This window comes from Ochotona princeps, chromosome 20 (assembly GCF_030435755.1).
Source record: "Ochotona princeps isolate mOchPri1 chromosome 20, mOchPri1.hap1, whole genome shotgun sequence".
Classification (NCBI taxonomy): domain Eukaryota; kingdom Metazoa; phylum Chordata; class Mammalia; order Lagomorpha; family Ochotonidae; genus Ochotona; species Ochotona princeps.
This window is the reverse complement of record NC_080851.1, coordinates 24,753,158-24,897,336: the sequence shown is the minus strand read 5'-3', so window position 1 is coordinate 24,897,336 and position 144,179 is coordinate 24,753,158. Positions and strand designations below refer to the sequence as shown.

The 144,179-nt window shown below is 42.9% G+C and overlaps 2 protein-coding genes across 4 annotated transcripts in view; one reads left to right on the top strand and one right to left on the bottom strand.

Moving 5' to 3' along the window:
• Positions 1–27,506: 27,506 nt before the first annotated feature.
• On the top strand, positions 27,507–101,275 carry ZNRF2 (zinc and ring finger 2). 2 transcript variants are annotated; one of them, XM_058678019.1, is made up of 5 exons: positions 27,507–28,309; positions 63,509–63,604; positions 91,611–91,716; positions 96,843–96,921; positions 100,805–101,275. In XM_058678019.1, exons 1-4 carry the CDS (start codon positions 27,817–27,819, stop codon positions 96,898–96,900), a joined length of 753 nt encoding a protein of 250 aa, XP_058534002.1. In that variant the 5' UTR covers positions 27,507–27,816; the 3' UTR covers positions 96,901–96,921; positions 100,805–101,275. The 2 variants fall into 2 exon arrangements, with proteins under 2 accessions (XP_058534002.1, XP_058534001.1); XM_058678018.1 differs by having other exon boundaries at positions 100,786–101,275.
• A 33,317-nt stretch (positions 101,276–134,592) lies between these two features.
• NOD1 (nucleotide binding oligomerization domain containing 1) overlaps positions 134,593–144,179 on the bottom strand; it is a 25,533-nt gene continuing 15,946 nt past the window's right edge. For both annotated transcript variants that reach the window (XM_058678015.1, XM_058678016.1), the window contains 5 exons: positions 143,407–143,490; positions 142,586–142,669; positions 140,684–140,767; positions 138,437–138,520; positions 134,593–135,474 (listed from right to left, as the gene is read on the bottom strand). In XM_058678015.1, coding sequence (XP_058533998.1) covers positions 135,402–135,474; positions 138,437–138,520; positions 140,684–140,767; positions 142,586–142,669; positions 143,407–143,490 — 409 coding nt within the window. In that variant the 3' untranslated portion in view covers positions 134,593–135,401. The remainder of the gene's footprint in view (positions 135,475–138,436; positions 138,521–140,683; positions 140,768–142,585; positions 142,670–143,406; positions 143,491–144,179) is intronic.

The following is a 144,179-nucleotide window of genomic DNA, read 5'->3' as shown; positions in this document are numbered from 1 at the left end:
CATGAGAGCAGCAGCTGCCTTCATTCTCTCTTATTCCAATTAGGTGCTGTGTTCTCTGGGGAGGGATACTCAAAGGTAATCAATGCCCTGATCCTCCCTGTGTCAAAAGTCGGCTTGCAGAACTGACTTCTCATCAGCCAAAAGAAGAAACAGCCCATTTATTTTTCTGTCTGGGTGTGACACCACTTCAGAGCACTGAGCAGAAATTTTATTTCATCCCTGCTGTGCTGGGGAGGGCCATGTCTTCAAGGCAGGGGAGAGATTCGTGGCAGGTGATCCAAGTTCCCAGCACAGCCAGATGTTGTCAGGAAAGGGAGGTGCACTGGGTGAAGGCACAGCGGCTCGGGGAGGAAGGAAGCGCTGTAAATAATCCACTTGCAGACAGTTTAATGCTTTGAACACAGAAGCAGCTCATGTGGTGAAACCTCCTGGTAGGGCAGCCAGCAAGTCATACTTGCAGCCATGTGGTTGAGCTTGCTGTGCAGGCGAAGGTTCTGGCAGTCTGGGGAGAAGGAGAAGGGCTCAAACAGAGCTGTAGCTTTCTCCTCTGCCTCTGTGGTGCCCTGAGCGGTAGGGGTGGGACTGTTCCCAGAAGGGACCCTTTACTGTAGATCAGAGCTGGAGTGATTTTCTTCTTCAGAACTTAAAAGATGGTTTGCCTATTGCCAGAAACTTTGAAAGTCACCAGTCCACAGTGTGCACTGGTCACCTTTTTCTGTGCCCAGCACGGGGCTGGCCATTATGAGAGGTTCACAAGAACCATTGTTCTAACCCCTGGCTGTTGCAGAGTGGCACACGGCTCACACATTGTTTTTCACTTAGGACGTGGGCATATTGCTTGCCTCCCATAATCTCCAGGGATAAGAAAGCATGTGGAAAAGATCTCTTTAAAAAGAAAGATAAAAGGAGATCAGATCTCATCATGGCAACCAGTCAAGTTCAGGGGCTACTTAGGAGACCTACTAGCTGAATGCTCATATTTAATTTCAAGGAAAGTGCTCATCCTTGCCTGATCTCAGGTGAGAAAGCGGAGGCTCAAGGAGGTAAATTGCCCTGGCCATGCCAGTAGGATTCAGTGGAGGCGCCACTCCAAGGTGGCTGAGGCCGTGCCTGCCATCGTATGACTTTTGTGCTGTACTGCCTGTGTCCCCTCTGTTTCATTACTGAGTCCTGATGTCCCAGGGAAGAGACATTGGACAAATATTAGGCAGCTACTGGGGTGTTCTATATGTAGTGGCTACTGGTCTGTGCTTGGAACATAACAGGGATCCAATGAGGCTTTTGGTTCCCCTGAAGTTTAACCTGCTAGTGGGCAGGAAGACAAGAACAAAGTATGTGAAAGGAGGTTCTGATGAATATTGAGGAGTGATGAAGCTCAAAGGAAAAAAAGAAAACTTGGTGCACAGGAGGCCAGGTGTGCCGGGACCAGGACGGTTGGCTGGGGTGGGAGGGTGGCAGGCTCCTAAATCAGGTGGCCAAGAAGGTTGTACCGAGAAGATGGCTTTCAAGTACTGAAACAGAATTGAGGAAAGTTAACCATGTCACTTACAGGTGGATAGGATAGGTCAGGCTCAGCGTGTTCTGAGAACATCAAGAAAGTGGTATGTAATAAGAGAACAATAGGAGAAAGGCTCACTGTGGAAGGGGCAGCCAATCACTGTGGCCTCCTAGGTCATGGCAAAGACACTGACCTTGACCCAGTGACATGTAGAGCCGTTGCAAAAGGAAGGCCTGCTTTGAGAACAGACTCAGCCACACAAGAATGGAGCAGAGTTGAATCTGGAGGTCACTGTCATGATCCACGTATAAGGAAGAACGCTAGCAGTGGCTGTGGACATGGACAGAGGGGATCGGGTCTGTGTTTAAGGCTGCACCTTAAAGCCAAGCCAAAGTTCAGCCATACCACTGAATCCACGTAGGCCTCCTGCAAGGAAAGGTGTTTTCATAAGAGAGGAACAGAACATAGGGACTCCAAGAATGGACGCTTAAAATGAAAAGTAGTGCTAGCTAGAAATGACCTCTTCTTAGAAAAAGGCAGTGGAAAGTGTGATGATTGGAAAACTCCTTGCTTTTATTTCTTATCTCGCTAAACTCAGTGGTCATGCAGCTAAACAAGTCACACCAGCAGAACCATGTTACCCATGACTTTATCTCATGACTGTGTTATGAGGACTACGGCAGTAACAGTATTTTAGGAGCCATTGCTTCTTTGTTTTCCAAGCTGAATTCTGTGTTTAATCCTTTGGGATATGCAAATAAAGGGTAGAAAGAAGTAAACTAACGCATGCCTTATTTAAATGTTCCCAATCCCAATGACTATAGACATGTTGTCATTGTGACAGCCCTAAGGGCATTGGCTTTTTCTCTTAGAGGCTTTGTAAAATACTGAAAAAAACAGAAGTGGCCCGATGACTTCAACTAACATCTCTCCTTCCTGAGAGGAAGGTGAACCATACAGAGTGACAAACGGAGCCATCCTTTCTCTCAGGGGCGTGCAGGCAGGAGATGAGTGCCAACAGGAGTACCAACAGCCTGACATTGAACTAAGTGTCAGGCTCCAATTTAAAAGAGAGAGAGAGAGAGAATCTTCCAATGCTGCTTCATTCCCAAATGGCTGCGGGGAAACAACCAGGGCTGCGCCAGGATGAATCAAAGAATCAAGAGCTTCATCTGGGTCTCCCATGTAAGTGACAGAGGCCCAAAGGCTTTGACTGTCTTCAGGTGCTTTTTCCAGACTATTAGCAGGTAGCTGGATTGGAAGTAGTGCAGCCAGTCCATGACATGGTGCCCATGTGGCACAGCAGCTTAACCTACTGAACCACAGCACCAAACCCAACATTTATTCTTACGTTTAACTTTGTCTATACCCATTTGTGCAATCAAAAGGAATGAAAAGCATGGGGGAACCTCTTACCCAAGAACAAACACGAAAAGTTGAAAACCAAGGCTTTTTGTGTAATCATCTCAAACCAAAAGCGAGGAGCTTTGTTATTTTTTAAATTACTTCAAGATCTAGCACCATGGCATACATTTAAAAATTTCTATGCTGATCCTTTGTCTCCCATTCCCTATTCCTCTTACCCCTCACACATATCAGGCACACATTCATGATAAAGAGCTTCTGAGTTGATTTTTCAGGAGAAGTGACAAACAGGACATCTTTGTCCCGTCTCACTGGCACTTTATGGAAACCCAATGAGTAGACAGGTGCACTGAGGTTGTCACAAGGCAGGATTCTGGGAAGTAATCCTGCCTGGGTTGGGCGGTAGCAAGACACACAGGTGGCAGGCAGGTCCAGAAGTGAGCCTGGTAGGAGGAGGTAGAGATGATAAACTGAGACACTTCAAAGAGGATTAGGATAATTTTTCCTTGGGCTGTAAAATATCTCCCTCACTGCTTTCAGTACTTGGATCTCTGGAAGTGTGTCAGCATTGACAAAGACTGTTTCATGGCACAGTACCAATTGCCCCCCTTTCACCGCCCTCATTGCCATGGAAACGGTGCTGTGCCCATGTGTGAAGCATACATACATGCACACATAAGTATGTTAATATATTCAAGGGAAATGCTTTTCATGCCTTCTCCTTCTGTTGTCCTTTATATGTCTAAAAAAAGCACATTCTGAGCCCAAAAGTACTCATACTCAGTTCTAGTATCCAATTGTTATCTGTCATTATTTTTGACATTAAAAATACTGATTTTAGGCTTTTCCTTAATATAATCTCTCCTGGAAGTGGAATATTTTCTTATCTGAACTTTTACCCGGATTCAGTTTTTTTCTCCAGCCCTTAATTTAACACATCATAGTTTTCAATATTATTTACTAATTAGAGAAAAAAAACCCTACTTCCCATCCAAGCCAATTCCTTTGATGATATAACGAAACATTTCATGGATTTCGATTTTTTAAAAAGCTTCCATCAAAAGACTTGTTTTTAAACTGACAAGACAATCATTTCTTGGGAGCGTAAGTGGGAGTTGAATTACCTGGTTCAGCCTTCAGCCTCTGTCAACATGAGAAAAACTAAAGGGAACTCAAACGTAGAGAAATAACTTATTTCAACAAGTGTTTTGGGCACCTACCATCTGTCACATCTGACCCAGGCACTCTGGATGAAGGGCATGGGGCACCAGGAATCTGGCCTTAGGGCCCCACCACCAGTAACTGTGATGTTTTGCCTCCTTGAGCTGGACCGTAACTGATCAGTAGGCTGACCAATGAGAGACCCTGGTTCCTTTAACTTCTAGATGTGTTGGTTGTGAGTCAGTTTCAGAGGCAGGTGCAGTAAAAGCATGCAGTTGATCAGGCAGTATTACCAAGGCTTATATCCCAGGCAGTGACCAGTCACATCCTTGGGTGAGGCCCAACACTCATCGTTCTTCCCAGCCCTTGTTGCGCTCAGTGCTTTGGTTCCAGATCTTGCCTTCTCCTTTCACCTCCTTCGGATCTGTCCTTTGTCCCGCACTTGCTCAGAAAAGCCAGCTTGATCCATGCCCATATACCAAGCATCTGCATTTGCTGAGATAGGCACCATTACTAAATTATAAAGTTGCCTTTTACCGGTAAGAATCCTGGTAAAGTCTCCCGTTTATTTCCTACGATGTATCCTCTCACATGCTTTGCTTCAGCCTCAGGAGCAATTTCTGGGACTTACCAAGCTCTTGGCTTCCCCAGTTTTGGCCCATGGCCAATGCTGCTGCCACTGCCCGATAAAGCTCCTTCTCCATTCAATTCTCTATTACTCCTTGTCGCCCTTTAGTCTCAGCTTCAGAATTTCTTCCCCCTAACTGATTCTGCTCTCTACAGTTGTTTCTTTCTTCATAGATCTTACCAGAAAGTACAAGCATATTACAGTGGCTTGATCCATCTCCCTACTAGATTATGCAATGGCCCACCATTGCACAGCCAGGGTCTGGCATGCGACAGGGTTTTGGGCAAGAACAAAAACATTCTCCTGTCTAAGGGAGACCAATGGGAATGGCAAGGACTGGTCTGTGCCACTGGCAATGTTGACATGTTCACCTGGCCCTTAAAGGACTGCATATAATCCAGGGGTGCGCACTCATCCACTCGCAAGGGCAGAGTCCTCATCCCCCAGACATCTCTTCCAGGTCCCACCTTCCACCTGTGCCCCAGTGGCCATCAAGTCTCATATGAGTTTTGGTGAGGACGTGGTTTGTCCAAACAGAGCAGTCAAGCAACCACATCTCTCCTCTGGCCCTCCCTTCCTCCTCTGTAGGTGCACTGACTCCTCCTCTTCATCCCAATCAGAAGAACACTCGAGAACGTCTGGGTGAGAGTACAGCTTTCCCGGTTCCAATAATACCCAATGCCATCACATGTAAAGAGAACGATTGAGACAGAGAGAGAAGTGTAGAGATATGACAGTTAACACAAATATGCTATTTTTTTGATTTTGTGACTTTTTAAAGTTTTTAAATATATTTTATGACTAAATATCATTATTTTACATATATATATATACATACACACATATATATATTTCCTTAGATATTTATTTTTATTTAGAAAGCAGATTTGCAGAGACAAGGAGAGACATACAAAGAAATATTCTGTCCACTGGTTCACTCCCCAAGTGGCCACAATGGCTGAAGCTGAGTCCATCCAAAGATGAGTACATGGAGATTCTTCCAGTTCTCCCACATGGATGCAGGGGCCCAAGGCTGAGCCATCCTTCACTGCTTTTCTAGGTTATATGTAAGGAACTGGATGGGAAGTAGAGTAGCTGGGACTCAAAGTGGCACCCTTATGGGATGCCAGAGCCACAAGTAGAAAATAAGCCTGTTACAGCACTGCACTGGTCCCTGAACATCATGTTTACATCTCACCATATGTTAATTTTTCTTCAAATAATTTGGCTTAGGGAGCCAGTGTTGTGGCATGGTAGATAAAGCTATCTGCCTGCCACCTGGCATCTCATGCAGGCACCTGTTGTGTCATATCCTCTCCATTTCTGAATCAGCTCCCGCTATTGGACTGGGGAAAGCAACAGAAAATGACCCAAGTGTTTGTGCCCTGCTACCTACCTGGGTGACTTTGGGCTGGTCCTGCCCTGACATAATGGCCATTTAGGGAATGAATCAATGGATGGAACATCTTGCTCTTTTTTCTGTCTCTCCTTTTGCTTGTAACTCTGACTCTCAAATAAATAAACCCTTTAAGCTAAATCTATAATTGTTTATAGGGAACATGTATTCTTAGGAACCTTTTTAAAGGTGGTGTTAATGCAGTGTTTGTTGTCCAGATTGGGGCTGGCAGATTTACAACTGTACTTCTGGGTTCACTCATCTTGCCTGCAAAATGGATAGGTGGCTGGTAGATTCCCCTCACAGTTTTGACTCCTGGGCCCTGCTTTAACATAGGTTTCATCACCACTAAATCAGCATATGTCACACAGATTGCTGAACCCCTTCAGGTCTTAGCTTTCCACCTGTGAAATGGAAATAGTACCTGACTCTGCGGATGTCCTGAAGGGCTGCCGGAATTTGTGGCTGTTGCCATGCCAACCCGACAGAGCCATCTGACCTCTGGGCAGCACATACTTGCAGGATTGTGTGGAATTGTGACATCTCTCTTGTTGAATCCTACAGAAGTCGACTCAGGAGGTTCTGTGACTCGACCAGCAGATGTGGGCTAACTTGTAGAACTGTGACTCCCTCTCCTGGACCAGGGTCAGTGTGGTATGATTTTCGGCCCCCGGGAAAACCACAGATAGATGTGGCATATATGTGTGTGAGTGTGCATATTACTGCCTACTAGTCTTTCTTTTGGGATAATGTTCTACCTTTTGGGGGGGGCACTGGTTTTTTTCTTTCGTAACCATAAAAGACCCGTGTCCATTTGATTCCAAAGTCTGTTTGGAAACCTGGAGCTGAAGGACAGTCCTGTTATTGTTTCCTAGATCTCTGACCTGCTTTTGCCAGTCAATGATTAACATGGGCTGGCAGCGACCATGCTACGCTTTGGAAATTTACCTGGCTTGTTGGAGGTGGAAAGACACTACCCTGTCCTCAGGGCATATGCACTGTGTGCCAGGAGCTGTTGGGTGTCTCCATAGACATGATTTCATTAAATCCTCCTTACATAGCCTGTGAGGTAGACCTAGCACGTCCATTGCAAATGGCAGAAACCTGAAGCTCCATGACAACAAGGCTTTGATTCAAGATCCTGGTTGATAATCAGCTGAATTTGAGTTTGAGCTCAGTTTGTGGGATTGCAAAGTCCACAGCCTCCTAAACTCACTTGTCAGATTCCCAAAACAAAACTGCAAAGCACATGTTTTAATCTGGTCTGTGCTATTGGTGTCAATCAAAGGGCATTTGGAAACTGGTTTTTTAACCTCTGATAACCTCAAAGGAAGCTTTACAAGATGCACGGGGAGTCACTGTTAACTGAGAAAACCCTGGCCTGAGCAGCACTGGCTAAGGCCTGGCACCAAGGCCTCCTTCCTGTCTGCTGAGTTTGTGAAAGAGTTGGAACAGATGCCAAGACCAGCAGCCAAGTGAGACCAAGTGCTTGTGTCACACAGTGGCTCCAAGTGCATTCCAGAGCCAAGTGTGAAGCACTCTGCACGGTCTCCTCTTTGGTATCATCTGTGCTTGCTTTTCCCCCTAGCCACAGAAGCAATCAGTGAGGACTGGGCTGGATGACATAAAAGCACACGAGCTGTTTGTTCCCAAGCGCTATACCCAGCCATCAGCCTTGCCTTCAATGATTCATGGGTCAGTGTTTATTTCCATATCTGATATCTGTTTTCTCTGTGATGAAATTCTACTATGAAGATAACAAAGCCAATGCTCTGAATTTTCAAGACGTCATTGTTAAGAAGCAAATTCCAGAGAAGGTTAAACCTTTGGGTAGAATGACAGAAAAATTCCTCAACCCCAAGTTTGCAAATGCCTGTTAAAAAAATAAATAGAGCCAGTCCTCCTGGCGTAAGGTTCCTGTTCAGGTGATCTGATGTGTGTTGAAATCAATGTCTTTTTGCTATTGTTTATTTGTTTGTTTTAACTTGAAAGGTAGACTTACAGAGAGGAGACAGAAAGACCTTCCATTTGCTGGTTCACTCCCTGAAAAGCCAGGAGCCAGGAAAGCCTGTGGGGTCTCCCACATGGGCGCAGGGGCTCACAGTCTTGTGTCATCCTGCTCTGCCATAAACAGGGAGCTAAATCACAAGTGGAACAGCCAGGACTCAAATCGGTGCCCATAAGGGATGCTGGTGCTACAGGCAAAGGATTAACCTGTTGAGCCACCATTGCCAGTCCCACAATCAATATTTTAATAAAAATTAAAACCAAGGATTGAGTGTGGGCAAAAGGTCCAAAGACACACATTGGGAAACAGTTCCAAGATGTGCACATTCAAGGGCCATATAAGCATGCACTCTACTTTCTGGCTAGACACGTTTTCTTTCTGTCCAACTGCAAAGATGGATATCAGGCCCTCTCGTCTCTATATGCCGGGAGGCAACTGCACTGGCTTCCAAAGAGTCGATCCTGTTCTAGGTAAGCTCTGAGGTAAAAGAAGAATCCTCAGCTGTAGAGATTCCAAGAGGCCAGGGTGAGGGTGATATGACAGCCTGGGGATCTTAATGATGTCAGGAGGACACTTAAACTAATGCCCTTGCAGAGGGCAGGAATGTGCTGGGCTTTGTCAGCATGAAGGCCACTGTCAATCTGGATGGAGCAGTCAGGCTAACTCACCAGTCCCGTGATGTTTCCAGATGATTCTGTCTTTATGAAGGACATAAGTCAGAGCATCTTTCAAAGGTGGCCCCAAAAAGCCACCTCTCTGGCTGTCAAGCTTTTCCAAAGTAGTGTACATCACAGGCAGTGCTGTCTTTGAGGTTGTGGATGGGCCAGGGGCCACAATGGCAGATCAATACCTGAGATGATTCAATGGTTAAAAGTCCTGAGTCACATTGCTAACTCTGCTAGGATTTCTTGGGTAAGTTTATTTCTGAAGCTTTTTGGTCCTTGGAGGCTCAGGAAGAGTGAAGGACATAAAGGAGGCCTTAAGACAGAGGTGCTGGTAGTCAGGGTAGGGTGGGACCAGGAAGCACAAGGAAGAGAGGACTTGTAAAATGACTCAGAATGCTCTCCCCAGCTAATTGGGAAAAACAGGTCCAGGACAGCAAAGTTTCTGTGGCCAAGACAGGAGTGAAGGATGGGTGGTGGCTCCCAAGATCCCTGAGCAGGACCAGTTTCTGAGCTCACAGTCAGCCACAGCAGTGATCACCTACAGTGACTGATTGATTATTCATGCCTGCTGAAGGCTTGGGAAGGGGTGTGTGCCATGCTTGTCAACGCACTGCTTCGTTTTACATGCTTTTATAGTTTTAATTCTTTGACCTTTTCCTGATCTCTCAGAAGCACAGAGCAGCATTTTCTTCCTCCTGCCACACATGTAGCCAACTGCACGCTGCTGTAATAAGAGATTTGCAGGCATTTAGGCAGCGTCTCCTGGAGGTATCTTTATAGCAGATGCCACTCAGTGTCAGTCTCTAAAAGCGATACACAGGGAAGTCCCTATGTTTTGCCGTTCCCTGTGTTGTCGCTTCTGTTTGCAGCAGATGCTCCAAGCCTTAGGCCTGCTCCCGTGCCTTGGAAACAACTGTCATCTCAGTTCCCCTAGGGTGGACCAGAACTGTGGCAGGGTCTGTGACACCTGTCATTGACTCCACAGCAAAGACTCGCTAGTTAGGTGAGTGATGACTGTGGCAGCTCTCGACTGACATCTGTACCACTTGGCAGCGGTGGTGTTGCCAGTGTGCCTTGCTGAATGCATGGGAGATGGAACACAGGCCACTCACCCTGCTGCCTTGCTGCTTCACTGCTTGGCTCTGGGCTGTTTTTTGTAAATATGAAGCTTCCCTGAAAGAGCAAAGCATCTTGTCTTTAGGGAGATGCTCTGTCATGCTCTGCTTGAGCTTCTCTAGCAAAACACTATGCACTGAGTGGCTTAAACAGCAGATATTTATCTCGTATTAGTTCTGGAGAGTGGAGAAGTCTGAGGTCAAGGTGTTGGTTAATGCGGTTCTTGGCAACAGCCCGCTCCCTGGCCTACAGACAGCAACTATCTGCTGTGTCCTCACTTGGTAAAGGGACAGCAAACTACGATCTCTTCCTTTTCTAAGGACTCTAATCTCATCACGGGGACCCCTCCCTCAGGACCTCCATCCAAATGCCATCACAGTGGGGCTTGCGGCTGCAATTTGGGACAAGGGGACGCATTCAGTTCCCCCAACACCTTCCCTTCCTAAAGCTATTTTCATTAGAAAACATCATCTTTGACCCAATTTCCTAACACCAGAGTTTGACCTGAAAGTTTTGTGCTTTGGATTATAGGGGACAGCAGGTGTGCAGGGTTGCTTGCTTGTGGCTCTGAGTCAAGAGAAATGGACCTTCAAAATGATTTAAATATAGAGAAGGTTGAAGATATCTTCAGTTTTAGAAGGAGCAGTGACTGACCTGATTGCTTTTGGAAATCATAGAAAATTGCCTTTGTGGAACTGGATTGGTGAAAATATAGAGGAGGAGGACAGTTTGAGGCCATTTCAGCTATTTTTTGTGATGTGAGCTGAACATTCCATTGTTTGAGTTGCAAATTTAGACAGGCAGGACCCTCATCTGATTTTAGTTCCTACTGGACAGCAAATGACCCAGGGCTGAGTACCTGGGGTAGCAAGTGACCTATCATTGACTCCAATGAGTGAGGCTCTCAGTTTTATCACTTGTGAAATTGGGATAATAATACTTTCATGATATTCGATAAGAAGATGCGATGGGATTGTACAGGAGGTATTTGAGAACTATGGATCATGGCAGTGCTCATTTAATGTCAGCCATTACTATTACTATTGCTCTTTATTAAAAACATAGTAGGGAAGGTACAGCATTGGGAAGCCAGGGTTACTTGCCTGAATGCATAATACAACAGGGCCAGGGATTTGATGCAGGAGGTAAGACACCTCCTTGGGGTGCCCACATCTGGTACTCCAGTACTTGGGTTTCAGTCCCAATTCTGCTTCAGAGTCCAGCTTCTGGCTAATAACCCTATTGGTATTGTTGATGGTTCAAGCACTTGGGCTTCTGCCATCCATATGACAGATGTGAATTGAATTTTGGGTACCCGGCTTTGACCAGGCTCTGTCCTAGCTGTGGCAGACATTTGGGGAGTGAACTAACAGATAAAAGATCTCTATTGCTCTCTTTTGCTCTCTGTCTCTCTTTCTGTGTGTGTGCATGCATCTGTCTTTCAAAGAAAATATTTTTGAATAAAAAAATAAGTCTATCAAACACATTCATGTACAAGCATCCTATGAGGCAGGAAGCATTGCTACTATTATTACTATAGTTAGCCTCATTATCCTCTACTTATAACTGAAGAATCTGAGTCACAGAGAGGCTATGTGATCTGCTCAGAGTCACACAGCTAACCCACAAGCCCAGCGGTTGAACCCTGTGCAGCTGAAACACTGACACATTGCCATGAGCATTCCTAGAGCATGCAGACAGCACAGGGCATGGATAATACCTTCCAGTTTCTCAGAAATATGTGGCAATTTTGCAACTTTTTTTGCAGCTTTTCCTTTGACGCTTTTTAGTTAACCTCTTTATTTTTTGGACAAGTGTTATCTACTGCCTCAGCCAGCCTTGAAATTTAACAATCATCTCCAAATATTTCCTACGAATGCTCCCAAGGAAAAGGGGAAAGGATCTCCAGTCAAGAAAATTGATGGCTTTGCAATTTACATCTTCCAAGAAACCACTAGACAGATAAATCCTGACATTTTATGGAAGGTGGGGTATTATTATTATCATTATTATTATTACTATTATTATTACTATTACCATCTAGGAAGCAGACAGAAATAGAAGAGTTCCCGGTTACTGGTTTACTTGCCAAATGCCTGCAACAACTGGGGCTGAGCCAGGGATTCCATTTACATCTCTTATATAGATGGCAGGAATCCATGTTTATGAGCTATCTCCTGAGGCTTCCAGGGTCTGCATCAGGACTCAAACCCACGAGATGTGGGTGTCCCAGTGGCATCCTAACCGTTGCACCAAACACCCACCTCCTTCCTTTTAATTATTTAAAAGGAATGCACTGCCTTTGTTTTTGGAAAGTCACAGCTTTCTGCAGGTGCTGAGGGCATGAATTTGGGCCATCTTTGGTCTTACATGCAGATCCATGAGTATGCCTTATGCAACATTGTAATTGATTTTTTTAGCATAATTCATAATACATATGTTCACAACACCCTCAGTTTAGCATGTGCAAGTTAATGCACAAAAACATTTTACATGGAAATTTTTTAAAGATATACAGAGAGTAGGAGAGACAGAGAAGAAGATCCTCGTCTGTTGATTCACTCCCCAAATGGCTGCAACAGCCGGAGCTGCACTGATCCTAAGCCAGGAGCCTGGAGCTCCCTCGGGGTCTCCCACACAGATGCAGGGCCCCAAGGCCTTGGGCCGTCCTCTACTACTTTCCCAGGCAACAAGATTGGAAGAGGGGCTGCTGGATTAGAACTGTAGTTCATGTGGGATCCCAGCACGTGCAATACAAGGACTTTAGCCACTAGGCTACCGTGCCGGGCCCCACATGGAAGGGTTCTAACTGATCTATTGCCAAGCTATGTGTGAATACAAACCAACACACCCAGATTTGGGACTGGAAGACACATTCTGTATGTAGTGCATGGAAGCCACTGCCACATCCAGCTCTCAGGTCTACAAAAACACGTTAGGTTCAGCTGTCGAAACTCAAAAGTGAGAACCAGGGAACCAGGGGTAGATTCAGCTGCCTTTTTTCCAGCCACAGGTTCATACAACACTTAGAAGTAAATGCTCTGAGGAAAATGAAACAGAGAAACCCTACCTCTTCCCCACTCCATCTGCCCATTGCTGCAGACCACTGAGAGAAGTTGGCTGGAACTGCCACCTAGTACTCATTCCCATGACATTAGCAACATGTAGCAGCTAGAGTTTCAGTTCCACTACTCACAAAGGACCAACAGTGGTGAACGCCCTCCTCTCAGGAATGACGCCAGTGGTGGGCTTTTGGTCCAGCAGTTAAAACGCTGTTTGGGATGCTTGCATCTCCTATTAGCTCTGCTCTGCTCCTATGAGCTCTGCTCTATTAGCTCAGCTCCCTGCTAACACACATCTTGGAAGGCAGCAGGTGGTGGCTTAAGCAGTGAAATCCTAGCCATTCACATGGGAGACCTTGGTTGAGTTTCCTGCTTCTGGCTTCAGCCTGTCCCAGCTCCAGCTCTTGTGGGGGTCTGAGAATTGGATTAGTGGATGGGAGGTCTCTGTATGCCTTTTAAATAAATATAATTAAAAAAAATAATGATACAGATCTTCATCCTTTTACCTATTGACAGAGTTTTGCAGTGTTGAATGAATGACTTTTCATTCCTAACACTTTCCTATTCTAACTCCTTCTGGGATTTCCCATCTCCTGTTGTTCCTCTGGCAACTCTACCCCTTCCTTTCCTACTCCTCTCCCACCGACTCCTTGGCATCTCCTTGGAGGCCATCCTGGATTTCATGTTTTCTGCTTCTTCATCCTCTGGTGATTTTTAACAATGTCCACTACTATCATGATGACCCAGTCTGCATCTCCAATCTTCAACTGTGCACTGTACCTCTGGTTCTGCATACTGGATACCAATACTGCTATTCAGCAAGTATCCCTAAATCTGCATTCCTCAAGCTATCCAGCCTGTTTCCTCCCAACTTCTCTTCTTGTCTTTTCCATATGAAATGCCTTCTTCTTCCCTCCCCTGCCATCTCCATACTCAATACCATGGGTACACGTCTCTCCATCATTACCCAGCCTTTATATTTGTCTCCCTGACTGCAGGTTCCCCACTGCCCTTTGCCACCACCTCCTTTCTAACACATACTGCTGCTAGAATTCCCTTTATAGTACAGATATTTGATCAGTGTCAGATGCAGAGGTGGGAGCCTTTTCCTGCCAAGGACCATTTGGGTATATGTACCATCGTTTGCTGGCTACACAAAATTATCAATCTAAAAATTAGCTGCTGTAGGTGTATTGAACTTTGAGTTCCATCTCTGGTCACTTTGGCAGGACCAGACCAAATGATTGCAGAGAATGGTATATTACCCATGGTCCAAAAGTCCCCCAGCCCTATAGTTCAGAAGTTTCCCAAAGGCAGGGTGACCATATGGCCCTACTGACCTGGAGCAGTGCCCATTTTGTTGGGTACTGTTATGTTCTATCTGATTAGTATGTCTATTCACTTCTAAACACGGCCTTGAAAGATAGAGTTACAGATAAAGAAGGAGAGACGAAGAGATATTCTATCTACTGGTTCATTCCCCAAATGCCTGCAACTTTCAGGACTGGGCAGGCTCAAGCTGGGAGCCAGGAGCTTCCTCCAGGTCTTCCATGTGGATACAGGGGCCTAAGGCCTTGGGCCATACTCTGTTCCTTTTCCCATGCTTTCCCATTTCCAGTGAACTGGAACAGAAGTGGAACATCCTGGACTCAAATTGGTACCCATATAGGACACCAGCTGGCACCATAGGTGGATAATTAATTTGTTATACTACCATGCTGACCCCCATGGTCTGTTTGAGTGCTAAATTACATGGTTACCTAACATGGCTAAGATGAAGCTAACAAACAAGTTTAATTTTCCTTCACTCTGTCCACCTGTCATTCTCTAAGCAAACTAAGCTTTTTTCTCACCTCATCTTCATTTTCCATGTTGTTCTGTTTTCCCTATTTCCCACTTGTCAACTGCTCTTATATTTTCATTGCCCTACCAAGGTAGCTTCCGTTCTGTGAACCTGCAGGTTCTGTCTGCCCTCAACCCCAATCTGTCAGTCTCTCCCTGCTGTCCTGGGGATCTTGTAGCAATTTGTTTAGATCTCTGTCATCTATCCCACTTTGAATCTGTTAGAGCACCTGGTATTTTTTAGAGCCCCAAAGAGTTTTGAAAGAGAGGCGTTGAGGAAGCCTCAACCGTGCTGTCAGCTGGCTTCTGATTAGCATTCAACGCTTTTATCTTCTGGATGGGACTTGCTGGAGAAAAAGCCAACCTGTCACAGCCAAGTCTATTTCTTCTTCATCTGTAGGGTAATCAGAAGACTAATTGCTGCTGCCAAAACCTATTCATGTGAGTTCAATAAGGTAATAAAAGTGAGTCCTGCTGTTGGAGAAGAATGTGCTGAACAGAGAGTGAGATGAACGTCCCGCCCCCTTTCATCTCTCTCCATAGCTGACATGGCCTGTGGGGTGCAGGCAGAGGAAGAGATGCTGAAGCCTGGCAGATGGTTAAAGACAGCTGTTGCTCCCCCTCCCCTGCCTTTGCTCCCTCTTTTCTGACGTGCCCCCAGTCTCACTAAGCAGCTGGCTGGGGAGGTGGACAAACACTGTGATAGGCAAAGCACTATTCCAAAGGCCAGAAGAGTCCAGCGGAAGGAAGGCCTGACGCTTAAGTCTTCTTGAAGAGATCAAGGCAAATGGCTTGGAGGATGCCAGACCTGGATTTTGGGCTTGAAGATAAAGAGGAGCTCAGATTTGTTGGGGGCAGGAATGATGAACTGCTGTGCTCATTACAAAAGCAGTTCATAGATGTAGCAGATTATAGAGATCTAAGAAATACAACAGTTTTTAGACTTCTGGACTGTGGCTCACATGAAGAGAAACAGTCTATGATTCAGCCTGGACTATATATAAAATTCATGAATCAACATTTACTGATACCCTTTGATATTTTCTAGTTTTTCAGTACTACTTCCTTTCATTAAGACAAAACATGGTCATGCTTAGCTGAATTGGTTTTCTATTTTACTGATGGGTTGCAGTCTATAGCTGGAAAAAACTTGACCTTCTCTCTTCAAGTTCTCTTTGAGGAAACAATGACCCCAGAATAACTGGGCAGCTCAGCCTAGAAGAATAAAGAGAAATTTGTTCAGTGTGAAGGATTGATGTGGGAGTTCAAGAGAACTTGTATCTCATTGGTTTTTGTACGGTGTCAAAGAACTTGCCTTTCCTGGAAGTCCTGTCCATCTTTTGGGCGTAAGTTTAAATTAGGTCTCTGAGTCTCTTCTATTCCCACTAGAGCATCCTGGACAGATCACGGCTTGAGGAGGACTTCTCTGTGTAGCTTGGTTCAGGGAGGGAGGATAACATCTAAAGGGAAGGGATGACTCTATTATACCCAGCTGCAACACGGTCTAGGTTATGCGATTCCCAGCCATTTCTTACAAAGTTTTAGTTATTTATTAAACCGGTAGAGTGACAGAGAAGGGGAAAAACAGAGAGATCTTCTGTATGAAGGGTCATTCTCCAAAAGCCTGCAACAGCAAGGGGCTGAGCCCTTCAGGTCTCCTACATAGGTGGCAGGAACCCAAGTAGTTGGGTCACCAAGCACAGTAGCAGCAAGCTGGATCAGAAGTAGAAATGAACTTATTCCTAGGTACTTCAATATGAGGTATGGTTCCCAAGAGGCAGATTGCCATTCTGTATCACAGCGTCCAGCTCTCCCAGCCAATTGGATATACTCCCTCCTCCTTTCAGAGCCCTTGAAATAAACGGATAGCAAGCTCTGGTTGATGGGGGACAATCCTGTCACTCTGGTGTATTGGGGTGGGGATGAAAAATCACTATGAGCACTATTGATCAACCTGAATAATGGTTTCCTTCCTTGTAGATTTCACAGATCATTAAGGACATAAAAGGAATCTAGGAATCAATGCCAGGGTGCCAATTTTTCTTGGTCCCAGATAACACCAAAAACAAAACAAAATAAACTTTTCAAGAATCTCCTCTCCTAAGACTCAGGTGATCTGTGAGTGTAATTTTGCTGAGAGTAGGAAAGCTATATCCCAAAGCTAAAGCTAGTCACAGGCTTGGCACGTAGCTTAGTGGCTAACTAAGCTCCTTGCCTTGCATCTGCTGGGATCCCATATGGGCATCAATTCGTGTCCCAGCTGCTCCGCTTCCCACCCAGCTCCCTGCTTGTGGCCTGGAAAAGCAGTCAAGAATGGCCCAAAGCCTTGGGACCCTGCACCCATGTGGGAGACATGTGCACTTCAGAGAACGCAGAGTTTTTTAAACCAAACCATCTCCTCTGGTATTCTTGTAAATACAGTCAGCATGCAGAGAAGAGAGGTGAGCATCAATACACACAATCCTGGAATGACACCGATCTATAGCCAGATTTGAAACGATGGTCGTTTGACAAATTTAATAATGGGAGTAGTCTTGTTTTCCACTTGTAATCTAGCTAATGGCTTGTGTACAATTTCCTGAACTACTTAATGGATATTTTATGATTTAAAATAATTATCTTCCATGCCAGGCAAGACATCAAGAACCCAAATTTCCTCATTTAAAGGATGAATATTCTCAAGAAGAAGTTGGTATGTGTCAGAATGGTTGTTTCAGGCACGGAGCTTAGATCAGCACCGATCTGTAATGAAGCATTAATGGTCAAGTAAGAAAATAAAGACAATGCTGTAGTTGCTTTGTGACCTCTAAAGAACTCAATGTATTCAACATGTGAGACAATTCTTTTTTTGCTTTTTTTTTATTGGAAAGGCATATTTACAGAGAGATGGACAGAGAGAAAGATCTTCCATCGCTGGTTCACTCCCTCAGTGTCCACAATGGCCAGAAGCTTCTTCCAGGTCTCCCATGCAGGTGCAGGTCCCAAGGCTTTGGGTCACCCTCTGCTGCTTTCCCAGGCCACAAGCAGGGAGCTGAATGGGAAGTGGAACAACTGGGACACAAACAGGTGCCAATATGGGATTCCAGTGTTTATAGGAGAGAATTAGCCAACCGAACTAATGCTCTGGCCACACATTTTTAGTTTTTAAAGTTGAACATCCTGCATTCCTGTGTGGGATCCAGGAGAAATACTTTGCTACTGAAATTCATGAACTACTACCACTAACTAAATATAAACTGACATTTAGTTTGGAACGAAAACCCAGATGTATTAAAGCAAAATGGGAAGAGCAGCTGTCACTCTCCTTTTAACCTTGATCTTCACAACGTCTGAAACTTCTCAGCCCAAACACTGGTAGTTGGTGGAGTGAGGGGATGATGTGTATTGGTCCATGTCCTGGCTGCTCTGCTCTCCAACCAGTTCCACGCTTACAGCCTGGAAGCAGAAGCTGGCTCAAGTTCTTGGGACCCTGCACCCTTGTCGGAGACTCAGAAGAAGCTCCTGGTTCCTGGCTTTGGATTGACTCAGCTCAAGCTGTTACAGCCATCTGGAGGAGTGAGTCTGTGGGTGGACAAGCTTTATCCTTCTCTGTCTCTTTCTGTTAATAAATCTGCCTTTCAAATAAAAATAAATGAATCTTTTTTTTCCAAATGAATGCAGATAAAACTCTCAGGCCAAGGAAGTATAGGCACCTGCTGTACTGGTTTTATCTCCTGTCACTGGTTGTTCCTGGCTCAAGTTATCACAGCCAAGGCAACTGTTCAGAGACCATAAAGGAAGTGTACGTGCTCTGAAAAGCCGGAAGAGCAAAAGTGACTTCCAGAAGTCAAACCTTTAGCTTGAAAGTGTGCAGAAATGAAGAAGGTAAGAGTCAGACTTTTAGACCAACTTCACTCTGGTGCATGTGAGCCTGAAGACACCTGAACAGCCAGGCTCCCAACCAGGAAAGCTCAAGCAACTGCTCCGAGTTCAGTCTTGAGCCTTCTTAGTAAGGAGTGCTTCAAGCATGAGAAACACCTACCCCCAAACCCAGAGGTTTCACAGATGAGGGACTCCAAGGACCAGAAGCCCACTGATGCACCTGTTTTGCTGGCAGCCACCGGCAGTGCAATTTTATATCACTAGATGTCAGTGTGGACTTTGCCAGCCTCCACCCTTTCGCCCTGGCAGCTGATGCATTGAGCATCTTGCACTGGCCTTCTTTGGGCTTTGGCTGACCCAGGATTGTGGCTACCTACAGATTTGGACTTTTCAGAGTTTTTAAAACCACCAACAGAAACCCTGAATCCAGTGATCTTCTAATCTCTCCAGCATTTGGAACGCAGCCTGCAAGGATGTTGCAAAGCCACCAGGGGAAAGTTCCACTTACGGGCTGTGGAAAGCCGCATGCTGACCTGCAGGGTGAGCTTCAGGAAACCTGGTAGCCTACAGTACTATGGCTCCACGGTAGAAGCAGGAAGCCAAGAAACAGGTTAGCCCTGAAAGGAACTACTGTCTGCATTTATCAGATTTTTATTTTTGGGCAGTTTATAATCACAGAGTGACTGAAAACTTAGGGAAGAGTCATTAGTTTGTTGTTGCTGACGTCATGACAACTGCAAACTTTGTTGACTGAAACAAGGTACATACGTACTTAAATAATTATCAGTTCTAGAGGTCAGAAGTCTAACCTGAGGCTCAGTGGGCTGAAACCCAGCTGTTAGCAGGACTGGGTTCCTCCTGCAGGCTGTGGGGGGAGGGAGGAGGACGGGGAGAGTGGGGTGGCATTTTCCCAGCTGTTAGGGGCCACCTGCATCCCCTGACCCTTGACCTCCTTCTGCCTTCAGAACCAACAGTGGCAGATTGAGTCTTTGCATCCCTCTGCCTCTCCTGTCGCCCCTCTTTTACTGGCAAAGAAATCTGTGATTACACTGGGACAACCCAGTTAATCCAGGATCCACTTTGTATCTCCAGACTCATGGTTTACTTACGCCTCCAAAGTCCCTTTTGCCATGTCAGGTGATCTATGCACAGGGTTGGGGGAATATGAGAATATAGACATCTTTAGATGGGTGGAGACTATTAAAATCATGATTTTAAAAATACTGACTATGAGATACAGTTTTTCAGGCAGTGAACTGCTTGTTTTGGGACAGAGAGACGGAGAGATGGGGGAACAGAGAAAAGGAGAGAGTGCTCCCAACCTCTGGTTCCCTGTGCAGAAGTCCACAGCAGAAGCATTTGGGCCATCCTCTACTGTTTCCCCAGGTACATTAGCAGGGAGCTGGATAGGAAGTGGAGCAGCCAGGTTGGAAACAGCACTTTGATATGGGATGCTGGAATAGCAGACAGCTTCACTTGCTGCACCACAATAGCCCCTCAGTGAACTCTCAAATAGGTTTATTGGAGGTCATAGACAACTACTTTGTCTATGAGGAGGCTGTGCTGGAAAATAACAAGGCCCAAGTTTCCTTTACTCACGGAATGTTAATGATGAGGAGAAAGAAATTTACCACACCCTGCATTAACATTTGGTCTCTCTCCAGCCTGGCTCTGTGCTGCATCCACAGCCCCTGGTGACCCTGATCTTCAGGACATCATCCCAGGAATAGCACCGAATTGGCACACACAGGAGACTTGATTCCTACCCCAACAATGCAATGTTCTGGGCAGGCAGGGGATGGCAGCCTGTGTGCCCTAGGCAAGTACAGCACCAACCTGTGTCTTGCCACAACCCACCAAATAATTAAAAAAAAAAAAGATTGATTTGCTTATTTGATAGGCATAGAAAGAGAGAGAGAGAGAGAGAGAGAGAGAGAGAGAGAGAGAGAGAGATCTTCCCTTTGCTAGTTTACCCCTCAAGTGACCACAATGGCACAATGGTCAGGCAGAAGCCAGGAGCTTCTTCCGGGTCTCCCATATGGGTAACAGAAGCCCAAGCACTTGGGCCATCTTCTACTATTCTTCCCAAGCACATCAGCAGGGAGCTGGATTAGAAGAGGAGCAGAAGGTTTTCACACCAGCACTCAATAATAGGATGTTGTGCACAACGCAGGCCCAAGAACTGACTTTGTTGTGCCTATATAAAGCTGAGTTTAGCTCTGCTTCTCCCATATGTTGTTTCCCTCTATATTGCTACCCAGCTCTAGCACCAGAGAGCAGCAGAAAGTTAGCCTGTCACCCCAACTCCTTCTTCTCCATCACACACAACAGCCATTTGTTCTGTAAGATCTGTGGAGGCTGATCTCTCGATGGTGCTGCCATCTGCCCTGCCTCTGGGGCTGAGTTCAGTTTCTCTTCACTTCTTGCCTGGGAGGCTACATGAGAACCTGCATTAGATGCATTAGGTGTCTGGTCCCCATGATCCCAATGAGCCATCCTTCCGACCTGCACACAGGTCATGCTACTTCCCTCTTTAGGAGGGAACCAATTCCCAGATGAGCCCAGCACCCCAAGCCATTAGTCTCTGCCCAGGACTCCCTCCCCTAGTTTGTTCGTGCACCTCTCACCTCTCCTCTCTGGCCAGATATCAAAGCTTGCCTCTGCCACAAGTGCCCCGATGTGAGGGAGGCTCAGCCTGTGCAAGTCGGCTGCCTCTCAAGACCCAGATGTCTGTCACTTCTAGGATGGCATCTTTGTTCTTCGCTCCCTGCTTTGCTCCTCTGCCCAGCTCCAGTATGCATTTGCCATGGTGTAGTTCAGTCACCTCTCTCTTTACATCCAGGACCCCTGACTATAAGCCACGAGTTTGCTGTAGGCAAGGACCTGGGATCTTTTAACGTTGCATGCCCAGTGGCAAGCACTTTTCAGATGCTCAGCCACTGGGTTTGAAAAGTGATCTTTAAGGATCCTGAAGTATCTGTGCACCAGGGAAGATCCTGCTCAAGGCTCTGTTCCAAAATCTACTCAGTGGAGACTTACAGCCTTAGAATTGGGCCAGATGCCCGTGAACTTCTGGGAACCGTCATGGGGCAAGTTGGCCCATAGTTCTTCTGCTCTTTTTCTTTTTCTTATTCCTGGGGGTAACTAGTTCTGCCATTGTGACCTTACCTTTTCCATCCTAGCCTAACTTTGGGGCATAGGTCATTTTGGTGCCCCTCCGCTCGCCCCAGTATGGACTGTGTCAAGCTGTCCAGATCACAGCTTTGACACACGGACTTGATGTAGTAACAACAGTTGTTTAAGTGGATGGTACTAATCTCTGTTGCCTGCCTCTGGTGACCCACGGCAGTAACTCAGATACTCCTGTGTGCTGAGCATCTTGGAGCTTGCTAGAGGCATGGTGGGGAGATAAAAATAAAGCAGAAAAAACTACTGTAGTTGGGGGGCTTACACAACTTAGGCTTAAAATATGGGGTTTGCCTTTGTTGGCTTAGCGTGGCAGGAGGAGGTAGTAGGGAAATTTTTCCCAGTACCTTTTAATCATTCTTGTATAACCATAGTGATTTAAGCAAGTGACAGGGAACATGTGCACTTGCAGGGGGATCACAGGCATGATGCAATAGAGAGCTTTGTCTCCTATAAGCTGGTCTGCATTCCGATAGGCTGGGAATATTCCCTCAGCACCGACCCCATTGCATGCTTTCCTACTAAATTTTAGGTCTTTTCAACAGTATGCCCCAGAAAAGATCTGGGATTCCTTCCAAACACTCCATATAGAATCAGAGCTTGCTGTCTAATGGAGGAAAGCATCCTAAACTGGGGTTGTTCTATATTAAGGGTTTTTAAAGAATGGGCATCTGAAAATTTTGAAAAATATATATTGTTTGTAAGCCAAGGCTAATTGAGAATAGGATATAAATATTTAAGATCTTGTTAAAACCCCCTATTATTTTTTGATAAGCAAGAATTGACTTATCTCTATTAGCAGGTGCTGATGTTTTGTCTTCAACTATTTTCTTTTGTAAAGACTTGTGTATGTAAACAATGTATTACTTGAGGACATACACAAATAGAAATCTCCCGTCTGCTGGTTCAATCCTCAAGTGCTTGCAATACACAGGGCTGGGTCAGGTGGAAGCCAGGAACCAGCAACTCAATCTGGGTCTCCCATGTGAGTGGTAGAGGCCCAGGTGCTTGACACACTGCCCCTGCCGCCCATGCTGTGGCTTAGCCGAGAGCTGGAGTTGGGAGTGCAACAGGGACTTCTAGACACTCAAGTGTGGGATGTGGACATTTTAACTAGCATGTTGCTCTTCAAGCTATTTTTAGAAAGGAAAAGGTCTTACAATCCATGTTAAACATAGTGTAGGGCTCTCGCCATCCGCTGGTTAACTTGAAATGATTTTACAACAAACTTTGGCCTATTTTGGGCCCTAAAGGCTCTTTAATACAACAGTTTAACATATAGAATCGTGAGAAATTAAGAGGAGAAAAGAAAGCTTTCAGTTCTAGAGATTTCAAATAGCTCATCTCCGGTCTCTTAATGACAATTTCTTTTGTTAAAATTCATTCATCTTTCTGCCTATATATAGTCAATCATTTCATGGTAGAAAGATACAGATTTTTCAATATGATATGTAACATCATTATTACAGCAGTGATGGACAGACTTACTAGTAAAGTATACTAAACAGTTATTAGCCATTAACCCTTAAGTGTCAGTTATGTATTAAAATGATGTACAGTATCAACTTCAGTGAGTATTAGTAGACACTAAACATTACAATATAACAAACTGGTACTGAACAGGCGCATAGTACAACAACCTGCTTGGGATAACAAAATTAAGATTTGTTTCTGTATTAAGAAAGTTTTAAAGTAGTCACAGCAGGTGATTGAATCTCTTGTGACTCATAATCACTGTGTGAGACTGGCATGATGATCCTGGACATTTCTCAGAGGAGACAGGTTTAGCCGGGTTTAGTGGCTTGCTCTAAATCCCTCTGCTTGAGCTCACCTTGATGCCATGGTGTGGGTTGATAATCCTATTGTGATTGGCTCTTCTTGCTCGTTTTTCATGAAAGAAATCAATTCAAGTCCGGGAAAGGCAGAATCAAAGTGTGTCAAGACAAACAGTGGAATTATCTAAGAAATCACTAAGTCACGTGATTTTGAAATACCCTAATTTAGTTTTAGAATTTAAGATAAAAGTTGGTAATCCCCACAGAATTCTTGAACAATGTTTTCTTCGGGGACAGGGTGCAGACAGAAAGGGGGCAGGAGGCAAAACTGTCATTCCTTCTTCAGTAAGCGCTGCTGGGGGAGACCACAGGGCCAAGCACCTCAATCAGTCATTTGTCCTGTCCAGACGTCTCAGGCACCTGCTTAATTTCCTCCTTCCTCATCTTCTTGCCTTCAAGTTTGGCAGAGATGCAAAACCAGTTTCTGAGTCAAGGACTCATCCCAAAGTCTTTCTAGTCAGACCCAGTTTGTCCTCTGTTAACACCCATGGTGATTGTAGAAGTCAGGGGTTAGCAGGGTTCATTGGCATGCCAATGGGTCTCAAGTCATCTGTGACTCTGCGAATTATCTGAGCTCCAAGACACTGAATAATGAAGCCTTCCGGCCTGGTGGTGAGAACATTGTGGTCCAGGGCTTTGTAGCGATGCTTCTGTTTTGCCTCACAACCTGTTCCTCTTGCTCACCAGGAGTCCTCAGCCACCAGAGGAACTGCCAATGGCTATCAGCCACCAAGCCCCTTCTTTTTCCGTCCTGCAGGTGTGAAGGAGTGCAGAACTCAGCACAGCCCAAGACTGTGAGCTCGAACATCATTTTCTAGAGGATACATTGAAGTACACTGTAATGCTTAGTTGGTCCAGTTATTTAAGAGCAAAATATCAGAGGGGAGTAAAAGGACCTATGTTGGTAATTATACATACAGTCCTAGTCTGGTGAAGAGACCAGGTGATGCGTGGACAGTAGAGAAAGGGTGGGTATATGGTGGGGAAAGACCATGGCCATCATCTAAAACCTGTATTGGAGGGGGAACCCAGATTGGGAAGATTTTAGCAGAAAATGCAAGGTTGGTGCTGGCTGCAAGAGAACCTCATAGCGAGGCTGGCACCATAGGGTGGGCCTCACTAGCATCACAAGTCTAGGGTCCAATACATATTTGTATAGTCTGATCTAGTGTAGCTTCAAAAGAGGGGGTGCAGCTTTAAAGAATGGTGTCCAGAAGATGGTGGTGCAAGTACTTGGGTTCCTGTCTCCCATGTGGGAGTGCTGCTTAATCAATTATGTCACAATGTGGGTCCAAGGAAAGCATTTTTTTTTTTTTTTTTTACAGTGCTTCTCCAGATGGGGTTCTGAAGTCTGCTGGCAGCGAAATCCCCTGGGCAGCAGATCAGGATGCCAGATCTCAAGGTCCAACCTTGAATTAGGGTACGAGAATCCCTGAGGGTGGGGGCCTGGCAACCTGTTCTAAGTCTTCAACTGATTTCCTTTGTGCAGCCAAGTTTGCACTCATTTATACCATCCTTTGTCAAACTGCAGATAAAAATCCATTGTTGGTTGTAGAATCAATTTGGTGGGTGGTGACCAGGATTTCACAAAAGCAGAACAGAATGGAACAGAAGACAGAGTACCTCTCAGGGGCCGTGGGCATTAGCTGATAAAACCTGCGTACTAATTTGGAGGAAGTAGCAATTTTGTTTCTGAAGACCTGGCAGAGTGTGAAAGAAGCCATCCACCTTAAGTGAGGTCAGAACTAGATGGACTATTAAAGCATCTTGATGGCTTTGCTCATGGGATTGCTGTTTGGTAGAAAGATCTGGAGGGTTAAGGAGCGGGCCAAGAGGGCCAAGCCGAGAACAAAGAAGGCCAGACAGGAAACAGAAAGAGGATCCACCTTGAGGGAGATGTCAAACAGACTGAGCACATGCTGTGTGACCTTCTGCAGCGCACTGAGGAGGAGTCCTGCGACAGAGGCACTCATCCACACACAGATGCCTCCGGCGCCATCACAGGCACCAGGAGTCGTGTTAGGTCGTGGAGGGTACAGACGTGACTCCTACCATGGGGTCCACTGCTTAGCGACAGGAAGTCTAGTGCTAATAATAACACAATCCATGCTATGTAGAGGAAAGTCTGTGACCTTGGGCCTGGGAATCGGATGGGAGGGCACCTGTGTGGACAAGCTGCTCAGTCACAGGATGAGCATACATGGCACAAAAGCACTGGGCACTCAGGAGCATCTGCATCTATCTATAACCACTCAGACACTCCTTTTTCAAAAAATTTTGTTTTATTTTTAAAAAGTTACATAGAGAGAAGGAAAAAAGTAAGATCTTTCATTTATTGGTTCACTCCCAAATGGTTACAATGGCCACCCCTGAGCTGATGCAAAGTTACAAGCCAGGAGACTCTTTCTGGGTCTCCCACATGAGTGGAGGGGTCTAAGAACTTGGGACATCCGCCCCTGCTTCCTCAGGCCATAAGCAGGATGCTGGATTGGAAGTGGAGAATCTGGGATGTGAACTGATGCCCATATGGAATGCTGGTGCACCAGGTAAAGGCTTAACCTACTATGCCACAGTGCTGGTCCCACTCTTACACAATCTTCACATAGATTCTTGTTTGAAGACTTGATTCCTATACCCTTTGCAAGAACGGCGAGACAATCATTAGATGACCCAAAGCCAACACGGGAGGGCGTGTGTGTGTGGAAACTGCAGTCTGTACAAGGCAAAAAGCACTTGCTGTTATTTTTCACCCAGAGGATATTCTGGTATCTTCAAAATGGGAGAGTCAGGCTCTGGCAGCAAGATATTACCCCACCGTGAAGAACACGCTGAGAATTGTATTAAAGCCCATGTTGGAGAAATTACAGTGTTTTTATGGCAGCAGCTACTCAAGGGATTTAATCCACATATTTCAGGTAGGGAAGCTGAAATCCCAGCAGGTTAAGAAAGAAATTGCTCCCTACACACAATCTAGTCTGGTGTCGGGTGGCAGGTGGTGTCTGCTTCCGCTGTTCTCCCTCCATATCATCCATCAAGGTGAAGCACCAAGAAGTAAGGTAACACGAACCCACACCGACCGGCTCCAACGCCGGACAAAGCCCCAGTCAAGAAAAGGTGATGTCGAAGCTCTGCTAGGGGTCCGCAGGCCACGTGTGGAAGGAGGAAGCGCCTTCTGACTGGCGCCCCGAGGGACCCTGTCCTCCAATCGGTGTAGGGCCCGAGGTGGATGAGGGGGCGCGCCCTAGCCACCGGGGCGGGGCCGCAGACCTGTCCATCACCGAGTTTGCGGGTGGCAAGCTCCTACCACCGCTGTACCTCGTGGAGGCGGGGCTGGGAAGAGCAGGACGCGGCCTTCAGGAGGCGGAGCAAGACCGGCGGGAGCGAATCCGCAGGGCCGAGTGAGGGGCGGGGGCGGGGTCTTCACACGCAACCCAAACACACGGGCCCGGGCGTACCCTGGAGCCGCACGGCCCCTCGGCCTTCCGGTGTGAGGCCCGGGGAGTCTCCTCCCTGCTGGGTGACCCCACCTCTGTAACCGGGGCCGCCCCCCATAACCCCCGCTCCCCGCGTCCCGCCGCGCCCCTCCTTCGTGTGTGTGTGTGTGCGTGTGCGGGAGGAGAGCCCGAAGACGGTTGCCGGGAAGCGCGTGCCGCCCCTCCTCTCCTCACGCGCCATCCGTTTTTCCTCTCTCTCCGTTAAGAACAGCTGGGTGGCTGAGGGGAGGAGGGAAGGTGGCCCCGGCGGAGGCCGGGCGGGCGCCTCCCACTCAGCCGCGAGCCGCCGTGGGAGCCGGAGGATGGCGGCGCTAGCAGCGGCCGCCCGGGAGGAGGCGGTGCCGAGGCCCAGGACACGGAGCGCGGCGGCAGAACGCGGCAGCGGCCCGTCGTGGCGCACCAGAACCGAAAGCAGCGGCAGCCGCGCGGCCACCTGAACCACCCCTTGTGCCCAGGCCGGCGAACGGGCGCCCGCCGCCAGGCCCTCCTTCTTCCTCTCCACGCCCGCCGTCCCCAACCCCGGTCACTTAGAAGAAGAGCGCGCACCGGGCACTGATCGCCCCTCGGGGCGCCGGGCGGCGGCCCTGGACGTGCGGGGCCCCCTGTGGGCCGGCCGCGGCGCCTCGGCCCTGTCCGCTCGCTCCCGCCTCCCCGGAGCTCGGGGCGCCGCGCGCGGGCCCGGCCCGGGGCAGGGCGGACATGGGCGCCAAGCAGAGCGGCCCGGCCGCCGCTAACGGCCGCACCCGCGCCTACTCGGGCTCGGATCTACCTTCCAGCAGCGGTGGCGGCGGCGGCGGGGCCAACGGGACCGCGGGAGGCAGCGGCGGCGGGGCTCGGGCCGCGGCGGCGGGCAGGTTTCCGGCTCAGGTGCCCGGCGCGCACCAACCCAGCGCTTCGGGCGGCGCCGCGGCGGCCTCGGCGGCCCCAGCGGCCCCGCGGAGCCGTTCCCTCGGCGGAGCCGTGGGCAGCGTGGCGTCGGGGGCCCGCGCGGCGCAGTCGTCCTTCAACATCCCCAACAGCAGCAGCGGCCCGTACGGCTCGCAGGACTCGGTGCACAGCAGCCCCGAGGACGGCGTTGGAGGCGTTGGCGGCGTTGGCGGCGGCAGGGATCGGCTGGCGGGTGGGGGCCCCGGCGGGCCGCGCCTAGTGATCGGCTCCTTACCAGCCCACCTTTCGCCACACATGTTCGGAGGTACGCCCCCATCTCTTCCCGTGCACGCCCGGTTATTATTATTGTTTCTCCTCCTTTTCTTCTTAAGCCTCCGGGTCCGCGCCCAGGCTCCCTCTGCAAGGGAGATGGGATGGCGCTTAACCCCTGCAACGACCTCTGTCAACTCGACCAGCACCTGCGCGCTTCCTAGTGTGGCTCCCGGTGTCAGGGAGGCAGTTGGAGAACCTGAGTCAAATTGGCAGGTGGTGAACAGTTTCTTAAGGGCCCAGAGTAAGGCGTGGGTGGGTGTCTCAGATATACTGAAGGATTTGAAGAAAGCAGGAAGCTAGCAGCTCGGATTCCACCTGCTGTGTATGTAGTTTGTAGTTGTACGAGGGTGGTAATCAAGTCTTCCTTGACTTCAGTAAACTGCTTCCACAGATTATGATTCGTGGGAGTCCTGCTGAATTTGGACATAACCTTAAAAACAAAGACAGAAACCGAGAGCAGTTTCTTGAGAAGGGGCGTTCCGGATGATTCCAGTCCCTGCCCATAAAAGTGCAGTCGCTTGGCCAGGTGCTTTTGGAAAGCGGCCTTGTCTAGAGGAAAAGTGAGTGATAAGAAATGGACGTTTTTAAATAGCAAAGCAATATTCATTTTGAAGGAGGCACTGGGCCCGAGGAAAGTGAATTCTACCTCTTCGGTTAGGTTTTGGGCTTGATGTACTTAGGTGAGAATCAAAACCACTCCCCCCCCCCCTTCCTCCCCGAGAAAAGACAGAAGTAAACATACCCCTGTTGAAGTGTGTACACGAGAGCAGGTGAATTCACAGTCTGGCGAAGGGGGCGGAGAATCCGATCCCCTCCCTCTTGTCCTCTTACAGTTATAAGTGTGGGGCTTGGAGAAGGGCCTTGATGGCATTCAGCAATTTCATTTACCTGTGCTTCAGCATTCCCGCTGGCATGAATTGGGCAGGAATGCCATGCTTATCTTTGTAATCTTTTCGCATGGAGTAGAGAACAATGCCAAACGCCACTTGTTTTAAAGTCATTTTTGCTTATGTAAGCGAAAGTGTTCTTGTCTGTTGAAATTGGTCCATCTTGTAAAATGCTTTTGTTTCCAAGAACTTGTTGAGTCCTCCCTGTGATTTGATCACAGAGAACACAGTTTGAAGGTGCTGTCGTGGAGGAGTGAGTTTCCTGAGAACTGGAGAACTAAGGATGAAGATAGTTCAAGATAGCTACCTTTCTGAAGTGAAAATTCTCACTCAGCAGTTATTATTGTCAAATGATAAGAATATTGAAAACTTGTTAAAGAGGGAGAGAGGCCTGTCAAGTTAATTGTTAATATTTATTCAGTAGACAGATGACTTTTCACTTCTGCTGGTCATTGCCTTTGATAATATAGTTGTATGAGTTTATGGCGCTAAGCAGTTGAAGCCCACAATAAATATGTCAGTGATAAAGACCTATATGCTGCTTAGATGTGTGCACTTAGACGTAATTCTTTTAGTGCTATTGGGCACAGGATGACTTGGGGACTAGTCACAGGACAGTGACACTCTGAATAACTCACAACAACACAGCCCCCTCATGGTGATGGTGAAGAGAATAGAGCCCTGGTACCTCGAGGCAGTCATTGCGGTGAGGTCAGTTTTCCCCAATACCATGATGTCTAGTCGGGGAATTCACCTTACAGGATGGCATTGTAACCTTAAAGGTGGTTGGGACAGGTAGGTGGGATAAGGCCCGATCTTCCGGAGGTTTGTACCTGCATTTCCATGGATGAGTTGTTCAGGGAAATAGAGGCATGTTTCTCCTCCTGCTGAGATTCAGAGAGTTAAGTGGTGACTCAGTTAAGAATTACACTGTATTAAACTTTGCATCAGTTTTGTGAATGTGTTTATGCAGTTACAGACTGTTGTGTCTGGGCTCCTGAAATCTGAGAAACAATATTTTGAAGTAATCAGGAAAGTTGTTTTAATCTGAAGACTGTTTTGTTTGTATTATTGATAGCTCTCAGTAAGAAAAAAATAGTGAAAATTAAGCGATCCCTTTTGCACTGTTCTGTGGTTTACTGAGAATGAAAAACTAAAGCTGACACTAACCAGTGCTACTTTTTCTTTCTTTTTATAATTTGGGAATCAGATCATTAGTAGATGATTATAGGGAGGAGCCACATTGGAAATGAAGGTATTCTGTATTAGCTTGACACTTTATTCTTGGTCTGGCATTTCGGCTGCATACACTTACTTAATTCTCTAGAAAATTGGAATAAGGCTGCCTAATACAGATACAGTAGTTTGTAGGAGTTTAGAATTGAGTTACCTATCATTAGAATATGATTGTAATCTATATTCAAGTGTTTGGGTGAAGCAGGCCTTTTGTTACTCCTTTTTGGACTGGTTAGTTTAAGCTATTAAAATGAACAACTACTGCTAGTATTCATCTTTGTTTTACAACTGGATATAGTCTAATATTTAAAAGCCTTAGTAGCATCTGAGGATTTGTTTGGGTTTATTTTATGTCTGTTTTCCCCATCGCCGAGTTGCTACTGTTCATAGAAACAGTATGGGTTGTAAACTACGCTTTATGCAGCAAGGGTGCAAGAGAGGGTGTGTGTATGTGTTTTGGTCTATCAAAAGTCAGCAGTGGAGATTATTTCTAGAAAAATGATGTAGACTTACATTACAGATCCTGAGTCCAGAAGTAAGAAACATGTAAAATTAATTAATTGAAATGAGTCAGCTGCTGCATCGTTTTTGTCTTCCTCTGCTGGTTGGGGTGTGGCGGCTGAGTTTCTGTGGTTTGTAATTCAGGTGCCTCCAGTTATTTAGGAAACATTTTTCCTCATATTAAAGTGTGGGTTATTTCTTAAAACTGAGTGTGCTTATAAATTTGTTTCTAGGAAGATTTGTTTCTTTAATATTTTTCAATACAGATGTAAAGTTTTAGGGTGTTGGATTAACTCCATTAATTAGCTGTTATTTAATTGTTCTCAGTTATTACCTTTTTTTTTTTTTTTTTTTTTTTTTTTTAGCAGTATCAAGTACCGAAATGTTGGAATATGGGATATTGTTAATCTTCTAATTTTTGGTGTTTCTTTATTGCATTGACTTTTCTGGGGAGTGACAGAAAAGTAATGTCTGTTTCCTTTCAGGAAATATAACACTTCTAACCGCAGTCCCTGCAGCCCCTGAAGGAAACGAAACTTTGGGTGGTTGGTGTTTTTCATTTGTGATGCCATATATCTTTAAACAGCGTGGGAGATACTTTATGTTGTGTGTTGTGCTGTGTGAGCTTGGGATTGAGTTGGAAAGTTTTTTAAAGTACTCTCGACTGCATGGTAGAAAGTAGAGTGGAGAGAGGAATGGGGAGATACCCAGGGTGGCTGTCATGAGATCTGAGAGCCACGTGATTCCCAGACGTGGATGCTTTGCTGCTGCTGTGGTGCCTGAGAGAGTGTGAGCACTGTTGTCTTGTTAAGGGACTTGTGTCCCAGTAATTCCTCATTTTCATTTTGCCTGATTGTTTCAGCTGCTGTGATTACTGATGTGATGAATTAGAGAGCCATTTTTTCCTTATTGTGCATTTGTGTTTATAAGGAAAATAGCGTAAGTTATTGCATATGCCAAGTATACATACAGTTGGTGGTATTCACAATAGGTTGAAAGAGAACTGTAGGACTGGCATTATGTAGCAAGTACATCCAGTCTTACCTTGTTAATGTCAACATTTCTGGGAATTGCTGCTGATTATTTGAAACATTAGTTAGTCTTAATTTTGTGTATACTTGGAACTCCACACGTATTGAAGTGTTTACGAATTGTGCGAAACATAATGTTTTGAATGAGCAAGAGTTCAGAAATATCTTAGGGTAGTGATTGTATTTCTTTTGTGTGTTGCTTATTTACAAATTACTCTATCTGTGTCTGCTAATCCCAGCGCACATTCTTTATCTCCCAGTTTCTGTGGGCCAAGAGTCTGGACATAGCCCAGCTGAGTCCTCTGCAAGGCTGCAGTCTAGCCGTGGGCCAGCCCTGTGCTGTTACCTAGAGACTCCGGCTGGCCCGGCTGCGGGCAGGGTTCATTTCCTCCTGGATGTTAGCTTCATAGCAGCTTGCTGCTTCAGAGCCAGCAAAAGAGAGGCAGGATGGTTGACTGTCTCCCCTGCAGGTAAGCCAGCCTGTTGCCTTGGCTTCTTTCTGTGGGCCTGATTCACATGTCTAAAATCAACTCCATTGAGGAGTTATCTTGTTAACTACATTTGGGTATTTTCTGTTAACCAGGAGTTTTTTCTTTTACGATTTTTTCTATTACTCTTGCTATCTAGAAGTATTACGATATGATCAGAGAATCTGAAAGACTCAGTTATAAATAATAAAACTCTTCCCCCCCCCCCCGAATATTCTGTAAATAGAAAACTGATATTGCCTCAGATCATTGGAAAGAGTTCTAGGGTAACTCATGCAATTCAGGAACAGGTTCCTGAGCTGAATTTTAGCAGTTCTCTCTCTCTCTCTTTCTCTCTCTCTCTCTCTCTCTCTCGTATGTTTTGCTGATTGTTTCTTACCTGGTTTTATCTGACTCTTGTGTTTGGGATAGTCCTTCTTTAACCACCTGGCCCACGAGCTCAGTTTCAACACCTGTAATCTCAGAGGACTGCCGAGTCTCTCCCACTACAGCAGAAGGACTCTGCTTAGGTGGGTTTGGGTCCTGTGCCTATTCCTAAGGCAGACACCCAGAATAGGAGATTGGTGAAATTTGCAGTCTGCTGGTCTGAGAGCAGCACCTTCCAGTTTGACAGCTGAGAGGTCTTGGTTTGAAGTCTCCAGATTTCCTGTCTATCAGAGTACTTCTTCCAAACCAGCCCATCTGGCCTCTGAAATCTCAGTTCCTTAACAGCTCTACCCCCTCCAGTCTTTCCACCAGTTTGTCACATCAGAGTTCTGCCATTGTAATATGTTAATAGTACAGTTTTACTGTCTTTATAGATGTGGAGCTAAATTACTTTCACCAAGTAGCTCAGGAGTTGGGACAGTGATTTCACAAGCACAGCCTCTCAGTCTGAGTAGGTGGTCTGATTGCTGTGGCTCTAACAGAATACCTGAGATGGAGTAACTGATAAAGAGAAATTTATTTAGGTCAGGTTTCTATAGGCTGAAAAGTGCAGAGAAAGCTGGTGAGTGAGGTCAGGCCTCACTTCCTGCTCCTATAAAGCCGCTAATGCCATTGCGGGGGTTCTGCCCGGAGGACGTCATTGAAGCCTTGTTACCTCTGAGTACCATTAACACACGACTTTGTTGGTCAAGTTTGCAACATGTGAATTCTGGCGATTTCCTCAGTTCTTATTTCAGGTTGAGGCTCCTCAAAGTTAGATGAACTGCTTGCTGCTGATTTAAAGGTGACTTACTCTGATTTTTAGTTGTAAGGTGTATGGAACATAGTGTCTGTTAGTAATTCAGAGACAAGTTGGTTTTCTTTTCCTATGCAGTTTCACATTACACTGTTTTTTTTTTAAACAGTTAACTTTAACATCTCAACTGGGATATTTAGACAGAAACATGTGTTTTTTTATAACATGTATGTTATGTACATGCATGTGGATCTATACCTACATGTATACACTTGCATGTACATACTTGTATGCATGTATATAATCTGTATTTTGTGCACTGCATGCATGTACCCATTGTGTTTGTGCATGTTCATGCATGTGGTTGTGTATATATGTGCCCATGTGCATATGTGTATTTGTGTGTCTCTGTAAGTGTATATGTGTATATATGTGTATGCTCTTCTTCCTGATGACTCAGTTTCTTCTCAGTTGTGTTTTCTTTTTTGCTTGTCTTTAGTCTGTTAGATGCTTTTCTCAAACATTTGCTGTTCTTTGGCTGATTATTAAAAGGGGCTCTAAAAAGCTGAATGGAAGCTAGCTCTCTATGCAGGTAGGGCTAACTCTCTGGGCTTTTTCGAATATTGGATTATTGCCTTTTGCCTTGGTCATAATATCCAGTTGCTTTTCTTACTGGGAAAGGCTAACTTTTAATGCCAGATATTCTAGGATCAGAGTGAAAGGGTTAGGAGTCTTAAAACTCCATGTGATATTCAGAGTTAGTGAGATACCTCTGTCTTCAGTTGTTACCTTTGTTCTCAAGTCCAGAAAGATTTCCGTTTCCAGAAATCAGACCTCCAGTCCAATGCCTGGGTTTGGTTGCCTTGCTGCTGGAAGTCAGAGAGGATAGCTGGAGAGGTCTAATGGCTTCTTAGGTAGGCTGGTATGATTCTCTTTCAGACCTGCCTTCATTTCTGCTTGCTGGGATAACTTATGCCTTCTGTAAATTGGGTTGCCTTTCTGATTCTGCAGTGGAAACTACTCTACCTCCTGCCCCAACAGTTTTAATGGTATCTTTGGGCTGAGCAGAAGCTGATGGATGTGTTCAACCATTTTTAAAAAAGATTTATTTAATTTTATTTGAAAAATAGTTGCAGGAGAGAGAGAGACAGAGAGAGAGAGAGAGAGAGAGAGAGAGAGAGAGAGAGAGAGAGAGATCTTGCCGTCAGTTTGTTCACTCCCCAGATGGCTGCAAGGGCCAGAGCTGGGTCAGTGGGTCCCCACATGGGTTCAAGGATTAAGGAATTAAACCATCCTCTGTTGCTTTCCCAGGTTTATTGGCAGGAAGCTAAATGGGAAGTGGAGCAGGATAGACTCTAACTGGCTCCCACAAGGGAGCCACAGACTGAGGCTTAGCTGGTTACACCACAGTGCCAAAGTGGGCCCGAAAGTCCTGTTTTTAAATTGTGGATGAAATAGGAATCCACTTCCTGTTCACTGTGAAATGATACTCTTCAGTCAGTTCTCAGACTGGAGTTGATCTGTTGTCTTTCTAAATGCAACTGTTACCATATTTTGTGTATATGCTTAATACTTTCTAATTCATTTAATTGCTTGTAAGTACCTAGAGCAAAAGAGTAATTTCATTTTGTGGTATTAGCAAGAATGTCATCATTCTTCTAAAACCTGCTTTTTCGCTTTGTGTTGAACAGATTTTACATGGGCGACTATGCATGCAGCTCTTCAATTGCTGTGCATGTATTGTTTCATTGTATGTTCCATGATTTATTTGATTGTTCTATTAGCTGTTTCTGCTTTTTCAGTGTTGCCTTTTTGTATATGTAAAGATTCTTCTAGAATGGGTGCTATATTGACACCAATGGATACATTACAATGTAGTTAGAGCACTGATGCCCTGGAGTTGGTGTCAGATACCATGGATTTAAGGGTACTATCCTAGCTGTCCTTCAGACGTCAACCCCAGTCTGGCATTCCAGGCTATCTACATTTCTAATCACTAATTTGGGGGTGCCCATGACCTCTTATGTTGATAATTCGTTAAAACAACTCAAAGAACTAGCAAAGAGCCATTGTAGTGATTACACTTTTGTTACATGATACTAGTGGATCAGTACCGGTCAAATGTAGAGACACAGCATGAGATCAGTGATGTTCCTGGCTGCAGATTCCCTCATGGGATCAGGCTGTAGTTCCTTCCTGACACATCTGTGTGTGTACAAGCTGGGAACCTCCTCCGTGCCTGGATGTACAGACTGTTTATCTGGATTTCACAGAGTAGTTGGCCAATCAGTTGATTGAACTCAATCTGCAATTGTGTATATATTATATATAATATATATATATAGCTCATTTTACAAATGAGAAACCAAGACTGAGATATTAAGAAATTTTGCTTTTAATAGGTGGTAAAACTAAGGTACTAAACCCAAGCTTTTAAAAAAACTTTTTACCCCCATTTTTACTCACCTATTGGTACTGTAAAGAACCACCAGAAACATAATGGCTTAACACTACACATTAAAAAAATATTTAGTTAATTCAAAACCAAAGTGAGAGACAGAGAGAGAGAGAGAAATTTTTACCTGCTGATTGACCTCCCAAATGACTGTAGTAACTGGCTGGCCCAGACCGAAGCCAGGAGACTCATCCAGGTCCTCCACTTAGGTAGCAGGGGTCCAAGCCGCTGCTTTCCCCAGGCCATTAGGACAGAGCTGGATTGGAAGTTGAGCAATTGGGTTCCAACTGATGCCCACAGAGAATGCCAACATTATGGTGTGCCACATGACCGGCCCCCCAATTATCTATTTTTTTTGAAGTCAAGTTCAGAACAGATCTCACTGCACTAAAAATCAGGATGTTGGTTGGGTTTTTCTGGTGACTGGGGGAGTCTGTTTTCTTGCCTTTTCCGGCTTCTAGAGGATGTCTACATTGTTTGGCTTGTGACCCCCTCCCCCATCTCCAAAGCCAACAGCATTGGTCCAAAAGCTTTTCCCTCTCTGCATTTCAGGTTTTAACTCTTCTCCAAGCCTCTTCCTTGTTTTAGGAAATTTGTCCTTACTTTGGGTCTCCACAGGTTAACAGCATTAATTCTATCTTTCACACCCTTCGTGCTGCTTTTACCTGTCACAACATGATTCCAGGGAAGGCCAGAATGATAGCTCTTGAATATATCCTTACTGTGAAGGGAAAATGCCATGCTTTTGATTATCTAGTGAATTAATCAGGAGATAAAGATGATGAGATTACAATGGAAGGGGAAAAAAGTGATTTAAGTAAACTTTAATGATCCATTAGTTTTTGTAAAAATTTCTATTTTTGATGACGCTTACATAGTTGATTAGATTGGGAAGCGTTGAAGATTAGGGAAAAGTGGGTGAGACCATTGTTTCCACATTTTCTTTGTTCTTTTTGCTGTATTTGGGGTAAGAGTGGAGGAAAAGGAGAAGGTGCACCCCGCCTTCTAACTGCCTCAGCACCCGGGGTTGGGGAACTGCCACCTGATGTCATCCCAGGGTTTCCAGTGTGGAACATGCTTCGAGGGTTCTGCTTCTGTGGTTTCGATAGTTCTGCAATCCTGTTGATTTCACTACTCCAAGGACATTGGCATTTCTCCAAGGTCCACTGGCTGACACAGTCTACCTTAGAGTCTCCATTCCCCAGATATTTGCTGCCAATGCTTGCCTGGGGTAGTTGATCAATTTGTTTTGCCCTCCTTCCTTAATGAAGCCTATGCAGGCTTCATTAAACTGCCATGTCCTCCATGTGCATCTGAGTATGCTATCCACTGCTCCATCTAAGCCACTGAAGTGACCCAACTCTGGCACATGGACTCCAAGGTCAAACCATAGAACCTGCCATTCTTCCCATGGTTATGGTTGAGTCTAGCGGTTCAGAAGGGGGCTCTCCAAGGAAACTTTATCTGAGTTGATGCTGGATCTGACTCTTGGGTGTGCATGCCAGTACGGGGTTCATCTCTGTCTGTCACCTGCATCAGCTAGCACATACACTGGTAGTTGCAATTGCTGGGTCAGTTCTGTCCCCAGCCCTGTCTCCTATTTAAACCAATGGGTGCTGCAGCCCAGTCCAAACCTGCCCACCACACACTTGTACCTCACATACACCAGTGGAAAATGTGGCCTAGTTGGAGCAACCCCAGTAACCCCCACCAGGCATGCCCCCAGCCCTGGTTCCTGTTCTTGCCAGTATGTGCAAGACTAGTCCAGTCAGTTCCACATCCCACTCAATTCTTGTACACATCAGTGGGTGTTGGATCCTAGGTCAGCCCAACCGACCCCACTATCCAACCTATACTTGTGCTGGCAGGTGCCACTGCCTGTCTACACAGGCCCCCTGCCCTGGTTCCCATTCTCACCAGTGGGAGTTGTAACCTGTCAGAGAGATGCCCAGTTTCCCTACTGGGCCCACTCCCATTCCTGGATCTTATACTCTCCAGGTGGTTCTATAGTTTGGCTTGACAGGTTTTGGCCCCATTCCCAGCACTTGCCAGCTAATACTGTGGCAAAGCCCAACCAACTTATACTTACTCTGGCTCATGCCTGCACTACTGGATGTAGTCAGTTAGCTCAGCCTGACTCTCCTCTTAGCCCAGTTCACATGCAGGCCAACAGATGTCATAGTCCTGTTCAGCCTGATCTGCCCCTGATCCCAGGTCTCATGCTTACCAGGGGGAGCAGTGGCTCAGCAGGGGAACCCTTGCAGGACCCCTACTAGGCTCACATTCCTCCCCCGACCACTCAGGTCTTACGTGTGCTGGTGGGTGTTGCAGCCCAGTCTCGCATAGCCCCAACACCTAGGCATTTGCCAGTGGGTGTTATAGCCTGGCCTAGCCCAGTTTACCCTAGCCCAGTTTCCAGCTCATGCTGGTGTGTGCTGCAGTCTAGCCCAGCCTGGACAGCCCCCACTCCTGGCCTTAATGTGAACTGGCTGGTTTTGTGGCCTGATCTGGCCTGTCCCACCACTCATCCTAGTTCTCAGATCTGCCAGTGGGTGCTATGGGCTGATTCAGCCTGGCCTGACCCCAGACCTGAGCCGCACGTATACCAGTCTAGTACCGTAACCTGGCCTGATCTAGGCTGCCCCAGAAAGTTGAGGTCTGTCGGGGACCAAATTATCTACTGCCCACCCCATTGACATTTCTCTTGCTCTTTTCTTGGGGGGTGGGGGGAAGGAACTGTGTCCATAAGATCTAGAGAAAAATGTTTCTTACTTTACATATGAATATGTAATAGTGGACTTTTACATGCAAAGGTCTAGGTACTCCAATTTTTCAGCTGGCTTTAAAATTGGTAGGGGGGATAACTTGGCATGTCCTCAAATTATCATGTGTAGTCTGTGAATCTGAATTTTCTTTGTTGCTTATTCAGCCAAAAAGTATTCAGTGTCTGCTGTTATAGGTCAGATAGACTTTATGGGAACACAAGTATTGACCAAAAAATTTTAAGAAAAGGATAGGCTGGTGTTTAGAGCGCCTAGGAAATGGACAGTTAAAATGACATGTGTCCTGTGTGGTAATTGTTACTAAATTAGTGTATACATCTGTACATAAAGAAAAAGTATAAATGGGTAGTAGCTATGCACCAAACACTGGTTCTCCTAGTGAGTGGGAACACTGCCATTCTGTGTTTTCTGTGCACATAGACCTGGCAGTAGTGGTAGTCGTCACTACCACTCTCACATCCAGCTCTCGTAACCCTTCCAGAGCTCAAATGCCACTTGCAGCCAACCAGCTCCAGCTGTGTGCCCTTAACCAATGGCTGCATCTTCGGCAAAATCTACTTTGGATAGTGTCATGCAATTGTATCCTATAGAACATTGCCCTCCTACAACTTTGTAGTCATGTAAGTTTGTGACATACTACAAGTAATACAGTGAGGAAATCTGATTAACTCATTTAAATTCCGTATTTCACAAATTAACTTAATGACAACTTGAATCATTTAGTTGATGTTCAGTGGCTCTCTCTAAAACCCAAGTGAGTGTGAGAGTCACCTCCAGGGCTGGGCCTGATTCCCGCATGTTCCAATTCAGTGGATTTGGGGTGGAGCCATAGAGTTTGCAATTCTAGCAGATTTCCACCTGTTTGTTGCCACCTGTTTGTTGTGCTGCCTGTGCTCTGTGACTCTGGCTCCTACTTTGCCTTTAAGGGGCGATTGAAGCTAGTTGAACTCTAATGAGACGCGTTAGTGTTTGCCTACTCAAAGAGGGTGTCTTCAAAGAGAAATAATTGTGTTTAGTATTTTTTTTGTTTTTCTTATGAAATTTAGGCATCTGTTGATCTTCCAAAAGATTATAATAAAGATTAAATATAATAGTAAGGTAGAATTTAGATTGTACTCGGCCCTGTCCTAAGCACATTTTTTAAAAGAGATCTGTTTCTTTATTGGAAAGACAGAGTTACAGAGAGAGAAGGAGTGAAAAGAGAGATCTTTGATCTGCTGGCTCATTCCAGATGGTTATAATGGCTAGAGGTTGGACTAGATGGAAGCCAAGAGCCTTGGGACTATATCTGTGTTTCCCACATGGGTGGCAGGGACATAAATAATCCCTTGGGCATTTCTCAACTGCTTTGCAGGTGGGTTAGCAGGGAACTGGATGGGAAGTAGAGCAGCCAGTACTGGAACCAGCATTCCTATGGGATGTTGGTGTTGTAGGTAGTGGCTGAACTTGCTGGGCCGTAGTACTGGCCCCTGTAGTAAACACTTAAGCACATGCTTTCTTTAAGGATGCCCTTTTGTCCCATTACTATTTATGAATCTCAGATTTGTAGGGTCACCTTTATTGTAGAATAAATGTGAAACCTGCATGGTGGCTCTGCACACTAATCCTCCACCTGCAAGCACCGGCATCCCATATGGGCATTTGTTGGTGTCCCAGCTATTTTGCTTCCCATCCATATCCTTTCTTGTGGCCTGGGAAAACAGTAGAAGATGGCTCAAACCCTTGGGACACTGCACCGATGTGAGAGACCTGGAGGAGGCTTTTGGCTCCTGACTTCACATCAGCTCAGCTCTGGCCACTGAGGCCATGTGGGGAGTAAACCAGAGGATGGAGGATCTTTCTATCTCTCCTACTGTCTGCAACTCTGTCTTTCCAATAAAAAAATAAATAGCTCTTAAAAAAGAATAAATGTTGGCTACTTCTTCCAGAAGCCTGGACTCTCACATCGCTCTATATCAATGTTGTTATCTCAGCCTAGTGCAGTACCATTATCTAGAACTTTTTACACTGATTATGGATCCCACTGTAGACCAATCAAGAACTTGTAGGTAAAGAAGAGGACAGTCAGGCCCAGCACAGTAGCCTAGCAGCTGAAGTCCTCGCCTTAAAACATGTCAGGATCCCATATGGGTGCCGGTTCTAATCCCGTCAGCTCCACTTCCCATCCAGCTCCCTGCTTGTGACCTGGGAAAGCAGTGGAGGATTGCTCAAAGCCTTGGGACCCTGCACCTGCATGGGAGACCCGGAGAAGGTTCCTGGTTCCCGGCTTAGGATTGGCGCAGCACCGGCCATTGCGCTCACTTGGGGAGTGAATCATCGGATGGAAGATCCACCTCTCTGTCTCTCCTCCTCTCTGTGTATCTGCCTTTCCAATAAAAATAAAATAAATCTTAGAGAAAAAAAGGGGGGGACAGTCAGTCTGTTTTAATTCCCCCATCCTACCCCAGACTCTAAACACAAAGTAATTATGATTTCACTGTAAAGTTAATGGAAACTTCTGTTTGTGGTTCTAATTCTCAGTGGTGATTTTTCTGTCCCTTCCTGACCACTTTGAATTGATTTTTCTTGAAATTGCCTGGATTGTGGTGATAAGGAGAGGATGGTCATTTCTAGTTACTGTCAGTCGTGCGTCCTGGCTCTGATGACATCCTAGCTCAAGGCAAAAGTCTATTCTTGTTTACTTTGTCTGTGCAGGTCTGCACCCTCCTCTTATTACTGGCTTAAGAATTTGTAGCTTTCTTGCTAAGCTCATTAGTATTTTTAAGTTTTAAAAAAAAATCTTCACTTTTGAGTTTTTATCAGGAGGGTAGGCCTGAGATTTTGTTCTCCTGAATAGCAGTTCTTCATTATTGAGTAAATAGATTTTCCAGGTTGTTTTCTAGGGAAACAAAAAGTAAAAAGCAACATGATAGCACTTTATGTTTGTCAGATTGGCAGAATCCAAAGTAACAACACACCATTGCAATTGATACAAGTTGTAGATGATACTGGTGTAAATGTAAATTGTTCCAGTTTTTTAGGAACTTAAATGCTTCATGTCCAGAAAAAATAGTCATGAATGAAGAAAGTATATTTGCAGCAAATGTGCGTGGCCATTACTTCCATTCTTCTGCGTTCAAATTGGGAGAAATCATGAATGGATATTACCAAGCTTTTGTGGGTAGTGTCTGGATTGTGCCTTGTTTGAACACTGAGCATAAACTTAGGGTTCATTTATGCAAGCTTAGGAGAAATCTTGGGGTGTTCTAATTAATGAAAATATCAGGATTTTCTTCTTTGTTAATCTGCCAACAATGATAATGAAATCTAGAGGAGTGTGATTTAAAAAATGGGAACAACATTCAGTACCATGTTGGAATCGGCTCTTCCAATAAATTTTCAGGACTTTAGCAAGCCAGTTTAGTATAACCAACATTAAAGTAGAATTATGTAAGCCTATAATTTAATGAGTTATATATAAAAACAGTTAATGAGTAATAAAAGCTCATCATATCTTAGTTATTTTATTACATTTCACTATTAAAATTTGAATGTCTATTTTCCAAAATGCTTGGGACTAGAATTGGTTTTGATTTTTAGTTAGAGACACTATTTTGTGGAATATTTTCATATGCACAATGCGTTATCTTTGGGATAGCACCTATGTGTAAACATGCAATTCATCTGGGTTTCATCTACACCTTACACACAGAGACTGAAGATAATTTTTGCACATTAGTTTTGGTGTACCTTTGTTTGATTGTTCCAGTCGCAGGAGGCCAGGCGTAGAATTTTGCACTAGGATATTATGTTGATGATACTTGGGGTTCGAGATTTTGGAGCATCAACCTGAGTTGTTTGCTCTAATTCAGGTTTCTTGCTCAACCTGAGTCTCTGTTCTTGAGGCTGTTGATGTATGTATTGTTTTTTTTTTTTTTTTAAAGATTTATTTATTTTTATTACAAAGTCAGATACACAGAGAGGAGGAGAGATAGAGAGAATTATGTTTGGTCTGATGATTCATTCCCCAAGTGACCGCAATGGCCAGTGCTGTGCCGATCCGAAGCTAGGAGCCAGGAACCTCTTCCGGGTCTCCCACACGGGTGCAGGGTCCCAAAGCATTGGGCTGTCCTGGACTGCTTTCCCAGGTCACAAGCAGGGAGCTGGATGGGAAGTGGAGCTGCTGGGATTAGAATCAGCGCCCATATGGGATCCCGGCGTGTTCAAGGCGAGGACTTTAACTGCTATGCTATCATGCTGCCAGGCCTGAGAAATCAAATCTTGTTAAGCTCTTTCTGGAAGTTAGATTTTTTTTAAAGATTTATTTATTTTTACTGTAAAGTCAGATACACAGAGAGGAGGAGAGGCAGAGAGGAAGATCCTCCATCTGACGATATTGTTAAGTGCGGTGGAAACACTGTCTGTGACAAGTGCTACTGTAAAGCTCTTCTACGTTCCATGTTCATTCATGATACCTTGCTAGCTTGAAATCCGATCCAGTCTTATATAGAGATATGCTTATAGGAAAATATATTGAGATTTGGCTCAAATAGTTTTTAACATAGATTTTGTGGGTTTTTTTTTTTTTTACTAATATTCTCTTAATCTTTAACATTGTTACTTAAAAGAGTCCTTGAAAAATTCTTTATAACAAATAAGGCCTAAAATTTAGCTTTCTGATAAGTTGTTTCATTTCTTAATTCATTATAGCAAAAAGGAGTACAGTTTCATTCTTCTAAAAGGGTGTGTGTGTGCCTATAGAGAGAGGGAGAGATTGAACTTTTACAGTAGTTGACCAGTCAGTGCCATTATTTTTCTAGTCTTTTTATTTAGAGCTGGAATCTGACTAAACATGTTCAATTATTTCATACTTGTTTATTTAAGTATCTTTATGTTGTGGTGCTTTAGAAAATAGGGAAATTTTAATTAAGAATTGTGATTCTTTTTTTTTCTTGAGATTTACTTATTTATTTTTATTGGAAAGGCAGAGTTACAGATGGTCTCCAAATGGTCTCAATGGACAGAGCTGAGCCAATCTGAAGCCAGGAGCCAGGAGCTTATTCTGGGTCTCCCACGTGGGTGCAGGGTCCCAAGGCTTTGGGCCATCCTCAACTGCTTTCCCAGGCCACAAGCTGAGAGCTGGCTGGGGAGTGGAACAGCTGGGACATGAACTGGCACCCATATGGGATCCTATGCAAGGCAAGGATTTAGCCAATGGGCTAACATGCCGGGCTCCCAGAATTGTGATTTTTATTAAATTTTGTGTCATAAATGTTTTTAGCACTTATAGTTGTGAAAATGAGATTGACACATTGCAAATGTTATTCTGAGTTCTTTATTATTCTTTGTATACCTATTAGTTTCTTGTTGCTGTAATAAAACACCTGAAATGACTTTTATGAAAAGAAAAAAAAGATTTATTCAGCTCACAGTTTTGGAAATCATGGAGCCTTGGTGGACAAAAGGTTTTTACTTTTCTCTTTACCACATTCAAGCCAAAGCAATATGGTACAATGATTTTGGTTTTTCGATCTGTAGTTGAGCCAGTTTAACTTTGGCTGAATCATTTAAATGCTGTAAGTCTGATGTTCCATGGTATTAAAATGAAGATAATGGTAGTACTTACTTCATATAGTGGTTTTGAAAACTAGATGAGATAATTACTATTTGGCATAGTGGCTCATAGTAAAGTGTTCTTCAATTGTGAGCTAGCATGCTTAATATCAAGTGATAAATTCTATCTATAGCTTAACTGGTAGGTATTAGAGTTAGTAAGTAAAGGAGTACATGTACTCAAATAATGAAAGCTAATGAAGCAAAATCAGGAAGATAAAGTCTTACAACTTGTGAAATGGGCATGCGTAAGGTGGGTTAAGTATTGTCATCTTCGTTTGTTCAGAATAATTGTTAAATAGCAGCTATCCCAACAAATAAGACTGTCTATTAATGAAATACTAAACAGCTCCTTAAAATCTATAGATACATTATGGATAAGCATACATGCTTTTGCTGAAATATTGAGTAGTGCAGTTGTCACAGAATAGACTTTGGATGATAAAAGGATTCTTGGTTAGTAATGTTAAGTTGCGTATTGGCCTCTTCGCACTTTGCCTTTTATTGCCTTCCCAGATTTGCTGTTTGAAATAGCTGTTAAATAGTTCAGTGTCTAAATAATAAACAAGATAAGAGTAGGAGGCAGAAAAAGAACTGTTGAGATAATCCACCTCTCAGTACAACTGGAGTTGTGTTTGTTGTGTTGCTCTAGGTGTCTAGATTTGATTTCTGTGCTGCCACTTTTTTAACGCTAGTATTGATTGGGTTTTCCCTCTTTTTTCTACTTTGCTACCTCTTTTCCTTCTGGAACCAGTAGTTTAATGGTAAGTATATAAATAAGATTTACAAAGTTTTTGACCTAGTGAGGATTTCTTTCCCCCCTCACCTATCTTGGTGAAAACTTTGTAGATTCCAGATGGTCTCTGTGGTTTTCTCAGGTTTTCATTGTTGCTTTGTGTGTAGATTGAGAAAACTTTAGTTTCCAGGTACCCCTGTCCTTGCATGCTGTGTCCAGTGGCATCCACTGCTTGTTTCATAGTGACGCTGCTCTTGGAGCTTGCTCTCTCCCTTCACCCTTCTTTCTGTTTGTGTCTCAGGGGAAGATGGGTGGGAAGGAGCAAAGACTTTGTTCTCACACATGCACCACTTTTATGTTTCTTTTGGCATCTGGATTTTTTCCAGGTCTTGCCAGCTAAATCTCTGTAGGATATTTGTTCTATACACACTAGAAACGTAATTATTATCTTTGAGCAGAATTACAGATGGAGCCCAAGTCCCTTAAATAACTTTCTTAAACCACTTTCACTCTGATTTCTATCAAATTCTGTCTTATGTAATTTCTTGTTTCAAACTTTAAGATACTTGAGCTTTTAAAGTATTTCTGGAATGTTTTTAGGTTTTATCAAAGCAAAATCTGTCACACTGTTGCCTCAAAACTTTGTATTTTGATTTAATTAAATCTATAGCTACCACCAAGCCCCAATATTTCTTTTTTTAACTTAATTTATGAAATGTAGTTTAATTGATTGAAAGAAAGGGAGTAGGGACTGGGTTTGGGGCAGCTGCTTTTGGCCACGGCATCCCCTGTTGTGTGAGTCCTGCTCCTCTGCCTCTCGGTAAGCTCTCTGTTAATTCCCCTGGGCAACAGTAAATGCTGGCCTGAGAGCGTGAGCCCTGCCGTCCACGCGAGAGATGGGGTAGGCCTGGCTATTGCAACTGCTTGGGGAGTTAACCAGCCAGTGGAAGATACTTCCTCCATCTCTGCCTTTCCCACTCTTCCTGTTGCTTTGGCTTTCAAATAAATGCATCTATATTTATTTATTTTTCAGATGAGGCTAGATTTTGGTAAACTTTGGGAAGCCTCTTTACTATCAAGAAAATGGATTAAAAGTTATTTTTGTGTGTGTGAAAAAGAAACAGCTTTAAATAGAAGGCAGTTACACACTGGCTGCTGATGCAGTTCTCAGCAGTGCACATAAGTAGAACCTTGCCAGCACCAAGACCCTTCCCAAGGCTCACTCTGTTTGAAGCAGTCATAATCTATGCTAGTGGTTTTTGTCCTTTGTTCTGCCATTTGTGTGTGCATTTTAAAGAGTCTTTAATTTGGCTGGATAACATAAATGCAGTCTTTTTGTTTGTTTTGTTTTAAGTTTTGCTTCTTTTCCCCCATTGTGTTTGTGGAATTCATTTCTATAGTGTGTCACTGTAGTGAATTTTCATTACTGTGTAGTATAGAGTCTAGCGCAGTAGTCTGGTGTAGTATGCTAGGATTGAACCGTTCTGTTGTTGGGTTTTTGTTTCCTTTTGCCTACTGTGAATGCTGCTGCTGGGTTCATATTTTGTTACTATGAATTCTGGTGCACATGAACACAGATTCCTATAGGACAACATTATTACGTGTGGTCTTCAGACCCTAGACCTGTGTGAACTTATTAGATATGCAAATCCCTGGGCCCTACCTTCAGTTAGCATCTCACAGTTGGGTCCAGGAAGCCACAGCAGGTTCTCCAGATGAGTCAGTGCACATTACAACTTGAGAACCACCACTGAGGGAGATGGATAGACTTAGGAGAATTGTTCAAGCTTGGCTAAATACCTTTACCACCTTTTTTTTTTTCAACATTTTCTCTGAAATTTAAGAGACAGACAGATACTCCCCAAATACTCACAATGGTTAAGGCTAACATGAGGCTGAAGTTTCCCTTATGAGTGGGGAACGCAGTCAAGGTCTCCCACGTGGAATGCTGGAATTCAGTTACTTGGAGCTGTGTTGGTTGCCTCCCCGAGTATAAAGTAGCGAGGAAGGAGAAGAGCTGAGGTGAGTTTTGTGTCCAGCCTAGGCACCCTGACACTGTTACAGGACCCCTGTATCTTCACAACTAGGCCAAAGGCTCTACCTTCAGCTTAATATTGTTAAAAAGGTTTCTACTGTTGTTCGAATTTTTACTTCGCACTAAGAGGTGTTGGAGAGTCTGTGTTTCTGTACATCCTTTGTAATGATTAATATTATCAACTTTTTAAAATTAGGATTTATTTTATGAGTTTATTTCTAACTACAGTTGAAAAAAAGCTGATTTACTTGCTGGGAAGTCTCTAAGCATATTATAAAAAAATTTCAAACTTACACAGAAGTAGAATTAGTACGAGCCACAAACTTCCCCATTATTTATATTTAGTAGTTTATTATAATTGACAATATTTATTTCATTTATTTTCTGAGTTACTTAAAGAATAATTAAAATCTCATATAAGAAATTTTACTCCTATCTAAGCTTGTTTAAACTGTTGTGCATATTAAATGATGACAGTGTCTTTTGCTGAGAACATTTTTTATTCTAAAAATTTAGAGAAACATTAATCCAGGCTTTGCTGTTAGAAATAAATGAGAAAATGTTTGTAGTGTCACTTTTGAATCTGACACCATGGCTCAATGGCTAAATCCTCCCCTTGCATGCGATGGGACATGCTATGGGACAAGGTCAAAGCTCTGAATTCTCAAGACTTCATTGTTAAGAAGCAAGTTAAAGGGAAGGTTAAATATTTGGGTAAAATGACAGAAAAATCCCTCAACCCCAAGTTTGTAAATCCCAGTTCACTTGAAAAGCGGAACTAGAGATCTTCCATCTGTAGAGACTCGCTAGATGGCTGCAATGGCTAGGCCAGGACAAACCAGGAGCAAAGAGCTTACCCTGTTCTCTGATGTGAATGTCAGAGGGCCAAGCATTTGAGCCATGTTCTGCTGCTTTCTTAGTCACATTTACAGGAAACCAGATTAGAACTGGAGCAACTGAGACTCAAACTAGCGCTCATTTGAGATGCTGACATTGCAGGTGGCATCTTAGCCCACTTAGCCATAGTTGGCTTGTTGGCCCCAAGTTCACTCTTAATTGGCATCATCACTGTCTAAACTTGCGGCAGATTTAAGAACACACTTTTATTATAAATCAAGTAGTATTTTTGAATGGTTCTAATATGTTGAGCATTGTTAGATAAAATCCCCAGGGTAAATAAGAACCGCCCCCCAAAATCGAACAGTTTGTTATTAAGCAATATGGAAAGGTACTTAGTAAATTTTGTTTATTTATTCTTACTGCAAAATAGTAAACCATACTGATCAGATCAGGAAAATAAAGGTATATACTATGTGTTTTGTAAAAAAAAAAAAATGTAGATTGGGCACTGGAAAGCAGTGAGACTGAAGTTGAGAGAGAACAGATGATGCAAGATTTTGTAGAATGAATAAAAACTAATTGAACAGTGACATGATAAGATCAGAATTATATTTTGAGGATAACCTCTAAGACCAGTTTTGGAGAGAGGGAGGTTAAGGGCAGATGTGTATGTAAGTTTCTTTGGTGGTAATTCAGGAAAATAGTAGTTGCTAATGCAGTGAATGATAATGTCTGCAGAGGTGGTTGAATTTGACAAGTGCTCAGGAGATAAAAATCTACTAACTTGGTGAGGACTTGAGATTAAACAGGTGTGGCTGCTGGAAGTAGTGATAATACTGGTCTGACTGGCATGTCATTGTTTCCTCTTGTGCATGGACCACACAGTGACAGAGTTGTCTCCCGCCACCACTGACTGGGACTGGGCCTCACAGAACCTGGGTGCTGGGAACTCATTCTAGGTTTCCCACGTGAGCGGCAAGGACCCAGCCACTTAAATCATTACTTCCCACAGTCTGTGTTGGCAAGATGCTAGAATTGGAAGCTGTAGCTCACACCTGAACCCAGGCATTCCAATATAGGACCCAAGCCATTGTTAACAGACCAAACTTCTGCCCCCCAGATCCTCTGTGGGAAAAAGTAAATAAATACTCAGATATTTTGAACAATTTTTAGTGACTTATATTCGGAGTTGGCAGACTTACAGGAAAGGGCCAGATAGTAAATATTTTAGGTTTTGCAGATCTCATAATCTCTGTCACTTCTTTGTAATATGAAAGAAGCCATAGACAATATTTTAATGTGTGTGTGTCCGTGTTTCATGAAAACTTTACTAGTGGGCAGTGTAGTTTTATTATTTCATGGAAGTTTTTTTGTTTTTGTTTTAGAGACAACATCCTCTGATTCCTCCCCATCTGGCTGCAATAACCAGGGTTGGGCCAGGCTGAACCAGGAGACTGGAACTCCCTCCCAAGTCTCCCACATGGGTGGCAGAGGTCCTACCACTCAGCTCCATCATCTAGTGCTTTCTCTGGTGTCTTAGCAGGGAGCAGGCCCACACCACAGTGTATTAAAACCTGTGTTTAAAAATATTTTTTTCTATCCGTTTCAACATACAGGAGTCTATAAAAGCAAGCAGTGTGGGAAGATTGTGCGTTTTGACTTTTGGATCCATAGTTTACCAGCCCCTGAATTAGTTTATGTGCTATTTCTTTACCAGAAAAGTAATAATTAGACTGTTTAAGGTGTTAATTTCTTTCATTTCCAAGGAGTCCTAAGTCCTTAAGTCTATCATTCTGTATTTGATTTTTCCGCTTGCAAGCTCAAGGAACCCAAGAGACAAGAAGACACATAGAATCAGGGAGCTCCAGTAAGCTTAGTATAGCTGGGGAAATATTTCATGAAGAGTAAATTCACCAAAGAATGATATTTTAATAAGGTAATTAACGCATTCCAGTGAGAAGCAGTTTTTAGAGATCAGCCACTAGGAGAAAGAAAGTTAGCATTTGTCAGACTACAAATGTGTTGAGAAAGTAAGAAGTAAAAAAAGGATATTTGAGTTCCAATGTATTAGTGGGGAGCTTGACTTAGGAGTTGGCATGTTTTATGCTTAAATGTGAAAACCCTTGTAGAACCAACCGTTCAGTTCTAAGTTTTTGACACGATAAACCACAATGTTTAAATTACATATCCATTGTATTAGGAAATACAGGTAGCATCGAGTCTAATTGTTTAAGTGTGAACAGTCATGGGCATAGTTTGATCAGTGTAAGTAATATGGATTACAATCAGTTTGCAAGTGCTACAGTTAAAATTTGATTTTAATTGTGATAGTAAACTGTTTGTGTGTGTTTAGCCTTTATAGCTACTTGTTCATTTATTGTGGTAGCTTTAAAAAAATAAATTATTGATGATAATAGAAAGTGCTTTTAACCAAAAGCACGTAAGATTGTGAGATCTCAATGCCTAAAGGGTGGTAAAGGAAATCTTATCTAGGCAGGTGTTTAAAGATGCTGCCGTTCCACACTGGAATGCTTGTGTTTGATTTGTGCCTGTAGCCCCTGTTTTTCCTGATAGTATCGCCTCTGCGAGGCAGCTGGTGATGGCAAGTAATTGCTACCCACATGGGAGAGCTGGAGTGAGTTCTTACAGTCTTGGAGAACATCGGGCAGACAAGAGAGCTAACTTATGTTCTGTTCCTCCTCTGATTTTATATATATATGTATATATATATATATATATATATATATATATATATATATATACACACACATACATATGTATATATATCTTAAATAAGCTTTATTAAATGTTATTTACATTTGCATTTAATTCCATATTTTAAGACACTTGTTTGGTAAAGAATGTAGTGTTCATGAATTTATGTGACACATATACACTTGCAAATTGCTAGATGAAGATTTACTGTTAGTGAGAAATATCTGTCTACAACATTAAAACCAAGTAACTTTCAGAAAAAAATTGATTTTTAGAAAGGATTTATTTCCTTTTTATTGGAAAGTCAGATATACAGAGAGAGGAGGAGAGACAGAATAAGATTTTCCTTCCGCTGATTCACTCCCCAAGTGCCCGCAATGACCGGAGCTGCACCAATCTGAAGCCAGGAACCCAGAACCTCTTCTGGGTCTCCCACGCTGGGTGCAGGGTGCCAAGGCTTTGGGCCTTCCTCGACTGCCTTCCCAGGCCACAAAGAGGGAGCTGGATGGGAAGCGGGACCGCTGGGATTAGAACAGGCACCCATATGAGGTGCCAGCACATGTAAGGTGAGGACTTTAGCCACTAGGCTTTAGGTGTTTTTTTTTTTTTTTTTAAAGAAACTTTTGGAGAGGAAGAGAAAGAGTACAATAATAGTTTCATCTTCTGGTTATCTCCTCAAATTCCTGTACCAGCTCGGGGTAGGCCAGGCTGAAACTGGGAGCCAGAAAGCTGATCTAGGTGTCTCAGGTAGGTCTCCCAACTACTTGAACCAATGCCTGCTGCCTCTGGAATCTGAATTTTCTGGACACTGGAATCCACAGTGGAGCCCGGCTTGAGCCCAGGTCCTCTGCTGTGGGACACAGGTGTCTTAACAACTAGCCAAATGCCTGCTCTTAGTAAGATTTTTAAAAATTCTTGCCATTATTAAAAGTTTTAACTTTTTGTTTTTAACTTAGTATGATAATATGGGGTGAAGTAGACTTTTTTACAGCTGGGGTCCTAATACTTTTCTTTTAACTTAAAAAAAAAGTCCTTGGGCAAAACAATCATACAAATAGGACTATATTATTTTTCTTCTTTCCTGTGTTTTGGTATGTTCCCATCCATGTTCTAAGAGCATTGCTTCTGCCACTTGCACTTCCTGTTGCTCCTCCAGCCTGTTGAGCTGTGTCTTAATTTCTTGTTCATTTGCTTATTTAAGTAGCTGTCCTTTGAGGATATGTTCTTCATCAAAGATTGTAAGTGAGTGGATCATTAAGAATTAGTTATCAGAATGAAAAATTGTTATCTCCTTTAGAAGCTGACATGCTAAAATTCTTACTATAGAGGATTAAAAAGTAGGTTCTCTAAAGTATCTTAGAGTTTCCCATATCCTATCTTTTGAAGTGTATATGCTTATGTTTTTACCACCATCTAGGGAGAATTTGCACTGTGACTGTTTATCAGAAGAATGTGCATCATTATGTTGTTTTTCATGGCCTCCTGTCCCTGTAGTCGAGTGCAGCATGAAAACATTTAAATGCGCATTTTGTACGGAACAGCAATAGAAGGCACCAACTGTTATCTACCAAATAACCAGTCCAGATTTACGTTAAAGTAACAGAGCTTGAGGTTTCTGCCTCTTCCCTATCCTCATCTTCTCCTACTTGGTAGAAATTTAAGTGTTTTTAATTAATTTTTGCTTTCATTTTGATAGATTACATTCTGGTAATTGATAGCATAATAAAAGTGTGTGTGTGTGTGTGTGTGTTGAGAGAGAGAACATGATGAGCCATTGCTTTAAAAAATCATGAAATTTTTCAAAGCTACCTTTTAAAAAAATTTCTTAGGGAAGAAATTCCATCTTTACTGATCCACTACCCAGATCGATGCCACAAAAATTGGTTCTGGGCCAGGGCTGCAGCCAAGACCTGGAAGCATGATCCAGGTATCCCATGGGTGGTCTCCCTTCATTGTACTGTACTGCTGCCCTCCCCTAAGCCCTCATTAATAGGAAGTTGGAATCAAGAGTTGGAAGCAGGTGGTGAACTCCCGGGCACTTCAGTGTACACAGTGGACCTCTTAAGCAATTGGCTGAATGACTGCTGTTAGAGCTACATTTTGTTTGCAAAGGAGAAAATTTTGGAGAAGAAAATGAACCCAAATTTGGGCAAGAGGGAAAGACATTTGCTTATTCTATGACTACTTAACTGAACATCTACTCTGTATTGGTATAGTTCTATGAAATAGATATTTTTATATGAAATATGCAAATCTGTGTATAAGATCATGCCTTATGCTATTGAATTTGAAGAGAATTATTTAAAATACTTTAATCTTTATTTGAAAGTCTAAAGGTATTGGATTGGTAATTTCATTAAGACCATACTATACCTGTAGGTCTTCAATAAGTTTTAAGTCTAATGAATTTGTTATCTGATTACTGTATATTAAAGTCAGTCATTTTGCTTTTTTTAAAAAGAGAGACTAAAGAGTCTTAGGAAAATTCAGTTGAAGTTTTAGCACAGTTTTTGAAATAGCTACACATGTAACAGAACAAATATAAATGTGATAGGACTAATATGTGTATATATCCTATAATATGAGATAAATTATGTATAAACATTATAGATAGAATCTTGAAGCAGCTGATTGTCAACCACAAAATAAGGAGCTTATCTACAAGTTGAACCAGAACTAATAATACCTTTATTCATAATATTTTCTATAACTGAAGAGAACTAGAAATGTGTGTGTTTAAATGCATGTTATTCTGAGATACTGAGTTTGAGAATTGTAGCTATGACTGGCCTCACATACTTTTCAGTTTTGCTGAAAGCCAGTGAATGTAAATAGTAATGACACTGGTTAGAGTTCATTGTAATGATATTGTAAAACCCCATAGTTGTTTAAACATATGTTTAAACATAAACACGTTGTCTGATTCCCCTGTGTAAAGGCCATGGAAAAACTAACATGTTTGTTGCTCTTATACGTGTGGCCCCATAGCCTGGTGGGTGTTAACTGTAGCTTGGTAGTGTCTTGAATGAGAAGTTATGCCTGAAAGTGTGTGGATTCCCAGAGCAGGTGCCATCACATTCTCCCTTACTCACATCTCACTTCAGACTGGGAGAAAATTCCACAATAGAATCTGTTGTCCCATTGATAAAAAAATGAACAGGTGGGCTCTGACTCCCAGGAGTCAGAGGTGTACTTAGGTTTGTAAAATTGTTCCTTAGAGCAGAGACCTCAGCACTGAAGTGTCCTCAACCTGTTCTGGAGTAAGCTTGTTTTATGTGATAGTGAGGGATAAAAGCTGTTTACCCTCCCTGTCTCTTTGGTCATGCTGTACCCTGCTTCAGTGGCCATTTTGAGATTTCCTCGGTGGCAGAGAATGCTGAGTATACAGCAGATTCTACAAGGTTCATTTCTGTTAGTACAGCTGATGCTGCATGGGTTCTTGTGCTATTGTTGGAATATTGTTTCACTTGTGCTATAAATCAAGAAGACCTTGTTTTTTGTAATGCCACTTGGGTTTCACTTAGTTTTCCATGGGGCCTGATCTGTCTGATGTTATCATGCTTTAAGTACCGCTATTTAATGAGAACAGTGATATATCCTATTTGACCTTCTGTAAGATGGATACAGTTTTAATTCATTCATCTAAATTTAAGAAAAAATTCTTTTTTTTTTTAAAGCAGATATACAGAGAGGAGAAGAGACAGAGAGGAAGGTCTTTAGTCCAATGGTTCACTCCCCAAGTGGCCACGATGGCTGGAACTGAGCCAATCCGAAGCCAGGAGCCAGGAACTTCTTTCCGGGTCTCCCACGCAGGTGCAGGATCCTAAAGCTTTGGGCCATCCTCAACTGCATTCCCAGGCCACAAGGAGGGAACTGGATGGGAAGTGGGGCTGCTGAGATTAGAACCGGCATCCATATGGGATCCTGGTGCATTCAAGGCAAGGACTTTAACCGTTATGCTATCACACTGGGCCCTAGAAAAAAATTCTTTTTTTTTCCTTTGTTAAAAATTTATTTATTTTTATTGGAAAGGCATATATACAGAGAGGAGGAGAGACAGAGAGGAGGATCTTCCATCTGATGATTCACTGCCCAAGTGAGTACTACGGCCGGTGTTGCGCCGATCCTAAGCCGGGAACCAGGAACCTCTTCCAGGTCTCCCACACGGGTGCAGGGTCCCAAGGCTTTGGGCCGTCCTCGACTGCTTTCCCAGGCCACAGGCAGGGAGCTGGATGGGAAGTGGAGCTGCCGGGATTAGAACCGGCGTCCATATGGGATCCTGGCGTGTTCAATGCCAGGACTTTAGCCACTAGGCCACGGCACCGGGCCCTAGAAAAAAATTCTTAAGTGTTAGTTTTTCTTGGGAAACGTCCATGTTGCTACGGTGACACTTATTTTCTAATAAAGTTATAATTTTTATTATCAAGCATACATAAATTATAGTGACTTACCATTAAGATGACTTATAGTTATTGTAATCTGTAGAATATGTAGGTTACATATATTTATAATATTTGAACAATAAACAATCACAAATGTAGAGTGGTAGGATGGGGTCAAGGAGGACAAAAAAAGTTGATGTAAAGTTGCTCAGATGGGATGCTGGTGTCACAGGTGGAGACTAAACTTGCTACTCCACAATGCCAGCCCCAAATTATGTAATCTTAAATACCTAATCTCTCTTCTGGGTTTCTGAATCATTTTCCAGATATGGGAAGAACTTTTGTTAGAGATTGTCCAGGATTTACTCTCAGTATGGATTTTGATTTGCTTGTGGTAGACCACCTGTAATGATTATAACATTTTGATTTTTTAAGGTATTATAAAGTGTTAGTTTAATTGATTGTAACAGCTTATGAGAAAGGTTTGGTAATAAAATAAGTAGGCTTCAGAGTGGAATAAAAGGTTTTAATTCTGGCTGGCTGGTTTTAGTACTTTGGCAAGAACTTTTATTTCACTAGGTTTTCTTTTGTGTGAAAGGAAGTAAGAGTAGGGCCATTTACATCCTCATAAAGTTGAGTATAAATGGTTTGTGAGTAAAGAACATGGGAAAGTAGCTGTTTTGGGGCAACATTGAGGGCATTGCCAGGTTTATAGTGTAATTGCATCTTAGGATGTCTAATACCAGAAGAATTTCTGCTGTGTGTTTGTCTTTATCAGGGATAGAAAGAAGGAAAAGAAAATTACTTTATAAAAAAATAAGGAAATTTTGAGTGCATATATAAGGAATCTGTTAAATGAATCATTTCAGCATGCTGATACATAATGTGGAAAAACTCCATTTTGTAATACCTTTGATTCATTCAATTATATGTCATAGAGGGCATGCGAGATGGTGTTAGGCTACCAAAATTGATGGTATTTTTAACTTGAAATTGTTTCGCTCATTTTCTGATCTCATTAAAATTAGTAGTTTACAAAAAGAATAAAAGGATTACTACAAATGGTTAGGAGGCAACAAAAGATGTCTTTCCCTAGTGCACCTGACATGCAGTTCTGACATAAACTGAGCTTGTGAGGATGCCTTTATGACAATAATGTATATGGATGTTAATTTTGTGTATTCATTCAGGACTGCTTTTGATGATTTCTTCAAGAATCAGATTATGTAGGTGGTGGTCTGGTTGAACAAAGTTGGCATATAGTCTGCTACTTTGTTTTGGAATGTATTCTTCTGTATTGTGTTAGGAAATTTGCTGTTCTGCTATTTAAGTTTTGTTAAGAAATGTCTTGTTCCTGTTATTTTCTTTTTTTTTTAAGATTTATTTATTTTATTACAAAGTCAGATATACAGAGAGGAGGAGAGACAGAGAGGAAGATCTCCCATCCGATGATTCACTCCCCAAGTGAGCCGCAACGGGCCGGTGCGCGCCGATCCGAAGCCGGGAACCAGGAACCTCTTCCAGGTCTCCCACACGGGTGCAGGGTCCCAAGGCTTTGGGCCGTCCTCAACTGCTTTCCCAGGCCACAAGCAGGGAGCTGGATGGGAAGTGGAGCTGCTGGGATTAGAACCGGCGCCCATATGGGATCCCGGGGCGTTCAAGGCGAGGACTTTAGCCGCTAGGCCATGCCGCCAGGCCCCTGTTCCTGTTATTTTCAAACAGCATGCTTAACCCTTGTGCCCCTTTAGCATCTTTACCCTTGCAACAAAAAATTTGTCTATTAAGAAACTATGATAGTTTAGAGAAGGCAGGTAATGTACACCTGCGTCTGCAGTCAGCATGCTTTCTGGAGAAATGTTTCTTACTAGATAGTGTCGCATGTATTTGCCACACAGGTGCCACTGTCAAATGAAGTGAAGCTTACAATTTGTGGATTATGCATCACATACCATCAAGCTTCTTAGCTTCTAGAGATTGGTTTATTGGCTTAAAAAAATCATTGGTGGTGGTGTGTTAGAAGCAGTTTTACCCTTAGCCTGAATTTGGAAGGAAAAGTGCAATGTATCCCTGCAAGCAATGCTTCAAACCCTACTAACCACACTCACATTTACCTTAGAATATTCCCACGTTGCCTTGAATTGTTTCACTTTTGCCTCTGTAGAACTCAAACTCATGATATGGTTTGTGTATACATCCATTTAGATATTTATTGGATGTTAAGCATAGGTCTAATTGCATATTTGGGCAGAATGGCTGAATGGAATATATAGAAGAAAATTAACTTCTCCACATACAGTGTCACATTCGGGAGGTAAGATTTGCACTTAATTATGCAAACATTGATGTAACAAATGACAATTATCAATAAAAGAACTTTAGAAGGATAGAGAAGTACATTTTGGTTTGGGGTGTTCTTAAAAAGATTTCATTGAGATCGTGAGACTTGATCTGGGTTTGAAAGGTATGGAAGTAGATTTTTAAGCAAGTGAGAGAAAAACAGACTGCTTAATCAAGAGCAGAGGCCCAGAGGTAAGGACATCCTGTATTGGGGGGGTGAGAGGGTTATACATCAAATTTGTAGTTGGATAATGCTGTACATGATTGAGAAGCCCCATGTGAGGAAGGATGCCTCCCTGTGTGCAGTGACATGTAAGAGAATCTAGAGCTGTGCGCTGGGCAGAGGCTCCAGTGGCTTAGGAATTGGAAGAACTGAGTCCTGTCACTTGGTATATCTTTCTGTTTGTTCTCTTTAAGTGAGCAATCTAAGTGAAGAGTATCTGCAAGCTCCTTTCGTTTACTGTGCTTGGTTCCATCACTGAAGATAGGAAATGGCAGCTACTGCTGTGTTACGTGAGGAGTGTTATATTCCGTAGGAGAGCAAACGGAGGTACTGCTCCGAGGTTCCTGAACGTACTGCTCTGTCATTCATTCATTGACTCCTCCCATTGGGCTCACATTCTGTGCCTGCATCTTTCATGAATACCTAGGCCTATTGATCCTTTCCTCTGAGAAGCCATGGACCTTAGATTACCTAATTGAGATGACACATTTGTTTTAGACAGGAAAGGAGGGGAACCAAGGAGCACCAGCTTCGGGTAGAGAACGTGGATAATCAGTGAGGAGGGGCAGGGCTGAAATGTGTGAATCATGAAAAAATATGCAATACAAGAGACTGGCAACTGTTCTGTCTACCCAGCACAATGTATGACTTGGTTATTTTTCTTTTCTTCCTTTCCAGATGGCTTGTGTTGGTGAGAGGATATATAACCTCTCTCTTTTTTCCCCTGGTGTCTTTATTGCTGTCAGAGAAGTCTGATAACTAAGCAAGTTATGTTTTGTGTTTTGATGACCGTTTGCAGTGGTAGAATGATGACTTGATGTCTAATTCTTAAAGTAGGATGTGGGGTTGTCATGTTCTGTCATCTCAGACAAATTGTAATTGTGGAAGAGAGTTGTACACCATCAGACAGCCCCCCAAAGCCCATTTTTGTTTTTCCTACCAATAAACATCTTCACCAGACTCAATTTTAGGGTCATTCTTTTTGCTTGTGATTGTTCCCTGGGGGAAAACATTTACAAATACTGAGAAGGGTGGAAGCACTGGAAATACAAAGAAGGCCTTTTGGTGTTAGTCATCAGCAGTGGTGAGATACCTGGCATTCATATTCACTGTGCTGATATTCATATTTACTATGCTCAGGATGTTTTATTTTACCATGTAAAACAGCTTTGACACTGCAGATGTTTAATTTACTTGTTACGGGAACTTTAGTCTGTAGGAGTCTGGATTTAATTAGACTGCTAAGGCTAAAAAGGAGATAAAAGTACACATAAGCACACATTGCCTTTTTAAATTTACTCATTATATTTGAAAGAGCAGGAAAGAAAGATCCTTCATTCACTGATTCAGACCCCAAATGGCCACAATGGACATCTGTGCTGGGCTGAAACCAGGAACCAGAAACTTCATCTGGGTCTTCTACATGAATACAGGGACTCAGAGACTTGGGCCATTTTGCTGTTTTCCCAGCAGCATGAGTGGGGAGCTAGGTCTTAGAAGTGTAGCAGCCTGATTCAAATTGGCACCCTTGGGATGATAACCCGATATGCCACATTGCCAGCCCTTGTTACATTGTCCTAGTGGAAATATTGTATGAAGAAATACAAAGGGAAGGAATGATTAAGTCTGCCTTGGGGTGGAATATCTAAAGACTTCCACAGCTGGGTGATGCCTAAGCAGGGTCTTGGTGACAGTCTTCAAGGTCTTTCAGGGAGCTGTTTGCTGCAGTAGTTTAGATGTCCATGTCCCATTATCAGAGTGCGTGGTTTCAAGATGTAGCTCTATTCCCAGCTTCAGCTTGACCTAGACCCAGCTGTGGCAACTATGTGGGGTAAGCAACACATGTGTGTCTGGTTTTCATTCTCATTCTGCAAATAAAATGTGCATAGTTACAGCTCTCCAGGATAGAAGAGGGAGGCACAGTGATACTGGTGAGCATGCTTAAATAGTAGATGATGATCAGACTGGTGACTGCAGGATTGTGCTATTGATTAGTTGGTAATATATAATGTGTTGGAGGGATAATTCCTAGGGTTTTTACATTCATTTTTTAAGATAGCATATTTTTGTTTATATTTATTTCTACAGTTAAATAGGATCATGCTGTGTGTACTTCATCAGAGCCTAGTCATTTCTGCTTTTTAAAAACTAATCTCTTGATTGAATCTTGAGTCCTTGAAATTTGAGAATATGTATTTCTTGATCCCCATTTTTTTCCCCAAGGAATTCTGCAGCAGTGTGTATTTTACCCCACTTTTGCTCACCCGGATAACACCTGTTACTCTGTGGAAACTTCCTTGGCTTCCTTCTACCATGGATTAGGCGCTCTGGGATCCCTGTATAGTTACTGTCCGTGAACTTGCCATCACATTTTTTCCCCAAAAGGAATTTGATTTTGCTTCCTTGTTTTAATAGAGAAGTTTCTAGAGAGTGTAGACTTTTGATCCTTTGCCTGTTGATAAAAGATATCAAGTGTGAATGTATAATAACTTGGTAACGTAGTCTAAGTGAAATAAACTTTCTGTCAGAATTTTGGAGTGTTAACATTTGTTTCTAGCTTCAAGTTTTGTTGAGTAAAAAACATGGCATCTTGTGATGTTGAAGAACAGTTGATTCTAGACTCTCCAAAGATACATTTTTTAAAGATTAATTTATATGAAAGGTAGATTTTTACAGAGAGAAGGAGAGTCAGAAAAAAATAGGTCTTCTGTCCATTGATTTACGCTCCTAATGGCTGCATTGGCCACAGCTGAGTTGATCCAAAGCCACAAGCCAGGAGCCTCCTCCAGGTCTCTCACATGGGCGCAGGGACCATGAGCCAGCCTCTGCTACTTTCCTAGGCCACAAGCAGGGAGCTAAATCAGAGTAAGGGATAGCCAGGACTCACACCAGCGTCTGTATGGGACAGTGGTGCAATAGGCAGAAGATTAGTTTACTGTGCCACTGTACCATCCCCTATTTTCCTCAGTTGTAAGAATTATTTATAAATGGGGATTTCATCCCTTTGTTTTTGATATTTCTAACAAATATTGTAAATTTCCTTTCTGAGTTTATATTTAATGTGCACTTACGTGATTTTATTTTCTTTTATTGCATCATGCTTAAGAAAAAGGCCCTAGAAACTGATCGAAAGCTTTATGCCTGAGGTTAGGGCTAATAGATACAGAAGAATCTTGGTATGTCATTTTCTGTGATCTTTTGGGTTAAGAAAAGAATCTACCAATTTGTTGGTGGGTCAAGGGATGGAGGCTGTGGAGAGGGACCTTTTGGGCTGTGTGGGTTTTTATTGATTCCCCCATTTACCATACCTTGTGTCATCAGTTCCGAATTCTCTGGTTCCTCCAGTCAACCTCTATTCTGCTCTAGTGGTTGTGGCAGTTGTGTGGCAGAAGGGCATCAACTGGGTCCCTGGGGGGTAGAATGTCTCTTCTGTCTTGGAATCCGTCTTGACTTTAGCTTCATGTGTCATGATTGTGAGGGCATTCTTAGAGCTGTTTCCTGATTCCATTGAGTATTAGATAATGAGAGTAGACTTGAGTTTTAATTTGTCTGTTTTCTTGGTCCTATTAATTCCTTCTTGTTTGCTACTGTTTCTTCTCCAGTTCTTGTTTGTCATTTTTATTTGATTATCATTTCATTCAGATAAACACTTGTGTTTAGTTCACTGTATTTGAGTAGACATTCAGGTGTTCCTATTTACGCTGTTTTTTTCTTGCTGGGCCATGCTTCATGAGGGTTTGAGTGGTTCTTGCTGGCATAGTATTGCACTGTGTTTGATGATTCCGGGTTTATGTGCTAGGACCCCAATGACTCTGCTGAGTAGCTACAAAACTGATTACTTCTTTAATGCCCTAACTTCAGGGAAGGAGGTTTTTTAAACTCCAAGGAAGCCTGGTCCTGAAATTTGCCTTCACTTAAAGTTGCTTGATCTTGCTGGTTAATCACGTTTTACTCTTTGGTATTGTCGGTTGGATGGTTATAGTTTTTTTTTTTTTTTTGTAGTTTAATTTTGTATGACTTATCTTTGCTTTTCCATTTTAGTAATTTTCAAGAACTTGAAGAAAATGTGTCTTCTGTTCCTTTGTGTTAAAATACATTTGATGGTTTGGAAGATAGCATTCAGGAAGTTGAGTACCTGGATGAGTAGCCCTGCCAAAACCTTTCTTCCAGCGCTTGTCAAGTTCTCCAAATGAGTTGTGATTCCAGTCTGACTCATTTGGCTGCAGTGAGCCTTACTTCACTGCCAAGGGAGGACTGTTTCTGAAGGGAACACACCAGTACTGGGCTGGAGAGCAGCCAGGGCACGTCTTTCTCCACCCTTGTACCAGTCATCTCTCTCCGTGCTTCTGTTTCTCTCTATACACCTGCTCCCTTTTCTCCTGTGAACCACTTTCCTGTGCTTTGCCATACTGTGTGGTTTCTGTTCTCTGTAAAGTTCAGCTTGCACCTGAGCAGTCACAGACACACTAGTAGCTTATCAGTGTGAGACCTTTCTGCTTCAGCTTTTTTTTTAAAGATTTATTCATTTTATTACAGCCAGATATACACAGAGGAGGAGAGACAGAGAGGAAGATCTTCCGTCCGATGATTCACTCCCCAAGTGAGCCGCAACGGGCCGATGCGCGCCGATCCGAAGCCCGGAACCTGGACTTCTTCCAGGTCTTCCACGCGGGTGCAGTGTCCCAAGGCTTTGGGCCGTCCTCAACTGCTTTCCCAGGCCACAAGCAGGGAGCTGGATGGGAAGTGGAGCCGCCGGGATTAGAACCGGCGCCCATATGAGATCCCGGGGCGTTTAAGGCGAGGACTTTAGCCGCTAGGCCACGCCGCCGGGCCCCTGCTTCAGCTTTTAAATGGCCGGTGTACTCTGCTGCTGTTTCTTAGTCATTCCCAAGAAAAACTGATTGGCCAAGCGCATCTTTATGTTCCACTTTGCTTTGTCCCTAGCCAGGATCATAGGTCCAGTCCTGTTTATGCTGCTGGGGGTCGGGGAGCAGTGGGATAGAGCGAAAAACAGCACCAGTGTAGAACAGGGCTCCCTGGGCTGCAGGGAGTCAGGGAGGGCTGTTTCCCTCAGTGAGAGAGCAGGAGTTCACAAAATAGTCTTCCCTCTAATATACCAGCTTATTCTCAGTGGAGTACAGTACTTCAGGCAGGTACTTAATACCACAGATGGGACATTGTAGAAAATGAGCTAAAAGTCAAACTGCCCTGGTTTGATGCTTTTTTCTGTGTGCATTATGAAGTCAGTAGCGTGTTGCAACAGAGACTGCAAAAATAAACATTAGGATCTAAGGTTCTAGACTTGTTCTTGCTATTGTGAAAGGCTTTACATTCCTCATTAACTTCATGTTTTAAAGATTGATGAAATAGAGCTGTTTCTAATCTCATGTCTAGGTATAAAGTCTTGTTTCTCCAAGTGTACTATACCAGAACCTGGGGAAGTAATTTCAGAGGAGTGTTAGAAAATTAAGCTATTATAAAAGTCTTAAGTTGCGGGTGGTGTAAAAAAGTTAGACATAAGAAAGCGAGTGGATCAGGACTTTAGCAAGTACTTAGATGGATTTGTAATAGATCACACCCTCCTCAGTTGGACTTTTTTTGAAGGCAGGTTAATGCTTGTGAACCAGTTTAAATTAGACGTTGTAGTCACACTCTTCCAGTTTGAGTTGCACAATGTATTACCGCAAGTTTAATATTGGAGTTTGAAGTGCGCATCTTCCATGTTGTTTAAAGATCACAGATGGATATTCAGAATGGTTGAGTAATGTGTATTTTCTTTACCTTTTAGGATTTAAGTGCCCTGTATGCTCAAAATTTGTACCATCAGATGAAATGGATTTGCATCTTGTGATGTGTTTAACAAAGCCAAGAATAACCTATAATGGTAAGTCTGATACTTTGAAAATTGATTTAAAATTTCTTATGCTTTATGAATTTTATGTTGCAAGTATAATTTAAAGGGCAGGAAGAACTGTTTCCTCTGTCTTTATTATTTCATTAAAGCATTGATTCTCAAACTCTTTGATCTCAGAATACTTCATACTTTAAAAAAAATATTGAGGATTTCAAGTTTTTGCTCACCTAGTGGCTATTTTTTGTCATTTGAAATTAAAACTGTGAAGTCATTTAAACATACATATGGGCATAATTTTTAAATGAAAGATGAGTAGATTTTCTAAGATAAAAACTCATTTAATGACAGGAGTGATATGTCTTATATTTTAATAAACTATTATCTGGCTTGATGACGAGCAATTCTCATTTCTGTTTCCAATTTCCATTTGTTGTGATATGTCATGGCATGTGTCATCCAGAATGGGGTTGAAGAAAGCAAGTGCTAGCTCAGTGGTATTATCAAAACAGATTTTGACTCATTAAAGAGAAAGAGTTCAAAAACTCTCAGCTTTCTCCACAAGATCGTTTGGACCACACTGTGAGAACTACTGTACTGAAATAAGCTTCCAGATCAGAGGGAGTGCTTGTGATGCTTGTTTTCAGAATGAACACTCATGGTCAAAACTGCAACTTTTTTCTTTGTACCTAAGGATGTTTATGAACTGAAGGATACATTTTTAGGAGGAGAGAAGGTAAAACTGTGTTCAGTAAATACAGTAGTGTGTTAGGAAAAAAATCCAAGAAATAAGAGGGACCAAAATTTTGTGTATTCTTGTGCATGTCTATTTTCTGACCATAGACAAATTAGGTATTTCAGTTTGTGAGCCATGGGGTTAATTGCTATGTGAGTTAGGTCAGGTGTGTGTGGCTAGCTCATAGTCCCCTGACAAAAAGCTCTAGATCTTGAAGAGCTAAGGGGAGATTTTCGTTGTAATCTCAGTATATTTTGGAATAAACTTGGGGGAAAAACAAAATCAGACAGTTCTTCCTTGACCAATAAATATAGTAAAATAAAGGAAAACTGCAAGTTTTGAAAAGAATCTTATAAGTAAAGAACAGATTTCAAGAGCTTAAGAGGAATTTCAAACTTTTTGATGTAAAATTTGATTTGAAATGAAACGAATAGAAAGAGAACCTGTAAATAACTGAAGGACAATTAATGGAGCAGGTATCATGTGAGCACTTATTGTGTACCCACGTAATGTGTTAAGCCTATTAATAGACCCTCGTTTCTTTGAGCTAAGATTTATTGATTAGAGAAAGATTTGAGCTAAGATTTATTGATTAGATGAAATAAAAGGCAGTGCTTTGTTAGTTTAATGGGAATTTTCTCCTTTAATAACAAGCACAAGGAGGGGTCTCATATTTGAATTTCTAAATTTTGATTGCTTGAAAATATTATCATATTGTACCTCTAAATTGTGTAAATGCTCAAGTAAAGTTCTTTCAGCATTCCTTTTTTTAAAAGATTTGTTTTATTTTTATTGCAAAGTCAGATATACAGAGAGGAGGAGAGACAGAGAAGAAGATCTTTCATCTGATGATTTATTGCCCAAGTGAGCGCAATGGCCGGAGCTGCGCTGATCTGAAGCCAGGAGCCTCTTCCGGGTGGGTCTCTCACGTGGGTGCAGGGTGCCAAGGCTTTGGGCAATCCTCGACTGCTTTCCCAGGCCACAAGCAGGGAGCTGGATGGGAAGCAGGGCTGCTGGGATTAGAACTGGCGCCCATATTAGATCCCAGTGCCTTCAAGGCAAGGACTTTAGCCGCTAGGCCACTGAGTTGGGCCCTCAACATACTTTTTTGTAGCCTTTTCTAAGGTAGCTGGGTCGGAAATTTTTATTACATGCATTTTATTTTAATCATCTATAATTATTCATTGTCAGCAAGGACAGTAGTTTGGGCTTGTTTTGTTGGTCATTTTTTTTTTCTTTAACCCTGGGTATGTTTGTATACAAACTGTTATATAGAATATGTTTAGAAATTTGTAAGTTAGTGGTTTAATTTCAAACTTATTCTTGCAGGAATGATATTTGCAATATTAGTTTTTGCTTTCGGATGAGCCCACAGCATCTTGCTTCCTTGTACTTCTCAGGGCTCAGACAGTTGGCTCTACAAGGCCTAGGTAAGACGCTCAGAGTATTAACAGCAGGGAAAGGCTTCAGATGATGTGAGTGGGACTGTTTATTGCAGGTGATACTTCGGCAGGATGAGTGAGTGTTCATCAGTATATATTGCCTTTTAAGTCAGGGACTACGTATTTCAAATGTTTTCATCTTTTGTTTATGCTTCATTGTTTGGTTTATGGACCTAGTAATTCCTTGTGTAGTCTGTGAATCTAATATAACATTTATGAGTATACTCTCTTCCCTGTTCCTCATCTTTTAAAATGCTTCAGAGCAAATAAAATGAGTTAAATATTATTTAATTCTCCATTTTGGTCTTTATACTGAAGCATTATATCATACAAATGTCAATTTTTACTTTAGACTTTCTGAAATTAAAGGCAGGAAGATTTTAACTATGAGATGTTTATTTTATTTGTAGCTGATTATGTGCGAGTATATCTGGAGGAGCTGAAACTTGAAATTGTTTTCTAAGAGTTAAATTTTAAACTCATGTTGATTCAGAGCAGCCCTATTCAAAATCATGAGGAGACCAACAGTGGACTGAGTAAGATTTTCACTAATGCTCTGTTAGAGAATACATACTTGAAGGAAGATTGAGAGATGTGGCAAGACCACTTGTTATGCAGAGAAAGTGAAACAGAAGGACCCCAACTTCTGGGCTGTAGGAGGATCTTACCTTGCCAAGCCCACCCGCATGTTGTCCATAGGATTGTATCTGGCATTTGAGCCTGGAGTGATTCTGGAGTTCACCTGCAGCCGGCTTCTCATGCCTTGCATTCTTATCGAATGGGTTTGGGTGAGAATGTCTGCCTTCCTTTGTGGATACCATCTGGCCATCCAGCTGAGGTTCTCATTTTTGATTATGCACTTGCTTTCTGTCTTATATTATACTTTTTCTTAGTTTCAAGACACCCCTCCCCTTTCTCTGTCTGAATTCAGACTGTTTTCTGAAATTGGCATGGCCCCAATAAGCTTAAAAAAGAAAAAGAACAAATCTTAGCAACTACCAAGCAGAATTTTAAATAAGAAAGTAGTTTCCACTTTGCTCAGCATGTGTGAACTTTGCCTTGTGTGCAAGGGTGCTGTATCTGATTTGATATGTGTGTAAACTTATTTACATTGGTAGTTTTTGTGGTTGAGATTTAACTTAAATGTGGATCCCTAATTGTAGGCTTCATTGACTTCATAAAGATTACATGATGAGACACTGAAATGAGGAGTTGTTTGTTTACACTGCAAGTGTGACTATCATTTGTGGATTGAAAAATGCAGCAGAAAGTATAAAATCCATTACAATTATAAACATCTCAATTTAGGTGATATCCAGAAGAGCTTCTCAAAAGCAAAAGCTATACTGTTCTAAAAACCCACATGGGATTCCTGTGGAAAAACATACACCATATTAAAATTGAACTTGTGATGAAAAGTGACAGATATTCAAAGAGTGAGTCAACAGATATCATTAGATTTCTACCTTAAAAATTGTGAAAGTCACCAGTTCGGTGTGGTAGCCTAGTGACTTAAGTCCTCGCCTTGCATATGCCAGGATCCCATATGTGTGCTGGTTCTAATCCTGGCTCCTGGCTTCAGATCAGCTCAGTTCTAGCCTTGGCGGCCACTTGGGGAGTAAATCATCGGATGGAAGATCTTCCTCTCTGTTTCTCCTCCTCTCTGTATATCTGCCTTTCCAATAAAAATAAATATATATTTCTAAAAATTTGTGAAAGTCACTACTAATGTGTGCATTTTTAAATCATTGAGAGAGTGAATAGGAAATGGGGGGAATAAGACACTGAATAAGGATTTGAAAAATATTCCAATTAAAATTTTCAGGTGTTAGTCATTGAAATTGAAGTCTAAGTGAATAGGGTAAGGAGCAGAAAGGAGAGTTAGTGAATGTAAGACAGTTCTGAGGAAATGATAGAGTGTAACCCACAGGGTGATGGAAAATTCTAAAACTGAGAACATGATAAGGAGACAGAAAAAATGGCATCCATATAATAACAACAGAATAAGAGATGAAATTAGGGACAGCAATACATTCATGCAAGTGGAAGAGAATCTTGTGGAATTGTTAAAAGCTGAACATTCTCAGATGATCTCAACTGGTATAAATAAAGATTGATGTATCACCTAGGGACCCTGTGAACCAATACTTCACAAAGAAAAGAATGTTGCAGTAATCTAAAAAAGGGTATTGGATCCTGCTCTGCTTGCGTTAAAATTTTAGAAATACTTCTTATTTTGTAAAGTAATTTAAAATTTAGCATACATTTACTTCATAAAAACAATGAGTGAGATCACATAAAAAATTTTACCCTAACAGTCTCAGCCAGTTACCTAAATTATAAGCCTGTTTTGTATGGCACTAAGTTTCATTTTATTACCATTTTGTCAACACATAGTTGTCCAAAAAGTAGCAATAATGTGTGTTTGAAATGTGAAATATTGTGGTACCTTGTATAAACTGTAACCTTGATGAGTTTGTATCCCAGTTCTTCCTCTTGATAGCTGTGTAATCTTGGTCTTGGTTTTCTCTGCAGTAAAACTAGGACTAAGGATGATACCTGTTTTCAGAGTTGTTTAGAGCATCAGTTGAGACATCAGGCGTAGTTCTTCATAGTTAGTGAGTGCTGAGTAAATAAGACCTGCTGTTATTGTACAGAGATAGTAACCTTGGACTTTGAAAGCTAATCATATAGTAAGGTGCCCTGTTGTTCATGCTAATGATCCAAATTCTTCTTTTGATTCAGAATGTCTTAATTGTTTAACAATTCTGTATAGCAAGATCAGTTTTTTTAATTTTTCACTTTTTACTTTTTTAAAATCTTATTTTTGATGATATTTATATAGTTGAGAAGGATGCATGTCCATGTGGACCACTGATTAAGGTGGGAAGATTCAAAGAATAGGGGAAAGTAGATGAGGCCATTGTTTCCAAGGTTCTTTTTCTTCTGCCTGTATCTGGGGGAAGCAGGGAGAAAAGAGGAAAAGCCTCACCTATGCTAACTGCATCAGTACAGGGGCTGGGAGATGATGTCATCCCAGGATCCCCGATGTTGGTATGTTCTGAGTGTACTGCTTAAGCAGTTTCGATAGTTCTGAAATGCTGTTGATTTCATTGCTCTAAAGATAAGGAAATCTTTCCAAGATCCATTTACTGTCAGTCTACCTTATAGTCTCCATTCGCCCAGTTATTCGCTATCAATGCTTGGCTGGGAGAGTTGTCCAATTTATTCTGCCTCCATCCTCTGCCGTGGTACTGGATGTCCTCTGCAGACCCCATATCCCACATGTGCATCTGGGCATACTGTCTACTGCACCATCTTCAGTAACTAAGGAGGCCCAGTTCTGATATATGCACTCCATGGTCAGACCACAGATCCTGAGATTCTCTCCATGGTTGAAATTCTGAGTCTAGTGGTCCAGTTGGAGGGCTCTCCAAAGAAAACTTCATCTGAGGTGACCCCAGACCTGACTCCTATGTGTGCCTGCCAGTATGGGGACCAGTTGAGTACGCCACCCACATCAACCTACATACACACTGGTGGTTGTAGTAGCTGGGTCAGTTCTGTCTTCAGCCTCATCTCTTACATAAACCAGTGGATGCTGCAGACCAGCCCAAGCCTGCTCACCACACACTTGGCCGTCATGTACACCAGTGGGAACTGCAGTCTAGTCAGAGCAACCCCAGTAGCCCCCACCAGACCCGCCCCAGTCCTGGTTCTTGTGCTTGGCAATTTGTACATCAGACTGATCTGGCCTGTTCCACATCCCATTTGGCTCTCCTACACATCAATGGATATTGAAGCCTAGCTCAAGATAACTAGCACCACTATGCAGTCCACGCTGTTGCTGGTGGATGCTACCACTTGTCTAGCCAGGCCCCCAGCTCTATTTCTCATGCTCACCAGTGGGAGTTGCAGCCCATCGGGGAGGTGCCGACAGTTTCCTTAACAGGCCCACTCCCAGTCCTGAATCTTGTACTTTCCAGGTGGTTCTGCAGTCTAGCATGACACGAATTGCCTCCAGTCCCAGCACTTGCCAGCTGATGCTGTGGCAAAGCCCATCCAGCCTGCACACACTCTGGCTTATGTCTGTACCAGTGGGTACAATCGGTAAGACCAGCCTGGCTGTCCCCCTAACCCAGTTGACATGCAGGCTAACGACCTTGCTCCAAATCTGCACCCATCCCAGTTCTCATGCTCACCACTGGGAGCAATGGTCTACCAGGGGAGTCCTTGCAGCTCCCCTACTGACTTTGTCCCCAGGTCTTACATGTGCTGGTGGATGCTGCAACCCAGTGTGGCTTGGCCTGCCTTACCTCGGGATTTGCTTGCGAGTGTGTAACCTGACCCAGCCCACCCCCAGTCCAGCTCATGCTGGTGGGTGTTGCAGCCTAGCACAGCCTGGATACCCCCCATCCCAGCCCTATTATGAACTGGTTGGTGTTATGGCCCAGCCCAGGCTGTCCTGCACTCTGTCCTGATTCTCAGAACTGCCAGTGGATGCTATGAACTGGTCCAGCATCATGGATCCCTAAACCTGTGTATGCTGGCAGGTTCTGTAACCTACCCTGGTCTGGGCTGCTCTAGTCTTGATTCTTGTGCTCATCTGCAGAGACTGCATCCTGAAAAGAGTTCCCCAACCTCCTCTATCAGGTCACTTCCTAGTGGCAGATCTTGCACACACTGGTGGGTGGGTCCTTGACCCAGCCTGATTTGGCCCACCTCTTGTCCTGGCAGATACAGCAGCCTTGTCTGACTGGCCCACACCCATTATGGCTCTTTCTGTTGGGTGCTACAGCTCAGCCTGACTGATCCACCCACAGATACAGCTCTTGAATGGTTCAGCGGGTTCTGAGACCTAGCCCAGTCTGGCACACCCCAGACCTAGTCCACACCCATGCCAAGATATACTGCAGCCATGTCCAGCCCAGTTTGCTGATCCCATGTGCTTGGGAACCACAGCCCAGCTGGGGAATCCCCTTAGCTCCCTGACCAGGCCTGCTTCCATCCACAGATCTTGCTGTGCCAATGGCTGCTCTGACCCAGCCTGGCATAGCCCATCCCCAGCTTGGCCTTTGCCATTGGATGATGCAGCCTGGTCTGGCCTGGCCCACCCCAAGTCCCAACTCTGCTGGCAGGTGCTTCAGCCTAGCCAACAGGACCAGTTCTTTATGATCTAAAGGAGTAGAGGTGGGAGAATAATAGAAAACTACTCATCATTGTGTGATGTGACAACTTAAAGAGGCAGTATCATAGAAAAAAAAATAGTCCCATGTTTTAATGTGCAACTTGTGGCTTACCGCACTTGGAATTTGAGGTTTAAACTCAGTGAGAAGCAGGTTGCTTACTGAAATTTTAGCAGAGATTTGTAACAACATAGACCCTTTTATAATCTGTGTAGAAAAACATACTGTAGAAAACTAACCACATGGATGATGTGTTTATGTTAAGCTATGTTTGTTCCTTCCATGTGCAGGGTAGGTTCTGAATTGGGACAGGAAACACAAAGGCATCAAAAACATATTAAGTGAATATTATGTGCATTTAGTGAAGGCTAGAAATGAAGTGAGGGTTGGCAGTGAAATGACTGGACTATCTTACTGGTAAATATATGCTAGGGAAGTTGATTTTTGCAAAGTGTGATGATTTGGGGAATTTTTCTAATATTGGGAGAATAAAAATTTGCAAAGACAGACTGTTATGTTGAGTTAAAAATGTTTAGAAATGACTGTTAACAGAATGCTTTGTGAATGTCTTTTCAATGGTGATTTGCCATGTGCATAAAATTTCTTAAAGTACTTCTTTTTCCATCTTGAAGTTACCTGTACCCCAGGTTTGCCTCATAGGATGCTTTGAGATCTTTTTAGTGGTTTGACTTCAGAGAAGATGTATTAACACAGAGGCTCTGCTTTCTTAGGGAATTGTATTTAACTCTTAAAATTTTTAAATATATTAAAATAACATAATGAAAATTTTCCACGTATCTCATTATCTTGCCGTCTACATGTGATTTCCTGAAGTTGTTCCATTGTCTGATTAATTCATTTTAGCCTCTTAGCATTTTCTCGGCTGTTAATTTTGTCTTCTTTTAATCTGTGTAAACTATTATTAAACATTCCCCCTGATTTCTAGGCTTCTTGCACATTTTTTGGTATGAAGGACATTAAGTAACTGAAAAAAAATCTTTCACATTGAGCCTCCAAATCTTTGTTTCCAAATACCATTGTCTGACAAAAGAGTTTACGTACTTTGGAGTAGAAATGACTGGTTCAAGAGGAAAAAAATAAAGATGAGCCTGAAGCAAGAGAAAATGCTGAGAAAGTGCAGGGATGAAGGCATGTCAGAGGGACAAAGGAGCTGATCTGAAAGAGCTAGAATAATCTGAGCAATAAAACTACAGCACAAGATTGAATTACAGCCCAGAGTACAAAGTAAATATGAGTTGCTACTGGTGTTAGCAGGTGAGTGAGTGAAGTAAGGAAACACATACGGAACACCTGTACAAAAGTGTGAACGCTCATTCTGACACTCAGTCTCAAGAAGGAAGCCATACATTTCTCTGAACTTTTTAAAGTAACAACATTCTCATTTTGTTGGGATGTAAGTAATTTTCTCTCAGTATTTTCTGATTTGCCAGATCTAGTATGATTTTAAGTAGCTGTAGACCATACCAGTTCATTTTCTGTGGTGTGTGTATGATTTGAAATGCATAATCTTAGTTTGTTACAATCATTATAATAGTGAATGAAAGGGATTTGGGGAACTATTAGCTGCTGTTGTTAAGTCCCAGGAGCAAAGGATATTAAGATTTTACTTTCTAAAGGTTTAAGAGAGAAATGTGAGTTTTATTAAGTTTTATATTATAAAGTTGTTATAATTCCTATTACTAAGTCTTGCTTTTCAATTAGGATTTTTATGTACGCACAAGATAATTGAAAGTGTAATTTATTATTATTCATAAATGTAGGACTCAACTGACCCTTGATGCTTTATTCTATATTAATTAATCATTAAGAAAAATGTTCACTATCTGCTCAATACTGTGGGTTGTTTTTGTTTTGTTTTTTGTTTTTTAGGTTTTCAGTCTTCATGTTGGGAACATAATTTGCTCATTTTTTTATTCATACAGAACCTTTTTTTTTTTTTTTTTTTTTGAAATATTGAGAGAGAATGAGCTTCCATCTACTGACTCCCTCCTGTGTCAGGAATCAGCCCAGGTCTCCTAGGTGGATGGCAGAGACCCAGCTAGTTGAGCTGTCACTGCTGCCGAACCTAGACAAGAGGCCCAGGTGTGGGTACTGGTGTCTAAACACCCACCCAGTGAAACTGTAGTGTCAAATAATTGTAAGTTTGTTTCTAACGTTTACTAGTTTTGTTACTGGTAAGAATGGCATTTGTTTTTATTGTTTGAGCTTGAGTTTTGTTTTTACAAAGAGAAGCTGCTGGTTTTTTTTTTTTTTATAATCTATTTTATTGTGTTGTTGACAATCTTTTCATAGTTAATTACAGTTAAAGAAAGAAAAAGAAAAAAAAAAGGTTCAGGGGGATAGGGAAGTGGGCAATACTATTATGTCCATATTGTTTCCATCTTGTATCTGAGGTAAAGGAGGATATTGAGGGAGAAGCCCCACCCGGTTTCCCGCCCACCCCGAGTCCCGGGTGTGGGGCATGCTCTGAGATATGTGCTCAAGTGGTGTTAATAGTTCTCCAGTTATGAATCGCTGCCAGTTTCGCTCGATGAGGTCGTCCACTGATTGATATGGTCCATCATAAAGTCTCCGTTTGCCCCATTTTTCGCTGCTAACATATAGCTGAGATGAATGATTGATCTGCTCTGTCTTCTGTCTTTTCTTGATTAGAGTTCTGAGTCCAGCAGTTCGATTGGGGAGATCTCCAAAGAAACTTTGAGGTATTCCCAGACTAGTTTCTTGTATGTTCTAGCAAGCACAGGGCCCGGCACAGTCCATCACCCCGATCAGCTGGTGGTTGCAATTGCTGGGTTGGTTCTGTTTTCAGTCCCGAGTTGCACTGGAACCAATGGGTGTTGCAGTCCAGTCTGGTTCTGCCCAGCACGTACTCGGCCCTCACACAAACCAGTGGGAGCTGCAGCCTAGTTGGGGCGACCCACAATAACCCCCGCCAGGCCCGCCCCCTACCCTGGTTTGCCAGTATGTGTAGCAGAAGACCAGTCTGTCCCCCATCCCATTTGGCTCTTGTACTTGTCAATGGGTATTAAAGCTTAGTTCTATCTAACCAACTCAACCATCCAGCCCTCACGGGTGTTGTTGAGTGCCTCTCTATCTAGCCATCCCAGCTCCCGTCCTAGTTTTCATGCCCTCCCACGGGACTAGTGACCCAAGAAGGGGGAACCCACTTTTTCCCTCCCAGGTCTCTCTGTCCCGGTTTATGCACTCTTTAGGTGGTTCTGTGATTTGACTTGACAGAATTAGTCCTCAGTGCCAGCTTCTGCGTCTATAAACAAAGGTTTGCTCACTCCTGCCCAGTACATTACGTTCTATTACCAATTTACACATTTTGGAGCTACTAGTCCTGCTAGTCCGACCCCCAGATCTGGACGGCGTGTTCACCAGCGAGAGCTATGACTCTCCAGGGGAGCTTCCCAAGTACCTCCACTTGATCCACTCCCAAACCCAGTTTACATACATGCCATTGGTTTTTAGGCCAGTGCCCGGTGTACTCTGGCCTCCCATTTGGCCTTGTATGAGCTGGTGAATGTTGCAGCCCGGCCCACCCCACAGCCTATTCAGGATGCATATTTGGGTGCTGCTGCCTTGCCCAGTCCAGTCTATGGCGGATCCCTTTACCTGTGATTGATGGCAGGCTCCTTGGTCACACCTAGCTTAGTCCATAACCACCTAAAATTTTGGTTTACCAGTGGGGCCAAACTTTCTACAGGGTGTGGCCCACACATCCTGCTCAGAGTGTGGCCCAGGATAAAGTTCTAGAGTGCTAGTTAAAATTATGGACCTGCCTAATGTGACCAGTCTCCTGAACCAACATCATGTCAGGCAAAAAAATATCCTGCTAGACAATCTGGGGGTTATCTTCTGCATTATAGGTGTTCAAAGCTCAGCATTATTGAGTGATTAGAAGTTCTCCAAAAGAAGAGTTACTGGCGTTGGGAATCTTTAGGATTGACTCAGAACCCAGAAACAGTGGGGTCACCCTAGAGCTATCTAAGCTATCAATTCGGACATCCATTACCCAGAGCTTCCCGGCCGGGCGGCCAGCAGGCAAAGCCTGGCACCACATGGTGCACTGGCCGCCCTGGATGAGGCCGAGGACTCGTTCACTGCCTTGTGGCAGTGTCTTTGGCGTGAGCCCCCAGCATTGGGTCCGACCCGGCAGGGGCACCCCCCACAGCCGCCACACTGTGAGGAGCGGCAGTTGCCCCCGAATCCCAAGGCCTGAAGGAAGCTGCTGGTTTGAGATGAGTCTTTGGGTTTTTCTAGGTATGTGCGAGCTCATAAGATGATTGTAATCTACCAGTAAAGATATTTCCAAGCGTTTATGCACGTTGATTTCTTTGTCTGGTGGTGTTACCTTGAAGCTCACACACAGTGTAGAAACGGCAGTGATGCCAGTGGGCATGCTTGTTTTGGTCCTCTGTGCTTAGAGTTTGTTTCACTATGGAGTAGATGCTTGTTTTCAATTTTAGTAAATCATGATTGTGTATATTGCCATTTTCTTCTCATTTCTTTAAAATAAAAAGATGTTTAATTTTATTAAATGTTCTTTTATTTGTCGATAAATTATTTAAAGCATTTCTCATTTAGTTTTTAATTGGCACATAGTAATCTGTGTTTTAAGGACAAGGAGTTGTGTTTCAATACATGCATACAGTGTGTAATGATCAGGTCAGGCTAATTATGATGTCTTACCGTGTAAGACACATTATGCTTCTTCCCAGAAGTTTCATAGCTTAGATTTTACTTATATTTAAATCTGATCCATTAGACTTTGGTTTTTGCATATGATGTGAGATAGGAGTCTAATTTGTTCTGTGTGTGAAAACTCAGTTTTTTTCTCAGTTTAATTTTGATGCTTCTTTAGCCAAGTTTTGATCTGGATGATTTTCCACTCATGAAAGTAGAATTTTGGAATTGCCAACTATTGTGTTAGAGTCCAACTTTTAGATCTGTTGTTTGCTTTATATAATTGCATGCTCAAGTGTCAGATGTGTGTGTGTGTGTGTGTGTGTGTGTGTGCTATATATATATATATATCACACACATACATACACACAGGATTACATTTATTATTTCTTAATAAATTGATCCCTTGATTATGCAGTGATCTTCTTTATCTATTTATGGTTTTTGTCTTTTAAAAACTTATGCATATCTATCTTAAGGTTTATTAATTCATTTGAAAGTCAGAGCTACAGAGAGGGAGGCAAAGACATAGAGATCATTCGTCCACTGGTTTACTCCCTGAATGGCCACTAGAGCGAGGCCAGGCCGAAGCCAGTAGCGAGGGACTCCATCTGCTTTTCCCGTGGGTGAGGGACTCTAGTGCTTCTGCTATCTTTCATTTTTCCTAGGCCTCTGGCAGGAAGCTGGATCAGAAGTGAGCAGCTGAGACAGAAACCGGTGCCCAGCAGGCAACTTAACCTGTGTGCCACAATACCAGCCCCTGTGGTTTTTGTCTTGATTTCTGTTTTGTCTAATATAATTACTTATGCTAATTTGTTTCCATTTTTATGGCAAATCTTTTTCTGTCTTCTCACTTTGGTTTTGTGTGTCTTTACTGGTGAAGTTAGTTTTTTGTAGACAGCATGTTGTTGAATATTGGTTTTCTTTATCCATTTTATCAGTCTACCTCATTTAATTGGTGAATTTAATGTACTTACCTTCAAGGTTTAAGTATAGATTTTTGTGAATGTGTTCCTTTAGTCCTGTCTTGTTCATCTCTGTGGTTTGTGTGCTTTTCTGTGTTGACGTGCTTGTTTTGTGCATTTGTTCTGTTGCTGTTGAGTTTTGTACCTTTACCTGTCTTCATGATGGTAGTCTATTTGTTATTCTTTTACTTCTGATATAGGGCTCCCTTAAACATTTCTTGTTTGTTGGACTGTGTTTGGTAATAATTAACACTTGCATTTCTCATTCCTAAAGGACAGCTTTGCTGAGTATAGTTTTGATTGGTAATTTGCTTTCAAAGTTTGGACTGTATAATTCTTCTCCATTGGCCTGTAAGTTTTTTTGTCTGTTGGAGATACCCTTTTGTGTGACTTGGCATTTTTCGCTTACAGTTTTAAAATTTTCTTCAGTGGACACTATGACAGTTTCAGAGCAATGTACCTTACGGAAGATCTTCCTTGGTTAAGACTTTTAAGAGTTCTCTGGCCTTCCTGATCTGAATGTTCACATCTTTTTCAGGATAGAAAAAAATCTCAGCACTTATTTCTTGAACAGGTTTTCTGTATTTTTTCCGCTCTGTTTTCCTCCTGGAACACCTGTAATGGGAATGTTTGCTCAACTAATAGTATGCCATATATCTTGGAGGCTTTATCTTTTATTTTTTCACACACTGAATTATTTCAAAAGATCTATCTTCAACTCAAAAATAGATTATTCTGCCTGATGTGTACTCTTGTTGTGGCTCTTAACTGCATTTTTAATTTCATTGAGTACCAACTCCAGGATTTCTGATGGATTCTTCTTTAAAAGTATTTATTTATTATTTTTATTTATTTGAAAAGCAGCCAGAGATACATACACAAAAAAGGTATTTTCTACCCACTGGTTCCCTCTAAAGGCCTGTAGCAGTTGGGGTTAGATCAAGCCAAAGAGAGGAGCCAGGTAAATAAACTTCTATTTATTGTGCTTTTCACATGTTAAACAAAATTCTGAACTTGGCAGCTTTGTGTTTTCCCAAATGTGCTGACAACAACTCCAGATGAGTTTCATTCTTTACAGTTACTTTGTATTTCACAGTTGGGTAAATCACAGTAACCTGTCTCTTGTAAATGAGCTTTTAAATTATCCTGGTACCTTTGTATGTTTTATCAGAGATGTATGTACATTTGTATTTTGGACAATTATTTGCCTGGTTCTTGTCCAGAACTGCCACGCCCATTTTAATTCTCTCATGTAGTGTATGAGAGTTCTTGGTTCATATCATCACCAGTAGACTGCATTATCACTTTTTATCTTAGCAAATCTGTACTTACCAAATCTAAAATGTGTATTTTTTTTGAAACTTACTGTATTTATTTGAAAGGCAGAATTACAAAGAGACAGGGAGAGTGAGAAAGAGAGAGATCTTCCATCTGCTGCTTCACTCTCCAAATGATTTCAATATTTACACCAGGGCGGGGCCAAAACTGGGAGCCTCTTTCAGATCTCTCATGTGAATTTACGGTCCCAAGCACTTGGGCCATCTTCCACTGCTTTCCAAAGGTCTTATCAAGGAGCTGATCCAGAGTGGAGCAGGTGGGACTTGAACCAGAATGCGTATGGGATGCTGGTGTTGTAAGTGGTGGCTTAACTTGCTGTGTCATACACCAGCCCTTGAAAGACATTTTTATGTGATTTTTGGTGTTAATTTTTCAAAAATTTTCAAGTATTCTCATTTGAAATGCCATAATTTGATTCAGCACATTCTCACAGATATTCAGGTCTATTTCTGGACTGTTTCTGTTCCTTTTTTCTGTTTTCGAAATAATTTAGGAATTCATTTTTGTTTATTTTTCTTTCTTTTGTTGTGCCTTTGCTGTGTTTATTATGTTGGGTTTTAATTAATTTATTTTCTTCCTGTCTCATTTTTTAGCATAAGTGTGCGGGGCTGTGAAAATTTTTTCTGAAGCTATTTTAGCTATAACTCTGGCATTGTTTTATTAAAATTTTTTCTTTTTTTCGTAGAAAGTTTTTATGTGGGGGATATCATCTTAGAAGTTCAGAAAGTGTTTTTCCAGATGTTACAGAGCTCCTCATCTTTGCTCGCATCCCCACTTTACTATTTGTTTTCTAGTTTCCCTGCATGGTGATCGGAAGATGTTGTCTGTACTATTTCTAGATTCATAGTTTATTATGATATCCTCTTTGGTCTTATTTTTGAGTCATTTTTGGCAAATATTCCAGTAATATTCAACTTTAATGGTCTAATCTCCACTGTGTTTAGTTTGCTTGATCTCCAGTGGACTAGGTTGACTAAATTTGCTGCTGCTTTTCTCCTTTGTGTTCACTCTTGGCCTTATGAATGTGATGCTGTGTTGTTTGTATATATATTCTTATAATTATTACAGCTAATGTGCATTTTGGTTGTTTTTGATGTTGCAGAAACCCCTCTATTTCCTTTAATGTCTTTTGTCCTTTTTTCAGCCTTGTTTGATTAAAGTTATTCCTTTAGTTAGTATTTGCCTGATAAATATTTTTATTTCACTTTTATTAAATGTTTTTGTTTCAGGTATACTTTATATATACAGTGCAATACCCATGATATTCATATTTTTGACAACATTTCTTTGCTGTTTCTCTCTTGCCTGTTTCTTAATTGCAGTTACTACATTTTTATCTACTTGAAGGCTAAAATCAGAGAGAAAGAAATCAATCTTGCATCACTGGTTCTCTCCAAATCCCCCAGTAACCAGGGCTGGATGCGGCCGAAGCCAGGAGCCCCAAGCTTCATCTTGGCCTTCCACTTTAGTGACAGAAATCCAAGAGCTTCACTCTTATCCTCTGGGGTATATTAACAGGAAGCTGGATTGGAAGTGGAGCAGCCAGGACATTTGTTGTTGTTGTTGTTGTTGTTAAGATTCATTTATTTTTATTGGTAAGACAAATAGTACAGAGAGAAAGAGATGCAGAGAGAAAAAATTATGTCTTCTGGTTCACTCCCCAAGTGGCCACAACAGCTGGAGCTCAGCCGATCTGAAGTCAAGAGCCAGGAGTCTCCTCCAGGTCTCTCATGAGTACAGGGTCCCAAGGATTTGGGCCATCCTCCACTGCTTTCCCAGGCCACAAGCAGGGAACTGAATTGGAAGCGAAGCAGCCAGGACATGAACCAGTGCCCATATGGGATCCTAGTGCCTGCAAGATGAGGATTTAGTCACCGAGCCATCGTGCTGGGCCTGGCAGCCAGGACTTGACTGGCACCCATCTGGGATGCTAGCACTGTGGTCAAATGTTTATGCTACCAAACCAAGGTGCTGGCTCCCATTTTTCACATTTTAATTTATTTGGTCCTTCCATGTGGAACTTATAGGATAATTTCTATTTTGTAAGGTCTGCAATCACCCCTTTTCATTCTGAAACTCATATTTTATTCACAACAGCCAGGAATGTTTTTCCTTGTGTTTTGTCTGTGATTATTTCCTTCTCTGGTCTCTTTTTTCTTTGTGTAACTTCTATAATTTCTGGATTGTCCTCTTTTATATGTGATTCATGATTTGGGGGATCTTTGTGGTTACTTAGATGATTCTAATTCTCAACCTAATTTAATTTTCTACACAGGCCTTTTCCTTTTGTCTGAAATGTGAATTGAAAATGGTTTTTACTCCTAGGAACTTTCATCAATAATTATCATTGTAATTGCAATTGTCATTGGCTAAAGTCCTTCCCTCTGTCCTCCTTCATTTATTCCAACCCATGGGAGATGCTTAATAATGTTTCAGCCTGATCCCGTGTGCATTATTTATTGTGTGTTCGATTGATGGTTTTTTTCCTACTACATGATGTTAGGAATTGTAGAATATTTCTTTTTTTAATTTATTATTTTTAATTCATTAATTACATTGTATTATGTGACACAGTTTCATAGGTACTTGGATTCTCCCCACCCCTCCCCGGAATTGTAGAATATTTCAACACCCAGTTCATCAAGCTGTTAGCTTTTTTCTAAAGTAAAAGAAGGGAGTGCAAGAGAGTAATTCTCTTAGAAGCTTGGTGAACCTAACTAGGCATGCTGATGCTCCTTGTTGGGTTCAGGGAGAATTCTGGTCCTCAGTCATCTGGAGGCTTGTCCTCAGCGCTGTGGGTGAGGCTGCTGCTGCCCTGGCACGGTGGCAGCGGTGGCAGCACTCGGGTCCTGCTGGGCTGCCTTGGCACACTTTGAGGATTAGCAGACTTTGACCCAGCCTTTTGGAGAGCAGGAAACAAGCCTCTTTACCAGCTGTATGTTTCCCACCTTCTCCTGAGAATGACTGAAAACTGCTTCACATGATTTTCATGTGCTTATATTACCTGAGGTGCCAGAGGAATCTAAACCTGCCTTGTCCAAGGTTGAGCAGTTAGTCTGTTGTTTTAGTAGGGTGAAAGAGTTACGGAAGGATTCTCAGCTGTTAATATCACATGTTTGTTAATGTCAAAACTACTGGTTCTGTGTACCTTTTAAGGATGTGTTGAATTTCATATTTTTAATTATCTCAGCAGCGAAAGATTTTAATATCCTGTGCATACTTTTAAAGTTTATCCATATATACTAATAAATATATAAACATTTACTGGCATATTTGGCATAGATGTAGTATGTAGTGCTTTCTTATTGGTTAAAGCCAGCCAACAACAGGAGCCAGTACCCCTGATGCCAGCTGGCTTACTGACACTGCAAATGCTCACAAGGTGTCGAGCTCACTAGCACCAGCGATCTGATGGTTTGGTGGCATTTTCTCTGCTCTGTGATCCTGAAGTTATTGCTTGGTATTATCTATAATCTCCTGAGATCTGTTACATCACTAGTTATTCAAAAAAAATGTTTGAGCACTTACAGTGGTTAAGCATTCTAGGGTAAACAGAACCTAAAAAGTACCCTGCCCTGGAGGAATTTCAGTTTACCCTGCTTCTTTTAAAAACTGAGGTTGCAAAATGTTAACTGCATCTGACTCACAAGGCAATTTTATTGGGGTTACACAGTAGCAAACATGTTTTTTGCATATGTTGGAAATAAGAAATTTTATCTAAAGATCTTAAGTTTCCAGTTGCTTGAAATGTGTGATAGCTGGCTCCTTGGGCTCCATTCCCACAATGCATTGTGCTTTTGCAGCAGCTGCCTGTTTGGACAAGGCTACCTGCACTCATTTGCCTCAATTTCCTAAAAATCCTTGATACCAAAGCCAAATTCACTTGGCATTTATTGCACTATTGTGCTATTCTTTTTCTTTCTTTCTTTTTTTAATGAAATAGTTAAGATGAGCTACACCTTCCAGTTTTATGGCAGTTACCTTTTCTTTAAGACATATATTTGAAAGAGAAAGAGGAGACAGATATATATAGAGAGAGAGCCCGACCAACCTTCCATCTTCTGGTTCACTCTCTGTAATGACTACAGTGGCCAGAGATGCGCCAGGCCAAAGCTGGGCGCTCAGAGCTTTGTCCAGGTCTCTTACATGGAATAGGGGTCCACTGGTTATCCCAGGACCATTAATAGGGAGTTGAAATGGAACAGCCACAACATGAACTGGCACCCATATGGGATAATGGCATCACAGGCAGTGGCTTTATTCACTGTGCCACCATGGCAGCCAGATTCAGTGTCTTTAGATGTTTGTTTTTGTGACCCTTGTATTTTATCAGTCACCATTCTAATTATCTCACAGCTTCCAACAAGAGAAAGAGCCTTAACCTTGAGCCTGTTGCTTTAATATAGCGATATTTCCTTCTGAAAATCATTCTTGCAAAAATAGTAATTAGAATACTCAATTATGGGGTTGGTGATAGTGGATGTAGCAGGTTGAGCCACTACCTGCTGTGCCTGGCATCTCATAGGCACATGTTTGAGTCCCAGTTGCTCTACTTCCCATTCAGCTTCCTTCTAATGTGCCCGTGAAAGCAGTGGAAGATGGCCCAAGTACTTGGGCTCCTGCTACCCATATGGGAGACCCTGATGAAGCTCTTGGTTCCTGGCTTTGGGCCTGGCTGCTACAGCCATCTGCAGAGTTAACCAGTGGATAGAAGACCTCTCTGTGTCTGAAACTCTGCCTTTCAGATAAAATAAGTCCTTTTTCTTAAAGAGGGCTTATGTATAAATCTTATGATAGTATCTTTTTTTTAGAGATTTATTATTTTTTTAATGGCAAGTCAGATATACAGAAAGGAAGAGAGACAAAGAGGAAGACCTGTCCGATGATTCACTCCTGAAGTGACCCAAATGATGAGAGCTGAGCCGATCCAAAGCTTCTTCCCAGGCTCCCACATGGGTGCAGGGTCCCAAAGCTTTGGGCCATCCTCACCTGCTTTCCCAGGCTACAGGTAGGGAGCTGGATGGGAAGTGGGGCAGCTGGGACACGAACCAGTGCCAATATGGGATCCTAGCACATGCAAGGCTAGGACTTTAGCCACTAGGGTACAGTAATACCTTTTTTAAAATTATGCCTAAAAGCTGTGTACTGCTCCGGCCTTGGTGCCATGGGTTAAGCCATCCCAGTGTCAGCATCCCTTGTCAGAGCACCAGTTTTAGTCCTGGTTGCTCTATTTCTGATCCCACTTGCACTTCCTGCTAGTGTTGCTGGGCAAATAGCAGGTGATGGCTCATGTCCTTAGACCCCTGCTGTCCACATGGCTGACTTAAAATGGAGCTGCAGACTCCTGCCTTTGGCTTGTTTGCCCCCTGGCAGTTGCAGCCATTGGAGGAGTAAACTAGTGGATTACAGATCTCTCTCCTTCTCGTTATCACTTCTCCCCTCTCTTCCAGTCTGTTATTGAAACAGACGTACAAATGAAATTTATTTTTGAAACAGCTTATAAACTATATAATTACACATGAACTTAGAGTATTAAATTAAACCTGAAAAATTAGAGAGGTATGTTAGCTTTACTGATTTCTTCAGGTTGGTATTTAAATAGTCTTGGTGACTCAAGAGAATGAACCTGACTTTTTAGTTTATAATTTAGGTCATTTTTGTATTTATTCAGAAGTTTCAAAGTAGTTTTGTCTTGTGAACAGTTCATTTTATCAAAATTTTAGTTTAGCATCGTGCAAATTTAATTGATTTTGAGGTTTGATGAATTAATTTGTGGCTGTGAGGGCAACTAATAGAAAATGTCTTAGTGTGATCTGAAAGAAGATAATTTGGTAATCTTGTTCTTCCTTGGGCAATTTGTATAACTTGGGTGTAACATATTGAATATCTAATTTCATAAAATACTTGCTCCTGAGTTAATTTAAACATAGTGCCTCCCAGAGTTTTTTGTTTGTTTTTGTTTGAAAGATACAGTTTGATAAGAGCAGAGAGAGAGGTGTCTTCAATCCATTGGTTCATTCTTCAGATGCCTTAGATGGGCCAGGCTGAAGCCAGGAGCTTCTTCTGGGTCTCTCATATGAGTGCAGGAATCCAAGGCCTTGGACCATCTTCCTTTGCCTTCCCTGGGCCACCAGCAGGGAGCTGGGTGAGAAGTGGAGCAGCCAGGAATCAAACAGGAGCCTCATGAGTTTTCTAAAGCAAGTTTTGAACAAAAAGCTTAAGCATGCTCAGTTTGGAGTTAGTGTTCATGTATTTTTGTTTTTAAATGTGGGTACCTTTTTGTTTTAGTTGTAGCTTCTTAAAGGTGACATCAGCTATTGATTTCTGAATATTCTCAAGAGTACAGCATGTTTTTAAGTCATGGAAAGAGTCAAAGGTTGTATCTTAACTCCTTTGTAGAATTAATGTTAGTTTTTGCTTTGACACAGATAAAAGGCAGCTATATGTGTTTGATAACCATTCTTAGTTATTTTTAAACTGAAAAAGGCATTGATGTAGTAATTGTCCATGGTTTCTAGGTAGAGAAGCCACTACTTCTATCTAAACCTGAGTATACAGTTCTAAAAAGGGTATAAGCTTACATGGACTGGAAGCTTTCAGTTTTATAAAAATTAGTAAAGGTTGTTCCTGTGTTTTTACTGATACATTTATCGTGGAGTGAAAATGACATCTTTCCTCTGAAATACTGTTCCTAAACCCCGTTGTGATATTTGAGAGTAGTGAGCACTCATGGGTCTGACATCTATAATATTAACGGTAACTACTTGTAAGCATGTTGGAGAGAACTTCATTTCTGAAAGTATATGTTAAACATTGTGTGTGTCCCAACGTTTCATTCGTTGGGTAATTGCTTCTTACTAATGTTGTGAACTTTTTTAATTCTTGATTTTTCTAGGGATTATTTCACATTTCAGCTGCTTTTGTTTTCTACTGCTATCATTGAGGGTTCAAGAGCAAAAAATAAGTCTTCAGGTAAAATGCCTGATCCACATTAGTGCTTGGCATCATGTTTTGCTGAAAAGATCATATACTTGTTTGGATGCTTGATCTGAGAACAAAGTTGTGATGATTATAAAATTTTGCATGGAGTTTTATTTTTTTCTTGGCTGCCTCTAACAAATTCAGTCTTATTTGTTGGTTGAGTTTGTTTTGTTTTGTTTTGTTTTAAATTTTTGTTTTGAAAACTTTGGCTGTCTGCTTTTTTTTTTTTTTTTTTTTTTTTTTTTGGTCTTGATCTGCAATAACTATGGAAATGTGCTTGGATCTGCAAAAATTTTAATTCTGCATATTTGGTTGAATTTTAAGTAATTTATTCTGACAATGTAAATTTAAGAGTTTGAAAGGCTACAAGTGAAATATCAATTATAGAAGTTTATAATTAGTTTATAGGTATATATATATCAGTTGTATATAGATGTGTAAACAAATATGAAAGAAATACAGATAAATAGCTCATGTTTCAGCTGCCCACAACAGCTGAGGCTGAGCCAGGCCAAAGGTAGCAGCTAGGATCTCAACTCAAGTCTCCCCCGTGGGGAGCCAGCACTAAGGTCTCTGAGCCATCCCCTGCTGCCTCAGGCTAGGCATTAACAGAAAGCTGGCATTAGGAGCAGAGCCAGGACTCAAACAAGGACAGTTCAAAGTAGAATGCATCTGTCGTAAGTGGCATCTCAACTGTTGTGCATGTTTTAAACTTTTATGTTACTAAAATTAAATAAAATTGAAAATTACATCATTGCTATGATGGTCACATTTCAAACTCTGTTTTCTGGCTGTGTCTGAGTATAGTGGCTACTGTTGTGGACAGTGTAGATAAGACTGTTTTATCACAGAAGATTCAGTTCAACACAATTCTTTTAATTTCTGTAAGCATTTATGTATAAGCACATTTATGACATTATGCTAGTTCAAAAGATGTAATCATTTAAAAAAAAAGATTTATTATATTGAATGGCAGAGTTAGAGAAAGAGGGGCAGGTCTTCCACGTGCTTGTTTACTCTCCAAATGGCTGCAACAGCTGGCACTGGACTTGTCTCGGGCCAGGAGCCAGGAAGCTTCTTTCTTTTTTCCCATGTGGGTACAGGGAGGGTTCAAGCACCTGAGCCATCTTCCACTGCTTTCCCAGGTGTATTAGCAGGGAACTAGATTGGAAATAGAGCTCGAACAGGTGTCCTTATGGAATGCCAGAGCCACAGGCAGAGGATTAACTGGCTGTGCCACAGATGTGACTGTGCTTGAGAATACTTCCTCAGAATAGAGAGCCATTTGCCAATTGAGCATTTAGACAACTTCAGGCTGTCTAAAACTTTATTTGCATATATGCTGATGTTCCTTTAAAGAGAAATTGTTTCCGATAGCAAAAAGCATGAAATAGGAAAAAAGGCCAAGGAAGAGTTTAGCCAGCTTAACTTTGAGTCCTGATCCTTAAGATTTACTAGTTGAGTAATTTCAGATAAATGACTGACTTGCTTAAGCCTCAGTTTCCTTCTGTTTAAGCCTCAGCTTCTTGCAGTGTAAAGTAACAAATTATTTCATAGGGCTAATCTAAGCCTTAAATATGTTGAAAAGCATGTAACTAAGTGGACATTTATAACATTGGAATGCAGAGTGAAGTCAAAAACACAAATTAATTGATGTCTTCTGTTTGTAGTTATTCCTATCCTGTCAATTACACTAAGGATCTAAAAATGACTAAAACAGGACTGTCTCATTCCTGGTCTTCATGGGGTTATTTGGTGACACTGTATAAACTTGAAGCAACTAGAATATTAGGGTGGGGAGAAAAACTAGGATAATGATCACTCTTGTTTTTAGAGAGCTCCATAAGCCGGGATCCTATATTGGCACTGGTTCTGTCCCCAGTGGCCCCACTCCCCATCCAGCTCCCTACTTGTGGCCTGGGAAAGCAGTACAGATTGGTCCAAAGCTTTGGGACCCTGCACCTCATGGGAGACCCAGAAGAGGCTTCTGGTTCCTGGCTTTGGATTGGCGCAGCTCCAGCTGTTGCGGCCCCTTGGGGAGTGAATCATCGGACAGGAGATCTTCCTCTCTGTCTCTCCTCCTCTCTGTATATTTGACTTTCCAATAAAAATAAATAAATCTTTAAAAACAGAGAACTTCCTGTTAACAGTTTAACTTATATATAGTATTTTTGTTACCTACAAAGTTTTTTCCACAAAAATTCTTGGGCTGGTGCTGTGGCATTGCATATTAAGCCTCCACTTATTCATATAAAATGATTTACAACTTCATCTCTACAATATTTTGAGTACTGTTAGTATGCTGATATTTAATAAGAGTAAAAGAAAAGACATTGACTTACATTTTCAAGGTTATAAGCTAATAGAATGGAAATTTATATTAGGTTTTCAACTTCAAACCTATACTCTTTTTGTTTGAACACACTATTCCTTTTTTGGCAGCTATGTTTGTTAGGCAGGGCACATTTCAGAGTCTGTAGGGACGGGGATCATGTATGTCTTGCTTTTTCCATGTGAAGACGGAATGCACCTCCAGATGATTTTGTTACTCACTTGTACTTGAAAATTAGTGCTCCCTTTCCGTCTTGACTTTTCCTTTTCTATATTCATATACCTGATAGTGCTTAGGCTCTGTAAGACAAGGAGTTAGATTGATAAGCAGTGCACTTAACCTTTTTTTTTTCCTCCAGATATTTAGATAAGAGAGCAAAGGCTCTTGAGAATACAGTGTCACTGTGGTTTCCTATCTGCAGTCTTAATGGGTCTGCGTTGGTCACTACTGTGGAGGGAAATCGAGACTACCTCACTACTGGTAGTTAGACCTATTGATGTTCCCTTCTCTGAGCAGGTGGTCTAGTCCTGAAGGGTTGGTCCTCGCCACCCCTGTAGGTAGCATCTTCATGAATGCCTCCACTGGATTAGCGGGGAAGTTTGAATGGTTCCCTGGGCTTCTGTGAGCTGTGGTTGTATCTCATTACTGACAAGTCTTCTGTAGTTTCCGGGAAGTGAAACCTAGTTCTCAGTCATAATGGGAGTGGGAGAGAGGAATAGTCAGCAAACTGCCAAGTGGACAGAAACTAATCTCTCAGCACAAGTTTTCAAAGATGAAAATGTTTCCATACAGATTCTGTTGGGAAAAAAAAAAAGACTTTAAAATTTGAGAATTAAGCATTTGCTATTTGAGACAGTAGTCATGAGATTTTACAAGAAAAGTGATCTGCCCTCTGATTCGATTGCATATCAGAACAGAGTAGCAGAGGCTACAATCTGTTAAGAGTAGCTTCTCATTTCCTGAGCAGAAATTTCACTAGAAGCCATTTATGGTGGATATTGGGCTGCCTTGGAATCATGGTGTTGGGGGCGATTTTCATTTGTTTGTGTACTTTACTGATATAGAAAAGGAGGTTCGGATTGTTTTTAGTACTAGAAGTTAACATTGAAATGCGTTTTTAATATAGCATTTTGAATCAAATCATGTAGAATTTTAAAAGCAAATGATTTTTATTGTTGCTATTATTTTCCATGATATAGTTTTGTAGGTATAGGGATTCTTCCATACTCTTCTCCTCTCCCCCTCTTCTCCCTGCCTCCCTCCCTCCCTAATTTTCCCTCTCCCCCTCCCCCCCATATTATCACAGTAGTAGAGTCCTTTAGTAACAGTTACAAGTTTAGTACTCTGCTGTTTAAGTGTATCACAGCACTATAGGTGTAGGCAAAGGTAGAAAATCTGGTTTCCCATGTATGCTTTTTTTTAAGCTCGGCTCATGTGAAGCATCCAAGAGAAGATCTTTTCCCTGTCAGTTTGAAAATAGTATTATTAAAATATATAGCATTCATTAATTATGAAAATTGAGTTTGTCATGGTTACACCATATATTTTCTTATGAATAGAATAAAGTTGAGACATTAAAAATATTAAAATGGGGCCTGGCAAGATAGCTAATGGCTAAATCCTCACCTTGCATTCATCAGAATTACATATGGACACAGGTTCGTGTCCCAGCTTTTCCACTTCCCATCCAGCAATCTGCTTGTGGCCTGGGAAGACAGTTGAGAATGACCCAAGGCTTTGAGACTGCACCCATGTGGAAGACCTGGAACGTTCCTGTCTTTGGATGGCTCAGCTCTGGCCTTGTGGCCACTTGGGGAGCGAACCAGTGGATGAAAGTTCTTTTTCTTTGTCTCTCCTCTCTGTAAATCTGCCTTTCCAATTAAAAGAAAAAGTGAGTGTATGTGTGTGTATACATAAATGATTCTTATCTCAAAGGCCTTACACACCTGGTGCAATAAAGACATGTAACCTCATCATATGGCAACATTGCAGTGTTGTCATCCTAATACATTGTGCTCAGAAGCCTGTGCTTAGAGGGTTTCTCCTTATTTCCATTTGGTATTGGGAGTCTGTTACATAGGGTTACATATGGCAAAAATGGAGCAAAACCTTTATTTTTAAAAAAGAAAGCTGGTTATTCTCAGTTTCTAAGTTTATGACACATGAGATTGGTTCCCTCATACTTAAATGTGTATGCATTGTAATGATATTCGGAATGTTGGAAAATGCCCTTGTTCATCTGTTCTAAGACAGAGTTCTTTGTCACACCTTATGGCTCTGAAAATCAGACGTATCTAAAATTGTTGTGTCTTAGGATAATGGAGGTGTTGTTTTCTTACCTAGTGCTATGAAAAACTACTGATGCATCTCAAAATCATTGTTGCCTTAGCCTTGATAAGCAGTGGTTGAATTTTTCAAGTTTTTGGAACTTGCATTCCCATAGTTCCTTGTGATGTTGATAAAAGTTTGTGATGGAAAAGACACCTGAGTAGTAGGAATATACTGCACTATTTGAAAGTATTAGCCTTTACTAAGGTATTCTAGTGTTTGCCTCAGATCCCTTTCTTTTTGTTCACACTGTTGTCTTAGTTTGGTGCTTTACATTAAGCAGATTCCCTACTGGAATCTTCCATTGCAAGATATTCCAGAATAGTAATAGAAAATGGAGATCAAGAGGAGAAAAGGCTTGGGGTCCAGGGCAGGATGCAGTGGGCCCTGCCGGGTGAAGATTAGATGCAAAGGGAACCTGAGGGAAGTAGTAATAAAATACCATTTTCCCTTTATTCATCTTTGCTTGTTCAGAAATGTTTCCTGCTTAGGCCTCAGAATTGCCCAACAGCTCCCTGAAAGCACTGCCGCCATTCTGTGGACGCAGACAACAAAAATGCTCTGACTGGAGCTTCCTTTTGCTCTGAAAATGTTGCCCCGTTATCCTTCCTTGCATGTTATAGACCAAATACAGTTTGTTTTTCCTCTTAATGTTCTGCTTCAAAGTGCACAATTAAGGGAGAGAACCACTTATTAGAGAATACGTTTTTCTACCAGGAACTATTGGTTATGTGTACATTTGAATGGAATGGTTTTTATAGGAGGGTGGAAACACTAGACAAATACTAAGTTTAGAAACTTCGCATACCTTTCTCCAAATTTTTAGGTAGACATTGGTAGTTGCTTCACCGTGAGTTTGTTTTTATTTCTGAAAGCAGTGATCTGTTTGTAGTATAAAATCATAGTGTGTGTTCCTACTTTAACTTTCTGTTCTCTGAAATCACTGAAGTTACATGCTCTTGAACAGTTTATCCATGCTCTTTAGTGTTGGAAGGTCTTAGCTACTCTTCAGTTAAGTAAGTAAGTCCCCAAAACCTATTTGGCTTACATATTCTATTTTAAGTAAGAACCTATTAAAAATTAAAGTTTAGGGGTCAACATTGTGGTATAGCTCATTAAGCTGCCAATTGCTATGCTGGCATTCTGTGTGGCAACCAGTTTGAATTCTAGCTGTTCCACTTCTGCTCTACCACCCTGCTGCTGATGGCATGGGAAAAGCAGTAGAAGTTGGCCCAAGTTTTTGGGCCCCTGCCACCCACATGGGAGACCTGGTTGAAGTGCTGGCCCTTGACCTCAGCCTGGCTCAGCCTAGGCCATATTATTTTGAGCATAAAATTTGAATTGAGGGTTGAGTTCCACTGTCTTCTCTCCTGCCACCTATAGAATTTTAGTTTTAATAAAGGGGTTTACCCTTGAAATATTCTGAACACAAGTTGGGAGATTTTTTTTAAGTACCCTAAAGGGTGGTGGGGAACTACTGAAGCCAATTTCTCAGAGATTAAGTGTGCAAATATCAAATTCTGTACAAAAACTTTCTATCTTTCTTGAATTATAAGCAGCTTTTTGTAAGTCTTACATTCAGGATGATTTCTTTAACTTATCCTATTTTGTAATTTTAGAATTTTAAAATAGCACTGTATTTTCATGTCTTTGAGTCACACTGCATTTTGAACTTTTTAAAACTATCTTGGGTCCCAAAGTAAACTGATTTGTGTTTTCCAAGTTACACAATCCTTTGCAGCACAAGTGTTGGGAATTTGGGAAATTACGTACTATTTTGCTTATTATAATGCCTCAGTGAGTTGGAAATGGGAGACACTGTCTTAATGAAGTAAAGATAATCATTCTTTTACTCCTCTGTGAGTATTTTATGTGGATACTGAGTTTTGTATATTTTTGACAAAAAGATAATGCCAAGTATGGTAGAATAGCCACTGTTTATAAAATAGCAATTATATAATTCATGTTTAACTTGGTGAAGAGTTTTTTTTTCATCCTGAGCTTGTTTTCTCTTCCTTCAGAGGATGTACTGAGTAAAGATGCTGGGGAATGTGCAATATGCCTTGAAGAACTGCAGCAGGGAGACACCATAGCACGACTGCCTTGTCTATGCATATATCATAAAGGGTAAGTTTCTTTTTATGTCAACAAGGTGATAGTTGACTAAAAGCTTTTCTCACTTGTAGATAGAGCTGAGAATATTTTTTCATTCAACAAGTTTCTGTGTGCATGTACACACACACACAAACATACACACCCCTTAAAAATGGCCTTTTGTTCCTGCTGGAACTAAGACTTGAACCCATGTCTGTTTGTGTGTCAAAGGCTACCATTTGTAAGTATTTTCCTATGACAAAGGCATTGTCCATAGCTTCTTCAGCAGCTTGTGTAAATCTTGTGACAGCCTCATTTTATAACTGAGGAAATTAGCTAAGGGACAGTAGGGAATTTCTCCAGGATTCTATGCTTAGAAAATAGTAGAGCTAAGATCTGATTTTTTTTTTGTATAGTCTTCTTGCTTTCAGATTAGTAAAGGAATATTTTAATATCAAAACAATACATCGGGTAGATGTTTGGCACAGAGGTTAAGATGCCTGCGTCCCATCTTTAAGTACCTGGGTTTGAGTCCTGATTCTGCTTCTAATTCCAACTACCCAGCTAATGCACACCTGGGAGGCAGCAAGTGATAAAGGCCTTGGGTCCCTGTCACCCACATGGGAGACTTTGGTTGAGTTCTAACTCCTGGCTTTAACCTTTCTCAGGCATAGCTGTTGTGGGCATTGGAGGGTGAGTTAGTGGGTATAAGATCTTTGTCTCTCTATCTTTTGAATAAATTAAATATTTTTTTTAATTTTAGAAAAAATTGAGGGTTACTGGGAAATAGAATAGGAAACAAACTTTCAGACTTGTGGGGAAATGAAGTAGAATTTTGCTTAAAGGTGGTAGTATAAGAAAGCATACAGAAAACAGAGTGAAACATATAAAGTGAGGAGGAAAAAGCAAATCCAAATATATTAGTAATTCTATTAAATCTATACCAGGCAGACTTGCCAATTTGAAAAGTTGGAATATGTTATTGATAAGAAACACATAAGGTTATAGAAAAATATGAAAATGAAAGGGCCAGAAACTGTATCATGGTAAATACTAACAAAAAGAAAACTGACAAAACTAAATTAACATCAAAGTAAACTTTATGTCAGAAAGCACTTTTAGAGTTAGACTCATTATGTAATGATAAAAGTGTATTAAATTCATTGAGCTTTGTGTTTAAGGTATCAGTTAAGATTCCTGTATCACTTATTGGAGTGCCTGGGTTCAGCACCTGCCGATGCAGCCATTGGAGGGAACGAGTGGAACAGGTCAAGTGATTGGGTTCTTACCACCCTCATGAGAGGCCCACAGAGACAGTCTGACAAATTCTAAGATACCCAAAGAGCACCACATTAGCAATATTACATTCCTTCGGAAAAAAAATAGAAATCTGTCTCACTGCTTGATATACCCATTCCCCATTTCACAGTGCCTGGTTGTGGGTCCCTAGCTCCACCGTTTCAGCTTCCTGTGGATGTATGCTGAGGGAGGCAGCAGATAATGCCACTCATTTGGAATATGTGGATTGAGGGTCCTGCCTCTCAACTTCCAAACATGGACTCTGGAGTTGGCATGCCCAGGATTTGACTGTCCCCTCTTCCACTCATTCCGCTTATTCACTGTGTGCTGTTGGTCAAATCACCTAGGTTTTTTTTTTTTTTTTATCATTCTGTTAAATGATAACAACAGTGATGATTTCATAGAAATAGAAAAATTAAAGCAAATTACATTTTGGAACTCAGGCTGGACTTGTGGCACAGTGGGTTAAGCCTCTCATCGGGATGCTTGCATTCCATATTAAATTGCCTCTGCTTCCAATCCAACTTTCAACTATTGCGCCTGGGAAGGAGCAGATGCTGGTTTAAGTGTTTGGGTCCCTGCCACATGGAAGACCTGGATGGAGTTCCTGGCTCTTAACTTCTGTCTGTCCCAAACCTAGCTTTTGTGGGGCTTTGGGGAATGAGTCAGCTGATGGAAGATCTCTCTTTCTCTCTCTCTCGCTCTCTCTCTCTCTCTCTTTCTCTCTCTCTGTCTCTCTCCCTGACTCTGCCTCTCAAATAAATAATAAAACTTTAAAAAGCTTGGGATGTGCTAGGACCTAATAAATGTTATAAAATGTTTGCTGAGTGGATTAAAAATGATTTGTTAGTGATGGTATGCTATAAGGAAAGAACAAATTGCTCAGTAAATGATATTTATCAGTTGGTTATTATATGGAAAATAGTTGAATCCCTTTTGCACATTTGAAATGAAAATCAATTTCAGGTTGACTGAATATATACCTATAAAATTAAACCCTAAAGTGATATGGGAACAAAAAGCAGGGAATATACACACACACATGCACAGAATCAGGGGAAAGGGAGGAGGTCTTCCATCCATTGGTTTATTCCCAAATGGCCTGAGCTGAACTGATCCAAACAGCTAACAGTTTCTTCTGGGTCTCTCTGCCCTGTAGGTACAGGGGCCCAAGGCTTGATCCATCTTTTTCTGCTTTTCCAGTCACATTATTAGGGAGCTGTATTGCAATGGGGCAGCCGCCCTTCACAATGTGGACTCCCAGGAATTATTTTTGTCTAGGTTACATCCTTACCATCCTCAAAAAAAACCTTGAAAGGTTGATAAATTTGGCTATATTAAAACTTAAAAATTAGACTTTTAACACCTCAGAAAAGTCACAAACTAGACTGGATTGGGTGTATTTATTAAGCATACTTACTGAAAGTTTTGAATATAAAATTTTCTTTAAGTAACTTTTGGTAATACCTTTGTAGTAGTTTTTTTAGAGTACCTATACAAAAAGCAAGTTAAAGAATAATGTTATTCACTGTAACACTGATATAACTTAAAAAGTGGTTAATCTGAAGGATGGAGATATAGAGAGCTCCCATCTGTGTGACCCCCTCTCTGGGGTGTTCTGTCCAGCAGGTCCTGAGACCACCAAAGGGTGAGGCAACAGTGCTCTTCTGCAACAAAAACACTAGAGACAAACTGGTGAAGAATGTCCGTTTATTTGAAAGAAGTCACAAGCTTTTATAAGAGAAGTGCGCAGTCAGAAGGGCAGTCCTGACAGTACAATAACATTGTGACTTGCTAATAGATATGTCTGTCTCTTCTGGATGCTCCAATGAAGTTAAAGGTCAGGAAGCACAGGAAATTTTATTTCAGGGATGCTGGTTAACTGCTGAAAAGCAGGATGAATGTAATATTGGACTTCCTAGAATTGTTTACAAAGAAAGTACTAGCAGAGTAGGGAAGAGAGACTGGGGTGCCACCCATGGCTCTTATTGCATGCCCAGTGAACAGGCCATGTTGGGGTCTGTTAGCTAAGGGCACAGTGTGCCATGTGCCTATGGCCTCCAATATGGGCTAGGCAGGTGGAGATCCAGGGGAGAGCTCCCACAGGCCCCAAATATCTGGTGTGGCAAGAACCCAGTAGGGCTCAGAAGGGGCACAGAAACTGGAGCCAGGAAAGTTAATCTAGGTTTCCCAAATGGCAGGATCCCAATTATTTGAGCCATCACTGCTGCCAGGATCAACATATTGGGAAGCTAAAACCAAGAGCCAGAGCCAAGTTTTGAAGCTGGGTTTCTTTGATATGTGACACAAATGCCTTATAACCACTAGGCTAAACTCTTACCCCTTATCTAAAATTTTAAGCATAGAAATGGTACTATATATTGCTTGGGAATATACACATATACAATTACAGCGTTCTTATAAAGCCTGACAATAAAAAGCACCAAATTAAGAATAATGAGTTCTTGGTGTGCTAGGAGAAGTGATATAGTATTTGAAATAACCAATGAAAATATTTTAAAGTGTTACACGTTTGGGACAATAGTAGTTTATGTGAAAAGAACTTGGAATCTTAAATGATTCTTATCTCATGATGTGCCTGAATTACATGGTAAAAGAGTAAGTACTGATTTCAGATTGCATGGGCACTGTTACGAATTGATCAGCTATGTGAAGTATTTTGTTCAATTCTCAGTACTTCAAGAAGTATTTGGGGAGAGCAGAGACTTCTGAAGCTAACTGAAAGAGGGCAGACTGGAAACAGTGTCTTACACCAAATGGAGGATACCTTTAGAAAACAAAAGTCTTAGTGAACATAGAAATTGTAACAACAATGTGCCTTTTTCTGGAAGCTAAGGCTTGAGCTTAGGCACTCATGTGGGTGTCCCGAGGTGCAACTTATGCACTGCCCCCATCTACATGTTCTACCTACCAAACCAACTGGGCAGGTTATGACAATGATAGATGCAAACTTTACTTTTCAGTGTATTAGCTAAGCCTACCACGTGTGAATTTGAAGTGCATAACCAATGAAGACCTTGGTTTTAGTCATCTGTCACAGACTTTGATTTAGATCTTGGTGCTCTATGAAACTTTCTGTGTGGTACAGTAGTAGAGTAGCCACTAGCCATATTGCTGTTGTGCATTTGAAATGTGTTTATTGTGACTGAGAAACTTGAAAGTTTTACTTTATTTTTTAACATATTTAAATGAGCACCTAGAACTCTTGTCTGTTGCATTGGATGGTGTGGATTTACAGTGTGGATAATTTTATGTACCTTAACATTTAGCTTTTAATAAGATCATGAATTACTTCATAAGTGCAGCTCGTGGTGTTTGTGTGTGTATTACATTGCCAGGTAGGACAGAACATGCTCAATAATAAGATACAGTCTTTTAAGATGATTTTAAATTTATGATACAAACAGTTGATATGTGTGCATTAAGTGAATTTTGCAAAGAAAAATATGCAAATGCATTTACTTTTGCATGTTTGTAAAGGGGTAGTCCTTCAGATTGTTGTTTTTGAAATAGTTCTCTTTGAAGTTTAAAATAATTTGTAGTTTAATTTTATGCAGATTTTTAGTGGCTTACAGTGTTCAAAATGTAATAAGCATACTGCTTTCTTTTACTTATATGTGCCAATGCTAAAAATACAGTTTTGACAAAGATACAGTAAGTTGAGAATTGTTCTTATGTCTACGCCATACTACCCTGAACGCGCCCGATCTCGTCTGATCTCGGAAGCTAAGCAGGGTCGGGCCCGGTTAGTACTTGGATGGGAGAATTGTTTTTATGAGTCATGATATTAATAATTAGCATGCATATTTTCAATTTTTTCTGGGTTTGTTCTTTTCTAGGTGTATAGATGAATGGTTTGAAGTAAATAGGTCTTGCCCTGAGCACCCTTCTGATTAAACATTGATTCCTGTTTTATAGGTAATTCTTTTTTTCTTTTAATTGCTTTTTAAAAGTGTTATCTTAAATTATTCATTCATTTATTCACTGAGGTGAGTAAGAATGTATGATGTGGGTAGGTGTGTTCCTGTTGATTACACTATTATATAGAAAATTCACATTCAAAAATACACTTAAAACAAATCTTTTGATTTGTAAGTAGAATCACATATTGAGTAACTTTAGCATTCTTGGTATTCCAGGATTACACTTTCTAATAGTTTTAATTCAGTACCCAAAAAAAGCCCATGAAGTACATCTGATGATCTTACCTTCCCAATGACATACCTGAGGATGTGAATAAATTCTGTGATTTTAATGTTAAATATGCAGTTTTTTGTATGTCATTCATTCCTCAAAATGGTTTAAGAAAAATAAAAAAGGAAGTAGGTTGTGCCAAGTGTTCAACATCATGCAGTTAGGAAATGAAGTACAAAATACAGTTTGAAAAAAATAAAAGAAAAAGAAAACAAAAGTTTTAAAAAGGAGGAAGAGGAAGGAGTCAAACCCCATATTCTTATCCATAACTTCCTAGCTATGCTCTCTGTTATGGAACATAATCCTAGTCATTTAGCATTGTAGTGTGCTGGTCATTGTTCTAAGCTTTTTACACTACTAGTAATTTATTTAGTTGTCATCACAACCCTTTGAGCTCAGCACTATTTCTATTGTTATACAATTGAGGAAATTAAGTATAGAAAACGTAAGAAACTTAACTTGTCAAGCTCACATAGTTGGATTGTTGGCAGGGAGAAATGGGAGTTAAGCATGTATCCTGCCTCCAAGGCTGTTTCCTTAGCACCTTTGGGAATTAGGTAGAAGTTTACCTTCAAAAAGTATGTCACTGATTCATTCAGTTGAGTCATCCACTTTTATGTCTTCAACATGTAATAAAGCACTTTTCTGTATATGGGAGAAAATGAATCCTAAAGCCGAGTAAAGAATCTGTTTTGTTCTTTTGATTTCGTCTTTGGTTCTGCACTATCTAAAAATGTTTTGTGAATTGAATAGCATCGCTTGAGAATTGCTTTTTCTCAAATTTCATGAAGCAAATGAAATAGGATTGTTTAGCTTTGAGAATAATAAAGCTTTTAACATATAACTTGTTAGAGTTATAAGCCTGTTTGGACTATCCTAAAATTCGCGAAGTTGAGTAAAAATCATGCTTGAATACTGTAAGTGGCTAAATATAAAAGTGAAAATAGACACAAGACAGCTGAATAGTACCCTATAACCATTTTAAGGTGTATAGCAGCCAGTTGTGTTTATACTGAAATTGAAATGTCAATGAAATAGTTACAGGATGTGGATAAGAACTTACGTTTTCTAACATATTGGTCACTCAATACCATGTCAATTAACTTCATGATGTTGTAAATTTCCATGTTTCTTTCCTGTTGTTGAAGTTGTGTAGTGGCTTTTCATTGGAGGTGGTGATATTCTGCCAGCTCTACTTTCAGACCAAGGATGGTCTCCCAGTGAACCTGTTGAACTTATCTGAACAATAAGATGCTGGACTCTCTGCATGGTTCATGCCCACAATGAAGGAATCATGACTGGTTATGAACTGTACTACTGTAACAATATGGAGGAATTCCATATATGGGGAGGGCTTAGGGAAGGTTTGAGGGAATCCCAGAGCCTACGAAACTGTGTCATAAAATGAAATAATAAAAAATAAATAAATAAGTAAAGCTTAACTTACTCTCTTCCAGTATATGAAAAGCTTTTTAAAAAAGATTTATTTTAATTTTTATTGGAAAGTCAGATATACAGAGAGGAGGAGAGAAAGAGAGAGAGGAAGATCTTCCGTCCAATGATTCACTCCCCAAGAAGCTGCAACGACTGGAGCTGCCAAAGCCAGGAGCCCAGAGTCTCTTCCGGGTCTCCCACATAGGTGCAAGGGCCCAAGGCTTTGGGTGTCCTCCACTGCTTTCCCAGGCCACAAGCAGGGAGCTGGATGGGAAGTGGGGCCACTGGGATTAGAATCGGCACCCATATGGGATCTGGGTGCGTGTAAGGCAGGGACTTTAGCCAGTAGGCTACCACACTGAACCCATGAAAAGCTTTTATGAGAAAACCTGTAGAAAAAACATAAAAGATTGGATTTTGACATTGAGGCAGGACGTTTTAGCTGATCTTAAGTTGTTTGAGCCTTTGTGTTCTCTGCCAAGATGGTTACAGACAGCAGTCTGCAGAATGGCTGAGATGAAAGGTGGAGAGCTGGAACATACAGCATCCTGAAGTCTGGTCCTGGGCTTTTCTTTGTTGCCTTGGTTTGGGTAGCTCTTGCTCTTCAACTTGAGAATGTAGTTCTTGAGGTAATAACCACACTCCAGTAGCCCTGTTGTCCAATTAATGAGGATGATTTAAGCATGTAGCAGGTGGGAATACTGACAAAGAAGATTTGAAGTAACAATGTCAGCCATGGCCATGGAAATGAGAACTGCCCGTGAGGGAAGACCTCTCATGACAGCAGTAAGTGCAGTAAGTTGAGAGCCTTAGGAAGCTGCAGGTTTCTGAAGACTCAGCTTCGAACCTTTTACTACTGTGCATTGACTCACATCATACCTGACGTACTCTGAGTAGGAATTGCAGAGCAATTGCTGGCAAGAGCCTACAGTAGTGGGGTGATATTTTCAATCTGTGTGTACTTTGTGTTTCTATTTACTGTGGAAAAGGTTTTTGAAGAACAGGATGCTTTAGAATGCCTGCAGTGTCTTGCTGTGCCTGGGAAGGCAGCAGACAGCCCACGTGTTTGAGCCACTGCTCTCAGATAGGAGAAACAGAGGAGGCTCCTGATTGCTGGCTTCAACTTGGCCCAGCTCTGGCCACTGAGGCCATTTTGGGAGTGACCAGTGGATAAAGGATAACTCTCCCTGTAACTCTGCCTTTCAAATAAATAAATAGTTCTTAAAATCTTAAAACTAAAAAGATTTTGGGGATATAGAACATCTTGACTCAGATTTTTTGCTTCTGTCATGACTGTTCTTGTTAAATGAAAGGTTTTTCTGTTGCTTTGCTGTCCAACCCTTTACTGTATATAGCAGCATACAAGTTTAATGAAAATTCAATGCTGTTGGGTCCAGCATGGTAGCCTAGTGCCTAAAGTCCTTACCTTGCATGCACCGGGATCCCATATGGGCGCTGCTTCTAATCCCAGCAAACCCACTTCCCATCCAGCTCCCTGCTTGTGGCCAGTGAAGGTAGTTGAGGATTCCCAAAGCCTTGGGCCCCTGCGCCCACATGGGAGACCCAGAAGAGGCTCCAGGCTCCGACTTCAAATTGGCTCAGCTCCAGCCGTTGCAGCTTCCTCCCTGTCTCTCTTCCTCTCTGACTTTCCAATAAAAATAAAATGAATCTTTAAAAAAATCAATGTTAAAATAATAAACCAAGAAAAAAAAAAGGTAGCCACAAAGCCCAGCATTTTTTATGTCCACCACCATAAAGGTTTAATGAACAACCTGAGGTAGAGATGCATAGTTGCGAGAATATCTGAGGTCTCGATCAGTTAGGAAATCATCTACTAGTTTTCTTTTTGGACTTTGTAGTTACTTGGAGATGTAAGATTCAGTGCATGTGTATTTGCATCTTGTGTTCTCTGCTCTGATGTAGTCTTTGTTGTGGTCAATGACTCTGATGTCTGTTTTAAGCTTTGATTGGTCTTTCTTTGTCTTGACCTATTTTGCAGGATGCTAATTTTATAGTTTCTGGGATTGTGAGAATGTGAGAATATAAGTAACTAAAACAGTGTTTATGGAGCTTTGAGTATACATTTTAGTTTCTATTACTAGTGTTAACACTGCTTAAACTAATTTTGCCTGTTTTTTTTTTTTTTTAATGCAGGTTTTCTTGTCTTTTCAAGATACTTGAAAAATCGAGAGGATGTGAGAATCTGGATAACAGAAATGCAGGCCTCCTCAGCCGGACACAGTGATACAGACAGCCATGCGGGCAGGTGATTGTGCCTCACAGACAGGACACTTAGCCCAGAACTCAGCCCCAAACACACAGAGCAAGGATGCACAGGGGCTCTGGCAATGCTGCACATCTATAATAGTCATCCACATAGGTAACACGGAGAAACATTTTGTATTCAGACGCCAAAGTTAACTGCTTTCCAAGTTGATTTACCTTTTGTTAGGTTGTCTAGAGCTGCACACCTGGTTGTGTTTTGGTTTCTTCTCCTTTTCTACTTTGGGGGTCTGTGTTTTCCCAGTGTAATGTTTCTGTATCTATCCATTCTTAAGCTGAAAGCTACATAATTCTTATAAATTAAAATCTTAAATGTGAAACAGAAATGTAATCAAGCAGTAAAACGTTCTCTGATTGTAGAGTATGATCTCAAGTTCTTCCATTTTTCCCCCCAAGAGTGGAAAATGACTTCTACATAGGAAAGCTAAAATATGTTAATGTTTTTAAATTAAAGGTTTAATAGTATCAGAATGCAGTCCAAAGAGTAAATCAAATTGCATAATCACATGTTAATTAAATGTGGAAGGTAGTTTATGACGTGTGGTTCTTTCCTGAAGGAACTGCTCAGCAGGTAATCAGCGTGGATCATCTTGCAGCTATGCAACTTTTTCAGAAATATGAATTACCAATTTTAAGTACTGCCAGATAAAATAACTTTATTTTAACGGGTATTTTTTGTTTATTCTTTTCATGTAATTATTTTATTGTGTTTTGCATGTCCAGGCAGTTTTCCCACATTTTGGGTCAAGTGTTTGATTGTAAATTTAATAACTTATGAAAAGAGTAAACTAAAATTTTCTGAAGCGGAGCCTGGAATAATTTGAGGGATGTTTTGTATACTTTTAAAAATCAGAATTTAATTGTGATGCCAGGTTTATAGCAATTTTAATTTTCCAGATAATCTGGAGATTAGCATTTGATAAATGATTTTTAAAGCAAATATGATTTTGTGATTTTATAATTTATTAATGTGTTATTATAATTGAAAATGTTATAGAGACTTTTACATTCAGTCTTATATAGAAAGAAATGTATTAACCAACATTATGTGAATAAATATTCCCAAAAATATATCTGAATGGTTAAAAGTACTGGAAGAGAGCTATCAGGGACATAACAATGTCTTTTTTTTTAACATTGAAAATACTAGTAAGAACGTCTTGTGTTTTGACGAAGGGGAAATGTTATTTAGGCGGTGCACTTTACTTGGTATAATTGGAAGTTGCACAGTATATTTCCTTTTTTTTAAGCTTTCTTTTATGTATTTAAGTATTTGCTTTCTTTTTTTTTAATGCTGCTACTCTTCTGGATTTTTTTCTCTGTTGCTTCTGTTTCACGTTTTTTAAAAGGGCAAGTACAGGAGCAACTGCTGCTACCCATAAAAATTTGTGTATTATAAATAATTAAAGGTTTTTAATTGCTTTCTGTGTGATTTTAGACTGGATAACATTTTCCCTACGGTTATGCTGTGAAATGCCTTCTGTTAATGCTGCAATTGCTAAGAGAATCCAAAACCTCCATTGTGACAGCTGACAGCACAGTTCCCATAGGTGCTTCTCAACTAGTTAGGGAAGATGTTCTTCCTCAAAGAAGCTATTCTTTTTGCTATGAAACCTTAATTTGAATCTGCTTTCTTTCACATTTTCAATTTTGTAGGCTTTCACACTCTCCTCCCCTCCCAAGTAAAACCTCTTAGATGTAAATAATTTGTTTTCTACTGCTAGTATATTGTTGTGATAATAATATTGGTATCTTCCTTTCAAAAGACACTGATTACAGCCATGGTAACCAACTGTTTGTATTCTCCTGGGAGTTGGTTTCTGATACAGTTGGCTAACTTGACTTGAGCTCACCTTTCCTTTTTTGCTTTGGATCAGTCTTACTAGTTGAGCCTCAGTTAGTCATGGCCTTCTGTGCTGCAGCTGCTGCAATAGAGCCTCCTGTGGTTTTAAAGAAAGTGCAGTGTTTGTCGTGTCAGCTGCTACTTGATTATTATGTTTTCCTCAATCAGTATTTACTGAAATCTGTTTATAGCAATCTCTTTTTTGTTGTTGAAATGTACAAGTTGGCATTTTTACCTTAAATTCCATCTCCAATGCCTTTGTAAAACTAGCAGTGGAAAAATTGAAGAAAAAAAAAGTTTGTAAAACCCAAGTGCTCCAAGTTTTAATCAAAGTTGTTATTCTGAAAATTATAAGTAGTATTCTACGTAATGTCACTTCTAGTATTTCCAAATCTATATGCAGATAAAGAATAGTGTAAGACATAGGCTCATGTTATATATTTAAATAGCTGGAACTTTGGATAACTAAAATACTATAGAGACACAGCAAACAGTGAGTAACCTGCAGATGAGGTCCCTGGATCTATGGAAAGCAGTATGTCCCCAGATTTCACTTTTGTGCCACTCTGCCTCCGTTATGGAATTATTGCCAATTTTGAGTCATCTTACTTTGGCTGGGCCCTTTTAGAAATTTGGACTTGGCCAAATAACAATTTACTCTAGAGTAAATTGTTATTTTACCTTTGGCTGTTTGCCAGAGAAACAGAGTAAGCATAGTTTTCATTATGTTTCTTAGATTTGGTTACAAATCAGATTATAGATTGTGTTTTTTTTTTTTTAAAGATTTATTTTATTTCCATTACAAAGTCAGATATACTGAGAGGAGGAGAGACAGAGAGGAAGTGGAGCCGCCGGGATTAGAACCAGCAGCCATATGGGATCAAGGCGAGGACCTTAGCCACTAGACCACGCTGCTGATCCCCTATAGATTGTTTTAAGAGCAATGTTTGTCTCCAAAATAGAAACAATGATTTTTATAATTGAGTTTTTTGTGATAGCAGAAAACAAGATTTAAAGTTATGTTAACTTTGGATTATACACAGCTTTTACTTTGTTAATGCACATTTTATACTTCTTTTAAATGTTACGCAGTTGTTTCCTTTTTCACCCACCAGTCCAAAAATGACTGACAACCACCTTCAGCACATTTATAGTATGTCTTTTTTAAAGATTTCAGTTTGAATCAGTTCATAAAAGTGGAAGATTCCTTTTCAGAGCTTGTTTGATTCAACAGCTATGTTTTAATGTTTGGATATAGTGAAGCTTAAGAGCATTCGTGATATCATAGCAAGACATAAGGATAGATATTCCTATAAATGAAAGATTGTAAATTCTGTGTAAATATTGCTTAGTTTTGTGCACTGACTTGGAAAGTGAAAGAGGAAAGTTTTCCCAGTGTAAGATACATTGGAGCAAAGCAGGAGACTGTTTAAAACTCAAAAATATAATTGAACTTACGTAACTTGACATGCATACTGTTCATTGATGATGATGTCTAAATCATCTTATTCTTTCACAGAGGAAATTTCCTTATCAATCAGATTGTCAGGAACTATCTAAAACTACACAGAAGCCAGTGGTGCCTATGTGAGTTATATGAGAACTCTGCTCTCTAGATCGTAGGAAATCTGTAGTTCATCTGGGACATTTTCTTTCCATTTTGATTTATTCTGAGACGAGCTCTGTATGTACTGACAGTGATTGATTAGATGTGAAGAATCCTTAATGTATAGCCATTTTCTTAGTTAAAAAAATTATCATGTCAATATCTTATCTTTGATTCATTTCCCTTTTGTTTCATTCTATTTATTTGGGGGGGGTATGTAACTTCTGTCATCTTTGCTATTTGTGAATAGCAGTAGTTAAATTGTCTGTTTTACTATCTGCTTGATTTTTCTACCTAGATCTTTTCTTTTTGAAACTGAGTTGCTCTTGGTTTTCTTTAGAGGGAATTGCTATTTGATCTACTCTTAGTAGTGATTCATATTCAAGAACAGCTGGTAAGGCTTTTAGTGGTAACTTACCAAGACGGTACTTTGAATACTGTGTTATGAATGTCTACTTGAGACAAGAAGCTGAATACTGTTCGTATATTACAGGATTCTTTTGTTAAATGAGAAATACCTTGTCTCCTAAGTCAGCTGCTTCTCTGTGGAAAGTAAATGGCATTGAAAACAACCTAATGTGGTAATATTTAGTGTTAGTTGAGACTGCAGCATTACTGTAGTTAAGGAAGTTGGTTATTTTCAGATGCTTAAACTGTTGTTAACTTTAGATCAATAATTAATAATAGAGTAGATTTTGGTTGGTTGTTTCTCAAAAGTCAGAGAACAGCATAACATAAATTAACACCCCCATATATAAAAATGGAAAAAATGGAAGTGACGTTGCAGTCTCTATTAACCAACTGTTTCTCAGCTCTGCCCTGTACTGAGAGGCCCCTGTCAAAACCCAAGTCTTGGCGCCGGAAGTGTCTAAGTTTTGCTATTGCTAATTCTTTGTGCTTGCCTGTTCTGATTTGGTATGTTAAATAGGTACTGATGATTTATGTTTATAGCTTTGTGCTGTGATCATATCAGTAAACCTGGTGCCAGAATCTTAAAAGATGTACTTGCCAGGTGATAACTTTTTAAGTATCTGTTTGTGTATAATACAGTGACCAGACCTTGTGGGGAGATGCAAAAGAGATTTTAGAATTCAGTGATGGCACAGATGATCAGTTCATTAGATTTTATTTCTTTGCTGTGGGTTTTTATTTGAGTTTCATTGTCTAAAAATTATGGTAATAATAATTATTTCCTCTGTTGCTTTATTTGTGATTTCTAAAACTCTGCTGTAATTGTTTCCTAATTTTCTCTATTAGACAAGTATTTTCCTAATAAATAAGATCTCAAAAGCATCAATCACCAGAAATTGAGAAAATGTATCAGGACTAGCTTGTTTTCATCTGATCTAAACTCCAGTGGAGCAATTCACTATTTACATTTTAATAAATAAAAATTCAAAATGATCTTGCGAAATTATCCCATTATTTAGATATAGAAAATAAAAGAATTCTTTGAAGGAAATTTGTCATAGTCCCGCCTATGTCTAGAAGTTGACATTACAATAAAACTGACAAATATCTCAATACTGAAGAGTCACCATAAATTAATTGATGTCATGGCTTCTTAATTTTTGTATGTACTTCATGATAAAGTTGATTCCAAAATTATTTAAATTCTGTAACAGCCTAAGAAATCTGTAGTAGCAATGGAAAAATAGATCTTTGTTCATCACTTTAATTGTAAGTAAAGATGTACTTTGAAATTCTATACAAGTTTTTGGAAATTTTGTAATTGAAATGTGTTTGGAGAGCTTTTGAGTTTTGGGAGATGATCTAGTGCATAATTTTAGCTTTTAAATTTAGGTAACATTCCATTATGTTTTTAAAAGAAGCATAATAAATATTTTGAAGCACGGCTTTCGTGATATAGGAGGTATTAAGGTTTGCATTAAAGTGGTGGAGAACATGGATTCTGGAGCCAGACAGCCTGTCTTAGCCAGGCATTAGGCAGGATGATTTCCCTGTGCCTTACCTTTATAAAAGGAGATAATAATTCTGTTTTCTACATCAGTAGTAAATGGAAAGATACTTCTGTACAAGACCAGACACATGGGAAATACCTAGTGTTAGTAGCTAGTAGAAATAGTAGAAATATATGTACCCATTTATGAACAATTTTTGTTACTTTTTGCAATCATAAGGTGTAGTAGTAATGCTTAGACTCTAACTGGTGTATATAAAGAGGCCTAGATGTAACAGAGAACATTATAGGTTCTGATACCTGCTGGTACTATAGCCTGGTGACTTTACTATTTTATCAGCTATACATTGGACACTACTTGATTCTGTGGACTGCAGCTGACCAAGAGTACAGCAATGACATATAAATGACTGTGTATGGAATACAACATAATCTATGATAAGACATAGATACCAACTGTTGTGAAGGTGTGAAGCAGAGTTACCAGACTAGGCAACAGAATGATTAAACTCTTTAAAAGTGAAAATAAAACAATTAAACGTCATAGCTCTACAGTATGTGGATAGAGGAACATAACATATGAAGTAAGAAGTTTGGAAAGGGTATTCACATACAAAAGTATGATAAAAATAGTCTTAGACAGTTAATATATCTAGAGAGATCAACAAACAACAAATTGTGAAGAAACGAATATGCCAAACTGAGTAAAAAAAAGATTTACATTTACATTCTGCTTATAGAGGGATGTGAGTGAAGGCAGAGAAAGCTGTTAGGAAGGTTACAGTGTTTCAGGCAAGATGATGAGAAACTGAATTAAGACAATGGCACTGGGTAAAGTAAAGATGGAAAGAAGTAAAGATTTGGGGAGTAGAATTGACTCCGCTTGGCAGTTTGGATTTAAGGGATCAGAGATAAGACCGGGACAACTTCTGGTTGTTCTTTCTCAGTATCCTGAAGAGTTGAATCTGCCTAGAGAAAGGTGATTATGCCAGTAATATCTTCTAGAGAAACAGAGATAAGGAACACAATTCTAAAGTGAAAAAATTTAATATTAAGTGGGGATACCGGAGGAGGGCAGATCCTTTAGAAAGAAGCCAGACAGGGGCTAGTTGGAAAGTTGTGAGAAAGTAAGGTGTGTGTGTGTGTGTGTGTGTGTGTGTGTGTGTGTGTGTGTTAAGAGGGTCTGTAAATGAATAGGGAATGGTTTACACTAAGCTAGTTCGGTGACAGCTAGCTTAGTTAGTTGCTGTTGTTCTCCGTCTGGCTGCTTACACCATTAGAATGGAGTTGCTTACATAGCTATGATGTACTTTGAGCCATTCTTAAAGTTTTCTCTTTGATAGACTTGCCCCATACCCTTTACATTATGCCATTCTTGTCAGATCTTTGAGACAAAACTGCTTTGGGAAGCAGGCCTGTATTTAAAGAAGTAGACATAAGGGCAGGTGGATCCTGCTGTCCTAACAGATGTTACTGTTAAGGTGGGTTGGGTGAGGCTAGGTAAGAGGAAGATTAAACAAAGTATATAATTTCTCGGAAATATATGTGTTGCTGTGGGCCATGTCATGGTTTCTTTTGCTTGGCAGAGGCCAGGAAATGAGGACTGGAGGAGCAGCATAGACTTTGGCCTATCTTTGTGGATCAAGGAGACTACTCACCCCACAGACTCCCTGAACCTAATACATGTTCACGGAAACACCACCCAAGCTTTCTGAGATTCTCTTGTAGATTATTCAAGACTGCCTTGACCAGGAATTCCTACAAAGACCTGTGAGTGTAGTGGAGATGGAATACCTCAAAGGGATTTATTCTAATATGTCATCCTCACATTTGCTAAATATATCTAGATGGGTTAAGATTTGATTTCTCACATTAAATGTGAAAAAATCATATCTCTGCAGTACTCCAATGATGCTATAATTATAAAAATGAGTTTTTAAGTTCTGTATATTGCCTCATTTGTATAATTACATTTTCCATGAACTTTTGAATTCAGTGTTTAATGTTGTATAGAATTTTAGGGTACGTAACCAAAGATATATCTTTCCAATAAAGTCAGTTTGAGAGTCTAATGTTTTCTGACTGACTTGGTCATGTAATATCTGGGGTATTATTGGGTAACTGAATGTAGACTGTTCAGTGTTATCAATGTAAATTTGCTTCAGAAAAATATCAAATAACTGTCATGAACCTTTCACAATAACTCATTAACACCTGAATTAAAACATGAATACATTTGTAGAAGCTCAGATGATGTCAGTCAGGGATATCAGATGAGATTAGTTAATCTTTTGTTATAATTCAGACATGTGAAGTCCAAAGGAACACAATTCTAAAATGTTCTGTAAACTGAATATCCAAACTGTTGACATTTCAACATGTAGTCAGTACAGATGATCATGAGACCTATTTTTTTAATATCTGCACTCTAGTGTGTATTTCACAGTTGTGACATACCTCTGTTCAGGGCTAAGATGTTTAAATGCTTAACCGTCTTAGATGACTAATTTCTAATGGCTATTCTTTTGGACAGCACAGGAGTAGATGAGGCTCCTCCAGAAAGTTCTGCCCACTCTTCTCTCTTTAAAAACAAGAAAAAGACTTATTTATTTTTATTGGAAAATCAGATATACAGACTGCTGATTCACTCCCCAAGTGGCCGCCAAGGCCAGAACTGAGCTGATCCAAGACCAGGAACCAGGAGCTTCTTCTGGGTCTCCCACAATGGTGCAGGGTCCCAAGGCTTTGGGCCGTCCTTGACTGCTTTCCCAGGCCACAGGCAGGGAGCTGGATGGGAAGCAGGGCCACTGTGATTAGAACTGGCACCCAGACGGGATTCTGGTGCATTCAAGGCGAGGACTTTAGCCACTGTGCTACCAGGCCAGGCCACCATCTCCTCTCTGCATATTTCCAAAGGCCTCTAATTTGTGGTTACTCTTGGGTCTTTTTTAAAGTGTAACTACTATAGCTGCCAGGAATAAACTGAAGCAGTTTCTCAGTTTTTTTCAGTGAGAAGTGTTGGGAAAGTCTTAATGGTAGTGGAATCTTTTGTCTATTCCCAAATAGTACTGTACAGATTATTGGTGAGAACACAGGGTTTGAATCACTCACAAGTTTTATAGTTAGAAATTGGTATATTGTGTGAGATTCAGTAAGAATTGTGGACAAGTGCAGAAGAGTGGTTCTGGTCAAATTTGGTCCCTGTGTTGATCTTTGCCAAGATATTTTCATAAGTATAAGACTCTGATTTTCTGCCATGCCTATGCTTAAACTATTGATTAAATTTGTCCATCATTCACCCTATTTACAAAGTTGAGACTCTTCTTCAGAATCCAGCAGGAAAGGCACCCACCAATAGTCAGTTTGAGTTATCTTCAGTAAGACGCTTTTCAGTTTGCCTCAGGATTGTGTGCTGATCTGCCATGCTGGATAGAGGTGCAGTAGAGGTTGGCTGGGAGTTTACCCCTGAGATTGGGCTACCTGTGTGTAAGGTAGACCAGACACTCTGTTCTCCTCTGGGATTACCATAAGGCAGTGGTTGGCGATGATTGGCTAAGCACTAAATCAACTCAAGAGGGAGGAATTACAGAGGAAGCTCTTTATGCACTAAAGTCCTTGACACTCTACCACTGAGGTTTTGATTTTGATTATTCTAGTAGGATTCTATTTTACTAGCTAGTGTGTACAGCCTAACTTGGATTTTCTCACATGTCCCAAAATAGGATGTTAATGCAAGAGGAGGTAAAGACACCACCAAGCATGCCTCAGACCTCTCTACTAACTCTAACTACATTCCCTTCATTTCTGTTTCCTCCTTGCTTCAAATCTCTGCTCTTTTTTACTAGAAAGCTGCTGTGATAACCATTATGCTTTCTTCCCACCTCTGGTTCATAGAAGAACCTGCCTGTTCAGCCACGTTCTGATCTTTGATTTCACAGCAGAGTTTGTGTTTTGCATATTCTCTCCCTTTCTCTCTCCTTCCTTTTCTTCCTCTTCTCCTTCTCCCCTTTTCCTCTCTTCCTCTTCACTTCTCCCCTTTTCAAATAAATCTGTGTAAAAAGAGCTGGTAGATTCCTGGAAGTCCAGTTAGCTGCAACAAGCCAAGCCCTTTGGCTCCCAAAGCTCTTGTCTCCTGCTTTGAACGTAAACCTCAACTTTGACACTCAAAACTGAATAAAGATGTCTTCATTTTATCCTCTTTATTTTCCCCAAAGTGGCAGCTACAAGTAGTCAGTGACTGTGAGCAGCAGAGAACACGAGAGGAATGGGAAAATGCAGCAGTTTAGAACTCAGATTTAGTGTTCTGTTTCACTCATTCAGTAGAAAGCCACTGAGGGCTAAATATGTAACTAACTTGTCTGATTTTCATTTTTGGAGTGGTGATTGATCTTTTGAAATATTGTCATGCTGAAGAATGTGGTTTATTTGTTGCACCCTGGTGGAGGAGATGCAGGAGAAAAGGTAGTCCTGATCCTTTCGGAGCATGAGAATTAGTATTGCTAAGATTAGTCAATTAGACTCATACATACTTAACATGCATCTTATAGGTATTGTATGAGGCCTTCCACACATCCAAGCAATTAGTGAAAAACTATTTAGCTAGGCATCTGGCAGTAGCTTCTTGTGCAAGACTCTGCCGTGAGTCAGTGCAGGTAAAACAAAGGAGAAAGCAGAGGTCATTACTCTGAAGAGTAGAGCTGGACTAACGTTGGCCACCTAACGCTACCTGAGGGTTTGACTCTGTTCAGAATCTATTTTCTTCCATAAGAACAGAGTTGCTTTCTGACCAAGTTTTTTTTCCTCACTGCTTTTTAAAAGCAACTTTATGAAGCTGTGGTCTGCATACAACAGAAAAATCCACTGTAAAGCATACAGCTCTTGAGTGGTCACCACAACTAGAGGACGCTTCCATCAGCCCTCAGAAGTTAGCTCAACTCCCTTCCAGTCCATTGCCATCCATCTACCCTTTTAAGCATAGGCAACCATTGGTCTGCTTTGTGTTGCTGTAGACTTGATGAAACCATTCAGTGTATGCTTCATTTGTGTAAGTTTTCATTTTGCTTAGCATAGTATTTGTGACAAGTATCAATGTTGTTGCTTGAATCAGTAGCTCCTTTTCATCGCTGAGTAGGATTTCATTGTACAAATAAATATACTACAATTTGTTGTTACTTTCCTGTTGGTGGGCACATGGACTATTTTTTAGTTTAGGGCTATTATGAATAAAGTAGCTATGAACATGTGTGTACAAATTTTTGTGTGGGCATGTGATTTATTTTCAATAAATACAAAGTAAAATTACTGAGTTGTATGGTAAGTATTTGTTTAGCCTTCTCAGATAATGACAAACTGTTTTTCCAAAGTGGCTGTATCATTTTACATTATCACCCACAATGGGTGAAGGTTGCAGTTTCACCAAACTATTGCCAACACCTGGTGGTTATTTTAGCTTGGGCTATTTTCATAGGAATGCCTGGTGTGTCATAGTTATAGTTTCACTTAACCACTAAGACAAACATAAAGCATCTTATCTTCTTTGGTCCATTAAGTTCTTTGTCATTATTAGCAGCTTTATCAAGGTAATGTATACAATCTATATATATAATATATAAAATCTACCTGTTAAAAGCATGCAATTGAAGATTTTTAGTAGATGTACAGAGTTTTACAGTTCTTAGCATAATCTGATTGGAGAGGGAGCAGAAGCTAAATCATCTTTTACAGCAAGATGCTTAGCAAGTGCCATGCTCGATAGAGATAGAGCAAGAGGACTGGGAGTTTGTCTGCTAACCAAGGGGATTTTAGACCAGACACTACACGCTTCAACTTTGGGATTCCCATAAGGCAATGGTTGTTGTCACTCCTCACCTGTCATGGTCTCCCTCAGCAGTTCTCCTTCCTACACATCCCAGATCTGCTTCCTTGAGCAATCCACAGACCCCCGTGCCCAATCCTCTGCAGTGTGCTGTGCCAGCCTGAGGCCCTGCCTTCCCAGCAAGGCCCAAACATGCTCGTACATGGGTCCCCAGTCCCTATCTACTGGCGTGTTAGCATTTGCCCCCCACATATTTAAAAAAAAAAAAAAGGTGATGAATGTGTTGGCACACTGATATAGTTAACACATATTTGGCATTAACCAGGCTCAGGATGCCTGCCAGCTATTAGCTGCTTTTCTTCTAACAGTGTAAAGGGAAAGGGAAGACTCAAGCCATGTTGGTTTTTGCCAATAAGTATTTTATTGTTAACTCATGATCAGATAAAAGTAACTTTTGAAATAACTGTAAAAGTAAATAGGAAAGTGCTTAAGAACTCAAAAATGCCATCTGCAGTCTAATTATATATGGCTAGCTGACTGTCAGTGGTTGGTTCACAGATCAGTCAGTACAGTTGTGATTGCATATCCGGTATGATACCATGATGCTGCCTTTGAACCTGCCCCTTGTGAGAGGCCCATCATCAGTATTTTTGTATCTACTTCAGTAATGTAATGGACCATGGCATCATATCATTACTGACATATTACAATCTCATGAGCAGTCTTTTTATTATTGAAATCTTTATATGCACATTTCACCAACAGGACATAAATGAATCTGAATTTCCCCATTCATAGGTCAAAACCCAGTTTTGTCACCATTTCTCCATCATTGCTATTCTGATAAGCAAATCATTTCCCTTGCTTTTCTTTGAGGATAACTATAATTGAACACATTTTTGGTAGTGTCTTACTTTTATTTTTGTGTGTGAATTACTTGTTTGTAACTGCTGCCTATTTTGTTACCCTCTCGTTTTGTTTTTTAGTGTTAAGACTATTAATTTAGGGGCCGACCCTGTGGCGCAGTTAGTTAAGCCACTGCTTGTGATGTCAGCTTCGTATGTCAGAGTGCTGGTTCAGGTCCCAACTGTGCTGCTTCTGATCCAGCTTTCTGATAGCTGTGCAGAAAAAGTAACAGAGGACAGATCCTGTGGAAGAGCGGGGTGGATCTGCAGATTCCTGGCCTTAGCCTAGCCCTGCTCACCGCTTAAGACATTTCAGGAGTAAACCAGTAAATGGAAGATCTCTTTCTCTGTCTTTCTGCCTTTCAACTAACTAAATCTTAAAAACAAACAACAAAAAGAACTGATAATCTGTAGTATGTGTTAGAGGTTTGTTTCTCAGTTTATCATTTGTCTTCACGTTTTATTATTTTTTCTTTTGCTGTTTATCATTTTTACTTTTTTATAAAGGCGATTGCATTTGTGAATCTTGGTCTTTTTTTCTCCTTTTTGTGGTCATGCAGGGAAGGATTTTATGCATGGAAAGTTTAGTTAATGTTTACCGTTTTCTGCTGTTTGTACATTTTAAATATGTAAATATTTAATCCATCTATTATGATGCAACTTTTTAAAGCTACGGAACTTTGTATGCCACACAATGTATTTGAAAACTTGGTGTCATCACAGTGGGTTTTTCCTTTATTTTTCAAAGATGATCTGCTTCAGCTTTTAAATTCCAGTGAGCCAATGCTGGGATAAAAATTCATGGTGAGACAGGATTTTTTTAATGTGTAGTGTATATACTGTTCTTCCAGGTCTTCATTGATTGACACTTCCTCCATCCAGATGTGCACACAGCGTCACGTCCTCAGAAGGGCCTGCTCTGACCAGCCTGAAGTGCAGCCCTACCCTCTGTTGCTCTGCGAGCCGCTCTTTGTGGAGTTTCCTTTCTAGCACTTCACACTGTTTGCAGACATCACACCTGTTTGCTGCTCATTGTCCTCTGTCAGTACAGGGGACCTGTTGATATTGTTAGCCTTATCAAAGTTTGTGCAAATGAGATTGTGTTGATAATACTGACTCACTTCCCCAGTGTCTGGGAGGCAGCACATGATGGCTCAAGTACTTGAATTTCTGCCACGCATGTGGGAGACACAGGTGGGATTCCTGGCTCCTGCTTTTGGACTGGCCCCACCCTGGCTGTTGCAGGCATTTGGAAAGTGAATCAGTGCATAAAAGATGTATCTCTGACTCTCCCTCTCTCTCTGCCTCGTTCTCTCTCTTTTCTCCTCCCTCCTCTCTCCTTTCCTCTCCCTTTTGCTTTCCCTGCCTCGCCCCTTCTCCCGAACCTGTCAGACCATGTAATTCTGAACAGGATCTCCATGGCTCCCATCCTGTTCTGCACCAGAGCCGAAGTCTTTGCTATGATCTTCAAGACCATACCTGGCGTGTACGTGCATGAATCCAGGCATGCCTCCTACTTGTAGCTCCTCTTCTCTCTCTCTCTCTCTCCTTCCCTGTTCCCTGAAACTTCCTAAAACTAGCCACACAAACCCCAGCATCATGGCCGTGCCACATGTTCTTACCCCGTGCCTCTGATACTTCCGCCAGGTAGCCGTAACTTCCTCTTTCGCTTCTTCATTGCTTTGACTCAAGATGACAGTGCCATTTCTTAACTGTGCAGCATAAAATAGGAAGTTGTTAGTCGCCGTCAGGCTGCCTCCCTGCCGTCGTGTTTCTCAGGCCCTGCTGTACACTTCTATAACGCATCCAACAACTGTCATACTGACTTATTGTTAGGCTGCTTCCGGAATGTAAGGTCGGGGCTTTGTTCTGGCATGTTGTTTGCACTGAGTAAGCTGAATAATATTGAGATTAAGATAGGCGGATTGTGGCAACAAAGTAAGTGTAGTGTAAGGAATATGGTCTGTTTAAGGTGGAGATACCAACAGTCAAACAAGGATCATTGGGAATATGGAACTTAAAACAGTCAGAATACTGAGAATGGATCTTTGAGGATGGTTAGTTCTAGGAGTGTAGGATTGGGTGAGATTGGAGTGGGATAAATGGGGAGGCCATGGAGAGACTGCTTTTTGTCATCTTCTGTCCTTTAAGATCTAGTTACTTAAATAATATGAGCGTGTTAGGATTTGTGATTTCTGAGGCTAGCTGGTTACTAAAGAACAGCAATATTGAAGTATTAGAATTTTTTTTTAAACGGAAAAATGGAAAACCAGTGAGGAATTCCAAGATCAGTTTCTGGATGAAGGTGTGTAGCCAGGGAGAGAAATGGAATGTTGGGGTAGAAAGCTGCCTTTGCTAAGGTGGCCATTGCTAAGGGCACATCCCTGCCATGCTGTTTCTCTGACCACGCTGAGCAGAACACATGAAAGAGTCCACCACAAACAGGTGACTTTCCAGAGCTGCTAGGCACATGTAACCAGTGTATCAAGGTGTGGTATCATGCACGTACAGAGGAGTCTTGTAGCCCAGCACTTGTGTTGCGCTGTGGCTGCCCTCTGCCCTCCAATCACAGGAGGCAGAGTAACAAAAGGCAGTTTCCGTGGGAGGCCTGTGCTGATTCCCTGAAGCAGCTTTCAGGCACACACAGCTGGACGGGCCGAGGAGTCTCCACTCCCGGACTCGGCAGAGATAGAGCAGTGGCTGTCTGGAAGAGAACTCGTGGGAAGAGCAGTGGCTGTCTGGAAGAGGACTCCCCAAGCCCTTGAAAGCATTTCCGGGGAGAATGCATAGCAAGAAAGGTTCACAGTATGAAGGCAACCTGAATTTGAATGAGAATCAGCAGACATCAGACTGCAAAAACAGATTCACATACACCATTTTTTTAAGGTTAGCAGGTTAAGATAATTTACGTAAGAACATGTGTCCCTTTTAAAAAAGTTTATGATTCTGTGAGCTTTGATAGATGCGTGTGACTTCCTGCCCACCAGCATGATCAAACCACAGCACACCTCTGTTACCTTCATGTTGTATTAGTTGTAGGGTTTTTGTTTGTATTTTGGTGGATGCCGTTCATAAAACTGAGCAAGTTCCCTACTGCTCCAGGTTGCTAGTAAATTCATAATTTAGTATCAATGGCTGTTGACTTTGTCAGGTGCTTTCCTCTGTCATTTGAAATGCTCATAGAACTTTTCTTCAGATGATAAAATGAATTCTTTTATTCCTTTGATTTTTTGGCATGTTAAACCAGCCTTTTAAAATATATTTTTACTTTAATTTTCTAATGTTAATTAAAGCTTTTTAAATTATATTTGTGTCTATGAATATGACCTTAATTTTTGTTTTTGTTGTTGTTGGATCCAGGAAGAGGAGGGCTCAGTAAAGGAGTTGGGGAGAACTGGGTAACACTGTGGTGCAGTATCCCTTTAGCTGTGTCCCACCGATTTTGGTATGTGTTGGTTGAAATGCAGCACAGGCTTGAAGTGAAGGCTATAACACCTGTCACACCAGCTGTGATGAAAAAAAAACAGCTTGTTATTTGAGGTGGGCAGATTACCTGAGTAAAAGCCAACAGTGTTTATAAATCAAGCTGGGGAGATTATGAAGAAAGCAAGATGTCCCCTGATGCTTCCAACTGAAGTCCCTGGTGCCTGGAGGTCATGCTTCAGATCCTAAAAGACCAGGGCGAAGGAAGGAAGGAAGGAAGGAAAGAAAGAAAAGGAAAAGGAAAGGGAAAAGGGAAAAGGAAAGAAAATCAGCCACCTGAGACATCAGTAGCAACAGTGAGGCTGTGTGATGGCTAGGGGGCACCAAAGTACAATACCAAGGTTCGCAGACAAGGGAAAAGGTAAGAAAAGCAAGACTCATCAGAAAGTTGACTCCACGCTCCTTGTTGCTTAGCAACGGTCCTGTCCACTGGCACCTTCTCTGCCATCTGAGAGTGGGGGTCAGCAGTCATCCTCTGACTGCCCGCTGCTGGAGGACTTCTAAGATTCAAAAGCTTCAAGTCTCCCGACAAGACCCATTTTCATCAAGACTCAAAGGTAGCTTTTCTGGTAAGAAATCATATGTTTAAATTTCTCTTGCAATCCATCGATTTTTAATATTTTGTTCTGTGTTTGGAAAACTAAACAGAGCTCTCATAAATTAGGAATAGGAAACATCAACTAAATTGTTCATTTGTGACATGAAGCAAAATTACATGAAATACACAATGAAAGTTACATTATTCTCAAGTTAGGAAAGGCAAAGAGTTGAGGGGTGGGCATTTGGCACAGTAGTTAATTTGGGATGTCCCCCTCCCTTATTGGAGTGCCAGGGTCCAAGTCCCAGCTCTGTTTTGGATTCCAGCTTCCTGCTGAAGCGTATCCTGGGAGAACAACAGTGATGATGTAAATGCTGTGTCCCTGTCCCCTCTATGGGAGACTAGGGTTCTTGCTTTGGCCTGGCCCAGTCCTAGCTGTTGCAGGCATTTGGGTAGTGAATTGATGGAAAATCTCTCTGCATTCCAAATTTTCAAGTATTTATATAATTTAAACTCTTTCAAAATCTTGCTGTGGTTTGTGAATCAACTTGATATGTGAAATTGTTAAACTAGAAACCACAAAGACTCAGTAAATAAATGAGCTGCAGTTTTAAGGTTAAGTTAACTTTAAGAATTTGTCTGGTATTAATACAATTGATAAATAGTATTTGGATACCTTCACAATTCCGAAATAATAAGAAAACACTGGTCACTAAACATGCTTTAATGTCTTCTATTTTTGGACACTGTAGAATGATACAGGGTGACCAAGTGTTAGTGCTTTTGGCATTATTTTGACACTTCAAGCTCCATAAAAGTTATAAAGTATACAATCACAGAGAAAAATATTTAGGAAGTTTTTGGTGTAATGTGTTCCAGTTCTCTGGGTAGCAAATAAAAACATGATTTCGGTAGGGTAGTTGCTTATGGAATAGTTGAGATGACACTATAATATAGTTACAAAATAACACATCTTGTATGTGACATAATGTATGTGGTTTATCACTTTACTAACAAAATCTAATTTTAAGATGGTAAATCCAATATATGCATATTAGTTTATTTAATATGTTCCTGAAGGTAATTGGGTTATAAAGATAAATTAAAATCCTTTTTACATATTATTTATGTATAAGCAAATATTTAGTAAGATTTTAGTGAGGTGTAATAATGAAGGTAGATCCTTCTTAGCAAATCATTATTTGAATGGTATAATAGGGGAGTGAAATGCAAATTAGGATTTTCTTTCTGTGTAGTGTTTTAACTTACTGCATCCAAATTAATTCTTTTAAAAAATAAAATGCCTGGAATTTCTACATTTTTGGTATACTCTTGAATTCTTGTAATGCAAAAATTCTTCTGTTTGAAAAATTAAATTTCTTAAAATCATCATTACTGCTATGTGTTTCCAGGATATTTACTTGTAAGAAGTCTTTACATTAGGAACCTCTCTTTATGTTGATATCTTGTTTCCTTGTCACCTCTTAAATTGCCTGTTTTATTTGAAAGGCAGAGTGAGTGCGCACTTGCAAGTAGTGTTTCAAGTACTGAACAAACACCTGTCTGGAGCTGTTGTTGAAGTAGGCTAAGAGCAGGAATATCACCCAGCCTCTGTTTCTGGTAGAACTCTCCAGTTCTGGTACATGGTGAAGTTCTGTAGCCATAAATCAAGTGTCTTTAGTCAACCTGCTTGTTAGAGATGAGTCTTTGTCGGAACAAAGGGGTTTGGCTTTTGACATTGTGTCTAAGAACTCCATCTACACTAACAAAGATTCTCTATGATATCTTTTAAAAGGTCCTCAGCCTCACTCTTCGTGTTTTGATATATGGTCTATTTTGAGTAAATTTTTGTATCAGGTGTTAGGTTTAGGGTGGGTTTCATTTGTATGAGTGTGCAGTTAACTTATAACACTTAATGAAAAACCCTTTCTGCATGGAATTGCTTTGCCCCTTTGCTAATCTGCTGGCTCCATCCGTGTGAGTCTCTCGGGACTCCTGTGGCTTTGCCTTGTGCACCTGCCCCTCTGCCACTTCTGTCCTGCCTTGATCCTGGGAGCTGTTAGAACACTGGGTTCCATTGGCTCCACCAACTTTTGCTTTTTTCTTTTCACATTTCCATAGAAATATTAAACTCTATTTTCATTGCTTTGCAGGCAGAAAACCCCCATTTGTTGGTTTGCTTCCCCAGTTCCCAAGGTCATTTCATCAGAACCATCCCATCAGCCTGCTTGGTATTGATGTAACTAACAGAGCTCTAAGGAACAAGCTTTTGTGTGATTTGCTCTGTTTTCCCAGGGAAAGGACAGTTACCTCGACACCTGCTGGAAGGAAAGCAGGTTGGGTTCTACGGTGGCCCTCCTTAGAGGTTTGTCAATTATTTCAGGCTTTTCAAACAACAAGCTTTTGTTTTGATTGATATTTTCCATTGTTTTCTTGTTCTCAGTTTCACTAATTTCTACCTGTGTCTTTATTATTTCCTTTTCTCTGCTTGCTTTGGGTTTATTTAGCTCCCTTTTGAGGCATAAAGTTTGTTACAGTTTTGAGGCTGTTTTCTAATAAAAACATTAGGTATTATGAATTTCCCCATAAGTACTGTTATGACTCATCGCAAAGATTTTCATTTTCACATCAGCAAGTGTTTAAATTTTCTTAGGTTTCTTTGGGCCACAGGTTATTTAGAAGTGTATTGCTTGGTTTCTACTTGTTTTAGGGTTTTCTGGGTGTCCTTGTTCACTGACTTCAAGTTGGGGTCCATCATGGACAGGCAGTATACTTTTTCACAACTCAGTTCTTTTAAAATGGTAGCAATTTGTTTTCTGAGCCAGAATAAGATATGATCGACCGTGGTGTGTATTAGTGATGAAGATCATTTGTCCCCTACCAAAAGCCCTGGTCTGAAGACAACAGACACTGCTTCTGCCCATATTCCAGCTTTTTCTAATGTGCGCCTGGGAAGGCAGCAGAGGATGACCTACATCTTTGGGACCCTTACACCCATGTGAGAGACATGGATAGGTCTTCAGCCTAGAACTGAATTATCTGGCCATGTGTAACTGCACAGGAAGTTGGGAAACCTCTTAGCCGTGTGCCCAGAAAGAAATATATGCAAAGTTTAATGATTATATAACACTTTTTTGTCATTTTAAATTATTTTCTCCATTGTTCCCGTTTCTAACCCATAAGCACACATCCCAGTGTATTTCATTATGTCCTTCTGGTCGACTTTCTGTGTAACTAATTATATTGTCTGGAGTCTTTGAAAACATAAAATTCCTATTACAAGTGAATGTTTATCATTCTGATTACTTACTGTTTCACTGTATGCCAGTGTTTTTGAGATCTCTTTGTGTTACTGCATGTAAAATCTAATTCACCCCTTCTGGCTACTTAAAAATATTCTTTTTATTGAAAGCCATTCAACTTTTTACTTACTAGTTCCCCCATGTACAAAACCAGAAACTTTACTAATATAATGATGTTAGTAAATTCTTCCAGTTATTTTGGCTGCATGACAAAGCACCCTTAACTTAGTGACTTTAAACTACTGCAGTCACTTACTCTACTCATCAATCTGCAAACTGGGGCAGGATTGACAGGAACAACACCCATCTTTGCTCCATGCAGTGTCAGCCAGAGCTTAGTGGTGCCTCAGCAGATTGGGGCTGGAGGCAAGGAAAGCCTCACACACACTGGGCCACTGGGATGGCCACTGTGACTTCATCTGGGGCTCTTTGCAGGACACCCATGAGTCATGTCCATGTTGCTACCAGGCTTCTTGGTGTAATGGCTCAGTGCCAGGAGAGTCCAGTTGATGAATGTGATGTTTATGATCTTGTTAGGCAAGTCTCACTGAGCCACTCACTGTGCGCTGCTGGTGGAGGAGGACCTGGGGATGTTCCCAGGTTCCCAGGGAGAGAATAGCTCCTCACCACCTGCTAGAAGGAAAGCAGGTAAAGCAGGTTCTACAGCACTCCTTACAGAAGACAATGTGGTACATCTGCATAAATTTTAAAAATCAGATTTGGCTATGACTACCTGACTTGAGACTGGTAAGTAAAGATGTCTAATTGTACAAGTTAAATTCCAAATATTCTTTTGTTTTATATTTTTGCCAAAGTTCTAGGATGAGGTCAAGAAATTCTTGTTCCTATATCTGTAGACTTGTTTTTCCTGTGGTTTTCAATACCTTCCCTCTTGGTTCTTAATTTCTATATAGTCAGCATATATGAGCTCAACAGTATGAGCTCAGCCAGTTCACACTAAATCAGTGCACATATGTGTACAGTAAGAAGAGCTGGGGTGTTTTTTCCCCCTTCAGAAAATATCTGTGGGAAGTGGTGTTACGACTCAACAACTTACGCTATCCCCTTACAGTGCCACATCCCATATGGGTGCTGGTTCAAATCCCAGTTCTTCCACTTCCAATCCAGCTTTTTTCTAATGTGCGCCTGGGAAGGCAGCAGAGGATGACCTACATCTTTGGGACCCTTACATCCATGTAAGAGACATGGTTAGGTCTTCAGCCTAGCCTTGGGGATTTTGGGGAGTGAAAGATTCTCATTCTCATTCTCTCTCTCTCCCTCCCTCCCTCCTTCCTTCCCTTTCCCCCCTCACTCTTCAGCCCTCCTTTCTTCCCTTCTCTCTGTATAAACTGCCTTTCAAATAAAATTTTTAAATGTATCTAATAAAAAAGAAATAGCAGCAACTTCTCAAGCTTTTTGTCCTTTTGCTTTGTACTGTGGGCCAGATGCTCTCACATCCTGGACATGCTGGTTAGATGCCCCTGTTCAGTGTTCGTGGAACTGTTCTAAGGACTCCGTATTCACCACAGGAAAGTGGGTCCATAATCTTTATAGTCCTGCTTGCTCCTGGGCCTTTCCTGAGACTATGTTAAATCTGATGGTGCTTAAGAAAAACAAACAAAACAATAGCTTTGCCAAAACAACTCTGCCTTTCTGATGGTGATATGACATGGGAAGAATGTGACTGTTCCGTCAATCAGTAGGCCACAAAAAGGCTGTCGTGAGTTCAATCCTGGCACTTCCTGATTTCTATCATTTCAAAATCCAGAAACTCCATGGATGACACCAGTGACTGCAACTTTTTAGTTATGTTTTCACTAACACAGAAAATAAAATTACAGTGTTAAGCTAAAATGAAGCAACCCAGCCTGTCCGTCTTTCTGCTCCAGTCACTAAGCCAAGAGGAGACCAATCTGGGGCTTTTGTTTTCCTGTCCGAGTTTTCTGTTTAATGGAAATGTATAACTGTATAAGAAAGGAGAGAGGACAGTACAGTGAAATCCTGTAGGCCTAACCCCTACCTTGAACAATTGTCATCTCATGACTGTCCAGCCTCCGAGTTCCGCTTCTCACTTCCCCAAATGCATTTACTGTAAAGCAAAACCCTGCTATCCCTTCATCCACAAGTTCTTCAGTGTATATCTCTAAAAGAAGGGGCTCTTTACAAACATCCCTGTAACACCATTATCACACCTGTAAAAGTAAGTAGAATGGAGGCTGTCAGGATGTTCAGGATAGTCGTGTGAGTGGGAGAACAAAGACATGAGTGGACATGCAGCATGAGGAAGGGAGGGTCAGCCTCTAGGTTCGGAGGTTCTGGTTTGCAGATCTCCGATGCTGAGAGCTACACCGTGTCTCTCCTAGTACGTCCCCCCTTTTCAGGGGACACAGTGTGAAATGCCATGACTAATGCTATTATCTAGATAATTCAGGGTTGTTTCTCGCTGTGTGTTCTGACTTCTTTGCCATACCATATTACTCAATTTTACTATGATCACAATGTTAGTAACTATCATTTATTGAACACCCCTAAATACCAGCAATGCTAACAAGTATAGAGATTTACTGTTACATTTAATCCTTATAATGACCGAATGAAAACAGTAATCTCCCCAGGTTATACACTAAAATACAAAATCCCACCCAGTCCTCAGCCTATGTTCCCACTGTACCATGCTGTGTCCATCATTTTTATTCCTTTTAAAGCAAAACAAAATAAAAAGCCACTGCTCTTCTGTGGCATCAAATCTGTCCTTAATCAGACTGCCCCTTCATCTTCCCAGACAACCACACCTTCCATGCGATTGGGTTCCATCCTGTGGAACACAGGAGACGGGTAGGCCCAGTCAGCCTTTCCTTTGGCTGCCTAAGGTGACCTTGAAAATCACATGTCAAAGATGGCAAAGCCAGACCCTCTGACCCCTCCCACCCCCAATCTAAAACCTCCCTGGACCCACTGTATTTAAGCAACATTGTGTTTAAGGTGTACTTATTACAGTAGTTAACCTTCCTTAAGTTCTGTAGATCATTTCAGCTATCTTTTGCTGGGTAACTACTCTGAAAATTCAAGTGACTTGGAAACCTAATCTCCATTAACTTGGATTTTGTAGGTCAGAATTTGGGTTCCTGCCTGTGCTTCTTTGTGCAGCTACATCCAGCACATGGGTCATCTGGGGACTGCCTGCTCTGGCATTGCCTCACTCACATGTCTGGAACAGGTGCTGGCTGCTGGCTGGACTGTGTGTCTCCAGCAGTCTTGTCTGAAATCATTCATATGATGGTGGCAAGGTCCTCCGTAGCAGTGGAGGGCAAACCCCGAACTTCAAGTGCTTTCCAAGCTTCTTTTGCCAACATGCCAACATGCCAACATGCCATGACCTTGTGCAAGTCACACCAATAGAGAATGACATGTCTTACTGGGGACCATTTATCACAGCAATCCATCATACATGTTATAGTGCCAATGAAAAGTGAGACATCATTCACATACATACAACATCTGGATTACATGTTTGGTAATAGAGTCCAGCATGGGGCCATTGTCAGAAATGATGAGTCCAATTCTGATTTCAGTGTTGGATACTATAAAAAGTCATTGGCATTGCTTTAAAGTTACTCAGATCTACACAAGAGAATAAAATACCTACTAATACTTCATAAATATAGGTTAGCAGAGTTGGCATTTTTAGTTGGCATTGTCTCCTTAGACTACTGAAACTGTTCTTTCAAGTTGTCTGGCATGTAGCAATGGGTTAGTTCATGCTCAAAGCCTGACAGTTAATGCCACCTGTCTCCCAAGGCCCTGTGATTTTGTGATCCGTGCTATAATTAAAGCCACTCTCAAGAGTTACAGTTATGTTTACCCTTATTTAGAGTAACTGGTAAATAAATGAACGATTAAGGTGTAAATTCAGAACTTTCTCAGTTCCTTGCAACTTTTATTCAGCCACACTGAGCCCCTTCTTTCATCCTCAGGACAAGGCATTCCAGTCCACCTCACCTCCGTGCTGAGGAGGCCTTGAGACCTAGCAAAGCTGTTAAGCTCGGAGTTCTGAGCCCAGACACCCGTGTTCAGCCCCCTGGTCTGCTAGCACTTGGCCTGAGGCAGTTCAGCTGCTCAGCACTCTGTTGTCCACCTGTAAAATGAGAGTGACTGCTGTGACCTTTCGAGGATTAAGGCAGATTAACTAGCTAAAGACCTCGGGGCAGAAGCCAGCCCAGGCCAAAAGCCACATTGACTTCAGTTCTAAGTTACTTTTGGGGGTCACATTTGAGAATGAAATACTGATATAAACAATCTTTGTAGAAGGCTGTGTTTTTAGGTGATAGAATCATTTCATGATGTGCTCCAAATACCACTGCAAAAAAGAAATATGTCTAATATAGGAAAAAGAAATATGTAAAATGCTAATATTTGTGGAGATCCTGTGTAGAAAATGAATCTCATGGGTTTTCAAGTTCTCTGTAGATTTTAAATTGTCCATAATACAAATCTGGAAGGAGGATGGAAATACTTTGGCCGTTCTTAATCTTCCACTTCCCATTCCCCTGACTCCCCCAGACTTCTCCCCAATCTCCCCTCACAGGACTCCTTATCTCCTCTCGCCACGGCTTATGTCTTCATTTTGTTCCTAAGTGAAGTCACAGTAAAGCATCAGGAGCTAGGCACCAGCTCTGGAGCCAGATGGTGATCACCAACTACCTTGGTCATGCTGCTCTGTCTGTGACCTTGTTTGAGTTGCTTGGTCCTCGGTGGCTCTGTCTCCCCTCCCTCCCAGGGGCACTGTGAGGAGTGCAGGCTACAGTTCTGTGGAGGATGTTCTGTGGAAGGGCATCTGGTGCATCGCGCCATGGGCCTGCAGCAGGTGTTTGCTAGAATCGTGACAATCTTTCCATTCCCTGGAGCTTTTCCTCTCTGTTCAGGAGCGCAGAGCCTGGCAAAAGAACTGGAGACGACTGCAAGTGCTTGTCACTTTCAAACCCTTTCTTTGATTTTTTTTTTCTTTCAAGCAATGAAAGAATTAAAAGACAAAAATATTTCTGAAAAAAGGGGGAGCCTCAAAGAGTGATAGAGGAGGGAGACAGAGAAAGAGGAAGGGAGGGAGAGAGAAAGAAAGAAAGTATGTGTGTAAGAGTGCTTCCACCTGCTGGTTCATTCTACAAATGGATGCGTCACCCGCACGCTGCACCATGCTGAAGCCAGGAGCCAGTAACTCCATCTGAGTGTCCCACAAGGGTGGCAGTGTCCCAAGCACTTGGGTCCTCTTCTGTTTTTGCAGGAACGGTTAGTAGGGAGCTGGACTGGAAGCACAGCAGCTGGGACTTAAAATGGCACTCAGATATGGGATTCTAGCACTGTAGTTGGCAGCTTAATGTGCAGTGCCATCCTGTCAGCCTGTGCTCTGTTTTAATTTTCCTTTTCTCCACCCCAAGAGATAATTTAGCAGTCACCTTGCTGGATGCTGCTCATGGCATCTTCAGTGTACTGCCAGCCTCCACCTCACTGTACCTGTCTTCCCCTCTCACTGTGACAAAGGAAGAGAAACCCTTCTTCCTATACAAGGTCTCATCTCTCACCTGGACAGCTCATCCCGCCCCAGCCCCACTTGCCCACTCAGGGGCCTTACCTGCTCAACCACCACCTCACTCCCCCTACCAGTCGTGTCTCCCGACCATGTCTGGCAGTTAGGTGAGGTGATGCTCCCAGACTCCACATCCCCACTGGCCCACTGCCCCGTCCTGTCCCCCTGTCATCTCAGTTCTTGAAAGGTCACCTCATCTTCCAGTTACTTCTCAACCATCTCCAGTCTGGATTCCCTGCTCTTAATTTACCCAAGCAGCTCTTACTAAGATTGACTCAGGACCTCCATGACACGAAATTCAAAGGCTTTGCTTGGGACTAAATGTGCAGGAGCTTACAGAAATGCAGCTGTAATTGTTGACTGCAATCCCATATGGAAACTCTTCCTCGGTACCACATTGCCACTCTGCTGTTTTCCCTTCATCCTCCAGGTCATTTCTAGCTTCCTTTGAAGGTTCATCATCCTTTTCCTTGTCTGTAAGTGGAGAAAGTCTTCCCTCACTCTGCCCTCTCCCCACCCTGCCTCCTCCATGACCATGAATGTATTGATTTGACCCAAAATCTCGGCACTAATGTGCCTAGTGCATCAGCTGCTTTTCTGATATTGTAAACCCTGGCAGGAGCAGTCCTATCCAATAGTTACCTTCTATTCTGAACCTATTGGGTGGCCATAGTGTCCTGCACTTGGCCAAGGTTGGCAGTGATATGTGGGGAGAGTGGTGTCAGGGCAGATAGTCTATGGTGGGCGGATTCATGCATGTTTCAAAAGAGGAACTCCAGCTCTCTTAGAATGTGGTGCTAGGACGGGGCAACCAGGAAGTGAGAAGGGGAAGTGGGTCAATAGCCAACGCAAGCTTGGCCTCAAGTTGTGCCCACAGGAGCTGGGCACTCAACTGTGGGAATCCAGCTCAGAAGCTTCTGGGTGGAGCATTCAAATGGCGGCAGTTCCTTCCCCTGCCACACGGAAGCAGGTGTTTAAAATCACATGAACAGTTTTCCTGCATACAGTAAGACTGTCTTCAGGTAAAAAGGAGAGTGAATGAGAATGTTCAATTCTTATTTCCATGTATCTGAAAGGCAGAGAAATAGATAGAGAGAGGTCTTCCACCCATCAGTTCACCTTCCCAGGGCCCTTGACAGCCAAGGCTCGCCCAGACCAGAACCTAGAAGAGCCTAGGCTCCATCCACGTCTCGCATATGGGGTGTGTGAGTCCTAAGCGTCATTTTACCCACCATATCACATGCCTGCCCTAGAATGTTAAAATTTTTAACTACCAAGATTTGTGGAATAATGTTTAGAAAAGCTAGTGGCTTTTGTGATAAGAGGGGTTTGACTGGACCAGCATTCTCAACAGGGACTGGGAAAGAGTCACGTTGGCAGTCACTGCTTTGTAGTTGGGGGATGGGGCGGGTGGAAATGAGCACAAGTGCAGTCGGTCTGCAGCTGTGGTGTCAGAGCTTCATGGCAGGAGGGAGAGCGGGGAAAAAATGCAGCTTCTTCTTACAAGGTTTCTGACAACACGGATAAGAAATGCTGGACCAGTGCACGCAGGAGGAAGGCTCTGTGGGCCACCAGTGTGTCCTCGTGGGAAAAGGAAACAAGTGCATCACTTCAGTGGCAGGAACAAACCTCCTGGATCAGGCCTGGGGAACATCCAGCTGCAATCAGAGCTCCAGCCAACAGCTGAGATGCCCCCACCACAACATGTGCACAGGAGGTACTGAGCTGGGCAGACCACCTCCCACACCACACCAGGAGAGGGCAAGGTAGGGTGGGGATCAGGATTCCAGAAGTAACCCATCCCGTTCCAGGCCTCCAGTTCTACTCAGTTCTGTTCTGGTCTTGCCTTCTTTCTGGCTCTCTCCTCATTGTTGCTGCAAGCAGGGCAATCAGTAGCACTGCAAACAAGCAAATGAAATCTGACACAGGGCACCAAAGGCTGCCACCTAAGAAGGGGAAAGACTTCAGTTACGTAGTGTATATACAAAGCTACACAGGACAGGTTAGCAATCTGTCAACTCAAATCAAAATGCAAGATTTCTAGCTTTCCTCATCCATGCTCCCTCAAATAATGTGCTCCCCTGGGCATGCATTTACTTGGCAAGATAAATGTGAAGGTACGTTTAAGTTCTATAGTCCCTCAGGATCCAAGCAATGACACCCAGGATATGCAGGTCCCACCCCAGCCCCTGAGTACAGTTCTTTGTGTTTTGTTTTTTTCCTCACCAGGATGTGTTTGGCACAGCAATCAACACACCCGCATCCCATATCAGTGCCTGGCCCAAGGCCCAGCTGCTCTACTGGTGATCTAGCTTCCAGCTAATGCATACCTTGGGAGGCAGCAGGTGACGCCTGCAGTATTTGAGCTCCTGCAGTTCACCTGGGAAACCCCAGTTTGGTTCTGGGTCCCCTGACTGTTGCAGGCATTTGGAGAATGAACCATCAGATAGAAAATCTCTGTCTCTCTGCCTTCCAAACAAAATGAAAAATAAATACAAAAAGCAAAATATTTATACCAAAATAAACATTTTTATTCCATTACCCTTGAACTTTTTGATGTATGCTTTATTATCTAGTATAGTGCTTGTGTATAATCTAAGCACTTCCTTTCATATACTTTAAATCATCGTGAGATTGCTCTTAGGTCATACACTGTGAATGCTATATGAATGTGACTATGCTGTATTGTTTGGGGATGGATACAGTTGTTTCTCGTGTTCTGCTCTGTGGTTGGTTGGATCTGCAGATGCAGAGCTCGTGGACACGGATGGCTGACTGCGTGGGGACTCGGCTTGTTCACAGGGATGCAGGCGTCCACGGGACTCTGCCTTGGACGCGGTTCTGCTTTCAGTGTTCTGCTAATCAGTGTGAAAATGGTGGTGTGGTTTTGGGATGGGAGGGGACTCTGAGGGTTAGGAAGGATGCCCCAGTGGGGTATGCTCTCTCCTCTTCATCCCTAATGCTCATAAAGGCAGTGCTGGTGGGAAGAGGTCTGATTAGGTTAACAAGAGTTGCAGGTACTGTCATTTACTCACACATTAACATCCCCAAACAGGGGGAGCACTATTGTATATCATTCCATGCCACAGGCGGGAATGTAACAGGTTATGCTGCCTCACCTGGCAGAGTCACTCAGCTGCTGATAGCTCTGGGATTGAAGGCAGACCGCAGTCCCCAGAGAACCAGCCGTGGTACTGTTCCTATGTGCCCTAAGCCCTCCCTCTGTAGGTGTAACTCATGAACAGACAGGGTTAAGTCAAAATTATTTCTCATACAATGCCCTTTGGTTTTGTCTTTTAAAAGCAAGTGTGACAAGCCTTGTGCACAGTGAAGTCATTTGGGTTGTGTCCATAGTGGAGTAATGATTGGACCTATGCTGCCCTCTTGTGATGGAAGTTGCTGTCTCCATCTCTGGAATGAGGCCTTGTATCTCCTGGGGTCCAGTGGAGTGAAGAATGTGCAGCACAGGGGTGAAGATCAGGCATCCCCCAAGAAATCCCAGAACCCAAAAGGGGCCCTTGCTGTGTCCCCAGGGAAAGTGTCCACATTTGGCTCAACTTGCCCTGGCATTTTGGAGCCAGCCTTCTGGGCTTGCGAAACAGAATTAAGACGCAAGCAGCCAGAAGGCTTAATCAGTATGAAAATGGTGGTGTGGTTTTGGGATGGGAGGGGACTCTGAGGGTTAGGAAGGAGTAAGTTGTAAGTTTTCACTCCGCCACTGTGGCAGGTTACTCTCACTTTCAGTTTCCTGCCTGTCTGCTAGTGTGAGGGGGTATACTGAACTGATGGTGAGGTGTGCCCAGGTGCCATGGTCTGCACCTGCCAGCAAGCTAGGAGACAGATGCCTATCACTTGTCCTCAAGGATGCTGGGAGCGGAGGATCCATGTGAGTTAGTGCTGGTGGGTTTCATCAGTTGCAGTCAGTCTCACACACACACACATGCTCGTGCCCATGTGCACGGAGGGTTTCTGCACTAAGGCAAGCCGTCTGGGAGGATTGTGATGCTACACACTAACAATCTGAGCCTCACTGATGTGTTCCTGCAGTTGCACTAGCAGGGTCAGACTCTGATGTCACTGAGAGTGGAACACAAAGCTTTGGGGCAGGGGGGCTCTGCTCGCCTTCACAGGAGACATGGCTGATATCAGGGGCCATGGGCGTCCATTTTCCACTGACTCCCACTGATGAAAAACTCAGCCCCCTCCCCCAGCAAGACCTCAATCCAAACAAATAACCCCAGGGAATTTCCTCTCTCATTCTTAATTTTGAGGAACAGAGAGAGAATGAGGGCTAACTCCCATAATGCCTACAAAGCCGAGGCTGGGTCAGGCAGCAGCTGGGAGCTAGAAACTCCATTGAGGACTCCCCTGTGGGTGGCAGGGACCCACGTACTGGAGCCAACACCTGCTGCCTCCCAGGGTGCACATTAACAGGAAGCTGGAATCAGGAGCAGAGCCAGGACTCCAGTAAAGGATGTGGGCATCCCAAGTGGTGCTCACTGCTATGCCAAATGTGTCCCAAGAATTTTATAATTCCATAGAAATGTCCATAATAATCATCACTGCTATAGTCATTAGACACATGAACATCTCGCAGTCAGAATGTAATTAAGCAAATTCTGAAGCTCCTAGAATATAAATGATAATTATGAAAACTATGTAACAGTGTGGGAAAATGTTTGATTAAAGGAACTGCAAATGTTGTAATTATGGCTATGCAGAGAGATGCCCGAATGCAACATGGAGACACTACACAGAATTTAAATTGCTGTATTAGCAGTTCATTGTAAACATCATTTTTAAATGTCCCTTTAATGGCACCACAGTGCAGTTCACAATACAAACGAGAATACACCATGGGCAGAAAGAAAGGCAACAATGTTGCAGCAGTTTGGTTTCTTCTCACTGGCCTTTAGAACACCCCAGTAGCCTCAGGGAGAAGCACAACCACAATGAGCACACTCACGCTGCTATGGAAGCCGCAGGGATCACAGGTCACGGAAGCCCAGGACCAGCTCAAACACTTCCAGACATCTCCAGGGGTCCTGAGTGCCGCTCATTCCATTTTGAGGCCTCGAGAGCCAGGCTGGGATGCTCCAAGCCCAGCTGTGTGGGAACAGGAGTCTACGTACCCTCCCAAGCTGCCTCCACTCCCAAAGTGCTCTGCACAGACCTCAGACCATGGCCTTGCCTTTCAGCTACAGAGCAAGGTGGGGTGTTTTCCATAAATGAGGACTCACTTGCTGCAAACACCCCATCTGGCATTGTGCCAGATATCTGTGCTGGAAATCCCTCCCCTCAGGGGACCCCAGAGTGGAGCAGGCAGACAGGAGGAGGCTTTTATCCCAACCCTGAAGACTCCTAGATCCTCACAAAGGACTATCAGTATGAGCACCGAGGACTACATCCCTACTGCCAAGGAGACCACGGGGAATTGGAGTGCCTTTGGAGACCAAGAACTCTGAGATCACCCACCTCCATTTGGATCTACCACATGGGATGGAAGAAGCCCAAATCCTGCCTTGCAGGATCCAAGGTCATCGGAACAACAACCAGGATCTCTGAGCGGTCCGCAGAAACAGAAGAACGGTAAACTTCCTTCAGGACTTGGGAGAGCAGCTTTCTCTGGTCCTTGCCTGCTTCCAATTTTGGGTCCCCACCCCCTCTCATAATAACCATCAGGAGCGCTCCAGAAACCCCTCAAAACAAACAAACAAACAAACAAACAAACAAAACTAGAATGGACAGAACAACAAGGAAAGCTTAGAAACAGACAGGAAACGGTCAGCGGGGATACACTTATAACTCACTGGGTGGGACACAAAGATTAGTTACTCCTCACTGGGGTATGGAAGATTTCTCTGCACACCCCTCCTACACATGCTCACCTAAACTGTTGACATATATCCTGTTAGAATTATAGAGTTAGACCACCTGAAAAACAGCCAGGTTCAGCGAAAACATGCTTCAATGCTATAAACTGCTAAATACTAAAATTAAAATAGGCATGAGACAGCTGAATAGCAATCTAAGCCATTTTAAGGTGTATAGAACACGGTTGAATATAAACCAAAATTGAAATGTCTATGAAGAAGTCACAGGTTGTGGTTGAGAACCTGCATTTTTCTATTAACATATTGGTTAATCAATACCATGTCAATTAATGCCACAATGTTGGAAATGGTTGGAAATGTTATGTTGGGGCTTTTAATTGATTGGGATGATACTCTGCCAGCTCTACCTTCAGACCAGAGATGGTCTCATCAAGAAACCATTGAACTTACCAGGACAATAAGATGCTGGACTTTATGCTTGGTAAATACCTCCAATGAAAGAATGTCAACTGAATTTGAACTATGGAAATGCAACAAGGTGGAGCAATCCGCCGTGGGGGGAGGGTGGGGGGGTGGGGGGAAATCCCAGTGCATAAAAAATGTATCACATAATGCAATGTAATTAATTAAAAAAATGAAATGCAATAAAAATGTTTAAAAAAAAACTCACAACAAAGAATTTAGAACTCAGAAAAAAAAAAGGAAATCCCTCCCCTCTTTCTCTCTTTTCTTCTTTCTTCCCTTCCATTTTTCCTTCCTTCATTTTGTTGTTTTTCTTTTTTTTAAATAGAGATTGTATTGATCTGAAAAGCAGAGTGGCAGAAGGAGAGCTGGAGATAACTCTTCCATCTGTTGGTTTGCTCTCCAAATGTGGTCAGGGCTGGACCATGCTGAAGCCAGAAGCCAGGAATTCCAGCCCTATCTCGCACGTGGGTGGAGGGTGCAGGGCCCAAGCACTTGGAGCATCTGCTGCTTTCCCAGGTGCATTAGTAGGGAGCTGGAAAGGAAGCAGAGCAGCCAGGACTTGAAGTAGTATTCTAACTTCAGATGCCAGCATCACAGGCTGCTGCCCAGTAGCCCTAGAATATTCTGCTTCGAGAGTTGCAAGGCAATCAGGTGAGTTGCAGGCTTCTGGACCCAGCTTTGCATGGCCATGCTGGCCCCTGCTCTGGCTTTCACTGTGGCTGCCACACCCTCATCTGGCAAGCACACGCTGAAAAAGCAGCATCCTTTGGGTGGTGAGAACGGTAAGTAGCAAAATTGACATACTGCGATCTTGGGAGCTGTACTTGCAGAACTTCCTGTGCCACCGTTACCCTGGTTGGAAACTCCCCCCAAGTCTCTGAGAAGGAGTTCCCACTGAGTTGAAGCAAGCCACATTTCATCAGTTCCTGGTCAATATGCATGTGGCAAACGGGAGCCACAGTCTTTCCCTGTGCCAACCCAGATCTCCTGCACAAAGAATTCCCCTCTTCTGCTGTCTTGTTTTTCTTGGTTTCAGTAACTGTGGTCAACCAATGCCTAAGACTATAACTGGAAAATTGCAGGAGTAAACATTACATCAGGGAACCAGCCTGGCAAGGGCTTGCACTGTCTGCTCTATCCTGCCCTGCGCGCCCATCCTCCTGATGTCCTGCACGTCCACATGGGGTTAGAGTCCAAGTAACTGTTACCTTCCTTAGTCATTGCCCCAAGGCTCAAGAGGAGTGACGCGAAGGAGGCCCAGGCCATGAGCCGTGTAGAGGCACATGCAGTTGGTGCCACCCGCAGTACTGCTGGCATGTGGGAACCCAGCCTGTCAGAGAGCAGGTTCTGGCATCCCCTGGGGGTCTTAAAACACATCCCTTCCTGGGTGGGTTGTGGGCAGGGTGGAGGAGGTGGGGGGTTGAATGCTACAGTTGTGGGAAAAGCCTGCACACCAATGCTACAGGTAGGGCCTTGGCAGCCAATCAGGGGCCCACATTCAGCTTTACAGAAGAAACAAGGCACTTCCTAAGAGAACTGAAGCTGCCAGCACTGACCCCTAGTCCCCCTGACTCCCACACCCCCTCCCCCGGTTACTAGGTCTGAGAGCCATCTCCCACTCCAGAGGGCTTTGTTGTAGCTGTCTGATAAAATGTGAATTTTCTTTGCCACAAAGTGTGGTTCTTGGAAGGCCTGGGCAGCCTGAAGTCTGTTCTAGGCACCCTTGGCCTTGGGTGTGCCACACTCATCCTTGATGCTCTGTGGCATAGCTGCTGCCCAGACTATGTCATCCATCAGGAAAGCTGCTGCCTGGGGTGTGGATGGGATGGGGGTGATTACTGGGTGAATCAATAATAAGGGATCTGACTTCCTCCCTATGGCATCCCTCCCAACAGGGTGCTGCACAAGGCCGGGCTGCCACGCTAAGGCTCAAGGGTGATGTGTGAGAGGCCCCTCCCACTTGCCTCACCTGTGCCGTTCCCCGCCTCCCCATCAACCATCAGCCATAGCACCCCAGACCTCAACATAGCAGACAAAGTCAGTGGACCTTGAACCCCATTGGCAGTAGCTGCACGCGGTGGTGAGGGTGAGTTCAGCCCTAGCACCATGATTCCCAAGGCATCTCCCCAAGGAAACCACATGCCTGGCTGCTGAGGCCAGGTTGAGAGGCCTCAGGGACTGCCTCAGTCTCAGCCGGACCCTGGTCAGAGGGGAGGCCTGCAGAGGAACCACCTGGAGCTGGCCCTGGCTGCAACCATCAGGCCCTCCCCTCACCCCCGCACCCCATGCCCACCACCCCCTGAGAACACCCCTGCCCTACAAGGTGATAGACCAGGATGGGACTCCGGGCCCCCAGCGCACTCAGAGCCAGCTGGCACCAGCAAGGAGCATTTCTGAGTTTTATTAACAAACAAGCTGTTGCTGTACTCCGTTGCCCATGCCTGCCATGGTGCAGAATGTCCCAGCAGCATGCTCTTCATTGAGGGTTCTGCCAGCTCTGGGCTCTACCCAGGGTCACAAGCAAACGTCCCTTCTTGGGGAAGCCAGGAGATGGACACCCCCACCTGAAGCCAAGGCCACAACCTAATTTAGGCTGGCTGTCCTCAGGCAGGCAGGCAGGAGGCAAGCCTTCTTCCCGGGCAGGCCTAGGTCTCAGCCTGTGGCGTGTGGCTCTTTGGATGGATGAGGGCAGTGGCATGTGTCAGGACCAAACCAGAGGCCCCGGAGTGAGTCACATCTCTGCGCTGTCCACAGCTTAGTGGGTACTGGACAAACACCATCACGGGGCAGGGGCTGAGGGGCGGGATGCAGGGAGTCCTGGGCAGGAAGGGATGGTTTAAGGCACAATGTTTTCATTTGCTGAGCCCCTTCCAAGAATGCAGGCACCATCTGTGCACCAGGAAAGTGGCTCAGGCCATGATGCCTGTGGGCTCCCACTGGTGCTCGGGTCAGGCAGGTACAGGGGCCAGTCTTGTCTGTCCTCTTTCTTACTCCTTGTGCTTCTGACGACAGTATTTACTCAGTGAAGACTCCAGTTAGTACAGTGGCATGCTCCGGATCTGCAACATCTCCAGCAGCTCACAGCCACGCCCCCTTCCTGCCAAGTGCAAGGTGCAAGGTGAATGGTGCGCTGACCTCAAGAATGCATGCACCGCCCACAGGCCCAACTGGCCCTGCAGCGGCTGCCAAGATAGTCAGAAGCAGATAATCCTCTTCTCCTTGGCAAAGGCTTCTGCCTCCTCTGGCTCTATCGGGTTGCCATTCAGACTGTTGGAAGGGACAGAGGAAATGATTCACACAATTAACTGAGGCTCACAAAGGCCAGCCTCAAGTTGCTCAAGTCCCTGCTCGTCTGAGACACAGAAGCAGAGACCTTCCTCCTGCTGGTTCACCTCTAGCACTAAGCACTCATAACAGCTGGGATTGGGCCAAGCCAAAGTCAGGAGCCTGGAACTCAATCTAGGTTTCCCACGTAGAGCATCCGGGACTCAAGGGCCTGAGCCGCCAAGGTCAGGTGTGCATTAGTGGGAAGCTAGAATTAGGAGAATACGGGGATTCAAACCCAGACACTCTAAGATACAGAATGCCGGTGCCCCAAATGGGGTCATAATCGCCAAGCCAAATGGCAGCCCACTTACCCAGGCCTGAATACAGGGACACTTTGCAGGCTGCCCTGTCTCCCTCTCTGAGTTGATTTTGTCATCCGTCCCCAGAAAGCCTTTGCTCCACACAGGGACCTTCATCCTGGGCTGGGTCTCACTGTCTCTCTCCTGAGCCACTGCGATGTACCATCAATCAAGCCTAAACACCTGCTCTGGACTCCTAGGAGGTAATCTAGAACATCCAGGAGCGATCTTTCTCCCAAGCAGCTCCATGCCCAGTCCTCTCTTGCCTCAAACTCTCCAGCTACTTTTAGGACACAAGCCAATATACATAAGATGACCCCCAGACTTCCTGCAAGTCCCAACCTCATGTGGCCCTCTCCGCACCCTGCGGGCCCCTGGCAGCAGCTCCAGGACACTCCTCCCTCCTTCTTGATTTCTGTGAGTACTGCTTCACTGTCTCATCTCAAAGCACTAGCTCCTGTGTGCCCCATGGCTTAGCCAGAATGCCACCTGGTTCTGGAGACTTCCCCCAACTCCTCATTGGGAACTGGCCTGCTCCTGGATAACACCCTTCGTAGTTATAAGGCAGTAATTACTTGAGTGGTTTTCCCTCTATAAAGTGAACCCTAGAAGGCAGGGCCTTGTTGTTCAGCACAGGCTCTCTGTGCTCCACAGTACCTGGCACTCCAGGTGCCCAGAACTCAGAGAATGAATGGATGCCCAATGTTGTGTGGTCTCAGGCCCTGTTTTATGGAGCTTCTGGCTGGGAGGCACCTCACATGAATGGGAGAACAGTCAGCAGCTCCATCCCATAGCCTCCATATGTTATCAACAGGATCCTGTCTCAGTCGTCTACGGAAGTGTATTCCAAAAAATATATATTTTGGGAACCAGCATAGATTCAGCAGGTTAAGCTACTGTCCATGATGTTGGCATTAGCTATGAGCATGGATCTGAATCCTAGCTGCTCTCCTTTAACCAACTCCCTACTGGGGCTCCTGGGAAAGCAGCAGAAGATGGTCCCAGTGCTTGGTCCCTGCACCTATATGGGTTGTAGCTCCTGACTTCAGCCTGGCCCAGCTCCAGCCATGGCAGTCATTTAGGGAAGATCTCTCTCTCTCGCTCTCTCTGTAACTCTGCTTTTCACATAACTAAATCTTTTTTAATGCTTTGATCATGAAACCAAACAAAAACTATCTTTTTAAAAAATGTACTTATTTGCAAGGCAGAGTTAAAGAGGGGGAGGGGGACATGGAGAAGACAGGAAGAAAAGAACTTCCATCTGCTGGTTCACTCCCCAAATGGCCACAATGGAGACATTTGAGGCAGGAGCTTCTTCCAGGTCTCCCATGCAGTGCAGAGTCCCAAAGACTTCAGCCATCCTTCTCTGCATTCCCAGACACATTAGCAAGGAGCTGGATTGGAAGTGCAGCAGCTGGGACTTGAGTGAGTGCCCAAATGGGATCCTGGTGCAGCAGACAGCAGCTTTCACTGCTACACCACAGTGCCGACCCTTGAATTCATTTCACACTGTGAAGCAGCATCGAGGCCAGCAAGCCTTCTTCTCTCACACACGCACATGCATGCCTGTACTAAGATAAGGACCCTGAGACTTCCCCATGTTACACTTAGTGCGTCCTGGTGTTCTAGTCTCAGTAAAAAAAACCCTCGATACACCCCAGCAAACTGTCACCAAGTCGACAACCCACTGCCAAACTCCAAACACAGCCTCAGGGCAAGCATCTGGTGCAGTAGGTGAGACGCCCACACCTCACACTGGAGTCCCTGGCCTCCATGCCCACACCCAAATCCCAACTTCAACCACCAGCTGGCGCAGGTACAGGGAGGCAGCAGCGCAGCACCAGCTTGAGCCATCAGGTGCCTCATGCGCGTGGGAGACCTGGGTGTGCTTCCTGGCTTTGGCTATCGTGGGCATTAGAAGGATCCAGTGCACACGCTGTCTCTGTCTCTCCTCTCTCTCTCTCTCTCTCTCTGTCTCTCTCTATATATACACACACAGATATTCACAACCCTGATCACCCTGCCTGGCGGAAGCAGGTACACAGGTGGGGCCACTACTGCCCCTTCAGGAGGACAGCCTGCCCACTCTGCGGGCCTCCCCCAGGCTCACCCCAGCTGGGTGATGACGTGACCAAGCAGGCTGCTGAGCATGGCTGAGGGTGGGAGACTCGGGGCAAGACTTGCTGAGCAAGCGGCAAGTTCTTGAAGCTCTGGAGGTGGTGACAAAGCCCAAGTCACTGCAGTGCAGTGCAATGCAGCCTGGTGCTTCCATGTGACCCCTCCCCCTGGCGAGCCCACATGGCCACCACTCAGTTACATGGGCCCCAGGATCCTTCTCCCACTCCACAACAACCCCAGGAAGGCAGATGAGAAAGGAGTGCAGAGACAAACAGACCATGAGTTCAGCCTACTCTAGCTTCTCACAGGGGGCCTTGGGGTGCCTGACCCCATCACCCTGGGCCTCAGCACCCACATCTGTGACACTAGAGAGGACAACACTCCTCCCCCAGAATGCTGGAAGAAAACCCCAACACCACCACATGTCATGCCAGTCAAGGAGTGCCTGGCCAGAGTAGCTGGGACAGGTGCAAGAGGGCACTGACCAGATCTCCAGGATGCCCGTGTTTCTCTGCAAGGCCTCCGCCAGCTGGGCAGTCCCCTTGGCCGTGATCTGGTTCTGGATAAGCCTGAAAGAAGCAGAGACCCGAGGTCAGACACCTCCCTCAGCCCCGGGCCAAGGTGGAGGGAGTGCAGAAGTGGCCGCCAGGGAGAGTGAAATGAGGCAGGCAGGGGACCTGGGCCCACTTGCAGTGTCCCAGCAGAACCATCAGAATAAAGGGCCATCTTTAGATAGATTGCTTTTTCACGTGCTTTAATTTTTTAAACATTTATTTATTCGAAAGGTAGTGTTAGAGAGGGGTTGGAGAGATGGTGACAGAGAGTACCCCTCTGCTGGGTCACTTCCAAGATTGCCACAATGGCCAGGGCTTGACCAGGCTGAAGCCAGGAGCTTCTTTTGGATCTCCCACACAGATGCAGGGGCCCAAGGGCTTGAGCTATCCTCCACTTTCCCAAGTCAATTAGTAGGGAGCTGGACTGGAAGTGGAGCAGCCAGGACTTGAACTGGTGCCCATAGGGGATCCTGGCATTGAGGGTGGAGGCCTTACCAGCTGTGCCACAATGCCATACAGCCCACAGGGCAGCTTTCAAAGTTAAGCAGTTGCTCACTAGTCATTTGCTGCTTTGGGCAATCCAAAGCCCTCTACTAGGCCCATGCCCCAAACCCCAACATCCCAGTGGGCCATTCCTGATCCCGGTGGAAAAGCATGAATTACAGGGTCCTTAAGACCACCCCTAGCCCCCATGCTCTTGTGCAGCAGCAGTCCAAGTGTGCAACAGAGGGTTCAGACAGCTGCGGAACCCCAGATGGTCCTGAGACACTCACCCAGATGGCTATATGGCAATGGACGCTGCGTCCCGCCTCACCGCCCACACCAGTTGCTTGCCGAATTGCTTGCTGCTAAGCCACACCCTTGGATCCCGGGCACCTACCCTGTCAGGAAGCTGTTTCAGTAAGTTACAGGAGTGGCATAGTGGTCAGAAGTGCCTCTCACAACCCCCTGCCTCCACTGCTCAGCTCTGAATCCTTGAAACAAAACAATCTCTCTGGGCCTCAGCTGTGTCCTCTGTCCAGCAGGCAGCAAATTAAAACCCCTGTGCTTTGAAGGTCTCTTATCGAGAGGAGGAAACCCCAGAGCAATACTGAATGCATCTGCACATCCCTGGGGATCTGGCGTCTGGGACGGTCACAGGACTCCCTACAACCCAGTAGCCACCGCATCATCATGCAGCCCAATTTTAATAGGGGCAAAGGACCTGGAGATACTTCTCCCAAGAAGATACTGCGATCGCCAACAGGTGCGCAAAAAGACAACAGTGTCCGCCACTGGGAAAAATTCAAAGCCATGTGACTGCCACTCACCCACAGGCCTACTTAGTTGGATTCAAACAGATGGCCGGTAAGAAGTGATGGTGAGGGAGTTGGGAAACTGGAGCCCATCGCTGGTGAGAACCGGGACCTGGAAGATGGTATGGAAGCTGGTCTGGTGGTTCTCCAGTTCACTAGACAGCTGCCAGGGAACCAGCAGTGGGCACAGACCTAAGAGCCACATGGATGTGTTCACACCAAGACACAGACCCAGAGATTCACAACTGGCAAAAAGGAACCACCCAAATGTCCCCTGATCCATGAAATGTGGAAATGTCCCCACAGAGAGATAGCATTCTGGCATCAAAGCACATGCTCCATCCAGCAGTGCAGGTACTGGAGGCTCTGGGTTGAATATCTGACTGACTCTGGCTCCTCCCTCTGGCTTTCTGCTCATGTAGACCCTGGGAGGCAGCAGCCATGTCCCAAGCAATTGGATTCCTGCCACCTCCATGGGAGACATGATCGCCCACTGGCATCTAGGGAGTGAATAAGTAGACGTCATCTCTACCTTCCCTCTCAAATAAACAGAATCTAAATGGAAAAGAAAACCACTGTAGCACTATACCTGGCTACAACACAGATAAGCTTTGAATAGGCAGAAAGACAGGAAGTGGGTCTGTGGCTATCCAGGGCTGGGACAGGAGGATGGGGAGTGAAGACTGGGTGTATGAAAGGTTTCTTGTTGAGGAGTGAGCACGGAAAGGTTTGAGAGCGATGATGGCAGGACCCCGTGAGGTCATCTGATCCTCAGGACTGCACACATCCCAGGGCCGGTTTTGATGCTATGTCAGTGCCACCTGGATGGAAGCACCTATTGGGACAGTGGCACAGCCTGGGTTGCTAACACTCTGTAAGTTACCATAAGTTCTGCAGCGTCTGGTTGACCTTCAGCATTTCTGCCATGCTCTCTGCCGCCTCATCATTGAGTTCGTTTTTGGTCAGCCTAGAAGGGAGAGGCAGTGTTACCCAGGATGGCCAGCCTGGCAGACCTAAGTCACGGAGCTTACGGAGGTGGGGTCCTGGGCTCCAGTGGCACCATTGAGTGCTTGCTGAGCACCTACCTGACAGCCAGGCCCAAGTCATTCCTGATGTTAAGTCCTGTCCCCAGCCTCCCTTAAGGAAACCCTCCCCACTTCCCTGTCCCTTGCTGGGCCCCTAGGGAACAAGCAGCCTTGCCTGCTTCTCAGGGCTCCACTGGCACATGCTGAGCAAGTCCCTGTCCCCAGACCCCCCAGCCTCCCAAACCCCACCACATCAGCCTGCATCCTGCTCATGACCTGCTCGTGAAGGACTGAAGTTCAGTGACCAAAAGTTCAGGAAGTCTCCTGATTGTTGCTAGAGCAGATGCGGTCTGGATCAAAGCCAGAAACTTCTGGGTATGAGCAGGTGAGAGAATGAGGAGGAGGGATGAACAGGAAGGACCATCCTGGCCATTCCCTGGAGGGCAGTTGGGTAGTGTCCATCCACGTCTTATGAGGTAACAGATGACCAACAGGTGCACAAAAAGTTAGCCTACAGTGTGCAGGGATGCATAAGAATCTGCACCTTACACCATAGCATGCAGTATTATCTGTCAGTATGTAAAATCTGCACACATTTAAAGACCTAGCAGTTAAAAAAAATCATCGACGGAACACACAGTGAGCATCTCATAGAACGCGGTACAGAAGGCAACACAGGGCTGGTGTATGAGAGGGCCCCAGAGTTAGGACTTCAGGGCCTACATTTGTGACTATTGTAGAAACGCACGGGGGCCCTGCGTTTACTGATTATGCATACCCTGCCCGTGGCTGGCGAGGACTGCAGTGTGCTGCTTCACGTTTTCCTAGGAGACAACTGGGACCCCGAGGAGGTAAGCCAGCAGCCTGAGACACCCCTGCCACCCATACAATAGACCCGGTTGGAGTTCTTAGCTCCTGGTTTCAGCCTGGCCCAGCTCTCACTGATGTGACCATCTGGAGAGTGAACCAGAGGATGGAAGATCTTTCTCTGTCTCTCCCTCCATCTCTGTAACTCTGCCTTTCAAATAAATAATAATACATTTTTAAAACCTAGATATGTTACTTTTCAAAATGTTAAGCTTGTCTGACACAAAAGAGAACTGCATTTACTGATAAGAACTTCGGGCCCAGGTCGCTTCCCTGATGTTCAGGAAAGAATTCAGCAACTCCCTAGAAGCCCTGAGCCAGCAGCAGATGGTGCAGGGCAGGTATGCTACCCCTCCCTCCCAGTCGAGATTCAATGATGCAGGCAGAGACAAAATGCAAATAAAGACCAAAAATGACCACCTCCTCACCCCAGGAAAAGGGAACAGCAAAAAGCAGCCTCAACAGATGACAGGCCTTCAGCAAGTGCCCTGTGTGCAGGGGCCGCGGGGAGGACTGTAGTTGCCGGTGACAGAGGACAGGTGAGCTACAGCACACAGGCCAAATCCACAACGTGGGGACCTTGGGCAGGAGGAGGCTGCATGGGAGAAGGCAGGAAATTCAGAACCAGGGCATCGAAGTTAGACTCTGCCAAGCATCTCCAGAGTGTCTGTGGGGGCCCTTGTCCAGTGACCAGCCTGACTGTTCTCAGCAATGAAGCCAGAGGCTGGAAAAGTAGGACCCTGGTTCTGGTCTCCTTCCATAATCGTTTGTGCTTCCGAAAACAGAACACAAAGTTAAATGATCGCCATCCCTCTGCTCAGACACCAGGCAGCGGTCCAGTCCAGGGATAATTCCCAAGATCCCACCCTTCCAGGGGTTCCCACAGCCAGTACCAGAATATCCGCAGGGACGTGTTGCAGCACAGGGCCTGGGCAAGGCTCTTCCCTCCTTCCACGGTGATGCCGTTAAACGCGAGGCTGGGAAAGAAAGCCTAAACTAAGGTATCTGGGACACAGGTGCGTGTGGGATGCAAGCCTCCACTAGCATGGGGGCAACTATCAGGCTGAACTGGTGAGGAGGCAGGCATGCCAGCAGCAGCAGCAACAGTAGGCAGGATCATGTAACCAGAGCCACCCCCCAACCCCAGCTCAGGGTGGGAGGACCACTCCAGAAGAGGCTAGACAGGAGATGGGCTGACAGTGGGGCCTGCTTCTAGAACAGCTCCTAGCCCCCAGGCTGTGGCAGGCGGTGGCAGCACAGCCTCAGTCAGCGAGACCTGGAGAAGCTCCTCTTGCTGTCGGCTGTGCCGTCTAGGATGCTGCATCAGGTGTGAGGAGACAGGGGCTGAGGCCTGGATGCAGCAAAGGCTCTGGAATTTGCTGGAAAGCAGCAGCCTTCAAGTGGCCCTGCCCTGGGGAATCCCCCAACCCCAGGGGTGTGTGGCCATGGCCAAGGGCTGCAGGCGTCCCTTGTCCTGACCCAGGTGTGAGGTAGAGGGGCTACAGTGAAGCTCAAGAATGGTGGTGGGCTTCACTGCATTGCCTCTTCTGCATGGCACCAGAACTGGAATTCACAGAGAATGCAGAGATGCAGGCAGGCAGACCCTTCCCTGGGACACAAGCCTGCTGCCCTCCCACACCCCCAGGCTCCACAGAGTGACCAGCCTCTCCCCTGCCCCGCTACCAGGGGACACACACCTGACATTAGTGCTTACCTCAAGTTTCTCAGGCTGGGGTGGTTCCTGAGGGCTTCAGCGAAGGCTTTGGCACCTTCATCCCCGATCTGATTGCCCCACATGCTGAGGATGGAGGAGGATGGTGAGGGTCGGCTCCCCCAGGGGCCCACGGCCCAACTCCTGCCCGCTGGCTGCCTAACATCTCAGACTCAAAGACAAGAGCAAGGCTGAAGAGCAGGGGCAGCCCTGGGAGCAGGGAGCTGCCAGCAGGTGCACAGCTGGAGGCCCTGGGGGACTCCTGTCTGGGAGTTGGAACTGCTGATCGTCACAGAAAGAATGTTCTTGAATTTGCAGACCTGCAGGAAGGCCACTTGCAAGTGCTGCATGCCCAGACACCCCTCAGACTCAATGTTCCAGGGAGGTGAGAGTGGGCTACTAAGCCACACTCTAGGGGCTGCTGTGGCCTTGGGGAGACTTGTGAGGACAAAGCCAGGTAGTCCCTCCACCAAGAGCAGCACATCAGGAAGACCCAACTCAAACAGGCTGTAGGGAAAGGCGCAGGCCTCCCATCCCAGTTCTGCCACCTTGGGCAAATCCATGATGGTTTGGACCTCAACCTCCTCCTCTGTCCAATGGGATTGATAACAACAATGCCTCGTTGAGCTTTTACAGGGACTCAGCAAGTTAACAAATGTAAAGCCCCAGGACAGGCAGAAAGCATCAGTTGCCACAAGATGAGACAGGGCGCAGGCAGGGGGAGGTTCTGTCTGCAGGTAACAAAGCGCCCTGTCTGGTCCACTCCCGATCCAGCA

What these genes read in the sequence shown, in the direction of transcription:
- ZNRF2 (XM_058678019.1), top strand. Translation starts at nt 27,817, where the DNA reads ATGGGCGCCAAGCAGAGCGGCCCGGCCGCCGCTAACGGCCGCACCCGC. An exon ending in TTCGCCACACATGTTCGGAG is followed by an intron (nt 28,310 to 63,508) that starts GTACGCCCCCAT and finishes TTTACCTTTTAG; the next exon opens with GATTTAAGTGCCCTGTATGC. An exon ending in GCCAAGAATAACCTATAATG is followed by an intron (nt 63,605 to 91,610) that starts GTAAGTCTGATA and finishes CTCTTCCTTCAG; the next exon opens with AGGATGTACTGAGTAAAGAT.